Source organism: Callithrix jacchus, chromosome 22, assembly GCF_049354715.1.
Source record: "Callithrix jacchus isolate 240 chromosome 22, calJac240_pri, whole genome shotgun sequence".
Taxonomy (NCBI): domain Eukaryota; kingdom Metazoa; phylum Chordata; class Mammalia; order Primates; family Cebidae; genus Callithrix; species Callithrix jacchus.
In genome coordinates, this window is record NC_133523.1 from 37,718,433 (window position 1) to 37,852,899 (window position 134,467).

The 134,467-nt window shown below is 44.8% G+C and overlaps 2 protein-coding genes across 4 annotated transcripts; one reads left to right on the forward strand and one right to left on the reverse strand.

Annotated features, from left to right (window-relative positions):
* Nucleotides 1-18,536: 18,536 nt before the first annotated feature.
* LOC100390487 (pregnancy-specific beta-1-glycoprotein 7) lies at nucleotides 18,537-63,069 on the reverse strand. Of its 3 annotated transcripts, XM_035283798.3 has the most exons (6): nucleotides 35,271-35,404; nucleotides 34,000-34,359; nucleotides 26,857-27,132; nucleotides 23,883-24,161; nucleotides 23,232-23,486; nucleotides 18,537-18,668 (listed from the first exon to the last, which is right to left on the reverse strand). In XM_035283798.3, the coding sequence occupies exons 1-6, from the start codon at nucleotides 35,332-35,334 to the stop codon at nucleotides 18,664-18,666; spliced, it is 1,239 nt and encodes a 412-aa protein (XP_035139689.1). In that variant the 5' UTR covers nucleotides 35,335-35,404; the 3' UTR covers nucleotides 18,537-18,663. The 3 variants fall into 3 exon arrangements, with proteins under 3 accessions (XP_035139689.1, XP_035139690.1, XP_035139688.1); XM_035283799.3 differs by lacking the exons at nucleotides 18,537-18,668; nucleotides 35,271-35,404 and adding an exon at nucleotides 62,945-63,069 and having other exon boundaries at nucleotides 23,103-23,486; XM_035283797.3 differs by lacking the exon at nucleotides 18,537-18,668 and having other exon boundaries at nucleotides 23,103-23,486.
* Nucleotides 63,070-86,593: 23,524 nt separating this feature from the next.
* Nucleotides 86,594-99,484, forward strand: LOC128930452 (pregnancy-specific beta-1-glycoprotein 5-like). Its single transcript, XM_078359815.1, is given in 6 exon segments — nucleotides 86,594-86,709; nucleotides 87,586-87,949; nucleotides 90,442-90,452; nucleotides 98,175-98,438; nucleotides 98,835-99,152; nucleotides 99,155-99,484. Coding segments are annotated over 6 exon segments (1,341 nt in total). The 5' UTR covers nucleotides 86,594-86,645; the 3' UTR covers nucleotides 99,475-99,484.
* Nucleotides 99,485-134,467: the final 34,983 nt, after the last annotated feature.

Consider the following 134,467-nt stretch of genomic DNA (forward strand, 5'->3'; position numbering starts at 1 on the left):
GTGTAGATGAAAAACACATGACTCAAACTGTGGTGGGGGGGGAGGCGGAGTCAGGAAGGACCTCACCTTGAGGCGGCCCCATGGAACCTCTGCAGGTTCAGCCCGATGGAGCTCTGCTGCAGTTATCTCATGAACGAAGGAGGACAAACGTGGAATTGAAGACAAAGGTTCTTTTGAAAGAAGGGGTCAGGGGGCTCTTTGCTTCTAGTGAACAAAGGCCCTGAGCTTTTACAGCCCTTCATATTTATTTTATATTTTATTTTATTTGTTTTGAGGTAGAGTCTTGCACTGTTGCCCAGGCTGGAGTGTAGTGGCACAATCTCAGCTCACTGCAACCTCCGCCTCCCAGATTCAAGCAATTCTCCTGTCTCAGACTCCGACGCAGCTGAGATTACAGGCACCTGCCACCATGCTCAGCTAATTTTTTTTTTTTTGTATTTTTAATAGAGATGGGGTTTTATTATGTTGGCCAGGCTCATTTCAAACTCTTGACCTCACGATCCACCTGCCTCTGCCTCCCAAAGTGCTGGGATTACAGGCATGAGCCCTCACATTTATTATGTAAAGTGAATAGGGAGGAGGGGGTGATTGTTTCTCAGCTACTTGATTTATCACAGGGACAGCTTTGCTGTTCAGCAGGTCCCAGATGTTCAGGTACATAGTAACCTCCAGGAGCACGGATGACCTCAAGGAGCACGGGACCTGGGACGTGGCTGCCCTCAGCATTCCTTCTGGTGGCAGACGCAGTTTGTCAGTTTCCCGACATCCTGCTTTCGTGAGGATGGTTTGCTGTTTACTCATGTAGCCTCCAGAGGGATATTGAGTTGGTCCCATCCACATTCTTGGGGTCTCCAGCATCTGCCCCTTTCATTCTTTGTATTACTTGAATAAAGGTAATTCCAGGCTGGGCAGCTTTCAGTTACTGGTTGGTGATCCACCTGATCCTGCAGACTACGAACAGAAAACAGAGGCATAATAGCATTAGTCCTATAATGATAAAAGAAGCATTGGGAGTATGTTTAAGAGAAGTCCCAGGGTTAAGGCTCTCCAAGCCCTGCTGGGATTCTGTCCAGGATTCTAAAGGAGGAGTTTGCTTATTCAAGTCGAGGATTTTGTTTTGTCAATCACTGAAATCAAACGTAACTTTGGAGTAAGAGCTCCTTGTTATGAGCCTTTACGAGGTTCCACGGATATTCACCGCTATCGTTTCCAAATTGGTTACACAAATGTGAGTAGGGTTAAAATGACGGCACGATTGCTGCTGCGCCTGCAAACTTTGTCGTCGTTCTCCTGGCCGCAGAACAGTCGTCTTCAGCATTGCTGCTTCTGTTTGTAGTTTGGCATTAATAACTTTTCTGGAGCACCCATGCATGGTCAGCTGTCCATGTCCAATTTTCTACATGTCGGACTGTTTGAATTGAACTTTGTAGTGCTACTGAGGACACTGTGACAGAAGTTATTACTGTGGCCAGGGAGACGATAACAAAAATCATCATGTCTAAGGCTCTAGGAGCACGCTGAGTGAGCTGGGTAGGAAGTTTCACAAAAGGTAAAGCAGCGGTAGCAGCCCATGGCTCAGACAAATTGACAGGAATCCATAATCCGGAATCTGACTTAGAATTATTAGGGGGGATGTGTTGTGTGTTTGTCTAATACTATGATTAAGGCAATGATACAGTTGACAAGAGACAGAAGTCAGTTGGGTGATGATTACCTGGAGTTGACCCTTCTTAGCTGCTAGAAAAACCCAAGGATTGAAAACACTGTAAATGGAGTGGTAATGTTTCTAACAAAAGGTGATATTGAAACTGTGTTAAACAGAATTACTATTATGGGATAGTGTTCCGACCCAAATGCTACCATTCATAAATGGGAGTCCTGCTTTCCAAATCGACTCCTGAATTGGGCCCCTTTACCCTAGATAATGCCACTGAGGTAAGGGTGGGCTAAAGCCGGTGCCATGCGAAGCAAGTTGTGTGGCAGATTGGGATAAGAGGTGCTGAAGGTCCAGTGCCAACAACGTTTATGCCAAGAGGTTTGATTTACATCTTTCCCATCTAAATGTCCACAAGGACCCCAGTCAGTAATGTCTCCTATTAACATGGATTGTTGTCTGGCCAGGGGACCAAGACACTGGGTCCAAGGAGTGGGGTGAGAATTTTCAAAGGGAGTCCATGTCGCATAATCAATACAATTTGGGCGATGGGACTGGGAGCAATTAGTAAACACACCAGTAATATGAATAGAGCTGAGGCCTAGTAGATACAAAGTTTTCCCCTGGTGACTTAACCATGCCTGAGATTGGACTGCACCACAGCTGTGGTTGAGCGACATATCCATGATGATACACAAAGGGAATCCTTCCAAAGGGGCAGTGTAATGATGCTATTGTTCTGGGAGTTTAATTGTCCTGGAGTCCACGTTCCCTGATCATGAGATATTTTAGGAGAAATGTCACTCCAGAATACTGGTCCCTCTCCTGGGGGATTGGGAACGTATGTCAATATATTTTGCCTCCACACAGGGAAAACATACAGCACAGAACACTACAGCCTGCACTGCCAGGAACATGGAGTCAGGGGTTTTTGTTCCAGCAATATCTCAGCTTCCTGTGTGGTTTTCTTGATCTGTCCCCATGTTATGGGTTTGGTTATCATTGTGTCTCTGGTTAGCCCTCGTTCTGTTTTCACATTCAGATCCGTTTGCTCATGGCTCGTGCTGGAGGGACTGCGCCCATGGTTGGCCACCACGATCCCTCCAGTCTCCTGATCCATGGTCACACACACGTGGACGGCACCCACACCATTTGCCCATCTCCTGTAAAAACACAGGCATACCCTCGTCCCCACGTCAGCAAACCCACCGGGCCTTTCCAGCGTCCTTCCTCCGGGGATTTCCATAGCGCTTCTGGGTCAACTTGCCTCTTTCCCTAACACTTGCCAAAGTCCTTCTGCTGGAGTCTTACTACCCACACCAGGAGCCACAGAATTTAACGCCAACAAGGCTAATGTAATTTGTTTGAACTGGTAATTGGTCTCCTGTTCCTCCCTTTTATTTTTTCAGCATTCATTGTAGTGTTTGATGTGCCTGCTCAATAATGCCTTGTTGTTGGGGATCGTATGGAATTCCTGTGTTTTGTTTGATTGCCCACAATTGTAAAAAGTTTTGAAAAGCATGACTGACATAAGCAGGTTCATTGTCAGTTTTGAATTGTTTAGGGACCCCCATGTGGGCAAATGATGACAGACAGTGTCGTTGGACATGGCCAGCTGTCTCTCCTGTTGGACATGTGGCATGGAACACATGAGAGTGGGTATCTGCAGTTGCGTGAACATAGCTGAGCTTGCCGAAGGCTGCTACATGTGCAACATCCGTCTGCCAGATTTCATCCTGAGCTAAGCCTCATGGGTTACATCCTTCCTTGGGTGTAACACCAGGGATATGTTGGCAGGTGGGACAGGCTTGCACAATGCCTCGAGCCTGGTTGCGAGGTAGACGAAACATGCGGGTGAAGGCAGAGGTGTTTTGATGTAGAAATGCATGGGAAGCGTGGCCTGCTGAAATACACAACCATTTAGCTTTTCTGCTTTCTCCTTGTCTAGAGATGAAGGCCCAGGAAGTTGTGTGTGTGATCAGGTATGAGAAACAGGAAAAGGAGCAGCACGAGAACGAATAACTTGTTGAAGTCTTAGGAATAAGTTAAGCAGTCCTGGCTCTCGGGCGCTTTTAATAGTGGCAGTCTCAGTATGACCGGCTGCGGTTACAACATAGGCCAAATCCCAGACAATATTGATAGGGGGTAAAGCTGTGAGCTGCAGAACCTCAGCAACTGCCAGTAATTCTCAACGTTGGGCTGAAACTCCGGGGCTCTTGATCGAGTATGTTTAGGTCCATAAATACCTGCACAGGCTTTAGAAGAGCTGCCAGTAAAATAAGTCTGTCCACCTGGAATAGGCTTGTGATGAGTAATCACAGGGAGGATGAAAGGGTGGACTTTGTAAAATTGCAGAATCTCATCTGATGGATAATAGTTACCTCTGACTCCTACAAAATCCGCAAGAGTGATTTGCCATGCAGTCGACATTTCCCAGGCCACAGCCTGCTGCTGGGAATCCAAGGGAGCAGTAACTGTATCAGGGTCATACCTGTAAGCATTTTTGATGTATGTCTGCCCGTTGTTTTAAGTTGTGTGATTAAAGAAAGATAGGCCAGGCACAGTGGCTCATGCTTATAATCCCAGCACTTTGGGAGGCTGAGGCGGGTAGATCACCTGAGGTCAGGAGTTCATAGCCCAGCCTGTCCAGTAGGGTGAAACCCTGTTTCTACTAAAAAATACAAAAATTAGGTGGGTCTGGTGGTGTGCACCTGTAGTCCCAGCTACTGAGGGACTAAGACAGGAGAAACGCTTGAACCTGGGAGGCGGAGGTTGCGGTGAGCCAAGATTGTGCCACTGCACTCCAGCCTGGGGAACAGAGTGAGACTCCATCTCAAAAAAAAAGATAAACTTGCAAAGATTTTACTGTCTGATTGGACAGACAAAGCCATTCTGTTACCATTATAGTTTCGTCTATGAACTGTCCTAAAAGTCCTGCTGGAGAATGGGGAGTGGGAAGAATGAACCAAAGCAGAGGCTTTTGTGGGTGGAGTCGGGAGACATGTCGTTCCTGAAGCATTTGTTTTAGAAGCTGCAACTCGGCTTCTGCCTCCTCAGTAAGTTGTTGGGCGGAATCTAGAAGAATCTCCTTGGAGTGTTTGATGGAGGTGTTTGAATTTATGAGTAGCAATACCTAGTATCGGTTGCAGCCAATTAATATCCCCCAGTTGTAGGGCACAATGGGAGCCAGATGTAAGGCCGATGGCCCCACAGGGTCGTGGGGCCCTTATTCCTTAATTCCTTATGCTGTGCTGAGGCGCAGGATCCGAGAAATAAAGAGACAGGACACAGAAGTACAAGAAAAACACAGCTGGGCTCGGGGGCCACGCCACCTATAAGCAGAGTCAGGCAAGACCCCGAATGTCCAGAAGCGTATTTATTGTGTATAGGTTAGGGGGCAGGGCAGTGAGTGAAATCATCTTTAAGGGTAGTGATAGGGTCATGAGCAATAAAACATGGGGTCCACCCCCATTAGGTCATCTAGGCCAGGAGGTGGACAGTGCACAGTAAGGGGCCCATTCCCACAAAGGCAAGGGCCGTGTGCAGTAAGGGGTCCACCTCCATTAGGTCACCGAGGCTTGAAGGTGGGCTGTGCTCAGTGTGCAATACTTCTATCTATGGTCAAACTACTTCTAAGAAGATTTATAGGAGGATGCTTTAAGTCACATAGCAGTGACAGAGCTGTCAAGGTTACCGCCACCTTCTGGCAGCTTCCAGTGGGTTCTATGGGAAGATGCTTTTCAAGCAGCACAGCAGCAAGAGCTGATAAAGTTCACAGTGACCAAGGTGGATTGCCGTTCTGAGGGCAGCCTTCCCCAAGAACTGGACAAGGTCCTACAACTCCTTTATCAGGAGGAGTGGCTCTTGCCCCAAGCCTGCCATACAGCGGGTATCTTTACGATACTGAACGCTGCCACCTGGGCCATGTATTCTTGTCCTGGCATAACTGTTTTCCCTTAAATCATGCTCTGCGCGGTGTCTGCTCTAGGCATTCCTCTGATTATAAGCTGCTTATTCCTTAATTCATGCTCTGCACTGTGTCCACTCTAGGCATTCCTCCAATATGAACTAAGATATAATTATAGGTATATATGTAGGGAAATATTCTTTAGGCACTCATACTATTAACTATTATATGATTATATATAGAGGGTTATATAAAGGGATTTGTCAAGCCCTATTTCTATAAACTAATATATGATTATAAAAAGGATTATATAAAAGGAAATAGCTGAGTGGTAACAGTATAAAATGAGATTTTCCTCAAGCCCTAACTGTGCCAGGGTTCTGCTTAGCTCTCATTCCTCAGTGCCTATATGGGGGGTTACCCACACCAATAATTGCTGGATATCATTCAGAGTTTGTAATCTGTCTCTGCGAAGACCTACCTTTTGAGGCCAAACACTTCCTTCTGTTACAATAGTTCCTAAATACTGATATGGGGAGGTTGTTTGCACCTTTTCAGGAGCCATTTTGAGGTTCCATTTTGTCAAGGCTCATTTTATTTCTCTAAATAGCGGATGTAGTACTTGATTTGTAGGAGCGGCCAACAGAATATCATCCCTGTGATGAATGATGTAGCCGGTGGGAAATATGCTCCGAGGCTCCTCCACTGCTTTTCTTACAAAATGCTGGCATAACATAGGACTGTTGAGCATGCCTTGGGGTAAAACTTTCCACTGATAGTGAGAGACAGTGTCTCTTTGATTAATAGGAGACACAGAGAATGCAAATCGAGGCTTGTCCTTCTCATGCGATGGTATAGTAAGACAACAACCTTTGGGATGTATGACCACAGGAGGCCAATCTCTTGGAATGGCTGTTGGGGAAGGTAAACCTTGCTGCAATGCACCCATTGGTTTCTTCTGTGCATCAAGAGGTCTTAAGTCCTGTAGCAGTCGCCATTTTCCTGATTTTTTCAGAATCACAAATACTGGTGAATTCCAAGGGCTAACTGATTCTTCTAGGTGTCATGCATTAAATGGTTCTTTTACTAGCTGATGAAGCTGAGTCAGTTTTTCCTGTGATTGGGGCCATTGATCCACCTATATAGGTTTACCAGTCAGCCACTCTAACTGCAAAGCAGTGGGTGGAGAAGAAGAATCAGTGACCCCCATTAGAAATCCTGAAAGCCCAGCGCTTTGCTATTTGTTTGGCCAGTTATGGATACTGGATCAGGGCTTCCCTGCAGGGACTTTGCTAAGCCTTTTCCACTCTGATATCCCTTTTTCAACATGTTAAGTCCTGGGTTATCAATTTTCTCATTTGTAAGCCTCATATCCCATGCTGTAAGTAAGTCTCAGCCCCATAAATTAACAACTATATTTGCAGCGTAAGTTTGAAAAGCACGTGATTGCCCATCTGGACCGAGGCAGGGTAAAATTTCAGTACTCTGCTGAACGCTTAGAGCCATCCCGATTCCTGTGTCCATAAGCCCATAGAACTTCCTTCCTTTAATTTGCACTACACATTGGGCTGATTAGAAGCTATGGGCTGGGACAGTACACTTCCCGTGTAGTTGTACTCCCAAATCTTTGGTTTTCTTGTCTCTCCTTTCGTGGAGAAGGGTGTGATTTGCAGGGAATAAGCAATAGTGGAGCAATATATTCCCCCGGTTCAAAAACCCAGGATCCTATGACATTGCAGTTATGTGAATTTCCCCTTCATAGTCAGAGTCAACAACCTGGGGGACAACAGTAATGCCTTGTAAGTTAAAACGGCTTTTACCCAAGATTAATCCCATATATCCTGTTGGCAAAGGACCCCAAATGCTGGTGGGAATTTTGGTGGGTTTGTCTCCTCCAGATAACGCAGCTCGTTCTCTAACTGGAAGATTTCATCCTGCACTTCTGGGTGTTCGTGGGGAGAGGGAATCAACATTCCTCTAGGGACCCACCCCTGAAGTGGGGTTGTGGTCTGGATGGGGAGTGCTGTCATTGTTTGAGGGGCCCGGATCCAGGCCCCTGTCTCATTTCCCAACAGGAGAATGCCTTTCTCTGAAATTTTCAGCGGCATTGATTACCCAGTGGTTTCCTTTATTACAGCAAGGGCAAATTCCTGGCGTTTTTTTCAGTTGGGGGGTGAGGGTGTCACATTACAAGATTCCTTTTGACCATTAGTCTAACGACATTCCTTTTTTTTTTTTAATTTTTAAATTTTAGTTTTTAAAATTATACTTTAAGCTCTGGGGTACATGTGCAGAACATGCAGGTTTGTTACACAGGTATACACGTGCCTTGGTGGTTTGCAGGGGGTGGGGAGGAATAGCATTAGGAGAAATACCTAATTTAGATGACGTTTCTTTTTAAAATGCCCAGTTTCTGCACAGTTGTAACATGTTCCCAGTTTAGGGCTTAATCCTTGGCCTCTTTTAGATTCTTTACTACTACACTAGCCATGGCTTGAGCCAACACCATAGAACCATGGGACTCAGTTCCTGCATCCTGGCAGGCTTTGAGAAACTTTGCCAAGTTTGGTGTGCACTTTACCGGTGCCAATGCGCGTTTATAATCTGCATTTGCATTTTCAAAGGCTAAAGACAGTGTAAGCATTTCTACCACAGTGGTATGAGGAATCTGGTGCCCCACTGCCTCCTGTAGTCTTGTGACAACATTGCATAGGGTTCCTGCCATCCTTGTACAACATGTAGGAAAGATTGCACTGAGGCCCCTTCCTCAGGGATGTTGGCCCAGGCACATTTGGCAGCTAAGGCTCACTGATGGTGAGCAGCATCTGGGAGTGCCAACTGCTGCCCCAAATCTGCATAAGGACCACTGCCCAATAGCATATCCTCTGTAATGTTTCCGTGTCCAGCGGCACGATTCTGTCTAGTCTGGTCTGCACACATTTCTTGCCAATTTAGATTCCATATCAAATATGCACTAGCAGACAAGCAAGTACGAGATAAATGCTTTATATCAAAGGGTGGGAGGCACATAGCACAGAATACAGATTCTAGCAATCCTAAAATAAATGGGCTCCGTACTCCATTATTAAGCATGTGAGCTTTAATTCTTCTAATAGCTTAAATTCTACGGGAGTGTGTTCATGAACTAGTTGTTGTGGATTGCTTGGATTGGGCCTTATGGTGGTAGGAAATGCACAGGGTCCTGAGGGCTCCCCAGCTACAGCTGCAGCGCTCAGAACTTTTTGTATTGGAGTCTCTGTTTCTGCTACTAAAGGAAGTGGCACAGACCTGTTCTCCTCCTCTCTCCTGTTTATGACTTTCAATGGACGCTGTTGGTGAGACAGAGGCTCTTTGAATGTTTGAGAGTCAGAGCCTGACTCCTGCTGTCCAACTGCATAAGAAGGAGATAATGGCAGAAGGACAGTGAGGACCAAACTCCAAGCAGAGAAAACAGAGGGATCTACTTTAAGACCTTTTTGATGAGCTCGTTTCAAATCTTCTCCTACCCGGTCCCAATTTTCCACATCGAGGGTGCCTGTTTGCAGAAACCATGGGTCATGTGTGGTGTGGAATGACTTCCTGTAGAAGCTTAGTGTGTAAAAACTGACCTGAGCACCAGATTGTTTAAGTAAAACTTGAAGCAACTGCATATAATGTTGCTCCTTAATAGACAAATTCTGCCCCATGTTACCCTGATTCAGAAACCATTATATCCGCTGAAGGCAATATAAAATTCCCAGGGTTCCTTTTCCATCTGATGAGGTTCACTACCCTCACTACCTCTGCTCCAGCAGACCTTCTTCATTCAGGTCCCTGTTCGGACACCACTTGCTGTAGTTACCTCACGAATGAAGGGGGACAAACGCGGAATTGAAAACGAAGACGAAAGGTTCTGTTTGAAAGAAGGGGTCCGTATGCTCTGCCTCTAGTGAACAAAGGCCCTGAGCTTTTACAGCCCTTCATGTTTATTAAGTCAAGTGAAGAGGGAGGAGGGTGTGATTGTCGTTCAGCTACTTGATTTATCACAGGGACAGCTTTGCTTGTTCAACAGGTCCCAGATGTTCAGGTAGATAATAACCTCAAGGAGCACAGATGACCTCAAGGAGCACGGGACCTGGGATGTGACTGCCCTCAACATTCCTTCTGGTGGCAGACGCAGTTTGTCAGTTTCTCGACATCCTGCTTTTGTGAGGATGGTTTGCTATTAGCTCTTATAGCCTCCAGGGGTATATTGAGTTGGTCACTTCCCACATTCTTGACGTCTCCAGCAGAGCTTTTATCATGGGACCCCTGTTGCTCCTGGGGACAGGAGCTACCAGCTAATTTGATGGAGAAACTGAAGAGTTTCATTTAAAACAGTGGGTCAGATGATGTATTCCTGGGCTTGAGCTGCTGTAGCGAACATTGTAGCCTGAGTGATTTAATAATAGAAATCGATTTCTCAGAGTTCTGAAGGTTGGGAAGTTTAAGGTCAAGGTTCCAGCTGATTCAGTCCCGGTGAGGCCCCCCTTGCAGATGCCTGCTTTCTTGCTGTATCTGCACATGTTGGAATTTGGGAAGGGTTGGAAAGACAGAGGAAGAGAGAAAAAGCATTTTCTTGTGTCTTTCTCTTTTTAGAAGGGCGTGGATTCCATCATGAAACCCACATTTTTAAGACCTAGTCTTACTATACTTACCTCCCAAAGGATCCCCCTTCAAATTTCATCCCATGAAGGATGAAGGTTGCACCAATTTTGGGGAGACTCATTTGGTCCTGAGCAGGGGAGGTGGGAGCTGCTTCCCTTCCGGATCCTGGGGACTGGTCTTTTCTGGTGAGATGGCTTCACACTCACAGTTTTACCCCAGGCTGCAGCCCCACAGAGCCTGTGTCCTTCTCTTCTCTCCTGCCCATTCCTGGGTTTACCTTAATGTGTCACCTTCTTCCTGTGGCCCCACCTCCTCCTGTTCCAGGCAGCTGCCCCTAGGTCATGGCCCCATTCACCATGTCTCCCCTCTCTGGTGTCTGCCATTTCTTCTGAGCCCTGAGCCCTGAGCCCTGGGAGGGAGGAAGAGTGAAGCTGGGATGAGTGCTGTCCAAGGTGCTACTCTCTCCGGACAGCTTGACAGTGAGAAACCTTGATGTGTGACCAAGGAGGCCGCTGTTGGAAAAAGCTGTTTCTCAGGGGTTCCTAAATCACACTGGGGGTGGATGGGGCTGGGCACTTAAGAGTGGGCCGTACCTACTCTGGAACCCTGCTCTGTGTTAGGAACCAACTCCTTCAACTCTGTTTCTGTCTGTAGCTGCTTCTCTGGTGTGATCCCTGAGCTGCTACTAGAGTCCTCCTCACAATGCCTGGTGGTCAGAGCTGTGTGTGGATACCTAATGGGGATTATTCATGTGCTCACACAGAGTATCCAGAGGACAGGCTTCCTGACCTCTCCTTCGTCAACCCCAAAACAAGATCTGGATCGTTGCCTGGGTCCGATAAAGTTAGAATCCATGGGGAGAGTGTGTATCCTGGCAGTGCTGAGGTCTGTGTCCCTGGCTTAACTCTCAGTCCCTTTGTGAATACATTTATATTGTGCATCTGCAGTTGGCTGTGCCGTCTTGTGTTCCTAAATCCTTGAATCTCTCTGTGGATAAGGCCATGAAGAAAGTGCATAAAAGTATAGGAGGGCTATCTGATCACGGCAAGTTTGTTTTACATAGTAGCGTTTTTTCATCAAAGGCTATTCAAAAAATTGTGGGAGAGGATATATATACACACTTAAACATTTATATATGTAAGCTGTAAATTTATATTTATACATTTAATACATGTTTATAAATATATCAATAAATGCCCGCCTATTTTACATAATGCACCATTTTAACCACTTTCGATTGTGCAATCAAATGGAATTAATTACATTCACCATGTTAAATAACCATCACCACTATTTTTTGTAGAAAATTCTCATCACTCCTAGCAGAAATTCTGTATCTTTTAAATAAATGATCCCTGTTCTTTCTACCCTAGACCTTGATGATCTCTAGTCTACTCTCTATCTCTGAATTTGTTTATTCTCAATGTTTCCTATGAATACAATCATACACATCTATGTCACTTTGTTTCTGGCACACTTCAGTGAGCATAATGTTTCTGAAGTTCACGCATGTTCCAGCAGGTGTCAGAGCTTCATTCCTCTTTATGGCTGATTAGCATTCTTTTGTATGTATCACAATGTTTTTGTTTCTATTCATGTGTTGATGGACACTTAAGTTGTTTCCACATTTTATCTATTGTGAATAATGCTGCAATCAGCATCCCCATTTGAGTACCTGTTTGAGTCCCTGGATTCATTTCTCTGTGTATATACCTGGGAATGTATGTTGGTTCCTATGAGAATTCTATGATTAGCTTCTTGAGGACCAGTAAAACTATTTCTCATAGTGGCCATTCCTTTTTATGTTCCCATCAGCGATGCGTGAGCATTTCAAATTCTACATAAGGCTTCCACTTGTTACTTAACATTTTTAAAAAATGACAGCCACAGTGGTGTGATGTGGTATCTCATAGTGGCTCTGACTTTGCATTTCCCTAATAACTAATGAGGTTGAGTGTCTTTTCATGCCCTTATAAACAATTTGTATATCTTCTTTGAAGAAATGTCTATTTGAGTCCTTTGCCCATTTATAATTGGGTGGTTTTTCATTTTTACATTGAGTTATGGCTATTCTTCATCTATTCTGGACATAAAACCCTTACATATGTGATTTGCAAATTATTTCTCCCATTCTGTGTCTGTTCTTTTTCTTGATAATTTGCCTTGATGCACAGAATTCTTACATCTTACAGTGTATCTATTTTTCTTTGCGTCTCATGCTTTTGTGTCATATCTAAGAATCCACTGCACATTTGAGGTCATCAAGATTTACCCGTATGTCTGTTTCTAAGATTTTGATTTTTGGTTGTAGCTCTTATATTTAACTCACGGATCTGGTTTTTGATAATTGCTTGATATGGTGGGAAGTAAAGTTTCCTAAGTTGATTGTTTTTAATGTGTTTATTGAGATTTTTCTGCAGCATTATTTGAAAAGATTATTCTTCATTCACTAAATTATCTTGACACCCTTGTCAAAGAGCAATTGACCATAAGTGTGAGGGTTTATTTCTGGACTTTGAACTTTACCCCACTGATCCCTATGTGTATTCCTACACCAGCAACACACTGTCTTCATAATCGTATTGTTTTAGACAATTTCAAATAAGAATGAAAGTTCTTAAACTTATCCTGGCAAGATTGTTTTGGCTATTCAAAGAGGCTTTTTTGAAAAGCAGTGGTTCACAAGTGGTGAAGCCTTTTCTGTTTCTTCCCAGGGAAGTGGAATTTGGTTGTATAGAGACCTTTTTAGGAACTTAATCTAAATAGATAAATAATCCCCACTTGCTTTGCTGAGGTGCTGTGTTACCGTGTGCATCGCCTCCTGGGAAAGAATTGAGAGACCCTGGAAGCACTTGCCCATGTGGGGAGGGACAGTGAGCTCCATTATGAGGGGCACAGAGGACATTGTTTTGGGACACAATGTTGTTGGGGGAGCCGTATGTATTTCTGCTTCTTTATTTTTTTGCACAGCTCTCATCTCTGTTGGACATAGTAGATATTAAAATCTTTGTTAATCCTCTGAGGTCTGGGTCTTAGCTGACCTGTCAGCTGGAGCCTGAGGAGGTGCCTGGCAGAGCAGTGACCCCCATGGGGAGGAAGATATCTCAGCAGGGTAAAAGCACCTGGGACCCAGAGAAACCAGGAAGGTCTGACCCTTAGAAGCTAGGGTGCAGCATGTGGGTGTCCTCGGAAGCAAATGGACCACTCTGGTACCCATTGCAGTAGATTGGAACAAGATGAGAGGCCTTGGGTATCCCACGTCCTCTCTCAGCTCCCCAGCTAAAGATTTGGGCCCTGGGCTGGTGCTGTTTTATAGCAGGGACAAGGTAGACAAGAATGGCTGCATATCAGCCTGAGTCGGTGTCAACTTTTCAGGCGTTGTCACTGCAGAGGGAGAATTTTGTTCAGAGGCCCAGCCTGGGAACATGGGAGGGACCACCCCATTCTTTTAAAATTATTTTTAGAATAACAGTATCGGTAAATGTCATGCATGTTTTATTCTTCTAGAATCATCACTAATGTCATATTGTACAATGCACTCTTAGGTGAATGGTGAGAAGCATCTACACAGTGTACATTTTCAGGTGACTCTGCTATAACTTCAGCTTTCATATGTTCCTCTAAAAGCCATCTTCTCTCCAAACACACAAGCAATATCTCTGTGTTCATCTCTACCATGTTGAAAGAAAAGCTTTGGCCACATTAAATTTAAAGGAGTTTAATTGAGCAATGAATGACCCACGAATCAGGCAGCCCCCGAATCACAGCAGATTCAGTGACTAGAAGGGCCTCATGGTCAGAACAAATTTATAGACAAAGAAAGTAAAGTGATGTGCAGAAACAGCTGGATTAGTTACAGCTCAGTGTTTGCCTTATCTGAAGACAGTTTGGACAATCAGCAGTGTATAACTGCTTGAAGTATGGCTGCTGAGATTGGCCGGGAGTTAGCCATTGCTACAGGTGCATACACCTAAGTAGGTGTTTAGTCCTGTCTGTCTATTAAATTAGGTTGAGTTCATCTGCAGGAACTCCCATAGAGAAGTACAGAGTCCTTCTCGGGCCATATTTAGTTTGCTTTAACAATTCATCCCATTGGGTCATTTTCTCCATTTTGAGAGATTGACCCCAACTTTAGTCCTTGATATCACTGTCACCATCATAAATGTACTTAATTGGTCTTGAATCCCACTGGGAAAACAGTAGAACAGTGAGTTTTGAAAGGTAGGAAGAAGGGCTAAGTAGAAGGTGCCTCCCTAAGCTGGAACGTTCTGTTTACAGGAGAAAAACCAAAACCTGGTCTGTTCTGGTCTAACATCCATGTGTTTCTTTAAAGGCTAACTTTGATGATGTGGCGTTTAGCGTGAGCAACTCCATCTTGTCAGGTTTGCTCTATCAGGGTTTAGTGCATGAGCTCAGTCCAATACAATGGCCTCCCGTCTTTTTGTTTTTACATGTTCTCCTTTTGGGTCAGGTTCTCACTTAGGCGAGAGTGTGACCTAAACGTACGGTCTGAGGCCCACTCTCAGTTACCATCACTTTGGGTTTCTGGTCTCAACGTATCGTTCGTAGGTTTTGGTGTCCTTGTGATATATAGCTAACTTAAGTTGGAACCTGTATACTGCCATCTTATAAAAGACAAAAATGTTTCCATTCTCCTCAAGGATTGCTAACCTTGGTTTCTGTAAATTGCTAGATCATTTGCAGGATGCAAAGAGAGGTAAAGCTGCATACCTTCTCTTATCTGCCAGAATTGCTGGCCTTTGTTTCCCAGAGTAAGCACCCGCAGATCATTCCATCCTGGCGCCAAGCAACTGAAAATCTATGGATCCCACCCATACCCAGACGATGTGTAAATGAATGCTGATCTTAGCATCTCTGAACCCTTAAATAACAATCAGAATGTCAAATAGTCCCCCGGCCCTCGAAATGTCCGGAACCCCCTCACCCTCCTCTCTGCCCAGAAGGTGATTTGAATCCACTGGCCCTCGGAATTTCTGAAGCCCCTCACCCTCGTCTTAGCCTGGGAGGTGATTGACAGCTTTCATTCCCATCTCCACCCCCACTCCCAAGGTGGTTTTGTGGGTATAAAAAGGTCTTGTCTCTCTTCTTTCAGGGCCACGGGTTGGAGAGACGTGAGTCCTCCGTGGTCGCCGGCAATAAACCCTGTAATTTGGCATTCTTTTGTTCTGGTGTTGACTTTCTGTGCTGAGTGCGATACAACACCCTCATGATTGCACGTTCCTTTCAGCTTGTGTCCTTCTGGTTGAAGAGGAACCATCTGACATTCTAGAGATGACTGCGTGCAAACGCTTAACAGCTTTGAGAATATACAGTGCACCAGGGAGACTATTACTGCCACCGTCAGGAGGATAATACCAAGAGTTTAGAGTCTACTTTTTGTCCAGGGTCCCCATAAACCAAATCACTTAAAATTAAAGACGTCAAAGAACCGGCTAGGTAAAGAGCTTACTCACTTAACTAAGCAACCTTTTTATTAATCTTCTACAACCAAATCTCCGTAATACCTGATGTTTTCTCCAGAGGCCACAAGTGCCAGCAGCTGCACAGATACTTTTCTGTTTATCCAATTCCCTTATTTAGCATAACTTTCACTGAGAATTTAACCTCCTGTGTAACCATAGCCTTTACAGTAGTAGAATCTGCTATAGAGCCTATTATGAAAGACACATTTCTAATCATTGCTTAATTTATTTCAAACCACATAAAAAGGTCATAACAAATAATGCCCTTCCATTATAGAAAAGCGAAGGCCTCCTGGCAATGTTTCAAACTCATAATGTAGGTTAAGAGGAGTGAATTAATGTTCTGAATCTGACTGGGCATGAGGCAATGTACATACCATTAAAGTTTCTCACCTACATTGGGCCTTCATGTTTTACCTATCAAAACATCAGGCTATCTATGTATAAGGCTGGCTGCAAAATCCTTCACAAATAAAGTGTACACCATTAAGTGCACACAACAGATGTGTTTTTCATTTCTGTTGTTCATAGAGGCCCCAAAAAGAAAAAAACATTCAAAGATAACAGTCTCGTGATGGTAGAAGTCTTGATCCATGATCTTGGAAACACTTTTCACATCAAGGATGCCAGCTTCTTCTGGGGAGACTTCCCTGGTTAGATTTACCTTAAGGGTTCCAATGGGTGTGCATTTCCAAGCATGTGGAGGGGCCCTTCACAGTTGTCATGTTATGAACCCAAAGTTCAAGGTTCCAACGTTTTGCTACAATCTGGATGGCAAGGACAGTCTTTCTCTGATGTTCTTAGAAGATCCAATTCTTAGGTTATTTAGTGAACCATAGAAAACTATCTTTACCTGGTGAAAATACAATGTAACGTACTAACTTAGTGTAGAACATCAGCCCCCTTGCGTGGGAGAACTTTTATACAACCAGAGTGAGAAAACATGCATTGAAAATAACAATTGAATGAAATCTCATTTTAAAATGTTTAAATGGAGCACCAGGTGACCAGGAGTATCTGAAGCTTTGATTGTTTTCTCAGAAATATGGGGCCAATCATTGGTTATAAACTCTTTAAGCAATTTATGTCACCACACCAATATAGTCCATTTAATATTTTTCATTTCCATCGTGAGTTATGGAATTCCGAGTTTGTAATGATGAAAGCTTTAAGGACTTAGGAAGGACAAGGTGGCCATCCTGGTTCTCCATGAGTCCATGCCTAGTTCATATTAGACTTATATCCTCTTGAATCCTAGTCTTTCTTCAAATTCTGTGCATAGCACTGATAACTGATGGGTTATCGTAGGTAATTTGACTTAGACCATGGAGTTCATTCAAATTGTATATCTGATTTTAGTATTAGCTGATGTAGCATGAGTGCTGATTGGTAAGGTAGGAGATGAATCATAGGAAGTTGAAGCTGTCCTTTTGTGCTGAGTCGGCTCCTCAGTGAAGGGTCACAAGATCAGATGACCCAGTTTATCAATCTGGGTGGTGCCAGCCGATCCATCAGGTGGCGGATCCACAACATATCTCAAACACTGATGTTACGAGCAGTTTAGGCAGGGTCAGAATCTTGTAGCCTCGAACTGCATGACTCTTAAACCATAATTTCTAATCTTGTGGCTAATTTGTTAGTCCTACAAAGGCAGTCTAGTCCCCAGACAAGAAGGAGGTTTGTTTTGGGAAAGGGCTGTTATCGTCTTTGTCTTAAACTATACAAAACAAATGTGTGTTGTGGGTGAAGTTTTTGAAAGTTACCTGTGTTAGCATGTATGTTTATTGCAGCACTGTTCACAACAGCAAACACTTGAAACCAACCCAAATGGTAGACTGGATAAGGAACAGGTGGCACATATACACCATGGAATACTATGTAGCCATAAAAATGGTTGAGTTCATGTCCTTTGCAGGGACATGGATGAAACTGGAAACCATAATTCTCAACAAACTGACACAAGAACGGAAAATGAAACACCACCTGTTCTTACTCATAAGTGGGTGTTGAAGAATGAGAACACATGGACACAGGGAAGGGAACATCACACACTGGGGCCTGGTGGGTGGGGAGCTAGGGGAGGAATAGCAGGAGGTGGGGGGATGGGGAGGCATAGCATTAGGAGATAATACCTAATGTAGATGACAGGGCAATGGATGCAGCAAACCACCACCATGGCATGTGTATACCTGTGTAACAAACCTGCATGATCTGCACATGTACCCCAGAACTTAAAGTATAATGAATACATTTTAAAAAAGAAGGTTACTTGTGTTAGGCAGAACAATGGCCTCCAAAAAGTGTCCACATTCTAACCCCTGACACATGCATCTACCTTTGTTGGTGAAAAGACTTTGCAGTGGTAATGAAGTTAAGTATCTTGAGGTTATTCTGGATAATCTGGGGTGGCCCAGTGAAATCAGAAGGGTCCTTGTAAGTAAAAGTGAGAGGCAGGAGGGTCAGACTGAGAAACGTGCAGCCTGAGAGATTCCACTGGCCCTCACTGGCTGTGAACATGCATCATAAAACAAAGTTCCAAGTAATTTAATTATACATCGAATTGACTTTTATTTGTGAGGCATTGTTTCAGGCAGCTCCCCCTGGGCAATACAATACCAGGACGGTGGGTGAATTTCTAATGACAGCATTATCCTGCCAAGTGAAGGAGGCATAAGCAAGAACAAATTAAGAGGGGTGAAAGTTTCATCGTGAAGAGGAGTCTTGTTCTGACGTCTTTGAAAAAGCTGTCCACAGTGTGAAGTTGTCAACTCTCGTCCTGGTCTGCAGTGTCAGGGTCTCTCGTCATGGTGCGTCGAACATTTCAGTGAAGTCTCTAAGCGGCTCACACCTCAGGCACGAGGGTTATCTCTTGAAATTTACATTGAGTTGTCCACCTCCAGCTTATAGGGCTTCAGGAACAGAGCAGCTCTTGTTCTTAGTAATTCCATGGGAGAGCACTGGTTTCGAGTAGCTAGAAGAATCCACGGTCCAGTTCAGTCTACAGGTGGATAATAAAAACTGAATGAGCAGAGCTGCAATCTCATCACAGGTGCACTATAGTCTTTCTTTTCAACATATTTTTTTCTCTCTATAGGAGTCTCTGTTTTAACCAAAGATAATTCCCAGTAGGACAAATTTGTTTGGAAAGTAAGTTGAGTCTCATCAAACTTGGCCTGATTCTTCAAATAAGTGCAGCAAGAGTAGCGATGAACCATGGAGGCTCTTTTTAAAGTTTGCTTTGCCAGTAGTTTTTATAAGGAATCTCACATTAAACTTAAAAAAAAACAAAAACCTTTTGAGATGTAAAAGAAAACCAAGGCTGACTTCAGAATTTGCCTGCAGTGCCTGTGGATTCATTCTGTGTATATTCTCCCATATAACATCCCAGCCAAAACCTTGGTAATATAACCAGTTGTTTCAAATGTGTCCTGTTATAGAAAGGGCAGATGCTTACTGAACTTGTGCGAATAACTGTATTACCATAAACGTATAAACACTCATGAATAGTTCCCCATTTCTGGGACAGTCAGGTAAGGAGCAAAAGTAAATATTTCTATTTTTGTTCACAAAAGTGTACTTTACCGAATGGATGTAAGCTATAGATTGCTTAAAAGAGAAAAAAGTCATAAATCTGGAAAACAAAACATTTAAAGAATCAGCAAATTTCCAAATAAAAAATTGTAAAAGTATTATTCTCATTATTATTATTTAGTCCAATGAAATTGATTTTTTTCCTGCTTATTCTTGGTCATCAATTTCATGTAATAATGAGCCTGTTGATGAAAATTCTAAAAGTTCTTAGAATGTCCAGAAGTCTGGTCTTAAACTTATCAGAAACTTATATTCAAGAGTACTTGTCAGAGTTTTTCTTTTTGAAGAAGAAACAACTTTCGACTGTAGCTGATTGCAAATGCTTTGAGAAAAAGTCAAAACAGCTGTCTGTGAATGACCAAAGTTGAAAATGACTATGGTTAGAAACCTGATTAGAGTTCATTATGGTAAAGACATGGCTCGCACAGGAACTTGCGTGGCATATGACATTATGACTGATAATCGATTTCTATGACTCATAATTTTGGAACACTCAGTAACACACCCATAGATATAAACTAGAGACCGTTTAGCATCGCGTACTACTTGTCATTTGACAATGCTTTCCATATAATTTAACATATGGGATGAGGTGGCTTTCCCATTCAGCTTCTGTTTCTCAAAGGCATTACTTAGTTTCTGTGTAGCCCGTTAATGAATAGGGCCAACAAAGTGTAGGTTTATGTATGTTGAAAGTTCCCTAGGTAATTCCAACACTCTTGGCTAAAAATCACTGACTGAGGTCTAAATTCTACCTATTGGAACAGGGGTTCTCTATTCTAGTTACATGTTAGTAGCATCTCAGAAGACAAAAATTCCCAATGCCTGGGTCCCACTCTAAATCCGTTTGATTTAATGGTCATTCAATCACAATTTATGGATGGGGCTAGAGCATCCACTTCTAAAAATGTTTCCCCGTTATTCCCAATGTGTAGCTGTATTTCAGAATTCTTTCTTTCTTTTTTTTTTTGAAACAGAGTCTTGCTTGCTCTGTTGCCCCTGCTGGAGTGCAGTGGCACCATCTCAGTTCACTGCAACCTCTGCCTCCTGGGCTCACACGGTTCTCCTGCCTCAGCCCCTTGAGTAGCTTTGGCACCCAGCACCACACCCAGCTAATTTTTATATTTTTAGTAGAAATGGGGTTTCACCATGTTGCCCAGGCTGGTCTTGAACATCTGACACCAGATGATCTGCCTGCCTCACCCTCCCAAAGTGCTGGGATTTCAGGTGTGAGCCACCACGCCTGGCCTCATTTCTTTGTATTATGGTATTATGATTATTTTCAGGTCTTATCTCCTGTCTTAGGCTTTATGTTTCCTGGGGTAGGGACCTTGCCTTCTTCATTTCTGTATCTTTCATAAACACATGAATTGGTCATCAGGGGAAAATGTCTCCATCACATGTAAGTTGTGTCCTGAATCTCGGGTTCACACATTAATGGTAGAATCTTTGTTCTCCTTGAGGTCAGAGGTTACTTGTGATGAGGGTGTGAGTAAACCTGAAGGGCAGATGGTGGAGCGGGGATCACTCTGATTCTAGGCATAGCACTGAAACTAAGAATTCTATGTATCTGTGGGCTGGAGGGGCAGGGATGTGTAGGAAGACAGTTCTAATTAGGATGGAAAACTTATACTAGGGAATAAAGGTAAAGGAAGTGAGAAGGATTCGTAAAAAGAAGAAAAGTGAACATATCAAATAGGCTAGAGTAGAACCCTGAGGAATCTGGATTAGGTGAATGAACTAGATTTCAGGAAGGTAATGAGGCAATCATATGCAAGGAAGATTTCAAAGACTGGAGACAAGAAGTCCATCAGTACTTCAAGCAACTGTGGAGGTTTATGGAAGGGGAGAGAATGACACAAGCGAGAGATGTTTGAAAAGGACCAAGAGGGTGTTACAAAGTATTGAATCTGGGAAACAAATGAGAAGAGGCCGGGGGTAATTATGTCTAAGAGAAACTGGGGCTACAGAGAGCATGGACACCAAGGAGGAAGAGACCTGCAGGAATTAGTGCTGAGAAACAGGTTAGTGGGAGGAGGAGATCAGTCCCAGATAGAGGCAAAGGAGTTCTTTCCCTCTCCCAAGCATGGCGGTCAGTCCTGTAGGAAACAGGACAAGAGGGAAGGCCATCGGATCTGCCAGTCTTTCTGAAATACAGAAACTAAACCAGGGCTGCTGTATCAGAACTGCCCTGGCCAGCACTCCAATCATAATGCCAACAGTGGCCCAGCTGAGAAGCCAAGAGAACATTCTGAAGCATCTGTCATGGAAAGAAAAGAAGAAGGCTGGACGCAGTGGCTCACACCTGTAATCCCAGAACTTTGAGAGGCCGAGGCAGGTGGATCACGAGGCCAGGAGTTCAAGACCAAGGTCATTGCATTTTTCTACACCATTAGAATATTTCACCTTTTTGTGGTTGCACCTTTTTCTCATGTCTCAGTTATGGCCTGGCCAAGATGGTGAAAGCCCATCTCTACTAAAAATACAAAAATTAGCTGGGCGTGGTGGCACGCACCTGTAGTCCCAGCTACTCAGGAGGCTGAGTCAGGGGAATGGCTTGAACCTGGGAGATGAAAGTTGCAGTGAGCCAAGATCACACCACTGCACTGCAGCCTAGGTGACAGAGCAAGACTCCATCTCAACAACAACAACAACGAAAAAAAGAAAAATATGAAGGTGATGTTATTTTACAGTCGGGTGCCCCAGGAACCAGCATGCAGCATGCAAGAGTCTCTAATTGTTCCTTCAAAGAATACATAATTCTTGTGGAAAGGTTGCTGGGCGACGATTAGCCAACTATATTCCTGCAGTTTCAGTTTTTAAAAATTCCTCTCACCATGTTTCTAGATTGGCAGTGAGTCTCCTGTCAACTCCGTACTGGCCATGCTGTACTCAGATATTTTTGAAGGCTTTGGGACATCAGGAAGAGTAATTGCTTTTTTCTACACCATTAGAATATTTCTCCTTTTTGTGGTTGCATCTTTATGGTACAGTACTTATACTATACGTATACAATATATAGTATACAGTATATATATATATATATATATATATGTACAGAGACATATATATAGGCTTACAGACATATATGTTTATATATATAAATTTATATATACTTATATATATATTATATACTTTATATAGACTATGTATATATAAAGTCTCTCTCTCTCTCTCTCTCTCTCTCTAGAGATGTATCTCTTTCCTGCGACACACAGTCCCCATGGGTGAATCTCCGTATGTCTCCAAGTGTACATCACTCACTGTCCTCTGCTGTGTCCCATGTGCTGTGCCCACAGCCTCATACAGCCACTGACGTCAGAGCCAGGACACAGCTCAGGAGTCTTCCCTGAGGCTTCCTCTCTGCTTATTTCCCTGCAGCCTGACCCAGGGGACACTTGGCTTCAACTGGCAACTCGACTTAGCCACATTCAGAACAGGCCACCAGGGCTCTTTCTCCACACACACTGGTCCCACCCCAGGTGCAGTCAGACAGGGCCAGTCACAGAGGAGCCTGGAGCAGAGCAGGGAGCAGAGTCTGAGCTGCTCCTCCCTCATCTAAGGGGCTTCCTCCTCTCATGTGGGGGAAAAGTATGAGCTTGTTTCAAAGCTTCAGATGTTTCTTTGTAAAAGAAAACAAAGACGTGACAGAAAGGGATGTGTTGGTGACAGCGAGAAGCAACTGATCTCGAGGATGCTCCTTCTTGTCCCTCTGTGAAGCCTCTTCCACCACATAGGGCTCAGGGCTGACAAGCCCCCTCCCTACTTTGCTCAGGCTGGACACAAGGTCGGTCATGAGAAATAAGGAAAACGGTGTCTGTAGAGACAAATTGGGCGGGTTCAGGAGGAGAATTTCAAATTTGCCTGTGCCTACAGGACACAGGCTGGGAATAAACATGTTTTCCTGACTTTCTCTGAAAGCCAGATAGACTCCATCTAAAAACCTATTGCCAATGATGCTGGGACTCACCAACCACTTTGATCTTCTTGAATGCAAAGTGTCTCTTGCCAGTGGCGGAGTTATGAGCAAAACAAACATAGAGCCCACTATTCTTCGTAGTGATATGGGAGACATGGACCTCTTGTCCTGATGGCAGAAATGTCCCATTAACCATCCAAAGATACTGTGCTGGTGGTTTAGAGTCTGCAAAGCAGGAGAGGTGGAGGTTTCCTCCTCGACGGTAAAGGGTATCTGAAGGAGTAATGATGGTGGCGTCTGGACCATCTGGAGCAAAAGAATAAAGCCACAGGTAATGTCCTGCGAGGGAAGGGGATGGTCCTGGCCAGTTAAAGGGATACAGTGTCCCTCTGAGCCAAGACACACCCCGAAGTCCCAGCCAAACCTCCTCTGTGTTCACTGAGCCGAAGCCTGAAGTATTCACCTGTTTGTCCCATCACAAGCTGTGGACCCAAGTCTCCCATGACAAGAGCATCCCTCCCCCTATATTCTTGGTCAAGACTGTGCCCACCCAGGTTTTCACAGGGCAGGAAGTCATGGCCAGCTCGGGTGTCCAGAAGTAAAGGTGTCGTACTTGAACCTGAGAGAAACTGAGAGGCCTGGCCTCTGGATGTTTGGATTTGAGCTGGTGGCCTGGCCCACAGAGGAACAAAAGATACTTACAGAGGACAGTTAGGGTGACTGGGTCACTGTGGATGGGATCCATTGAGGTCCGTACTTCACATTGATAGGATCCTGTGTCATTTCTTGTGACACTGTGTATAGTGAGCGTCCTGTAATCATGAGACAGCTGTATCCTGGGACTGATCTGGAGGCTCTGACCATTTACCAACCAGTGGTAGGTGGAGTTTTCACTTTCAAGTTCACATGTTAAGGTTACATCATCCTCATGTTCCACGGCGGTGAATTTGTTGCCGGCGATGGAGACTTTGGGCAGCTGCGCTGTGGAGATAACAGAGAGAAGATTGCCCTGTCTGGCATCCTTGATTCCTCCACAGGCATCTTTCAATCAGAGTTGCATCTCCCACCTCTCAGCCCACCCAAGTCCTTGAAAGCCAATGGCTGGAATGTGTGTCACAAGACAGATGTACGATGATCCAAGGGCTCCAGGACAGTGAGGCCACCTGCTCTGTCTTAGGGAAGCACAGGCTTTCTCACGTGTGGATTGAGCAGCAGTGTTGGGTCATGAACAGACATGTGAGTGGGAGTCACAGCCCCTGGTACCCCTCCCAGTCCTTCCCTACTCAGCTGACTGGCTGGCCCACCTTGGGTTCCTTACCTGGAATGTGCGACTGCTGGGTCCCTTCCAAATTCCATCCTACTTTGCCCCCTTAGATGTGTTTTCTCTACAGCTTCCCTTTCCAAGTACATTCTAGAGATAAGTAATAATGGGAGTTCCCACTGTTCTGAAACCCTGAAGGACGTCCTAGGACTGGATGTTTCAGCAGAAATAACCCAGGGGAGACCAGAGTCAAGCCTGGAGGTCAGTTCAGCCATCAGACAGTGGAGGCACAAGGGGGGGCAGTTTTCCCGAGATGTTTCATAGTGACTGACTTGAGCCAGTGACCTCTAAAGATAGAGCAGAGTCCAAGGAATGACCTAGAAAGAGTGAAGGGGACAGGCGAGAGCTGGTGACTTCGGAGCAGAACCATGTTTCCTGTCCTGGGTTGCTGAAGTTTCCTCTCCTTCTGCAGAGGGCAGGTGAGGACCATGGAAATCCTTCTAGCAGTACATGTGGACATTTGCAAATGCAGGGCTGACTGGTGGAAATGGGGAGCATGAACTTCTGGAAATCTGGTCCTCACGGACCATGTGTGTTTCATGGATATGAGACAGAAATTTGGGAAGAAGTTTTGCAAATATTTTCTTTCATTGGACATTCTGCTCTCTGATTCTATGGGTTTGACTACTCTAGGGACCTCATGTAAGTGGATTTCAGAGTGAATCAGAGGAGAGACTGCTGGTTGCCAGAAGCTGGTAGTGGGGAGAATAAGGAGTTGTTCATGGGGGTACAGTTTCAGTTATGGGAGATGGGGAGGTTCTAGAGATCTGCTGTACAGCTTGATGCCTATAGTTTACACAGATTGAGTATTTGTTATGCATAAGACTTAGGATACAAGGGGTTTTGTATTTCTGACATTTTTTGATTCTGAAATATTTGCCATACACTTACTGGTTTGCATCCCAAATCTGAAAGATTCAAGATCCACAGTGCTCCAGTGAGCATTTCTTTTCAGCATCAGATTAGTAGGCAAATGTGGGAGGTGATGTGCCAAATATATTCTTGCCTTTTTTTTTTTTCCCTCACCACATTTCCAGCTTGGTGATTAGTGTTTGGTGAATTCCATGCTGACCATGCTGCGCTCGTGTATTTTTGAAAGCTTTGGGATGTGAGAAGGGTGATGGTTATTTTCTGTGTCATCAGAACTTTCCACCTTACCCTGGTTGCTTCTTTCTCTGTGTCTTTGTTGTGGCAGTCATTAGTAAGAGCCTGTCAGGTCAGACTTAGGACAGATTTTTCTAATTCTGCAGAAAATGTTACTGGGATTCTGGTCGAGGGTGGGTTGAGGCTACAGCTCACTGTGGGTAGTACTGTCTTCCTAACAGTATTGAGTCTTCAAGTCCATACAAATGAAATGTCTTTCCATTTATTGATGTCATCTTTCATTTCTTTCAGCAATGTTTTGTAGTTCTCAGAGTAGAATCCTTTGACCTTTCTGGTTAAAGTTATTTCACAATATTTTATTGTTTTTGATGTTAATGTCAATTGAAATTCTTAATTTCCTTTCACATTGTTCATTGTTAGTGTATACTCTAAATACTCATCTAGAAAGAGTGAAGTGGATGGACAAAACTGGTGGCTTTGGAGTAGAAACATTCCCTGTCATGGGTTTTTGATGTCCCCTCTCCCTTTGCAGAGGGCAGGTGGGTCTTTCCTGGTATCCAGATAGACCTCACTGGGAGACACTGCCAGTGCTCTAGGGATCCACTTACCAGGGTCTATGACCCTCTTGATTATGAGATTTGTTCCGCCAGTGTCTGCGTTATGGGTGACACAGTTATAGACCCCTCTGTATGTTTTAGTGATTTTGGGGATAAAGAACACTTGTGCTGATTTCTGGAACTTCCCATCAATCAGCCAAGCATGTTCTTCCAGCGGGTGAGAGTCTGTGAGGCAGGAGACCTCGGGGATTTCCCCTGAATGGTGATAGCTGTATGAAGAAGAAATGGTAGGGGCATCCAGGCCATCTGGAGTTGAGAGAATACAGCCACAGGTGATACTGTCAGGGGGAAGGGGAAGCTCCTGGTCTGTGGAAGGGCCACAGTGACCCTGTGAACCAAACACAACACGGAAGTCCCAGGCAAGCCCCTGCTGTGTTCACTGATCTGGAGCCCGAGACACTCACGTGTTGCTTTCATCACAGGCTGTGGACCTGAGCCTCCCGTGACAGGAGCAGCCCCTTCCTTCCCATTGTTGATTAAGGCCAAGCCTACTCTGGTTTGCCCAGGGCAGAAAATCATGGCCAGCTTCGATGTCCAGGGGTAAAGGTCTCTGTACTTGGAGCTGAGAGGCCTGGCCCCTGCATGTGTATCTGGGATGGAAGCCTGGGCCCACAGAGGAACAGAAGATACTCACGAAGGACTTTCAGGATGACTGGATCACTGCGGCTGGCACTCACTGGGTTCTTCACTTCACATTCATAGTGTCCTGCATCTTTCTCCGTGACACTGAATAGAATGAGGGTTCTGTTGTCATTGGACAGCTGCAGCCTGCTACTGCTTGGGGGGCTCTCACCATTTATCCACCACAGGTAGTTTGCGACCTTAATCTCAGGTTCACAGGTTAAGGTCACAGTGTCAGCCTTCCTGGGTTTTGAGTTGCTGCTGGTGATGGAGGGCTTGGGAGTCTCCACTGTGCAGATAACAGAGAGAAGATTACCCTGTGTGGCACCTTTGATTCCTCCAAAGGCATTTTTCAGTGAGAGTTGGCATCTCCCACCTCTCAGCCTACTGAAGTCCTTAAAAGCCCATGGCAGGTGTATGTGTGTTATAAGACAGATGCATGGCAATCTGAGGGCTCAGAGATAGTGAGGCTGCTGCTTTATGTGGGAGAAGTACAGACTTTCTCAAGTGTGAATGGAGCAGAGTGTTGGGTCATGGAAAGACACAGGACCAAGAGTCACAGCTCCTGGTGCCTCTCTGAGTCCTTCCCTCTCCAGCTGCCTGCCTGGCCCACCTTGTGGTCCTCACCTGGAACATGTAGCTGCTGGAATCTTTTCAGTTTCAGTTTTACTTTCCCCCCCGGTATGTTTTCTCTGCAGCTTCCCTTTCCAAGGACATCCTAGAGATGGGTGATGATGGAACTTACCACTGTCCTTTGGATGCCCTTTGGGTACTGGGCAGCCTGGCCTGGGACTGGGTACTTCAGCAGAAGTAACACAGGGGAGGCCAGGGGCAAGCCTGGAGGTCAGTTCAGCCATCAGGCAGTGGAGGCACAAGGTGGGGCAGTTTCCCCAGGTGTTTGGTAGTGACTGACTTGAGCCAGTGACTCTAAAGATAGAGCAGAGTCCAAGGAATGATCTAGAAAGAGTGAAGGGGACAGGCAAGAGCTGGTAGATTTGGAGCAAGACTATGTACCCTGTTCTGGGTCCATGATGTTCTCTTTCCCCCTGTAGAGGGAAGGTGAGGACCCTGTGGATCTTTCTAGAAATACATGTGGATGTTTGCAAATGCAGAACTGACTGGTGAAAGGGGGAGCGTGTAGTGCCGGAAAGCTGGACTTCATGGATCATATGTGTTTGACGGACATGAGACCAAAATTTGGGAAGAAGTCTTGCAGATACTTTGTCTCATTAGACATTCTACTCTGTGATTCCATGATTTTGACTACTCTATGGACCTCATGTCAGTGGATTTCAGAGTGAGGCAGAGAAGAGAATGGTAGTTGCCAGGAGCTGGGGTCAGGGGAATAGGGCATGTTCCATGGGTGTGCAGTTTCAGTTATGCAGGATGAGGAGGTTTTAGAGATCTGCTGTACAGCTTCATGCCTATAGTTTATACGAATAAAACATTCCTTATGCAGAAAGCCTAAAACCAGAAGTGTTTTGGATTTCTAACTTGGTTTGATTTTGTAATGTCTGCAGTGTACTTAATGGTTTAGCATCCAAAATCTGAAAACGGTTAAATCCAAAATGCTCTGGTGAGCACTTCTTTTTCGCATCACAGAAGTGGTCGGAAGTGTTGGATTTGGGGGCATTTCAGATTTTGGATGCTCAATTTGTAGTACTGTAAAAAGTTGTCATGAGTTCAGACCTCATGTTATGTTCTGACTCTAGTAACAAAAAATATTTGGTGGCAACATGAAAATGTTTTCATCAGTGGGAATTTTTACTGATGGTCCAAACATCTAAGATCAATTGCTGGCAGTGGTATTTCTCTTGATACCAAAATAAGGTTTAGGAGTGTTGTAAATTCCAGCAGGATCACACTATGCTCAATGGAAGAAGCTGAAGGTGATTTGAAATGAGCCACTCCCTAAGTAGAGAGTCCCAGTGAAAGGACAGAACTGGTGAGAGAGAGAGTCTTAGGTGTGTCAGTTACATAAAGGGAGGAATGATGCCAAATTAAGAGAAGTGATGTGTGTTATGTTAGTAAATACAGAAAGAGCTCCCTCTTCTAATTTCTGTGCAGAGTCAGAGAAAACGGGGAGGAGCTCAAAACAGGTATGTGAAATGCTTTCTTCATTTACTCTTAACCTCAGGAAACACAACTAGAGTTTAAGTTCATGTTAATTAGGAAGAGTCTAAGTGAGATGCCAGTGGCTCGTGTGTCTCTCCACATGAAGAACCCCAACTTCTGAAAATGGCATCCTCATGAGGAAACAGGTGTATGTGGAACAGACAGTAAAACCATCAGATAGCACCCACCTGGCCACCTCCAACTGGTCCCCCAAACCACCAGTACTCCCATTACATGTATGTTACACACTTTGTGGTGGACCACAGCTATAAACTTTAAAAATTGCTATTTTCAGTACAAAATATTAATCATGTAGTTGAATATGTTGTTCTGCTTTTTCCCCCACCCTTTTTGAACTTTCCTGTTTCAGTTTTGGACGTTCCTGTTGACACGTCCTCCAGCTAGGGATTCTTTCCTCAGCTGTGTCCAGTCTATCAGTAAGCCCATCAAAGGCATTCTTCATTTTTGTAACAGTATTTTTTATCTTTAGCATTTCTGTTGATTCTTTCTTAGAATATTCATCTATCTGCTTACATCATTCATCTGTTCCTGCATGGTGTCTACTTTTTTAATTATGACCCTTAATCACATTTCTTTTAAATTCGCAATGTGGGCTGGGTGCGGTGGCTCACACCTGTAATCCCAGCACTTTGGGAGGCCGAGGCAGGCAGATCACCTGAGGTTGGGATTTTGAGACCAACTTGACCAACATGGAAAAATGCATCTCTACTAAAAATACAAAATTAGCCAGGCAGGGTGGCAGGAGCCTGTAATCCCAGCTACTCAGGGGGCTGAGGCAGGAGAATCGCTTGAACCTGGGAGGGAGAGGTTGTAGTGAGTGAGATCTTGCCACTGCACTCCAGCCTGGGCAACAAGAGCAAGAACTCCATCTCAAAAAAAAGAAAATTCCCAGTCTGATAATTTCAACACATCGATATCTATGTTTTGTACTGATCCTTGCTCTGTCTTAATATATATATGAAGTTTTTTTTTTTTTTTGGTCATAGTCTGTCTTGTATGATTTGTTGAAGTCAGACATGATGTACTGGGTAAAGGGACTTGAGGGAGCAGGCGTTCAGTGATGTGGTGGTGAGTGTGGAGAGGGAAGGGTTCTGTGGTCCTGGATGAGGTCTGTGCCCTGGGCTGTGAACGTCACGAGTGCCCCTGGGCTGTGAACATCACAAGTGCCCCTTGTGACATTCACAGCCCAGGACACAACAACCTGAAGGCTCTCAGTTTTTCCTCATTTTAGGTGAGACATAATGGCTAGAAGAATTTGCAGTTGGATATTTTCTCTCCTACAGGCCATTTAGGCTCTGACAAGACCCTGGCTGATTAGGCTGTGGTAAAATAGTTTACCTTAAAGACAGGTCTTATTAAGAAGAATAGAATTCACTGGCATATCTTCAAGTTGTTCCTTTACCCTCCCCCCACAGAAAGGATGAGGAGATTTCTACTGAATATTCACTGCAAAAACCTGGTAGAGCCCCAGAAGCTAAGAGTCACAAAAAGTGCCTGTGTTGTCAAGCGTGGTCCATCCCCTCGAGTGTTTCCCTCTGGGTCTTGTCTGCACTGATTCTTTGGCAACTCACCAGTTACAGTTCAGGTTCTCTGTCCCCAGCACTGGTTCCCACGGGGGTTTCTGTGCCTGGGTTTCTGCTCAGATGAGGTTGCTGATCTGTCTTTGCCTGTCACTCTCTCCAATATGTGGGTCAGTTGGCACTGAGACCTCACATCTCTGAGGGATTTTGAAGAGTTGTTGATTTTTGAGTTTGTTCAGCTTTTTACTTGCTGTTAGATCTGAATGACAAATCTCCAGCTTGTTATATGCCTGACAGGAAACCAGAAGCCTCTAGGAAGTGACTGGAGGATGTGAGTTCCACAGCAGGTTGAGGACGGAATCACAAGTGACGTGGGTGAAATAAGCCCATGGGGTTTGGGGACTGCAGGCTTGTCCAGCCTGTGACACCCTGGTGAGTCAGTGCAAAGATTACAACAGTGAGAGCAAACTCGATGGCCGACTCCATCTGGTGTCTAGCCTCAGGCTGGCTGTCCTCACTCATTCCTGGGCATAGGCCAGGCTAACCATGGGCGGAATTTAGTTTATGGTTTAACTTTGAAGCAAGAGTGATAATAGTTCCTCCGTGAAACTAATTCCCTTATTGCCCAGGGACTGCCTTTGTAAAACTAATGAAAGAGCATGAGATTAAGATTATAGGAACAGCCTGAATTCTGCTAAAATGTAGGCACAGTCTATAATCCCTTACTGTTCCAATGTCATTAGGCCGGAGTTCACAAAATGTGTGACGAATTGCTCCTGTAGATAACATCACTATTGTAGAACCTGAGATTGGTCTTTGGAGGTTTTTCTCAGATTTTGCATTCTGGCAACCAGCTGACATCATCCATACCCATGACTAATGGCTCATCCATTCATGTGGTACCCACCTAGAGGCGAATTCCACAAAGACAGATCATTTCCCCCCACCAGCATGATTCCATTCTCAATCAATTAGCAGTACTTATTTTTTAGTCCTGTGTCCCTGAAACTCCTTGAAAATCTTTCTTTTTTTTTTTTTGAGACAGAGTCTTGCTCTGTCACCCAGGCTGGAGTGCAGTGGCGCAATCTAGGCTCACTTCAACCTCTGCCTCCTGGATTCAGGTGATCCTCCTGCCTCATCCTCCTGAGTATCTGGGACTAAAGGCATGTTCCACCATGCCTGGCTAATTTTTTTGTAGAGACAGGGTTTCACCGAGTTAGCCAGGATGGTCTCGATCTCCTGACCTTGTGATTCACCCGCCTCAGCCTCCCAAAGTGCTGGAATTACAGGCATGAGCCATTGCGCCCAACCAACTCCTTGAAACTCTAACTCTTGATCCCCTGGGGAGGCTGACTTGAGAAGTAATAAACCTCTGTCCTCCTGTTCGGCAGATTTGGAGTCATTAAAATCTTCCTTTATGCAAATCACTATCTCTATAAATTGGTATTGTTTGTGCAGGAGGCCAGAAGAACTTGTCTGGCAGTTACAGGAGTGGATGGAGGTACTGCCCATCCCTGTCCCATGGTCTTTGCCACAGGTCGGCCTCACACAGGGAAAGAGCCCTGGATGGGGACACAGTGAAAGCTCATTCTCTTAGTGACCTGGGGACATTGGCTTGAGATATCCTGGCAGGAGCGGCAACTCCAGCTGATTTCTGTGCTTTTCCTAATTCCTGGGAAGTGGGCCAGGGTACACCGGGTGGGAAGGGAACAGAATCGTCAGCCTAGTTAGAGGGAAAGTCTGGAGAAGTCCTAAGGTGGAGGAAACTGTGCAGGACACGCCTTGCCAGTTAGAATGAAGCAGGGGTAAGATGAGGGACACGGAGGAGCAGAGAGAGCCAGAGACACCCACGGCAGTGAGCAGAGGGGGCTACAGTGACCTCAGAGACCTGAGGGACCAGGTACCCCCAGTGCCCCAGGACCAGAGAGCCCTGAAAACCTTCCAGTAGCCAAAGAGCTTCAAAGTCACATGAGGTGGGGTAGCTTTAGGGGCAAGAGGTAGAGGGGGGATGAAACATGGGCATCAGCCTCTGAAGGACAAGGGACAGGTGTGGCTAGAACGTCTTAGGATTTTGCATCCAGGATCCAGTCTCTAAACGGGTTACGGATCATTCATTCCTTCATTCAATTCCTTCATTTTTGATGTGATAACTCCTGAGTATGTGTCTCTCGCTGGGCCTGTGCTGGTGCAGGGTGCGAGTGGGGAAAGAAAATAAAGGCCTCTCCTGTATCCTCTCACGAGAGTGACGTCACTGCTTTGGAAAACACAGGATTTTAGATTCAGTGATGGAGGTTAAGATCTAAGGGGGAGGCCTGGACCGTTTTTGCCCTGACTCTGACAGTTGAGGCAAGCGATTTAGTTCTCGAGTACAAACTAAGCAGCTGTCCATTTGCTCTCACTTCTCTGAGGATTGGATGCCTACGAAGAAGGGATTTGAGCCAGTAAATGACTGTGGGGTCCTGAGACCCCAGTAAGCCCTCACTTCCGGTGGAGAGGATGGGCCTGTGGCTGCAGACAGATGTCACGGGACTCTGACCTGCCCTTGGTGTTTGTGTGACTCTGGTTCCGTGGCTGTGCCTTCCTGAGCCTCAGTTTTGTCTCCATCAAAGCCTGTGGCTTTTCATGCTCTGTAAATCCACTTTAAATTACTCACCTGACCTAACGCTTGGCACAGCATTTATAAATAATATTCAATTTATAAATAAATAATAAACAGCGTTTATTATGACTTGCCTCCATGAGAGAGTACCTTTAGGTCAGATCCCTGGGACAAGCTGCTGCCAGTATCTCTTCTGTCTTCTGTTTCTGCTTCTGGGGACACTGGACTTTCTATGGAGCGTCCCAAACCTCCCAAGGTAGTTGGCCGATGGCCCACAAAGCTTGTCTTTCTGTCCTCACTACTCTGAGTATCAGGTGAAGAAGGTTCTGTCCTTGCCCAGATGAGGCTCTGAGGGCTGAGCCCTGGCTGGTGAGCAGCTCCAGGAGCCACCATCCTCAGACAGCTGGTAAATCCTTGCTCGCAGTAAGCCCTGCCCAGGAAGCCATGACCCAGCCCTCACACAGGCTTCTCAGCTTTATCTGGAGTAAGGCTTTTGAGATAGGGGCCTGGGGTTGGGGCTTCTAGGGCTGAGCTTCTCTGAGAGTATCCCAGGGGACCCCTCAGGCCAAGCCCTACTCCATTCTCCAGGGTCTTCCTCAGGGTCAGGTTTATGGAGAGGGCATGGGGTGCTTGGCTGAGACTGATCTCCCGCTGAGTCCCCGCTGTCAGACTGTCCTTCCTCTGCAGTGAATGTCTGCAGGATCTGGATGCGGGAAAGGAATTCTGATCTGTCGAAGTTTGTCTCCCCTGTGTGTGTCCTGTGCTAAATGCCCAAACCCCAAATTGGGACATAATGCAGAGAGGGACACAGACAGTCCAGGTCTGACAATTCTATGTGTGCAAAGTAGAAGTGACTACCCCGCAACCCGACACCACCCAGGGATTCTGTGGAATCACTCACGGTGTAAGGTGAAATGTCCAGTTTCTCCATTATTCCTATCACCTTGTGTGATGACTTGTAGGGTGTAGGGTCCTGCGTCATTCTGGGTGACCTTCTCGATCAGCAGGGATGCATTGGGATATATTGTTTCTCGTCCAGTGTGTGCAGGCCCAAATATAGTTATGTGACGGTCTATTAAAAATGCTGTCATGTAGTGGTTGATGTCCATGATTTTCCCTCTGTACCAGCTGTAGCCAATAAGATTCTGGGGCAAATTGTGGACAAGCAGAAGAACATCCTTCCCCTCTGAAACAACGTGTGGCTGGGCTTCAATCATGACTTGGGCAGTGGTGGGTGGGTTCCAGAAGTTTAAAAGTGATGCTAGGAGGTAGAGAGAGCATCTGTCAATATGGAGACTTATATATTGGGGTGAAAAGATGGGGCTCTGGGTCCTGAGAAGGTCTCTTTAATCCTCAGCCTTGAAGAGACACACAACTATACCTTTTGTGTGTGCGTGCGCGTGTGTGTGTGTGTGTCCTGCTGTCCTACTGGGTCAAGGTCAGCAACATGACCCCCATTCCTTCAACACTTCTGACCTTGGCCTTTTTGCTGTTCGGAATCCTCTTCCCTAACGGCTGCCTGGCTCCCTCCCCACCGCCCTCAGATCGTGCTCACATCAGGGCACCCTTAGAAGCCTTCTTTCTGACACCTCCTCCCGAGACCCTGGGTCTTCCCTTTCTGACCTTTCCCTGCTCTGTTCCCTCCAGGGCTCTTGTCAACACCTGACCTCACACTCTAGATCTCTTTGCGTGTTTGTCTTCCTCCCCATGAGCGTGAGCTCCATGAGGACAGACGCTTGTGGTCTTGGCTGCACGCTAACACCCGGGAAAGACTGCAGACAACTGTGGATGTGAGAATTCCCAGAGCCCTCCACATCCTGGTGGTGTTTTTTTCCTTTTCCAACTATGGAGGTTTTTGGCTGAGGACACTGTTTCATGCCCTGCTTATGTTTTTATTTTAAATGTCATCTGATATAGTTCTTATTTTATGAAATGTAGTGGCCAGTGATAATTAACCAGGAAAAGAGAACACTTGAGATTTTCCTGCCTCTTCCCAATTCCATTTCACTGAGATTTTCCTGTTTTAACCTCTGTCCCTTTCTGGTGTATTTTCCCCCTATCTAGACTCCAACAGAGCCTTCTTTCTTTTGTAGAGCCCCGTCCTCCCCAGGAGACCCCAGCCAGTAACTGCACTTCCTCCTCCTGTCCTCTCCCAGGAAGTTCTCTCCTCACCTGTGAGCAGGAACCCCTGCCAGGTGATGGGCTGTGTGCAGGGAGGTGCTGAAGGGAACACCATGGTCTCTGCTGCCTGCGTGTCCTCCTCAGATCACGGCTGCCAGCTCTGCTCTCCTTCCTCCTTCTGCACTGAGCCTCTTCCCAGGGCAGGAGCACTTCTTAGTCTCATGGGCGGGGTCTGTACCCAGGACACCTCTCATCCCCTCCCCTCGGTCCTGCCTCTGTTTTCCCTCCTTCTCTTTTTCCTTTTCTCTGTGTTTCCGGCCCCTGGGAACTGCTCTGCCTCCTTCAGCAGTGATTCTCTCACCCACCTCTACACACACTATGTGCAGAAACACACACACACACACACACAGACACACACACACACACACACACAGACACACACAGTCACACACATACCCTAAAAGTTGGGCAAGCACAGTCCTGAGCCTCAGCCTCCTGCTGTCCCCATGGCTCAAGGTTGGGATGCACATTCACACCCTTTGCCCTCTCTCATCCCCACCTGGGTCTTCCCTTCAGTGCAGGGGCCTGGGGCTGCACCAGGTCCCTGTCACAGCGACACCCGACTGTGCTGTGGGTCAGCTGAGTGTTGGCTGGTGAGAGGGACCCTTCCTTTCTCTGATTGCATCTAACTTGGCTGCAGCCTCCAAGGATGGACATTGAGGACCTGGGTGTCCCAGAGGAAACTGTCCTTCCTGGAGGTGCGCAGGGTAAATCTCTCATGCCCCTTGGGAGGAGAGGCCTGTGCTGGTTGCTCATAGTCCCATGGTCACAGGGACAGTTCTCAGTCATTCTCTTGCCCCCTGGGGTCTGGCAGCTGAGCTGGGGCTCAGGGTTTTTCGTGTTTTTCCTGACCATCTTGGGTGTCCTCTCTTCTCTGCCCGGCTGATTGTGCTGTGGTCCCCGCACCTTTCCCGTGGTGGTGCAGCAGGATGTTGGGGTTGACTCAGGGTGGCTGGCAAAATATTAGGGAAATATTAGGGAAAGTTAGAAGGATAGAGTCTCAAACCTTTTGGAGGGCCTAAAGGTTTCGATGGAACAGCCTGAAGGCAGCCAGTTCATGACGTTGGAATTTTATCATGGGGTAAAAGATAGAGCAATCAAATTTCCCCAGCTGTCTGTTTACCCCACATCCCTTTGTCTCTACTCTGATTTGTTTGATCATGTAACCTGTCTGCAGGATGAGCCTCTCAGGGGAGGTCAAAGGGGAATTACCCATTAATAGTGTTTACTCTGAGCCCAGAACCTAAAGGTTTTATCATTTGTAAAACCACTCTTTTAACCATGTTAATTATCCACAAGCATGTTGACTTAGAACCTCTGTTCTAAAATGTATCCTGAATACATTTTACATGTGAGGATGGAGAGGGAGTCTTGGTCAGTTGGCTGCAGCTGCCGTCTGAAAGCAGCCTATGACCAGCCCTAGCCCACTGGAATCACTGTAATGGGTGTGAGAGTGCATTTATTCATCCGTTGCTGAGTCAAGGTCTGCAGGACAGACCTCTGCAGGTGGTGGTGACCCTGACATGATCGAGGTCTCAGCAGGAAGCGGGGAGTTACCCAGGAATCCCGTAGGACATGGATCGTTAACACTCAGGAGGGGAAGCCTGGGACAGAGCAGGGGCTCAGAACTGGAGAGATTCATCCCGACTTACTGCGTGGCCATGATGGGCTCAGCCCTCCATGTGCTGACATACTCAGGGGTCTGTTCTGAGGGTTATGACCTGGCCAAGCTGCTCTCTCTAGGGGAAGAAAAGGCAGTGGCCAGAAGGTCTGTCTGGAGGGACGTTGCTCACACCTGAGAGGGTGAGTGGGGATGGGTTGTTTCTAGGAGCAAAGAGAACTAATACCCTTTGTTTTCCCCCTATGAACACAGGAGAGGTCGGTTTTCCCTCCTGACTTCACGAGGGACAGCCGGGGGTAGGCGGCCACATCCCAGATGGTGCCTGTGCGTGATCATCACACGCACTCTGTGCCTCCTGGGGTGCAGCAGGCAGGTCACAGGGTGTCTGACTGATTTCCAGGGACTCTGTGGGACCCCAGGCAGCCACTGTTCTGTGTCAGTTCTAGGCTTGGCTTGGGATGCCCCAGAGAACAGGACAGATGGAGTGTGGGTGGGCACTTAGAGAGCAGTGACAGAAAGTGTTGATGAGGATGGAAGGAGTTCATGAAGGGAAAGTGCCCAGTGTGGCTTCATGTGCACAAGCACGGCCCTGGGAGATGTCCTATTGGCTCAGATCCAAGGAAGGAAAGAATATGGGGGAAGGAACTGTTTGTAGAGGGAGTGGCCATCAGTAGGGAGGAGCTGACAGAGTCCCTGTGGGGATCTCAGAGAGCGAAGAGGATGTGGGAGGATGTGAGCCAAGGTGACCCTGGGGGACCATGCGGGTGGACCATGCTGGGCTCTGGGCCCTGAGAGGTCAGCAACCCCCAGGGAGGCTCCAGGCCAGGAGGGACTCTTCTGCCCTCTGGTGGACAGGGAGGGAAGTGTGGACAGCAGCATTCCCAGGCCAGCCTGTGTGTTTTATTCCACGTGGATCTGCACGTTCCACATGAGGTCACACATATGTCATGTGACAGCTCCATCACCTTCCAGCCCCGTGAGTCTCAGTCTCCGTAGCTGTAAGTTTACTGTTCTTCCTCTTTCACAATCAACCAAGTGTCCCAAACGCAGATTTTTGTCACCTCCTGTGAGTTTGTGTTTATGTGCAGTAGGCAGCACTGTGGATACCCTGGGGGCAGTGACATCTGGGTCTGGGACTGCACATGGGTTTAGGAGCAGAAGAGGGAGCATCAGGGCAGGAAGATCAATGTCAGGGGAGCAGGGACAAGTCATTTTCATTTCTCATTCCCAGAGGCCAGAACCCAGGATCCTACTCCAGGGCACAGCACCGCACCCTGCTGGTGTCCGTGGGTATCTTGAGTGCTCATAATGTTGTATTGCCTTAGCATTTAGTTTTTAAGGTGTAGTTTTACTTGCCTCACATCAGAGGCAGGGCTTGGTCACCATGGCTGTTTCTAATACTGTACCTGGGTCAAGTGGCTCCAGTTGGTGGCCAGAGAGAAAATCTTAGAGGCATCTCTCATGCTTGCTTTGCTGGGCTCCCCTCTCTCCAGCTGCTTTCTTTACACTGACAGTTCTGACATTTGCCCTCAAATTTAAAGTGACCACCTCAGTGCACACATGTAATCCCAGCTACCCTGGGCGCTGAGGCAGGAGAATTGCTTGAACCTGGGAAGTGGAAGTTGTGGTGAGTTGGAGATTGTGCCATTGCACTCCAGCCTGGGCAACAAGAGCAAAACTCCATCTCAAAAAATCATAATAGCAAGAATTAAAAAATAAATAAATGAAGTGAGCACTTCTCAGTCACAGTGTGATCTCCTGGTCCTAGTGTTTACACATCCATTAATGCTCCCTGCTGGAAACCTGTCAGATAACACCCTGGACTTAATAAAGCCATTGGCTACAGGTCCCTTCTCTCCTCCCTGCCTGGGCTCACTGACCTCTGTGTCTGTGGTCTCCAGGTGTGCTGAGTGCTCCCCAGTGTCTGTAAGTAGTAAAAACACTTAGACTTTCACATTGTGGTTGTATCACCATGTTGGGGATTCAGTCAGGGTAGTGGCAAAATATTCAGGGAGATATATTAGGGAAAATCACAGAATAGTCTCAAACCCTTTTGAAAGGCCAAAGGGTTTTTTTTCTGTAGTTCTTGGCTAAATGTAGCCTTCTCCCCTTACATAAATTAGAGTAGAAAAAGAGGAATGTGAGGAGTTTACCTGACTAGCTTGTTTACTCATGTGGTCCTACACAGTTAACCTTTGATCATTCCAGATGGCCCTCTCGGTGGGGGAGGTCAATCATGGATATTACCCACTAATGGTGTTTGCTTTGGGTATTGGAACTTATCTTTAATCTTTAACCTCTAGTGGTGTTGACTCAGTTTTTGTCATTTAATATGTGCTCAATGAAGACTGGTGAGGCCAGTGTGTCAGCGCCGCTATCTCTTTATAGCACTCTCCTCTGTGTGGCCACGGACACTCAGTCAAACTGGCAAAGCATAATATCTGTGTGTCAGTGTACTTTACTCACCTATCATTGTGTCAGGGTCTGCAGGACAGACCCCTGCAGGTGGTGACCCCAACAGTGGTACCCATGTCACCGTCGCTGCAAAGATAGCATGCTGGAACCCATGAAATGAAGATTAAGAGGACTGCACCGTCAAGTCAGTAAACAGTGAGTAAGTCATTGGTACCTGCTGGGGATTACCAAGATCAGGGGTGGGGGATTGTTCAGGCTGAGGTTTCATCATGGGACAACACTTACCAGCTCAACAGAAACAGTATATAGAAGTATTGAAACAACTGCTCAAGGCTAGGGGAACCTCGGTTTCGCAGGCTCAATTAAGGGGCCTAACGCAAGCTGTTGTTCCCACAGCCCATGGTTCCTGGCAGAAAATATGCTAGACGTAAAGCTCTGGGAACAGGTGGGGAGAAATCTTAGCATCATGCACAGGGTGAACGGTCCCAGTAACATTATCACTGGGCCAAAATAACAAAGAGGAAATGGGGGTTCTGTCTGAGACCCCTACTCCAATAGATAAGCAAGCAGCATTAGAAAGGGCACAGTGGCTCATGCCTGTAATCCCAGCACTTTGGGAGGCTAAGGTGGGCAGATCACCACAGGTCGGGAGTTTGAGACCAGCCTGACCAACATGCAGAAACCCCATCTCTACTAAAAATACAAATAGCCGGGCGTGGTGGCACATGCTTGTAATCCCAGCTACTCAGGAGGCTGAGTCAGTAGAATTGGTTGAATCCGGGAGGTGGAGGTTGCATTGAGCCAAAATCATGCCGTTGCACTCTGGCCTGGGCAACAAGAGTGAAACGCAAACATGAAACAAAACAAAACAAAAAAAGGGAGTTCTTAGCCTGCCCCTTAATACAGGATTGACAAATCGATCAGGTACCTAAAAGGATATGCAAAAGTATTAAAGAGATAACAGAGAGAAGATTGCCCTGTCTGGCATCTTTGATTCCTCCACAGGCATCTTTCAGAGTTGCATCTCCCACCTCTCAGCCCACCCAAGTCCTTGAAAGCCAATGGCTGGAATGTGTGTCACAAGACAGATGTACGATGATCCAAGGGCTCCAGGACAGTGAGGCCACCTGCTCTGTCTTAGGGAAGCACAGGCTTTCTCACGTGTGGATTGAGCAGCAGTGTTGGGTCATGAACAGACATGTGAGTGGGAGTCACAGCCCCTGGTACCCCTCCCAGTCCTTCCCTACTCAGCTGACTGGCTGGCCCACCTTGGGTTCCTTACCTGGAATGTGCGACTGCTGGGTCCCTTCCAAATTCCATCCTACTTTGCCCCCTTAGATGTGTTTTCTCTACAGCTTCCCTTTCCAAGTACATTCTAGAGATAATAATGGGAGTTCCCACTGTTCTGAAACCCTGAAGGATGTCCTAGGACTGGATGTTTGAGCAGAAATAACCCAGTGGAGACCAGAGTCAAGCTTGGAGGTCAGTTCAGCCATCAGGCAGTGGAGGCACAAGGGGGGGCAGTTTTCCCCAGATGTTTCATAGTGACTGACTTGAGCCAGTGACCTCTAAAGATAGAGCAGAGTCCAAGGAATGACCTAGAAAGAGTGAAGGGGACAGGTGAGAGCTGGTGGCTTCGGAGCAGAACCATGTTTCCTGTCCTGGGTTGTTGAAGTTTCCTCTCCTTCTACAGAGGGCAGGTGAGGACCATGGAAATCCTTCTAGCAGTACACGTGGACATTTGCAAATGCAGGGTTGACTGGTGGAAATGGGGAGCATGACCTGCTGGAAATCTGGTCCTCATGGACCATGTGTGTTTCATGGATATGAGACAGAAATTTGGGAAGAAGTTTTGCAAATATTTTCTTCCACTGGACATTCTACTCGGATTCCATGGGTTTGACTACTCTGGGGACCTCATGTAAGTGGATTTCAGAGTGAATCAGAGGAGAGACTGCTGGTTGCCAGAAGCTGGTAGTGGGGAGAATAAGGAGTTGTTCATGGGGGTACAGTTTCAGTTATGGGAGATGGGGAGGTTCTAGAGATCTTCTGTACAGCTTGATGCCTATAGTTCACACAGATTGAGTATTTGTTATGCATAAGACTTAGGATAAAAGGGGTTTTGTATTTCTGACATTTTTTGATTCTGAAATATTTGCCATACACTTACTGGTTTAGCATCCCATATCTGAAAGATTCAAGATCCAAAGTGCCCCAGTGAGCATTTCTTTTTAGCATCAGATTAGTAAGCAAAAGTGGAAGGTGATGCGCCAAATATATACTTCCCCCTCCCCCACCCCCGCTTTTTTTCCACCATGATAAGGTGGAAAGTTCTGATGACACTTACAAGTTTTATTCTTGTATATCTGTTTTAGTTCTTTATAGTCTTTGGTGAATTCCATGCTGGCCATGCTGCACCCGTATATTTTTTAATGCTTTGAGATGTGAGAAGGGTGATGGTTATTTTCTATGTCATCAGAACTTTCCACCTTATCATGGTTGCTTCTTTTTCTCAGTGTCTTTGTTGTGGCAGTCATTAATAAGAGCCTAATTCTGCAGAAAATGTTACTGGGATTCTGGTAGGGGTTGGGTTGAAGCTGCAGCTCACTTTCGGTAGTACTGTCTTCCTAACAGTATTGAGTCCAAGCTGGGCATGGTGGTGCATGCCTATAGTCCCAGCTACTCGGGAGGCTGAGGCAGGAGAATTGCCTGAACCCAGGAGGCGGAGGTTGCAGTGAGCCGAGATCGCGCCATTGCACTCCAGCCTGGGTAACAAGAGTGAAACTTCGTCTCAAAAAAAAAAAACAAAAAAACAGTATTGAGTCTTTCAGTCAATAAATGTCTTTCCATTTATTGATGTCATCTTTCTTTCAGCAATATTTTGTAGGTTTCAGGGTAGAATCCTTTGATCTTTTTTGATTAAAGTTATTTCAAAATATTTTATTCTTTTTGATGTTAATATGAATTGAAATTCTTAATTTCCTTTCAGATTGTTCATTGTTCGTGCATAGAAATGCAACTGATGTTTGCATGTTGATTTTGTATCTTGCAACCTTACTGAATTTATTATTGCCAACTTTTTAATTGTACTTTAGGTTCTGGGGTACATGTGCAGATCATGCAGGATTGTTGCATAGGTACATATATGGCAAGGTGGTTTGCTGCCTTCATCCCTCGATCACATGTATCTGGTATTTCTCCCCTCATTATCCCTCCTCTAGCTCCCCACTGCTACCGCAGTGTGTAATGCTCCCCTCCCTGTGTCCATGTGTTCTAATTGTTCAACATCCACCTATGAGTGATAACATGCAGTGTTTGGTTTTCTGTTCTTGTGTCAGTTTTCTGACAATGATGGTTTTCAGATTCATCCTTGTCCCTATGAGGGACACGAACTCATTTTTTATGGCTGCATAGTATTCCATGGTATACATGTACCACATTTTCTTTATCCAATCTATTGATGATGGACATTTGGGTTAGTTTCTCAAGTCTTTGCTATTGTAAACAGTGTCACAATGAACATACATGTGTCTTTATAATAGAACAATTTATAATCCTTTGGGTATATACCCAGTAATGGCATTGCTGGGTCAAATGATATTTCTACTTCTAGATTCTTGAGGAATCACCACTCTGTCTTACACAATGGTTGAACTAATTTATACTCCCACCAATATAAAAGTGTTCCTATTTCTCCACATCTTCTCCAGCATCTGTTGTCTCAAGATTTTTTAATGATTCCCATTCTAACTGGTGTGAGATGGTATCTCAATGTGGTTTTGATTTGCATTTCTCTGATAACCACTGATGATGAGCATTTTTTCATAAGTTTGTTGGCCTCATTTATGTCATCTTTTGAAAAGTGTCTTTTTTGAATGGGTTTGTTTTATTCTTGTAAATGAGTTTTAGTTCTTTGTAGATTCTGGATGTTAGTCCTTTGTCAGATGGGTAGACTGCAAAAATTTTTTCCCATTCTATTGGTTACCAGTTCACTCTAATGACTGCTTCCTTTGCTGTACAGAAGCTCTGGAGTTTAATTACATCCCATTTGTCTATTTTGGCTTTTGTTGCCATTGCTTTTGGTGTTTTAGCCATGAAATCCTTGCCTATGTCTATATCCTGAATGGTTTTGCCTAGGTTTTCTTCTAGGGTTTTTATGGTGCTAGGTATTATGTTTAAGTCTTTAATCCATCAGGTGTTAATTTTAGTGTAACGTGTCAGGAAGGGGTCCAGTTTCTGCTTTCTGCACATGGGTAGCCAGTTTTCCAAACACCATTTATTAAACAGGGAATCCTTTCCCCATTGCTTGTTTTTGTCAGGTGTGTCAAAGATCAGATGGTTGTAGATGTGTGGCATTGCCTCCGAGGCCTCTGTTCTGTTCCATTGGTCTATCTCTCTGTTTTGGTACCAGTACCATGCTGTTTTGATTACTGTAGACTTGTAGTATAGTTTGAAGTCAGGTAGTGTGATGCCTCCAGCTTTGTTCTTTTTGCTTAGAATTGACTTGGCTATGCGGGCTCTCTTTTGGTTCCATAGGTAGTTTAAGGTGGTATTTTCCAATTCTGTGAAGAAGGTCATTGGTAGCTTGATGGGGATAGCATTGAATCTATAAATTACTTTGGGCAGTATGCCCATTTTCACGAATTGATTCTTCCTAACCATAAACATGGAATGTTTCTCCAACTGTTTGTGTCCTCTCTTATTTCGTCAAGCAGTGGTTTGTAGTTGTCCTTGAAGAGGTCCTTTACGTTCTTTGTTTGTTGTATTCCTAGGTATTTTATTCTCTTTGTAGCAATTGTGAATGGCAGTTCATTCTTGATTTGGCTCTCTTTAAGTCTGTTATTGGTGTATAGGAATGCTTGTGATTTTTGGTACATTAATTTTGTATCCTGAGACTGCTGAAGTTGCTTATCAATTTGAGGAGATGATGGGGTCTTCTAAATATACAATCATGTCATCTGCAAATAGACACAGTTTGACTTCCTCCTTTACTAATTTTGAATACCCTTTATTTCTTTTTCTTGCCTGATTGCTCTGGCTAGAACTTCCAATACTATATTCAATAGGAGTGGTAAGAGAGGGCATCCTTGTCTAGCGCCAGATTTCAAAGGGAATGCTTCCAGTTTTTGCCCATTCATATGATATTGGCTGTGGGTTTGTTGTAAATAGCTTTTATTATTTTGAGATACATTCCATCAATACCTAGTTTATTGAGAGTTTTTAGCATAAAGGGCTTCTCTGCATCTATTGAGATAATCATGTGGTTTTTGTCCTTGGTTCTGTTTATGTGGTGAATTATATTTATAGACTTGCATATGTTGAACCAGCCTTGCATCCCCGGGATGAAGCCTACTTGATCATTTTGGATAAGCTTTTTGATGTGCTGTTGCAGTCTGTTTGCCAGTATCTTATTGAAGATTTTTGCATCTATGTTCATCGTGGATATTGGCCTGAATTTTTCTTTTCTTGCTGAGTCTCTGCTGGGTTTTGGTATCAGGATGATGTTGGTTTCACAAAATGATTTGGGGAGGATTCCCTCTTTTTGGATTGTTTGGAATAGTTTCAGAAGGAACAGTACCAGCTCCTCTTTGTATGTCTGGTAGAATTCAGCTGTGAACCAATCTGGACCTGTGCTTGTTTTGGTTGGGATGCGATTAATTGCTGCCTCAACTTCAGCCTTTATTATATTTCTCCTGGCTTCTCTTAAGCTTGGATAAATTCCTAGATGCTTACACCCTCCCAAGCCTAACAAGCCTAAACCAGGAAGAAGTTGAAACCTTGAACAGACCAATAACAAGGGCTGAAGTTGAAGCAGGAATTAAGAGCCTACCACCCAAAAAAAGTCCAGGTCCAGATGGGTACCCAGCCGAATTCTACCAGACATACAAAGGGGAGCTGGTACCATTCCTTCTGAAACTATTCCAAACAATCCATAAAGAGGGAATCCTTCCCAAATCATTTTATGAGACCTACATCATCCTGATACGAAAACCCAGCAGAGACTCAGCAAGAAAAGAAAAATTCAGGCCAATATCCATGATGAACATAGGTGCAAAATCTTCAATAAGATACTGGCAAACAGATTGCAACAGCACATCAAAAATCTTATCCACATGATCAAGTAGACTTCATCCTGGGGATGCAAGGTTGGTTTAACATACGCAAGTCTATAAAGGTAATTCACCACATGATTATCTCAATAGATAAATTTTGTCAAAGGCCTTCTCTGCAATAGCCCTTTATGCTAAAAACTTTCAATAAACTAGGTATTGATGGAACGTATCTCAAAATAATAAAAGCTATTTACAACAAACCCACAGCCAATATCATACTGAACGGGCAAAAACTGGAAGCATTCCCTTTGAAATCTGGTGCTAGACAAGGATGCCCTCTCTCACTACTTCTATTGAATATAGTATTGGAAGTTCTAGCCAGAGCAATCAGGCAAGAAAAAGAAATAAAGGGTATTCAAAATTAGTAAAGGAGGAAGTCAAACTGTTTCTATTTGCAGATGACATGATCGTATATTTAGAAGACCTCATCCTCTCTGCCCCAAAATCCCCTGAAACTGATAAGCAACTTCAGCAAAGTCTCGTGATACGAAATTAATGTGCAAAAATTACAAGCTTTCCTATATACCAATAACAGACTTAAAGAGAGCCAAATCAAGAACGAACTGCCATTCACAATTGCTACCAAGAGAATAAACTACCTAGGAATACAACTAACAAAGAATGTAATGGACCTCTTCAAGGAGAACTACTGCTCAATGAAATAAGAGGACACAAACAGATGGAGAAACATTCCATGTTCATGGTTAGGAAGAATCAATATCATGAAAATGGGCATACTGCCCAAAGTAATTTACAGATTCAACGCTGTCCCCATCAAGCTACCAATGACCTTCTTCACAGAACTGGAAAAAAACACCTTAAACTACCTATGGAACCAAAAGAGAGCCCACATAGCCAAGTCAATTCTAAGCAAAAAGAACAAAGCTGGAGGCATCACACTACCTGACTTCAAACTATACTACAAGGCTACAGTAATCAAAACAGCATGGTACTGGTACCAAAACAGAGAGATAGACCAATGGAACAAAACAGAGGCCTCGGAGGCAATGCCACACATCTACAACCATCTGATCTTTAACAAACCTGACAAAAACAAGCAATGGGGAAAGGATTCCCTGTTTAATAAATGGTGTTGGGAAAACTGGCTAGCCATGTGCAGAAAGCAGAAACTGGACCCCTTCCTGACACCTTACACTAAAATTAACTCCAGATGGATTAAAGACTTAAACATAAGACCTAACACCATAAAAACCCTAGGCAAAACCATTCAGGATATAAACATAGGCAAGGATTTCATGACTAAAACACTAAAAGCAATGGCAACAAAAGCCAAAATAGACAAATGGGACCTAATCAAACTCCACAGCTTCTGCACAGCAAAAGAAACAGTCATTAGAGTGAATCGGCAACCAACAGAATGGGAAAAATTTTTTGCAATCTACCCATCTGACAAAGGGCTAATATCCAGAATCTACAAAGAATTAAAACAGATTTACAAGAAAAAAATCAAGCCCATTCAAAAGTGGGCGAAGGATATGAAGAGACACTTTACAAAACACATATATGAGGCCAACAAACATGAAAAAATGCTCATCACTGGTCATTAGAGAAATGCAAATCAAAACTACATTGAGATACCATGTCATGCCAGTTAGAATGAAGATTATTAAAAAAAATCTGGAGACAACAGATGCTGGAGAGGATGTGGAGAAATAGGAACACTTTTACAGTGTTAGTGGGAGTGTATTAGTTCAACCATTGTGGAAGACAGTGTGGTGATTCCTCAAGGACCTGGAAATAGAAATTCCATTTGACCCAACAATCCCATTACTGGGTATATATTCAAATTATAAATCGTTCTACTATAAGGACACATGCACACGAATGTTCACTGTGGCACTGTTTACAATAGCAAAGACTTGGAACCAACCCAAATGCCCATCAATGATAGACTGGACAGGGAAAATGTGGCATATATATACCATGGAATACTATAAATCCATAAAAAAAGATGCGTTCGTGTCCTTTGTAGGGACGTGGATGCACCTGAAAACCATCATTCTTAGACAAAAGAACAGGAAATCAAACACCACATATTCTCACTCATAGGTGGCTGTTAAACAATGAGAACACATGGACACAGGGAGGGGAGCATCACACACTGGGGTCTGTGGCAGGAGTTGGGGAGGGATAACATAGGGATAAATGCCAAATATAGGTGATGGGGGGAAGGCAGCAAACCACACTGCCATATGTGTACCTATGCAACAGTCCTACATGTAACCCCAAACATAAAATGCAATTAAAAAAAATTGCAATTGAAAAAAATTGCAATTGCTGCAGCAATTGCAATTGCAATTGAAAAAAATTGCAATTGCTGCAGCAATCGTGCCGTCATTTTAACCCTACTCACATTTGTGTAACCAATTTGGAAACGATAGCGGTGAATATCCGTGGAACCTCGTAAAGGCTCATAACAAGGAGCTCTTGCTCCAAAGTTATGTTTGATTTCAGTGATTGACAAAACAAAATCCTCGACTTGAATAAGCAAACTCCTCCTTTAGAATCCTGGACAGAATCCCAACAGGGCTTGGAGAGCCTTAACCCTGGGACTTCTCTTAAACATACTCCCAATGCTTCTTTTATCATTATAGGACTAATGCTATTATGCCTCTGTTTTCTGTTTGTAGTCTGCAGGATCAGGTGGATCACCAACCAGTAACTGAAAGCTGCCCAGCCTGGAATTACCTTTATTCAATTAATACAAAGAATGAAAGGGGCAGATGCTGGAGACCCCAAGAATGTGGGAAGTTACAAACTCAATATACCCCTGGAGGCTATATGAGCTAATAGCAAACTGTCCTCACGAAAGCAGGATGTCGGGAAACTGACAAACTGCGTCTGCCACCAGAAGGAATGCTGAGGGCAGTCACGTCCCAGGTCCCGTGCTCCTTGAGGTCATCCGTGCTCCTTGAGGTTATTATCTACCTGAACATCTGGGACCTGTTGAACAGCAAAGCTGTCCCTGTGATAAATCAAGTAGCTGAACGACAATCACCCCCTCCTCCCTCTTCACTTTACATAAATATGAAGGCTCATGCCATTTATCATGAGATTACTCTGTGACTGAGAGGTGGTCACTTTAAATTTGAGGGCAATGCCAGCACTTTGGGAGGCAGAGGCGGGTAGATCATGAGATCAAGAGTTTGAAACAAGCCTGCCCAACATAATAAAACCCCATCTCTATTAAAAATACAAAAAAAAAAATTGGCTGAGCATGGTGGCAGGTGCCTGTAATCCAGCTGCTTGGGAGTCTGAGACAGGAGAATTGCTTGAATCCAGGAGGCGAAGGTTGCAGTGAGCTGGGATCGTGCCACTACACTCCAGCCTGGGCAACAGTGCAAGACTCTGTCTCAAAATAAATAAAATAAATATGAAGGGCTGTAAAAGCTCAGGGCCTTTGTTCACTAGAAGCAAAGAGCCCCCGACCCCTTCTTTCAAACAGAAACTTAGTCTTTGTTTTCAATTCCACGTTTGTCCTCCTTCGTTCCTGAGATAACTGCAGCAGAGCTCCATCGGGCTGAACCTGCGGAGTTCCCATGGGGCCGCCTCAATGTCAGGTCCCAGAGGGCAGGCAAAGGGTCAGTGATACAAACACAATGTGAAGGGGAAAGTTATCACTACTGACCTAGCAGGCACTGAAGAGCACACGGTACCTCTGGACATGACAGACACAGAGGTCAGAAAGCCAAGGCAGGGAAGAGAGAAGAGACCTGTAGACCAATGGCTTTAGTGGGTCCAGGGTGTGATCTGACAGATTTCCAGCAGGGGGCTTTGATGGGTGGGATTAAGGCAGTTAAACACTGGGGCCGGGAGATCACGCTGTGACTGAGAGGGGGTCACTTTAAATTTGAGGGCAAATGTCAGAACTGTCAGTTCAAAGGAAACAGCTGGAGAGAGGGGAGCTGAGCACACCAAACAGGAGAGATACCGCTAAGATTTTCTCTCTGGCCACCAACTGCAGCCATTTGGACTGGGTATGTTATTGGAAACTGTCATTGTGACTAAGCCCTGCCTCTGATATGAGGCAGCTAAACTTACACTTTAATAAGTGGATGCAGAGGCAACATGAAATGATGGGCACTCATGATACTCAGGGACGTCAGAAGGATGTGGTGCTCCACCCTAAACTCAGGATTCTGGGCTCTGGTCTCCTGGAAGGGAGAAATGAAGATAACTTGTCCCTACTCCCCCTGTCACTCCCTGACACTGATCTTCCCACCCTCCACCTCAAAAAAAAATTCTTGATTAGGAAGACATTATAACCTATGAATAATGGAAGCCCAAAACAGTGGCTACTGAGATTAACGCTAATGCTTTTTCTCTCATACTCACCTGACATCCAGGTGATATTTGTCACATAAGCCACACCGACTCTGTGTATTCCAGCTGTTAAGTGAAGGTATTTTCACAGAATGTTGTTCCTGGTTACTCCTCCACAATCATTTCACTCCTGGAAATTAACCTTCCCCTTTCACCATCTTTCTCTCCAGCAGGCCTGCCAGGACTCTGGCTGAAAAAATATCTCCCCACCCAGGATGCTCAGGGTGACACCTTTGTCTATTCCCATAATTATAATCTCACATGGATGCAGCACTCACTTTTCACCATGCACTACCCCTAAGACCTTTCCATCTAGCTACAGTCCTCACAAAAACATCTGACTGTCACTGTCACCATTTTTACAGAGTAAAAAAAAAGAAAAATGGGGAGATGATCCAAGATGGCCAATCGATAACAGCTCGGGATTGCAGCTCTCAGTCAAAGTGCAGAGAACTAGAGGACGCCACACTTTCAGACAAATTCTGGTCGCTCACGGAGCAGAAGATCCCCAGTGAAGGAACCACAAGGGTCGCCAGCGCAACTCTTGTGACCGGCACAGTGGTTTCGCCAGCACCTCGGCGCGGCAGCTCTCGGAGCAGGGTAAACAGGGCCGGCTCCCCTTCTGATGGAGGCTTGGAGGACCCACACGGGTCCCCAGCACGACTCCTGAGGGTGTGATGGCACCTCAGCGTGGCAGCTCTCGGCGCAGAGTAAATGAGACTGGTTCCCCTTCTGACCGAGGTTTGGAGCCCAGGGAAGGCAGAGTTGCCCATTATGGACACAAGAAGGAAGCCAGACAGGAGAATCCTGGGCAGAAAAGCACCATCAGTCTTAACGCTGCCGTTCTGGCCCTGGGAACTAACAACTTGGACGTCCAATCAAGAGACCTAATCTGAAAGTTGGTAATTTCAAAGACGACAGGAGGATAAATTTACAATGATGGAAAGAAACCAGCATAAAAAGGCTGAGAATACTCAAAATCAGAACGCCTCTCCCTCTAAAGATGATCACAGTTCCACATCAACAATGGAACAAGGCTTGATGGAGAACGAGCGCATCCCAATAACAGAATCACGCTTCAGGCAATGGATAAGAAACTTCTGCGAGTTAAAAGAACATGTTGTAGCCCAACGTAAAGAAACTAAGAACTTTGAAAAAAGGTTTGACGAAATCCTATTGAGAGTAGACAACTTAGGAATATAAGTGAATTAATGGAACTGAAGAATACAATACAGGAACTCCGAGAAGTATGCACAGGTTTAAACACTCGAATTGTTCAAGCAGAAGAAGGGATATCAGAGGTCAAAATCCAACTTAATGAAAGAAAACAAGAAGATAAGATTAGAGATAAAAAGATAAAAAGGAATGAGCAAAGTCTCCAAGAAATGTGGGACTATGTGAAAAGACCAAATTTACGTTCGATAGGTGTACCTGAATGCGACGGAGAGAATGAATCCAAGCTGGAAAATACCCTTCAGGATATTATTCAGGAAAATTTTCCTGAACTAGCAAAGCAGGTCAATATTCAACCCCAGGTAATACAGAGAACACCACAAAGATATTCCTCAAGAAGAGCAACCCCAAGGCACATAATCGTTAGATTCACCAGGGTTGAAACGAAGGAGAGGATACTAAGGGCAGCCAGAGAGAAAGGTCAGATTACCCACAAAGGCAAGCCTATCAGACTTACAGCAGATCTCTCGGCAGAAACTCTACAAGCCAGAAGAGAGTGGGGGCCAATATTCAACATCCTTAAAGAACAGAACTTTCAGCCCAGAATTTCATATCCAGCCAAACTAAGCTTCACAACTGAAGGAAAAATAAAATCTTTTATGAACAAGCAAGAACTCAGAGATTTTATTACCACCAGGCCTGCTTTACAAGAGCTTCTGAAAGAGGCATTACACACAGAAAGAAACAACCAACCTTACTAAAAGTAAAGAGCACCAACATAAAGAAGAATTTACACCAACGAATGGATAAAACAGCCAGTTAACATCAAATGGCAGTAACCCTAAATTTAAATCGACTAAATCCCCCAATCAAAAGACACAGCCAAAACCCAATGGCATGTTACATCCAGACCTGTTTCACATGCAAGGATACACAAAGACTCAAAACAAAGGGATGGAGAAAGACTTACCAACCAAATGAAGAGCAAAAATAAATAAATAAATAAATAAATAGATAGCAGGAGTTGCAATTCTTGTAGCGGATAAGATAGATTTTAAAGCAACAAAGATATAGTGGTAAAAGGATCAATGCAACAACAAGAGCTAACTATCCTAACACCCAGATACATAGAGACTTAGATTCAGTGAGACAGAAAATTAATAAGGATATCAAGGACTTGAACTCAGATCCGGAACAAGTAAACTTAATAAATATTTATAGAGCTCTCCACTTCAAATACACAAAATATACATTCTTGTCAATACCACATCACACCTACTCATAGGTTTAAATGAAACATTGGCCATTATTAATACCCATTTTTTTTTTTCAGAATAAAGCAATATTTCCATTCACCTTCCCTCTCTCTCTTCCTCTTTCTCTCCTTTACTCATTTTTTTTTCTTTCCTTCTCTCAAAAAAAGAAATCAACTTGTAAACCTCTAGATCCAGGTCGGCAATGTCTCTCTCATTGCTTGAATTCTTTCCTTCCCTTCCCTTCCCTCCCTCCCTCCCCTTCTCCCTCCCTTCCTCCTTCCCTCCCTAAAAAAAAAAAATGGAGGCAGACAGGTGATGTACCCAGTGTAACTCAACTCCATAATTTCGCCTCATCCAACACTTCATCTGAAAAAACGGACATCCTAAAATATAAGATCTCCCAAATGACATCCAGCTTCCAGATGATTTTGCCTCCTCTACTTTCACAATTTGGCAAACAGCCAGCATTTTGTTTTCTGTCTCACCCTTCACTTAGTCCCTGCTCCTGAACACCACACTCACAACTGCACAGGTTGGCATAAAAGCTGGCTTTTGTAAACCTGTCTCTTTTGGGATAAAGCAGGGCAGGGTTAAGAGTCTCAGAAAAATTCATTTTCACTCAATCATCAACTATTTGGATGGCCATTCTTTGGCCATAAAGGGGTGCACTAGGAACAGAAATTGTCATGAGAAGGAAGTAGGAGGGTGAGTTTCTTTTATTATTATTATTATTTTTGAGACGGAGTTTCACTCTTGTTACCCAGGCTGGAGTGCAATGGTGCGATCTCGGCCCACCGCAACCTCCACTTCCTGGGTTCAGGCAATTCTCCTGCCTCAGACTCCTGAGTAGCTGGGATTACAGGCATGCACCACCATACCCAGCTGATTTTTTTGTATTTTTAGTGGAGACGAGGTTTCACCATGTTGACCAGGATGGTCTCGATCTCTTGACCTCGTGATCCATCCGCCTCGGCCTCCCAAAGTGCTGGGATTACAGGCGTGAGCCACCGCGCCTGGCCCGAGTTTTTTTTATTATTATACTTTAGGTTCTGGGGTACATCTGCAGATCATGCAGGATTGTTGCATAGGTACATACATGGCAAGGTGATTTGCTGCCTCTGTGCCCCCATCACCTATATCTGGCATTTCTCCCTGTGTTATCCCTCCTCCACCTCCCCATACCCCACTGTCTCTCCCCTAGCGCTCCCCCAAAACAGACCCCAGTGTGTGATGCTCCCCTCCCCGTGTCCATGTGTTCTCATTGTTCAACATAGGAGGGTGAATTTCTAGATGGTCACACGGTGGAGGAGATTTCAAATCCACAAAAAGTCATAAAATGCACTCGGAGCGGATGGCTTTGAGCAATGACAGCCCCATCTGCCTCTATCAATGACTGTTGGTCTCTGCCTTTCTCAGCCTGCTCCTCCTGTTCCTCTTTCTTACACCAAAACTAACAACTTGGTCAGACCAGAGCACACAGCACTGAGCGGTGGGGGTGAAAAAGGGAAAAAAAGGAAAACATCTGTCGAATCATGAAGCGAGTGACTCACCAAGGTACACATTTCCTTGGCAAAACAAAAAATCTAAGAATACTTTTAAGAGTCTATTCTAACAAATTGCCTTAAAGCAGATACCGATTTTACACGGCACTTAAACAGTTTCATGAGAAGAATCAAAATGAAACAATAACGGTCAGTAGACAAAAAACAAAAAGTCTAAGAATCCCCATTATGCTTAAGGTTCAATTGCAAAGGAAATGAGATTATTTCCGTGGCACAGACATTTGACAGCACAATTATTACTAATAACACATACTAAGACGTCAGAATTTTAGAAATGTTGTAAAATTTTAAACACATGCTAATAACATATTTATACAAATATAAACCAAAGAAAGGTAAACACTATTTTGCATTTGACTATGCTTAACATACCAAATGAGTATAATGTGTCTTTCTTGAACTTCCAGGGACCCTAATATTCAAAAAGTTAGTGTGAGATCAAAAAGACCGATTTCAAAATTTGAAATCTTGACATTAGAAATTTTGTCAAATATCAAAAGTTTATGACACTTGTTCAGAATAGGGTCCGAGGTCACCGCAAAATAACAGTCATTCACTTAGCCAAAATAATCATTTCAAAATTTTAAGAAAAAAAAGTTTACTCTTTGAAAAAATTTTTTTAGGAAGAGAGTCAGTTTTCTGATAAGACCTAATAAAAAAACCATGAGGGGTACTGAACCTTTCTCTTTCTATTTTTTTCTCAAAATATAAACAAAAATTTTTACTATTTTCTAGTAATACTACATACAAATCTTGTCCAAAAAATTTTACTTTTGCTTTGTGTATTATTAATGCTAAAGCTAATTTTAAAAAAAACCTTATAAACAAATCCATGTAATCTTAGTTTTAATCACAAGGTCAAATTTTCATGAGATTTTATTTAAGCTTTTAAGAGTTTTTTTCCATTCTCTTTCACCAACTTTCTATATTCATTCAGTTTTAGCCATTATTCTTTTAGTAACTTCCATTTTTGAGACAGGGTCTCACTCTGACACCTAGAATGGAGTGCAGTGGCACAATCACAGCTCACTGCAGCCTCAACCACTCAGGCTCAAGTGATCCCCCTCCCTCAGCCTCCTGTGCAGCTGGGACTACAGGTGGGCCACCACTCCTAGCTTTTAAAATTTTTTTTATATAAACGTATTCTGTGTTTCCCAGGCTGGTCTCAAACCCCTAGGCTCAAGTGGGATCTGGGATGTCACCTGGAATGACTCAGAATCCTACATACTACAAGTCATCGAGCTGTATCTTCTGAGTGAAGTAATTGGACAATTTTGTGTGTACGACGAGTTATTCCTCATAACCTCTTGGTGTCAGGGGTCAGTTCTACTTCACACACAGGATTGTGAGGCCTGGACTGTGCCTGTGTCCCCCTCTACATTATATCTTATTATGGGATGGGCATTTAGCACAGGACACACACAGGGGAGGCAAACATCAAAAGATCAGAATGACCTTCCTATTTCCAGACCCTGCAGACACTCAAGAGAAAAGACAGTCTAATGAGGGAGAATCAGCAGGAGAAGATCAGTGTCAGCCAAGTACCTCGTGCCCTCCCCATGGACATGACTCTGAAAAAGACCCGGGAGGACTTAGTCAGGGCCTGGCCTGAGAGCCCCCTGGAATCCTCACGAAGAAGCTCACTCCTGGAAGCCTCAATCCCAGGACCCTGTCCCCAGGATCCTGACTCCAAGTGACTCTGGAAACCCTGTGTCAGGGATGGATTGGGCCTCCTAGGCAGCGTTGACTAAGAGCAAGTATTTACCAGCTGTCCTAGAGCTGCGGTTCCTGGAGCTTCAGGCAAGGAAAGAAACTTGAGAATCAGAGTGGACAGGACAGGTGGGCAAGTTTCCTGAGCCACCAGCCAACTGCCCTTGAAAGTTTAGGAGACTCCATAAAAGTTTCAGTGTTCCCAGGGGCAGAAACCAAAGAGATGTTTCTGGCAGCAACTTGACCATCAGGGATCGGGCCCACAGGTGCCCTCTCATGGAGGCAAATAATAAATAAATGCTGTTTTTGGGAACACCTTCTGTGTGCCAAGCATTAGATCACGTGACAGGAAATAATTTAAATTACATTCAGACACAAATGAAAAGCTACAGAACATTTGCCATTTAGCTTATTTTATGGAGAGGGAACTGAGACACGGGAAGACACAGTCACCAAACCAGGGTCATGCAAACACAAGGGGCAAATCAGAGTCACATGAGGACTGTCTGCAGCCACAGCCCACCCTCTCCTACATGAGAACTGTGTTCTTACTGGGTTCTAATAAGAACCCAATAAGGACAGTACCTCTATGAGGTGAATTAATTTTCTCCTGCTAGCAGGTATGCTGTGGTGACAGCATGCCACATGTCAGACTTCCCTGTCTGTCCTTTATTTAGAGAGCATAAGAAGGAAAAGCTACTGCCTGGTATTTCAAGGTTTACAGTGCCACCTAGTGAAATGGTAATCCTCTTAGTGGGAACCTAGTCTGTCCTTTGCCAAAAGCCTCTGGCTTTCCACTTCTTCTCCCTTTTACAACCCTCTGCTAGAGACCAAACCTTATGCCCACTCTGTGATGGGGAGAACTCTACTTTCAACAGAAAAGAAAAAAAAATGAACTCCAAAACCAATTTTTAAATTCAATACAGGAAAACCACCATTTAACACACATCTTTTGAGACACCTATTGTGCCTACAACTAGAATGGCCTCTAAAGAGAAAGGGGATTTTATGCTTGGCAGTTAACCAGAACCACCACCTAAGAATAAATTCTCTAGTCTGGTCCATAATAGCAAAGTATGTAGCTCAGCCCAGTACACTCCCTCCATTAAGGCACCTTGCTCAAATGTAACTGTTACATAATCTTTCCTGAGACACATCCATCAAGGATTCATGCAGGTCACACAGGTCTAGGAGGTCAAAGGGCAATCACCAGACAGAGGACTAAGGTCATAGGGGTAAGCATGACTATCCCCACTGATTGGGTCCTCTGGTACCATGTTTGAGGGTCATGCCTGCAACCATGGAGTGGCACACACTGTGCCAGGACCCAGGGAACAAGGAGGGAGAACAGCTAGGGGAACGCCCCACTGTTTTCCCCTCCACCCTTGGTCAAACCAAAAAGAACAAGGACACAGGAACACCTCTTGTCTCTTTTCTAGGATGGGTAACAAGCCACCTTCAGCCTGTACTCCTCTGGATTGCATTTTGTACTCCTTTGACCCGAAATTTTTAAAAATGACTGACTTATTATCGTTTGCACAAGGGCATGACCTTCTTACCATCTTGAGAATGAACAGACCTGCCCAGCTCAAGGAAGCCTTGACTTTAATCTTAACTGACAATTAGATCTTTTCTGCAGACAGGAGGTCAAATGGTCTGAGATCCTCTATGTACAGGCTTTCTTTGCCCTGTGAGACAACCCAGACCTTTGCAAGCATTGCACAATTGACTCAGCCCTCTTTTTTTTTTGAAATGGAGTCTTGCTCTGTCACCAGGTTAGAGTGCAGTGGTGCTATCTTGGCTCACTGCAACCTCCACCACTCAGGTTCAAGAGATTCTCCTGCGTTAGCCTCCCAAGTAGCTGGGACTACAGGTGCACACAACCACATCCAGATAATTTTTGTATTTTTAGTAGAGATGGAGTTTCACCATATTGGCCAGGCTGGTCTCAAACTCCTGACCTAAGGTGATCTGCCCACCTCAGCCTCCCAAAGTGCTGGGATTACAGGCGTGAGCCAATGTGCCTGGCCTGACTCAGCCCTCTTAACAATCATATCAGGCTGGTCTTTGAAGAGCAGTTCCCCTAGGTCAGAAGACCAAGTTTTTGAGAAGCTGTTGGAAGTGGAATCTATGTGCCCCATTCCTTCTAGTTTTTTCCTTTATTCAGGGCCCCCTCTGTGGGTAACCCCCCATATAGGCACCATGGAATGAGAGCTAAGCAGAACCCTGGCACAGTTAGGGTTTAAAGAATATCTCACTTTATAGTGTTACTACTCAGCTATTTACTTTCATATAATCCTTTATATAATCATATAATAGTTTATAGAAATAGGGCTTGACGAATCCCTTTATATAATCCTCAATGTATAATCATATAATAGTTGATAGTATGAGTGCCTAAAGAATATTTCCCTACATATATACCTATAATTATATCTTAGTTCATATTGGAGGAATGCCTGGAGTGGACACAGTGCAGAGCATGAATTAAGGAATAAGCAGCTTACAATCAGAGGAATGCCTAGAGCAGACACAGTGCAGAGCATGATTTAAGGGAAAAACAGTTATACCAGGACAAGAATCCATGGCCCAGGTGGCAGCGTTCAGTATCATAAAGATACCCACTGTATGGCAGGCTTGGGGCGAGAGCCACTCCTCCTGATAAAGGAGTTGTAGGACCTTGCTCCAGTTCTTGTGGAAGGCTGCCCTCAGAACGGCAGTCCACCTTGGTCACTGTGAACTTTATCAGCTCTTGCTACTGTGCTGCTTGAAAAGCATCTTCCCATAGAACCCATTGGAAGCTGCCAGAAGGTGGCAGTAACCCTGACAGCTCTGTCACTGCTATGTGACTTAAAGCATCCTCCTATAAATCTTCTTAGAAGTAGTTTGACCATAGATAGAAGTATTACACACTGAGCACGGCCCACTTTCAAACCTCAGTGACCTAATGGGGGTGGACCCCTTACTGCACATGGCCCTTGCCTTCGTGGAAACGGGCCCCTTGCTGCACACTGTCCACCTCCTGGCCTAGGTGACCTAATGGGGGTGGAGTCCATGTTTTACTGCTCACAACCCTATCACTAACCTTAAAGATGATTTCACTCACTGCCCTGCCCCCTAACCTATACACAATAAATGCTCATGCTTCTGGACATTCGGGGCCTCACCTGACTCCACTCATAGGTGATGTGCCCCCACCCCCCCCCCGAGCCAGCTGCATTTTCTTTGTACTTCTGTGTCCTGTCTCTTTATTTCTCGGATCCTGCGCCTCAGCACAGCATACGGCTCACCCCACGACCCTGTGGGGCACTCAGCCTTACATGTGGCTCCCAACGTGCCCTACATTCTTCCAACTCTGCCATCAGTTTCACCATCTCCAAAACTCCTGACTGTCTCAACTTCACCTTTACCCCTACAAGAAATGCCAAATGGAAGGGGCAACACTAGGGTACATAGTCCCATCTCACTATAGGACCTTACGCAAATAAAGGGAAACTCGGGCTGATTTTTTGACGATGCTGATAGGTATATAGATGCCTTCCGAAATTTAACACAAGTGTTTGAGCTCACATGAAGGGCAGTTATGCTGCTTCTGAGCCAAACCCTCATTGTAGCTGAAAAGCAGGCAGCTTCACAAGCAGCAGAATAGTTTGGAGATGAACTGTCTCCTATAGTAGACCAGAGTAAAAGGGAGATAGGGAAGGTGAGGAAATAAGAGGACAACTCTTCTCAATATGGAGAGAGGCTGTACCTCCTAATAATTCTGAGTGGAACCCCTGTGACCCATAGATAAACAGAAAACGCTTTACATGTGCATTTTAAAGGCTTGCAAAGAACCAGAACCAAACCTCTTAATTACCCTAAATTCCTTGTTAAACCAGAAACTCAATGAAAATCTCCCTGCCTTTTTGGAAAGGCCAAGAGAAGCTTTAATAAAACACACCTCCTTGTCCCCTGATTCAGCTGATTGACAGCTCATCCTGAAGTACAAGTTTATTATACAGGCATCTCTTGATATTAGAAGGAAGATACAGAAACAGGCTATAGGACCAGACAGCACCTTGGAAAACCTCCTGAAGGTGGCCACCATGGTCTTTCACAAGAGAGAATGAGGGGGACCCAGGAGAAAGAGAGAAAGCACAAAAGTGACTGAGGTTCTAGTGGTGGTTTTGCAAGCCTTCAGAGTCCAGGGTCCCTGAGGAGCATACACTAGTTGTTACCGGTGTGGCAAGCCAGGGCACTTTAAGAAGAATTGCCCAGGCAACAAGAAAAAGCCACCTGCACCCTGTCCAGCCTGAGGTGGAGACCACTGGAGACTGAACTGCCCCTGGAGACAAAAGTCACTGGGTCCAGAACTGGTCTCACAGATGATCCGGCAGGACTGATGGGTCCCAGGGCTCAAACCCCCAGGTCCAGTGGCTCAGGCTGCCACTACTGCTCAGGAGCCTCGGGTGATTTTGAGAACTGGAGGGAGGATGGTGGACATCCTCCTGGATACTGAAGCCAGTCTGTTCTCTTCTCCAATCCAGCCCTCATTCTTCCATAGAACAACTGTGGTGTGTGTCTCAGGAAAGACTCTAACCTGATTAAGGAGACTTATTATTTACACATGACTTTTACAATCATGCCTGAAATTCTCACTTTTTTATTGGGTAGAGTCTTTTGTTTTTTTTTTTGAGCCAGAGTCTCGCTCTATCACCCAGACTAAGTATAATGGAGCCATCTCAGCTCACTGTGACCTCTGCCTCCCAGGTTCAAGCAATTTTCTGCCTAAGTGGGATTACAGGCACCTACCACTGCACCCAGCTACTTTGTGTATTTTTAGTAGAGACAGGGTTTCACCATTCGGGCCAGGCTGGTCTTGAACTCCTGACCTCGTGATCCACCTGTCCCGGCATCCCAAAGTGCTAGGATTACAGGCGTGAGCAACCACACCAGGAAGGTAGAGACATTTTAGCCCACATGGAGACCAGCATCCTCATGGCCCCAGGAAAAACTCTTTGTCTTCCCTTAATAGAAGCAAATATTAATCCATAAGCGTGGACAACTCAAAGAAGAACAGGTCAAGCTAAGGCTACTAGGCCGCTTCAGATCCACCTTAAAAATCCCAGTTTTTTAGCCATTATTCTGCCTAAAACAGGTAACTGTAATAAATGTCACGCAAATCAAAAACTTGCTTTGCCTTTCTTCTGAGTCTCACTTTTTTGTCTGCGAACAAACTTGGATGTGAAACGCACCAGCTGTACCATGAAGTGGCTCGATAACCCTGAACCACTCATTTGACCTCCCTCAGCCTCTTTTCTTATCTACAGCATGAAAGTAACTCTTACTGCCTCAGAAAATGACAGTGAATGAGTAAATGTAAATGTTTAAGGTATTAGTCACAGAACCTGGTACCTAATGAGCCCTTGGTAAACATTCCTTTCAGTTCTTTCTTTTCACCTTTCCATTTCTCTCATCCTCACCTGTCTTCTTCTTTGACTCATTTCTCTTCAGTATTTTACTCAGTCTAGCCTGAAATTCAGTAAAGAAGCCACAGTACTCAGTCTCTCATGACTCTGCGGGAATGTTCTTCCAGCACTGGTATCGTCTGCTATGCACTCAAGGCAGTGGATATTATTTATATGAAGAGGTCTATTTAAAACTAGAAGTTCCTTATATATTCACACAAGATTTATACATGCTTCCTCTTATTTACACACACCAGTCCCAGTTCTTCCCTGTTAATTCAGACAAGTTCTTCCTTATTTCACAATTCTTTAGTCTTTATCTTAACACCTTACAAATTAGAACAATACAGAGACATGAATAATGGCCTGGACCACAAGAGTGGATTTCTCTACAAAGATGAACTCTTCTCCTTGGTGAGATGAACAGTATGTGCAAAGCAGAGCTGAAGTGCATCTCTAGGCATGGCTCACATTACAGTGATCTGACTCTAGGACACATTCTTGGGCTCTCAGGAGACAATAATTGTGACAGAAGCCACACCCACTCTGGATAGTCCAGCTGTTGGGTGAACGTATTTTCACAGAATGTTGTGCATGAGTTACTTCTCCCCAGTCCTTTTACTTCTAGAAGCTAAGATTCCCCCTTAACCATCTTCATCTGCAGCTGGCCTTCCAGGACTCCGGCTAGAAAATCCCTCCCATTTTGGATGCCCAGTGTGGCACCTTTGTCTATTCCCATAATTATAATAGCTCACGCTGAGTCATCACTCACTATGCACCAGACGCTATATTAATAGTTACAGTTCTCAGTAAAATTCCTGAGTGTCAGCATCCTTATTTTCACAAATTAAAAAAAACTGAGGCAGATGAGTTATGTGCCCAGTATAACCCAACTCCATAATTAAACCTCATTCACCTCTTCATCTGGGAACAGGACACCCTGAGATTTCTGAGGTCTCTTGAATAACATCTGCCTTCCAGATTTTTGCCTCCTCTACTATTAACATTTCACAAATTGTACTTTCCACGAATTTCTACTTTTAGAATTCTTTAAATCATGTCTTTCTTGTCTAAATACGCAAAGAAATAAATGGCCTTAAAGTAATAATCACTTATTGTAACTACTGTTAGTCACCTCCAAAACCAGAGCTCATGCCACTGACCCAGGAGCCAACACAGACACAAGATCAAGTATTTTTACAGTAGAAAGTAATGTCTGATGCCCCCAAAAGCCAAACAGGTCAGGTAACACCAGAGCAAAGAGAGCTGAGTTTTACCCCGAGGGGAATTTATTCACTTACCACTCTCTGGGGTTTAAAAACAAAAACTGGTTCCTCCCACATGGCGGCACCTGTGTTATCATTTCTGCTTTCTTAAAGGGGACCTAGGCTGTTAGAAAGATTTTAGGTCCCTTCACGGGGCATCAACAGTAGCAAAAGAAAAAAGGGGCAAAGAAATAAACAGAAAAAGAATTCTTAAGAAAGAAAAATAAGTGACACTAAGCACATGATTTTCAAAGATTTCAGTCAACTGAAAAGAAAATCTTTTAAAGATATGAAAGAAAAGCAGAAAGGCCTTGAACATTTATATTCAGATTTTCTGAATTCATATATAATAGGAATATATATTCTGCATATATATTTAATATTAATATGGATTCTACCTGAATATATATATATTTTACATAACATAAATACATGGCTTGCATATCAATTTTTCATTAAGCTGACTTTTCATCATAGAGCTCTTTTACAAAACGTTTCTCTTGGCCACCATACAAATCTGGAAACAGCACCAAAGTGTTAGCAGCAGCAGATTTGGACAAATCTGCAGCAACCTCAATTCTTGCCTCTTCAGAAGAAAGAATTTCACTAAGAGACATGACGCAGAAAAGACTGAGGCAAGTTTTAGAGCACAAGTGAAGGTTCATTAAAAAGCTTTAGAGCAAGAGTTAAAGAGTACACTTAAAAGAGGACCGAGCAGGTGACAATAGATCAAGTGCGTGGTTTGACTTTACTTACGCTATTGTAGGCTGGCATAATCCTGGGGTCTGCATCTCTTCTCCCCCGATTTTTCCCTTGGAGTGGGCTGTCGGCACACACAGTGGCCCGCCAGCCCTCGGGAGGGGAACAGGTGCCCTGTGTTTACCGGAATTGTGCGCATGCGCACTTGAGGTTTCCTGCCCTCACCTTCTAACCTCTTAATTTACGTGCCTGAGCCCATGCTCCCAGCTTCTGTGAACGTATCGGCAAACTGCTAATTACCTGTTTCAGGTGTTTTCTATCTATTGAAAGACTGCCTTTATCTGGCACTGCTGTGACCAATTATTACTGTTGAGAGGCAGTTACCAACCACCTCACATCACTTGATAGTCAGCTGACATTCCTAGTGTATGGGGTGGGAAGCTGTTTTCTGCCCTGCTCATGTCGGACGAGCTGCCTACTGTAACACTCTCAGACGTCTTATGGTCAGATTTTAGCTAGGACAGACTGCCGACATTACGGGATTTTGATTTTTTTTTTTAACCAGCAATATCCTACCAACTGAAACTAATAAACCTTAACCTAGATTATGACTCAGCCAAGAATGTATGAGGCATCTTCAAAAGGTGAAAGAGTACCTCAACAACTCAAAACCACACAAATACCAAAACCAAAGATTCAGTTAAATTTTCCCAGATTCAGATAAGGGAAGGCCTTCCTGCATTAATAGTCTCTATGATATAAATTTCCCCACAAAAGGCAGCTTTGCAGGTTCACTCTTGTTTGCTGACCCTCTGGCAGCCATTTAAACATTTTTCAAAGAAATATGATTTGAGTTAAAATATTTTTATTTTCTTCAACTGGCAGGTGTTTCTAGAGGTGGAATTTGACGTTCAGCAGTTGCAGGTGTTTTAGCCACTGTAGAGGCCTGATCCACCATCATTTAGAGCTCCTGTTGGATGTGACCAAGTTGGAAGGTGTTTGGGGCACTAGACATGCCAAACAGTTGGTCAAATCCAGAGGAACAGTGATGAAAACCAAAAACACAAACAGCCATTGCACGATTTACATCCTTTTGGGCACTCGAAGCATAAGGAGAGGTCAGAGGCAAGAAACAATAAACCTTCACCTGTAACTACCTAGTTCTAAAACAAAACCCCAAACCAGCTCGTTACCTGAGAGGGGACCAAGATGAAGTCTGCTCTCCACTGTCACAGAAGCAGAAACTCTCCTTTCTTGTAGGAAGTGAGGAAAACTCCGTAAGTAGAGGAGTTCTGTGGGAAAACAAAACTCAGATCTCAAACAAGCAAGTGGGGAGAGCAGCGACCTTGAGAGTTAGTAGAACCCAATCGTCAGAAAGGCACACAGTCGGTCAGAGCTAAAGCTCTATTGTTGGCACTGAGCATGACAGGAGAATCGCCGCACGTCAAAGGGGCTGAGCTCCATTCAGAGGATCCCTTCGTGGCTGCCATATTGTCAACCAAAGTGAGTGACTGAGGCAATTGTCTGCATCCGTTGAGGTTTTATTGAACCAGAGCTTTGATACAAGAAGTAGAAAAAAATCTATTTAGGCAGATAGTGAGGGCAACAGGGTCTTTGGCAGAGCTTCCCTTCTAACAAAAAGCAGCCTCAGAAATTTTTTTTTTCTCTAACAAAGAGCAGCCTGAAAAATCAAGCTTTAAACATAAATAAGGAAGCTAGAAGCTTGCACAGGGGAATGGCAGCAGCTGTGCCAATAGAAAAGGGCTCCCTGGGGGCCAGGCGTGTCCAACATGAAGGCTTTATTTTTCATATTTTGTTACCATGTGTACCGTGCCAGAGAAATGGGCAATATGGCCCAGCTCAGGTAGGGAAGCCACCTGCATAATACAGGATCAGAATGGTTGCTACCAGAAATTGCTGCCCTATGCAAATGACACAACTTGTCTACCCAGTCTTTGATGCCCTTTGCAAATCAGACACCACCCTCAGCAGCTCATCTATAAAATGATGCACCTTCTCCATCCACCATATTAGCATCCCGTAATGTCAGTACCTATGATTACTGGGAATGTTGACTTTGAGCACTGGGCTCATAAAATGACCATGTTCCTTGGAAGCATTCTTAAACAACCAGTGCCTGGGCCACACCGTGCACCAATCAGATCAGACACTCTTGGGGAAGGCACAGGCATTCAGAGGTTATACGCCCTGCAGATGACTCTAACCAGTATCCAGGGTTGGAAACACCCAGCTTAGACAGTGAAGACTAGAATCCTGGAAAATCAGCTAGGACTCCTTAGCCTTCACTTTTTAAATGAACATCCAGTTCTAAACACAAATATATACATCTGGACATTGGCATGGACACATGGTAGGGAAATGGAAAGGTTTAAAATCTGCTGATTGGGAAAGTGATGAGTGTTTTTACTGGACTGCCGTCCAATAAAAACAGAGTTCAAGGCCAGATGCAGTCCTCAAGCCTATAATCCAAGCATTTTGGGGTACTAAAGCTGGTGGATCACTTGAGCCCAGGAGTTCAAGGCCAGCCTGGGCAATGTAGTGAAACATCAGCTCTACACACACACACACACACACACACATACACACACACACAAAATTAGCTGGGCATGGTGGCACATACTGTGGTCCAAGCTACTGAGGGGGCTGACATAGGAGAGTCACTTAAGCCTGGAACGTCAAGGCCACAGTGAGTTCTAATCACACCACCACACCTCAGCCTGGGTAGGAAAGCAAGACCCTGTCTCTGAAATTAAAAATAAATAAAGATAACATTTTAAAGGTAAAATTTAGTTTGAAAAATGCATCTTGTTGTATGTTGTTTACATGCTGCAATTGGAACAGAACATGGAGGTATTTCCATCGGAATACCCGAAAGATGCTCTACTTTTTATACAGCTGCATTATATTCCACTGTGCAGATATAAGTTCACCTGTTTAATTGGCATTATGCTGGTGAAAGTCTAGGTTTTTCTGTCTTTTGCTCTTAAATGATCACTATCATGAATAACTATGATTGGGTGTCATTTTTATGACTGTAACTGTGATAAATTCTTTTCATTGAATTTTGGAGGTCACAGAGAGATATATTTTATATTTTGGCATGCATTTAGAAAGTTTGCTCCACATTGTTTGTACAAATTTTTATGTTTCCCAGAAAAGTAGGGGAGGGTACTATCATCTCAGTTGCTTCCACACATTGTGTGATCAAACATGTGAATTTGGGAACATTTGAGGCTACAGGACTGTATTTTAATATTTGGTGTCCTACAATGTCAACTTTCATTTCTACTATGTATAAGAAGATGAGTTTTGTTCATATGTCTCAGAGCCATTAAACCAACCTAGGTGTCCATCAACACTGGATTAGATGACAGAATCCATACCAGTACACCATGGAATACTAGACAGTCAGTCATATTGAAAGAAAACATCATGTTATTTGCAGCAATAGGGATGCAGCTAGAGGCCATTATCCTAAGCACACTAACACAGGAAGAGAAAACCATAAGCCCTAACTTTAAAAATGGGAGCTAAACACTGCATATTCAGGGTCACAGAAATGACAATAGGAGAAGCCAGGAGCTACTGGGGAAGGGAAGAAAGAAAGGGAGAATAAATGAAAGACTAATTCATCAGTACTATACACAATGCCTGGGTGAGAAGATTATTCATACTCCAAACCTCAGCCTCACACAATATGCCCATAAAACACACGTGCACATGTACCCTCTGTACCTAAAATAAAAATTGAGAAAAAAAAAGAAAAGTTTTCTAAGTTTACAGTCTTAGACATTTGTGATCATTGCGATGAAACTACTTCTATTTAATCAATATATCAACTTGGACAGAATCCACATATTTAGAATATTTATTTTTTCTGATCCATGAATATGGTATAGCTCTTCATTTATTTAGAACTTCTTTAATGTCTCTTGATTGTTACAATTTTGTCTGAAAAGATCGTGTGCATTTTGGTCTTTGGTTGGATTGGCTCCTAAATATTTCATATTCTTTCACACTATTATATTCCTTTTTAATTACACAATCTAGTTGTTGTTGCTGTTGATTAATTTATTTTAGTGTACCATTCAACTACCTAATCTCTCTTATTTTTAATTTTTTTCCATAAGACTCTTTTGGATTCTTCTATATAAACAATGTTATCCTCTGAAAATAATAACAGTTTTTTTCTACTTTTTCAATCATTTTACCTGTGATTTATCTTGCATTTCCTATTTCGTTCAGCTAGAAACTCCAATATCAGGTTAAATAAAAGTCACGATCATTAAAAAAAATAAGCATTAGATATTTTTCTGAAGTCCTTTCATATATTTACCCTCTTTTCTGCTACACTTTGGTATTATTAATTTTATGTATTCTTTATACACATAATCTGTTTATTATATATTCAGATATTATTTGCTTTTCTTGCACAGAATTTTTTGACCCAAAGACGTTTTTTCAAAGGTTCAGGTATTTAACTCTTTCTTTCTTGACTACACAATAAAAAAGTCCTTCCCACCTAAAGGAGCTTTAGTGGCTTCAAATTGATATTTAATTTTCATTCATTTGTACCATGTCTGGAAATATTTCTTTCTGTTTAAGATGCTTACCAGTTATCCACCTAACACTCTGAATGTCCATGTTGTCCACAATAAATCATTTTAAAGACTTCATCCGTACTCTAGCAAACACGCCTCATCCCTGCAAAAATATGCATTTGAACCGCACATTCAAAAGGCAATAGCAATGGCACAGGATAGGCAAACACCCTGCCCCACAGGTGTTCTCTTCAGATTCACGTGGAACATTTGTGAAGACTGAGCTCAGTCATATATTAGCAAACACTGTTGAATAATCACATACTGTGAGGCCACATTGATACAATCACAGTGAGAAAGTATAAGTGGTTTTTTTTTTTTTTTTTTTTTGAGACAGAGTTTCACTCTTGTTGCCCAGGCTGGAGTGCAATGGCGCGATCTTGGCTCACCGCAACCTCCGCCTCCTGGGTTCAGGCAATTCTCCTGCCTCAGCCTCCTGAGTAGCTGGGATTACAGGCACGTGCCACCATGCCCAGCTAATTCTTTGTATTTTTAGTAGAGACGGGGTTTCACCTTATTGACCAGGATGGTCTCGATCTCTTGACCTCATGATCCACCCGCTTCGGCCTCCCAAAGTGCTGGGATTACAGGCGTGAGCCACCGTGCCCGGCCAAGTATAAGTGTTTTTACTACTCACAGGCACTGGGGAGCACACGGAACACCTGGAGACTACAGACACAGAGGTCAGGGAGCCCAAGCAGGGAGGAGAGAAGGGAATAGCAGGCCAATGGCATTACTGGGTTCAGGGTGTTCTCTGATAGGTTTCCAGCAGGAAGCTTCAATGGGTTTGTTAAAAGCAAGGAAACACAGAAGTCAGATCACGCTGTGACTCAGAGGTGATCACTTTAATTGAGGGGAAATGACAAAACTCTCAGTTTAAAGGAAGCAGCCGGAGAGGAGAGCCCAGCACGCTGCACAGGAGAGATGCTTCTAAGATTATATCTCTGGCCACCAACCAGAGCCATTTTGACTGGGTGCAGTATTGGAAATTGTCAAAGTGACCAAGACCTGCCTCTGATATGAGGCATGAAACTTACACTTGAAAATACAGATGCTAAGGCAAGATAAAATTAGGAGCACCCATGACATCCAGGGACACTAACAGGGTGTAGTGCTGTGCCCCATAGTCAGTCTTGGGTTCTGGTCCCCTGGGAGTCAGAAATAAAGATGATTTGCTCCTGCTTCGCTTGTGCTCCCCCGACATTGATCTTCCCTCTCTGCACTTCCCTCTTCTGCTTGCGAACCCTGCCCTGTTCTCAGCCCCAGACATCACTGGCCCCGGTGAATACACAGTGCAGCCAAGCACATAAACACAAACTCACAGAAGGTGACAAAAATCTGTGCTTGAGATATCTGATTGTGAACGAGGGAGGACAGTGAACTTGCAGCCACAGAGATGGACTCACAGGACTGAAACATGATGGAGATGTGACATGTGCATAACTTGTTGTGAAATGTGCAGATCCAGGTGGAATAAAACTCACAGCCTAGGCTGGGTGTGGTGGCTCACACCTATAATCCCAGCACTTTGGGAGGCCGAGGTGGGTGCATCACCTGAGGTCAGGAGTTTGAGACCAGCCTGATCAACATGGAGAAACCCCGACTCTACTAAAAATACAAAATTAGCAGGGTGTGGTGGTGTGTGCCTGTAATCCCAGCTACTCAGGAGGCTGAGGCAGGAGAATCGCTAGAACCCGGGAGGTGGAGGTTGCAGTGAGCAGAGATCGCGCCATTGCACTCCAGCCTGGGCAACAAGAGCGAAACCCCAACTCAAACAAACAAACAAACAAAAAACCCCTCACAGCCTAGCCTGGGGCCACTGCCGTGGAAACTTCCCTCCATCACCACTAGATGGTGGCAGAGTGTCTCTAAGCCCGCAGCCTCCCCCAGCAGCTGCTGACCTCTCTCAGCAGGGCCCACATCCCAGCAGGGTCCACCCTTACCAGGGTCACCACGGCCCACATCCTCCTGTACTCCAAGCTCACCACACGGACTCTGCCAGCTCCTTCCTGCAGCCCTGCGGCCGCCCACCAGAGGCTGTTCCCTCAGAAGGCAGGTCCTGCCCCCAAAATGCCGTTTCCTGGGCCTCAACCAAAAGGGCATCATGTTCCAGGACAGCGCTGGTGCGCTCGGGCCACACTGGGCACTGACCCTCGTGACCTCCTTCCATCCTCACCACCTCTTTCTGCGACTGCTCCCTAAATGCCGCCACTGCTCCATCTGTCCCGCTCTCTGGAGCATCCCAGGCCCAGCCCAGTGCTATACAGCAGCACTGCCTGAGTGCCATATGCCCCCAGCAATCAGCCAGGTACCCTCTGACCCGCACTTTGGACCCCAGAAGGCTCAGAGCATGTGTAAAGATCACCCACAGGCATCATTTGGGATGTGGCCACCTGCGTTTTGCTGTCCCTTGTCAAGTCAGAAGGAAAGACACAGCTGTCCTCTGTGCACAAGGGGAGGTGGGATGAGGGGTATGAGCTCCCTTTGCTCCCAGAACATAGCCCACCTTCATCTGCTCTCTCAGGGGTGACCACAATGCCTCCAGACAGGCTCTCCAGCCACTGACTGCTTCTCCTCTAGACAGAGAGGCCTGGCCACATTCAAATTCTCAGTAGGACCCAGGGGAAGCCAGCACAGGGAAGACCGAGCCCATCCTGGCTGCAGAGTAAGTGGGGTGAATCTGCAACTCACCCTCTGCTCTGTCCCAGGCTCCCGCTTTGGGGTTTCAAAGAGCTGCATCCCGTGGGGATTATGGGCAGCTCCCCGCTACCTGTTCCACCAGCCATAAATAAAAGGGGTGACCCCAGGACAGTCAGCGGGGCAGAGGACAGAGGACTCCCAAGATGGTCATGGAGCAAAAGGACAGGCCTCAGCCCAAGCTCAGCCAGCAGAACCCAGGGAGCAAAATAATGGCTGAGATCTGTCCCTGGTGACCACGGGGCCCACAGCCTCCACTGACCAACCAGCACAGGCCTCTACCCCCAGAGGCAAGAGAAATTCACTCTGCACACCTCCAGAGGCAAGAGAAACTCACCCTTCACATCTCCAGAAAGGAAAATACCCTTTTGGACTACTGGGTCATGGAATATCCATCCTTCGAAGCTGTAGCCAAGATTGACACAATGAGATACAGAGAGGGTCCCTCTCACCAGCCATAACTCAACTCACCCAAAGCATGGTGGGGATGCATCCCTGTGACAGAGTCCTGGGGCAGCCCAGCCTCCCGCTGTGAAGGGCAGGGTCAGATGAAGCTGGGAGAGGACAGGGGGACCAACTGTGCACCCGAACCTACAGCCATGGGCATGACAGGACGGAGGCCCCAGAGTCATGCTTGCCCAACCTACAGTGTATGTTTGATTGTGTCTGTGTTTCTTTGTGTGTGTGTGTATGTGTGTGTGCACGCGCACTTGTCTGTGCATCGTATGTGTAGAGGTTGAGTGTGAGAATCACTGCTAAAGAGGCAAAGGTCTCAGCAATTCCCAGGACCCCTTCGTGTTACCTTACACTAAAATTAACTCCAGATGGGTTAGAGATTTAAACATAAAACCTAACGTCATAAAAACAGTAGAAGGAAATGTAGGCAAAACCACCCAGGACACAGGCACAGGCAAGGCCTTCATGACTAAAACACCGAAAGCAATGGCAACAAAAGCCAAAATAGACAAATGGGATCTAATTAAAATTCAGAGCTTCCGTACAGCAAAAGAAACTATCACTAAAGTGAACCAGCAACCAACAGAATGGGAAAAAATGTTTGCAATCTACCCATCTGACAAAGGGCTCATATCCAGAATCTGCAAAGAACTAAAACGGATTTACAAGAAAAAAGCAACCCACTGAAAAGTGGGTGAAGCTTAACAGTGTCAGATATGGCATGTCAACCTGAAGGTTTTTTGTTTGTTTGTTTGTTTTTTTGAGATGGAGTCTCACCAATGTCACCTAGGCTGGAGTGCAGTGGCACGATCTCAGCTCACTGCAACCTCCACCTCCCAGGTTCAACCTCCTGCCTCCACCTCCTGAGTAGCTGGGATTACAGGCACCCGCCACCAGTAATCTCAGCTGGCCAATTTTGGTATTTTTAATAGAGACGGGGGTTTCACTATGTGAAAGTTTCACTATGTGAGTTTGAGGCCAGGCTGGTCTCAAACTCCTGACCTTGTGATCTGCCCACCTCGGCCTCCCAAAGTGCTGGGATTACAGGCATGAGCCACCACTTCCTGCCTCAACCTAAAATGTTTACATAAGAGATCGGTTAGTCCGCCCAGTGGCTGACATGAGCAGCATCTTTAACACGACTGTTTGTGCCAATGCACTGTTGTTCCTTTTAGAGTTCCCCTTCCAGACTCCCCTGCGGTCAGTCCTCGTTTTAATTTAACCCAGCCATCCAATGCTCCTTAATGAAGTTACTCCTTACTACCCAAACAGAAAGGAGCCTGCGCAGTTTCCGGCACCGAGTGTTGCCTGTAAATAAATACATCGAGTATTATAAAGACTCAGTTGCAAATTTAACAAACATGCTACTTGGTTAAGACGGATGGACTCTCCTGGCTCTTTCTTTGATCTCTTCTACTTTTGTCCGTTTGTATCTCGACTAAGGTGCATACTCCAACCTTTTGGTATTTTTCTTCTGATGGTCATACTAGTAGCCTCCCCGGTGTGACACATTTTACAAAAATTTTCAAATGTTCATGTGCAGCCATCATAAACCACCAAAGGGTCTCTCTTTGGCTGAAATTACAAAATCTCAGAGAAATGTGTGATCAGAAAGACATCATAACCTATGAATAATGGAAGCCTGAAATGGTGGTTAATGAGAGTAATGCTAACACTTTAAGTTTCTCTCACACCCTGAGAGCAGCATAGCGACTCCAAAATAGTTCCACTCATGCTAAATGTGACACACTCCAACTGAAATTATTATTATTTTTTTTTGAGATGGAGTCTCACTGTCACCAGGCTGGAGTGCAGTGGTGTGATCTTGGCTCACTGCAACCTCCGCCTCCCGGGTTCAAGCGATTCTGCTGCCTCAGCCTCCCAAGTAGCAGCTGGGGCAACAGGCTACATGGTGTGCCACCACGCCCAGCTAACTTTTTTTCCCTGAAAAAAAAAAAAAAAAAAAACCAGGATATATTCGTCTTACCTGAGGCAGCATAATTTAAAAAAGTAACCTCTGCTTTAACTTTTACAGAAAAGGGACCAGAAGTCCCCTAAAGTTAACAAATCAATTTATTTCTAAGGCTTCGTTAACTGGTTCTTACTTGACAAAGCCCATTGTTCTGCTATTGCACTGCCCAGGGGAGTAGAGGGAAAGCGGTCTCAAACCGTGAACTACAAATAAAATATTTAACTGCATTAGTTGTAATTTTGTCTTTTGATGCAGGTTCACAGCAAGCAATGGCCAGTGGAGTCTATCGGGCTGCATCAGTCTCATTCTGACCCCCCTTCCTTCCTTTTCCACTTACAAGTACCTTATGATTCACTGTCCCCACCCGGGTAACGCAGAATAACCTCCCATCTCAAGATCCTTACCTTTATCACCTCTGCACAGGGATTTTTCAGAAAACAATGCACGAGTTCCAGGAGTTAGGATTTAGATATTTTAGGAGGCCATTATTCTGCCGTACACAGGTAACGTTCCTAAGTGTCACCCACGACAAAACCTTGCTTCCCTTTCTTCTGTGTCTCCCCTTCCTGTGTGCAAACATCAAGGTGAAACACGCTAGGTCTACTCCGAAGTGGCTGGATGACCCGGGACCACTGATTTGACCTCCCTCAGCCTCTTTTCTCATCTGCAGCACAAGGGTGACTCTTACCGCATCAGAAAATGACAGCGGACGATTAAGTTAAAATGTGTGAGACCTTAGTCACCGAGCCTGGTACCTGATGAGCCCTGGTAAACATTCCTTTCACCATCCCACGTCTCTGGCCGTCACCATCTTCTCCTTTGGCTCCTTTATCTTCAGAACCTTACTCAGTCTTACCTGCCATTTAGCCAAAAAGTCACCCTCCCCATTCTCTCATGACTCTGCTGGAATGTTCTTGCGATGGAGTCTAGCTATCCACCCAAGGCAGCGGATATTATTTATAGGAAGAGGTCTGTTTTAAAAAAGTCCTTTTGATGTTCACATAAAATTTACACATGCTTCCTCTTTTTTTTTTTTTTTAGACAGAGTTTCGCTCGTTACCCCGGCTGGAGTGCAATGGCGCAATCTTGGCTCACGGCAACCTCCACCTCCTGGGTCCAGGCAATTGTCCTGCCTCAGCCTCCTGAGTAGCTGCGATTACAGGCACGCGCCACCAGGCCCAGCTAATTTTTTGTATTTTTAGTAGAGACGGTGTTTCACCATGTTGACCAGGATGGTCTCGGTCTCTTGACCTCGTGATCCATCCGCCTCGGCCTCCCAAAGTGCTGGGATTACAGGCGTGAGCCACCGCGCTCGGCCTTCACATGCTTCCTCTTAATTTACACACACCAATCCCAATTCTGCCCTGTTAATTCAGACACACACTTTCTTATTTCACACTTCGTCATTCTTTCTGTTAACACCTTACAAATTAGGATAGTACACGGACGAAAATAATGGCCTGAGCCACAAGAGGGGATTCCATTAGCAAAATGAATGCTTTCCTTTAAGAAGAAGATGGATGCTTCAGTTTGGTGGGATGAATGCTGTGTGCAAGGCAGCTCTAAAGCCCATTTCTAGGCTTGGCTTACATCAAAGCCATCGGACTCTAGGACACACTGTTAGATACCCAGGAGACTAGTTGTCACAGAAGCCACACCTACTCTGTGCATTCTAGCTGTGAAGTAAAGGTATTGTCACAGAATATTATGCATCCCAATCATTTCACTCCTGGGAATTAAGCTTCCCCCAACCAGCTTCATCTCCAGTAGACCTACCAGGGCCCTTGCTGAAAAATACCTTCCTACCCAGGGGAGCAAATACACTGGGGTCTGTTATGGGGGGCCAAGGGAGGGACATCACGGGGATGGGGAGTTCGGGGAGGGATAACATGGGGAGAAATGCCAGATGTGGGTGACGGGGGGATGGAGGCAGCAAACCACATTGCCATGTGTGTACCTATGCAACAATCCTGCATGATCTGCACATGTACCCCAGAACCTAAAGTACAATTAAAAAAAAAAAAAAAGGAAAGAAAAGTACCTCCCTACCCAGGATGCCCAGGGTGGCACTTTTGCCTATTCCCATAATTATAATATCTCACACTGATGCAGCACTCACTATGCACCAGGCACAATCCCTAAGAGCTTTCCAGCTAGCTACAGTCCCCACAAAAAGTCTTGAGTGTCACCATTCTCATATTTACAGATTAAAAAAAAAAATGAGGCAGACAAGTGAAGTACCTAGTACAATCCAACTCCATAATTCAACCTCACCCATCACTCCGTTTGAAAAGAGGACACCTAAAAATTTCTGAGGCCTCCTAATGGACACCTGCTTCCAGATGATTTTTTGCCCTATGTTCGCAATTTGACAAATGGCCAGCATTTTGTTTTCTGTCTTACCCTTTACTTATATATCTGCTCCTTAATCCCACACTCATAACTGCACAGGCAGGCATAAAAGCTGGCTTTTTTTTTTGAGATGGAGTCTTGCTTTGTCTCCAGGCTGGAGTGCAGTGGCACAATCTTGGCTCACTGTAACCTCTGACTCCCTGGTTCAAACAATTCTCCTGCCTCAGCCTCCTGAGTAGCCACCATGCCCAGCTAATCTTTGTATTTTGAGTACAGATGAGGTTTCACCATGTTGGCCAGGATGGTCTCGATCTCCTGACTTTGTGATCCGCCTGCCACTGGAATTACAGGTGTGAGCCACTGCGCCCAGCCAAAAGCTGGCTTTTATAAACCTCTTTTGGGATAAAGCAGCCAGATCAAGAGTCTCACAAAAAAGTCATTTTCACTCAATTGTCAACTATGTGTATGGCCATTATTTGGCCATAAATGGGTGCACTAGGGACAAAAGTTGTCATGAGAAGAAGGTAGGAGGAGGGTTACTTCCTAGATGGTCACAAAGAGAAGGAGATTCCAAATCCAGAAAAAGTCATAAAATGCAGAGTGGATGGGCTTTGAGCGATGACAGCCCCATCTGCCTCTTTCCATGACTGTTGACCTCTGACTTTCTTTTCAACCTGACCCTCCTGGTCTGGCTTTCTTAGACCAATGCTAACAACCTGGGAGCTAGGGTCAGACCGGAGCACACAGCACTGAGTGGTGGGGGTGGAAAAGGAAGGAAAAAGAGAACAGTGGTTGGCTCATCAAGTGAGTGACTCACCAAGGTACACATCTCCTTGGCAAAAAAAAGAGGATGGTTATGCAGGATCTGTGGTGGTTATCCAAAATGAGTGGCTCAGGCAAGGATCTTGACCAACTGACATTTATTGAGCCAGAGCTCAAGGTTGCACTCTGGGAAAACGTAAGTCACAGAAAACCTCTGTGGCTCGTGTTCTCTCTGAAGAGGATTCAGGGGCTCAGTATTCATATATTTCCTTACAAGGGAAAAGGCAGGTCAGAAATATAGGGTCTTTGTTCTATACTTCAGAAGACAAATATCTGAATGAAACTTAAAAGGTTTTAGTTTTAGAAGCTAAATTTTGATTGGATACCTGCATTTACAATTGGCATGTCCTTCTTTTATGGAACGATACACATCTTGAAAGGTTTTGAGGCCAGCGAAGGAAAATTTGTTTGGGCAGTTTTCTAAAGATGCCTGAGACCTTTTGCTGCTTACCCCTGTTCTCTTTCTCTCTTTCTGTCTTTCTCTCTCTTTCTCTTTCTTTCTGACACAGTTTTCTTGTTCTGTCACCCAGGCTGAGTATAATAGCATGATCACAGCTAACTTCAGCCTTGAACTTTTGGACTGAAGCAGTCCTCCCACCTCAACCTCCCACATACCTGAGACTACAGGCATGCCACACTGCACTTGGATCATTTATTTTATTTTTTGTAGAGATGTGGTCTCCATTGTTGGTCAGGCTGGTCTTGCAATTCTGGATTCAAGCAATCCTTCTGCCTTGGCCTCTCAAAGTGCTGGAATTCTACAGAAGACTTCAGAGAAAGTACTGTAGAAGACATGACTTTGTGGCTGTATGTTTCACCTGATCCTCTGTCACTAGGGAGGCTCATTTCTAGGAAGTCATATCCCAGGGGAAAAGGGGTGAAGTCACATCAGATAAAACCAAGCCAGATTGAAGCAACAAAAGGAGAGTACACTGATGCAACATAATTATATGTTCCACGAAGCATGCTGACTCACCTTTAATGTCTGGAGAGGTCTGCAGATTCATCTTTCGAGAGTCTCTGAAGCATCTTCCAATTGCAGTGGCAATCTGACAGGTTTCTCTAAGTTATACTCTGAATCCAGTGTTCATAAAGCAGTGTTCGTAAACACCTGTTATGTAGTCCATACATCAGCAGGCACAGAGGTTGTTATATATAAGTTGCTATGATTTCTCCAAAAGTTTATGTAAGTTGTCTAGTTTCAGTTTGCAGGGGCTTTAAGAGAAGCACAATTTGAATACTCCAAAATAAAAAAGAATTCTGAAACCATTAGTTTTGATGCTTGTAGCCAGAAAAGAATTTAGAATTATGTCCAAACTGTAGGCAAATAATGAAACTCATAAACAATGAACAAGCCTAGAATATAATAACTGTCGTACAGTGGTTTTTTCTGTGACACAATTTTCTCTCTCTCTTGTCTCCCATTCTTACAAAAGACAAGTAGAATCAGGCCCACTGTGTTGGCAAAATACGTTTTATATTATACTTGGCCTAATGATTTGCATAAACTGCAGCAAGAAAAGTGGTTGATATAGAGAATCTTTTAAAATTGGCTTTGCTGGAAGTTTGTTCATAAGAAATCTTAGATTAGATCTGCAAAAGCCTCTCAGGGCTATGAAAGCCAAGGATTTATCAGTGCCTGTGGACACCTGTATAAAGAGGGTGAATTCCTCTTTTCATGAGGTCTCAAGATAACATTGGGTTTCTGGGCCTATCAGCAAGTCACATTCTTTACTTACCACAGATCATGAACTTTTAAATAAAATGCATGGACATTTCTGAGCAGTCTTTCCAAGGGACTTTTTATCAGCTCTATTAAGCCAGTATCAACCCTCAAATCATTCTGGGCCTATCTGAAAATATACCATTCCAGTCAAAGCCCTGGCAAAATAAGCAGTATCTCCAATTGTGTCCTGTTATAAAAGAAAATAGATCCTTATGAAAGTGATGAAAATAACTATAGTGACGTAAATTAAGAATACCCACTAATGGTTTCTTATTTTTAGAGAAATTGGGGATAGAGAAAGACAAATCTTTCCAATTTTGCTCACAAAATTACCCAATATGTTGTAAGCTAAGAGGTTTCCAAAAATAAGCTGTTTTGACTCTGAAGAATGAAACATAAAAAGTCAAACATCTTTTTAAATATCATGAAAAATTATTTTAGTCCTTTAACAGTTTAGCTCCATGTAAGTAACTCTTGTTGCGCTTGATGTTGGGTAGCAATCCTCATGAATACATTTGTTTTTAGCTAGAGTCCTGGTTTTGTTGTTGTTGTTGTTGTTTGGTTTAGTGGTGGTGGTGGTTGTTTGTTCCAATAGTGTGATATCCAAAGTTATTTAAAACCATTTTTATATATTTATTTATTTTATTTTATGTATTTATTTGAGACAGTCTCCTCTGTCACCTAGGCTGGAGTGCAGTGGCACAGTCTTGGCTCACTGCAACCTCCAATTCCTGGGTTCAAGCAATTCTCCTGTCTCAGCCTCCTGAGTAGCTGGGACAACAGGCATGTGCCACTGCTCTTGGTGACTTTTTTGTATTTTTAGTAGAGATGAGGTTTCACCGTGTTGAGCAGGCTGGTTTTGACCTTCTGATCTTAAGTGATCCACCCATGTTGGCCTCCCAAAGTGCTGGGATTACAAGTATAAGCCACTGAACCTGCCCAAAATCCAATATTAAGAATTACTTGAGAGTCTTTTAAGAGTCTACTCCACAAATTTCCTTAAAGCAGAAACTAATTTTTCACTGTACTTAAACTGTTTTGTGAGAATCAAAATGAAACAATAGTTGTCTGTAGATTAAAACAATAACTCTAAGAAGACCCACGGTTAAAGATTCAATTGCAATTGAAATTAGATTTATGTGACATACAAGATTTTCACCAATCAATTATTATTAATAACATATAATAAGACATATCAGAATTTTGGAAATTTTATAAAATTTTGGACACATGTTAGCAACATTTTATATTTACACAAATATAATCCAAAGAAACGTAAAAACAATTTTATATTATACTATGCTTAACCTACCAAAAGAGTGTAATGTGTCTTTTTGGGCCATTCAAAGGCCCTAATATTCCAATAATTAGGGTAAAATCAAAAATACTGATTTCAAAATTTGAAATTTTGACTTTAGAAATACCATATATCAAAGGTTTAAGACACTTGATTAAAATAGTATCCTAGGTAACTGTAAAATAATAGTCATTCACTTAGCCAAAATGATCATTCCATAATTTTAAAAAGTAAAAACTTAATTTTTTTGAAAAAACTTTTGAGACTCAGTTTCCCAATCATAACACCTAATAAAGAAACCATGAGCCACCTGAACCTCTCTTTCCTATTTTTTCTCAAAAAATAAACAAAAATACTTTATTATTTTCTACTAATACTATATACCACTCTTGTTAAAAAAAAAAAGTTACCTTTGCTTTAGTGTATTATTAATGCTAAAGTTAATTTTAATAAAACCTTTTAAGCAAATCCATTTAATCTTAATCAGTTTGAACCACAAGGTCAAATTTTTGTGATATTTTATTTAAGCTTTTAGAATTTATTTTTCTTTTCTTTTGGCAACTTTCTATATTCATTCAGTTTTAGCCATTATTATTTTAGTAACTTTCATTTTTGAGACAGGGTCTCACTCTGTCACCCAAGATGGAGTGCAGTGGCACAATCACAGCTCACTGCAGCCTCAACCACTCAGGCTCATATGATTCTCCTACCTCAGCCTCCTGTGTAGCTGGGACTACAGGTGGGCTACCACTCCTAGCTTTTAAAATTTTTTGTAGAAATGTGGTCTGTGTTTCTCAGCCTGGTCTCAAACCCCTAGGCTCAAGTGGTCCTCTCATTTTGGCTCTTCAAAGTGTGAAATGACAGGTGTGAATCACTTGCCTGGCCTCATCATTTCTTTATTCTTTCGATTCAGAAACAATCATATGAAGCCTCTAATTTTGAAAAAGTTACTTTCCCTTTAACAAATACATTTCCATGCCTCCTGGTACCTTTTTTTTTTTTGAGACAGAGTTTCGCTCTTGTTACCCAGGCTGGAGTGCAATGGCACGATCTTGGCTCACCACAACCTCCGCCTCCTGGGTTCAGGCAATTCTCCTGCCTCAGCTTCCTGAGTAGCTGGGATTAGAGGCACACACCACCATGCCCAGCTCATTTTTTTGTATTTTTAGTGGAGACGGGGTTTCACCATGTTGACCAGGATGGTCTCGATCTCTTGACCTTGTGATCCACCCGCCTCGGCTTCCCAAAGTGCTGGGATTACAGGCATGAGCCACCGCGCCCGGCCTCTTTTTTTTTTTTTTTTTTTTTTTTTAACCAAAAACACATTCTAATTTTCTTACATACTTTGCATGTAAAGTTGTTTCTCTGATACCTAGGAGTTTTAATCACATACATTAATTACATTGTTAACTCTTAGTAACCTGTTGATATGGTTTGAATCTCTTCCACCCAAATTTCATGTCCATTTGTAATCTCCATTGTTAGAGGTAGAGCCGGGTCTATTATAAGGACACATGCACACAAATGTTCATTGAAGCACTGTTTACAATAGCAAAGACTTGGAACCAACCCAAATGCCCATCGATGATAGACTGGGCAGGGAAAATGTGGCACATATACACCATGGAATACTATGCAGCCATAAAAAAACGAGTTTCTGTCCTTTGTAGGGACACAGATAAACCTGGAAACCATCATTCTCAGCAAACTGACACAAGAACAGAAAATCAAACACTGCATGTTCTCACTCACAGGCGGGTGTTCAACAATGAGAACACATGGACACAGGGAGGGGAGCACCACACACTGGGGTCTGTGGGGGCATACTAGGGGAGGGACCGAAGGGAGTGGGGAGTTGGGGAGGGATAACATGGGGAGAAATGCCAGATATAGGTGATGGGGAGGAAGGCAATAAACCACACTGCCGTATGTGTACCTATGCAACAATCTTGTGTGTTCTTCACATGTACCCCAAAACCTAAAATGCAATAAAATATATATATATTTTTAAAAGTCATGAAAGCTGAAATTATAGTAGAGTCCATTTTAAATGCTTATTGTGTGGATGGCTCTCACCATTTCCTAAAAGATACATTGTAAAACGTGACAGTAATAGCGGTTCTAGCAGAATAAAACATGTACCACATTTGCTAATACTGTTTTCTTAAAATAATTTTATAGGAATGGGGTGGGTGCCCTCCCACGTGTCCAGGCCATATCTCTGAACAGAATCCTCCATCTGCAGTAAGATCCTCCATCTTAATGCCTAAGAAGATGACACGGACTTGGCCCTGATATGCAGCCATCCCTGTATAAATTTCCGCTGTGGGCCACCTGCGGACCCAGAGAGCAGCTGCGCGGTCCTCGGGGGCTGCACTGCGCTTGCCACTTTTTGTCTGCGCCATTTTTCGCTTTTCGTTTCTGCCGCTCACTTCCCCCGCTACCAGGGGGCTGCTGCCTGCTGGGCAAACTTTTTTGTGTGCCCCTCCCCAGCAGGTTAACTGCTGCACCTTGAGCCTAGCTGTCTGTCACCATCGCTCCCTGCAGGCTGAGTTTCCGGGAGCATTTGCCAGCTCTGGGTTTGTGAGCTTCCTTGCTGCCAAGGCTTTCCTTCTGCCTACCTCTGGCTTGGCTGGCTTTGGTCTTTAATACTTTTTCTTACCCTTTTATGCACCTGATTGCCTTATCAATCATGTATTACTGGGCAGGCTAAGAACTCCCTTCCTTTCTTCCTTTCTTCCTTTCTTTCTTTCTTTCCTTTCTTTTTCTTTCTTTCTCTCTCTCTCTCTCTTTCTTTCTTTCTTTTCTTCCTCCTTTCCTTTCCTTCTTCCTTCCTTCTTTCTTTCTTTCTTTCTTCTTTCTTTCTTTCCTCTCACTTTCTTTCTTTTCTTCCTCCTTTCCTTTCCTTCTTCCTTCCTCCTTTCCTTTCCTTCTTCCTTCCTTCTTTTCTTTCTCTCTCTTTCTTTCTTTTCTTTTCTTTCATTTTTGAGACAAAGTTTCGCTCTTGTTGTCCAGGCTGAAGTGCCAAGGCATGATTTTGGCTCACTGCAACTTACACCTCCTGGGTTCAACCAATTCTACTAACTCAGCCTCCCAAGTAGCTGGGATTACACGCATGTGCCACCACGCCCAGCTATTTGTATTTTTAGTAGAGACAGGGTTTCTGCATGTTGGTCAGGCTGGTCTCAAACTCCCGACCTCAGGTGATCCGCCCACCTTAGGCTCCCAAAGTGCTGGGATTACAGGCATGAGCCACTGTGCCCTTTCTAATACTGTTGCCTATCTATTGGAGTAGGGGTCTCAAGCAGAACCCCTGTTTCCTCTTTGTTATTTTGACCCAGTGATAATGTTACTGGGACCGTTCGCCCTGTGCATGATGCTAAGATTTCTCCCCACCTGTTCCCAGAGCTTTACATCTAGCATATTTTCTGCCAGGAACCATGGGCTGTGGGAAACAACAGTTTGCGTTAGGCCCCTTAATTGAGCCTGCGAAACCGAGGTTCCCCTAGCCTTGAGCAGTTGGTTGTTTCAATACTTCTATATACTGTTTCTGTTGAGCTGGTAAGTGTTGTCCCATGATGAAACCTCAGCCTGAACAATCCCCCACCCCTGATCTTGGTAATCCCCAGCAGGTACCAATGACTTACTAACTCACTGATTTACTGACTTGACCGTGCAGTCCTCTTAATCTTCATTTCGCGGGGTCCGGCATGCTATCTTTGCAGCGACGGTGACATGGGTACCACTGTTGGGGTCACCACCTGCAGGGGTCTGTCCTGCAGACACTGACAAAATGATGGGTGAGTAAAGTACACTGACACACAGATATTATGCTTTGCCAGTTTGACTGAGTGTCCGTGGCCACACAGAGGAGAGTGCTGTAAAGAGATAGCAGCGCTGACACACTGGCCATGCCAGTCTTTATTGAGCACATATTAAATGACAAAAACTGAGTCAACACCACGAGAGGTTAAAGATTAAAGATAAGTTCCAATGCCCAAAGCAAACACCATTAGTGGGTAATATCCATGATCGACCTCCCCCACCGAGAGGGCCATCTGGAATGATCAAAGGTTAACTGTGTAGGACCACATGAGTAAACAAGCTAGTCAGGTAAACTCCTCACATTCCTCTTTTTCTACTCTAATTTATGTAAGGGGAGAAGGCTGCATTCAGCCAAGAACTACAGAAAAAAACCCTTTGGCCTTTCAAAAGGGTTCAAGACTATTCTGTGATTTTCCCTAATATATCTCCCTTAATATTTTGCCACTACCCTGACTGAATCCCCAACATGGTGATACAACCACAATGTGAAAGTCTAAGTGTTTTTACTACTTACAGACACTGGGGAGCACTCAGCACACCTGGAGACCACAGACACAGAGGTCAGTGAGCCCAGTCAGGGAGGAGAGAAGGGACCTGTAGCCAACGGCTTTATTAAGTCCAGGGTGTTATCTGACAGGTTTCCAGCAGGGAGCATTAATGGATGTGTTTAAAGCAAGCAACACTAGGACCAGGAGATCACACTGTGACTGAGAGGTGCTCACTTCATTTATTTATTTTATTATTCTTGCTATTATGATTTTTTGAGACGGAGTTTTGCTCTTGTTGCCCAGGCTGGAATGCAATGGCACAATCTCAACTCACCACAACTTCCACCTCCCGGGTTCAAGCAATTCTCCTACCTCAGCCCCCAGGGTAGCTGGGATTACACGTGTGCACTGAGGTGGTCACTTTAAATTTGAGGGCAAATGTCAGAACTGTCAGTGTAAAGAAAGCAGCTGGAGAGAGAGGAGCCCAGCATACCAAGCATGAGAGATGCCTCTAAGATTTTCTCTCTGGCCACCAACTGGAGCCACTTGACCCAGGTACAGTATTAGAAACAGCCATGGTGACCAAGCCCTGCCTCTGATGTGAGGCACGTAAACCTACACCCTAAAAAATAAATGCTAAGGCAATACAACATTATGAGCACTCAAGATACCCACGGACACCAGCAGGGTGCAGTGCTGTGCCCTGGAGTAGGATCCTGGGTTCTGGCCTCTGGGAATGAGAAATGAAAATGACTTGTCCCTGCTCCCCTGACATTGATCTTCCTGCCCTGATGCTCCCTCTTCTGCTCCTAAACCCATGTGCAGTCTCAGCCCCAGATGTCACTGCCCCCAGGGTATCCACAGTGCTGCCTACTGCACACAAACACAAACTCACAGGAGGTGACAAAAATCTGCGTTTGGGACACTTGGTTGATTGTGAAAGAGGAAGAACAGTAAACTTACAGCTACGGAGACTGAGACTCACGGGACTGGAAGGTGATGGAGCTGTCACATGACATATGTGTGACCTCATGTGGAACGTGCAGATCCACGTGGAATAAAACACACAGGCTGGCCTGGGAATGCTGCTGTCCACACTTCCCTTCCTGTCCACCAGAAGGCAGAAGAGTCCCTCCTGGCTTGGAACCTCCCTGGGGGTTGCTGACCTCTCAGGGCCCAGAGCCCAGCATGGTCCACCCGCATGGTCCCCCAGGGTCACCTTGGCTCACATCCTCCCACATTCTCTTCGCTCTCTGAGATCCCCACAGGGACTCTGTCAGCTCCTCCCTACTGATGGCCGCTCCCTCTACAAACAGTTCCTTCCCCCATATTCTTTCCTTCCTTGGATCTGAGCCAATAGGACATCTCCCAGGGCCGTGCTTGTGCACATGAAGCCACACTGGGCACTTTCCCTTCATGAACTCCTTCCATCCTCATCAACTCTTTCTGTCACTGCTCTCTAAGTGCCCACCCACACTCCATCTGTCCCATTCTCTGGGGCATCCCAGGCCAAGCCTAGCACGGACACAGAACACTGGCTGCCTGGGGTCCCACAGAGTCCCTGGGAATCAGCCAGACACCCTGTGACCTGCCCGCTGCACCCCAGGAGGCACAGAGTGCATGTGACGATCACGCACGGGCACCATCTGGGATGTGGCCGCCTACCCCTGGCTGTCCCTCGTGAAGTCAGGAGGGAAAACCGACCTCTCCTGTGTGCATAGCGGGGAAACAGAGGGTATTAGTTCTCTTTGCTCCTAGAAACAACCCATCCCCACTCACCCTCTCAGGTGTGAGCAACGTCCCTCCAGACAGACCTTCTGGCCACTGCCTTTTCTTCCCCTAGAGAGAGCAGCTTGGCCAGGTCATAACCCTCAGAACAGACCCCTGAGTATGTCAGCACATGGAGGGCTGAGCCCATCATGGCCACGCAGTAAGTCGGGATGAATCTCTCCAGTTCTGAGCCCCTGCTCTGTCCCAGGCTTCCCCTCTTGAGTGTTAACGAGCCATGTCCTACAGGATTCCTGGGTAACTCCCCGCTTCCTGCTGAGACCTCGATCATGTCGGGGTCACCACCACCTGCAGAGGTCTGTCCTGCAGACCTTGACTCAGCAACGGATGAATAAATGCACTCTCACACCCATTACAGTGATTCCAGTGGGCTAGGGCTGGTCATCGGCTGCTTTCAGACGGCAGCTGCAGCCAACTGACCAAGACTCCCTCTCCATCCTCACATGTAAAATGTATTCAGGATACATTTTAGAACAGAGGTTCTAAGTCAACATGCTTGTGGATAATTAACATGGTTAAAAGAGTGGTTTTACAAATGATAAAACCTTTAGGTTCTGGGCTCAGAGTAAACACTATTAATGGGTAATTCCCCTTTGACCTCCCCTGAGAGGCTCATCCTGCAGACAGGTTACATGATCAAACAAATCAGAGTAGAGACAAAGGGATGTGGGGTAAACAGACAGCTGGGGAAATTTATTGCTCTATCTTTTACCCCATGATAAAATTCCAACGTCATGAACTGGCTGCCTTCAGGCTGTTCCATCGAAACCTTTAGGCCTTCCAGAAGGTTTGAGACTCTATTCTAACTTTCCCTTATATTTCCCTAATATTTTGCCAGCCACCCTGAGTCAACCCCAACATCCTGCTGCACCACCACGGGAAAGGTGCGGGGACCACAGCACAATCAGCCGGGCAGAGAAGAGAGGACACCCAAGATGGTCAGGAAAAACATGAAAAACCCTGAGCCCCAGCTCAGCTGCCAGACCCCAGGGGGCAAGAGAATGACTGAGAACTGTCCCTGTGACCATGGGACCATGAGCAACCAGCACAGGCCTCTTCTCCCAAGGGGCATGAGAGATTTACCCTGCGCACCTCCAGGAAGGACAGTTTCCTCTGGGACACCCAGGTCCTCAATGTCCATCCTTGGAGGCTGCAGCCAAGTTAGACGCAATCAGAGAAAGGAAGGGTCCCTCTCACCAGCCAACACTCAGCTGACCCACAGCACAGTCGGGCGTCCCTGTGACAGGGACCTGGTGCAGCCCCAGGCCCCTGCACTGAAGGGAAGACCCAGGTAGGGATGAGAGAGGGCAAAGGGTGTGAATGTGCATCCCGACCCTGAGCCATGGGGACAGCAGGAGGCTGAGGCTCAGGACTGTGCTTGCCCAACTTTTAGGGTATGTGTGTGACTGTGTGTGTGTGTGTGTGTGTGTGTGTGTGTGTTTCTGCACATGGTGTGTGTAGAGGTGGGTGAGAGAATCACTGCTGAAGGAGGCAGAGCAGTTCCCAGGGGCCGGAAACACAGAGAAAAGGAAAAAGAGAAGGAGGGAAAACGGAGGCAGGACCGAGGGGAGGGGACGAGAGGTGTCCTGGGTACAGACCCCGCCCATGAGACTAAGAAGTGCTCCTGCCCTGGGAAGAGGCTCAGTGCAGAAGGAGGAAGGAGAGCAGAACTGGCAGCCGTGATCTGAGGAGGACACGCAGGCAGCAGAGACCATGGTGTTCCCCTCAGCACCTCCCTGCACACAGCCCATCACCTGGCAGGGGTTCCTGCTCACAGGTGAGGAGAGAACTTCCTGGGAGAGGACAGGAGGAGGAAGTGCAGTTACTGGCTGGGGTCTCCTGGGGAGGACGGGGCTCTACAAAAGAAAGAAGGCTCTGTTGGAGTCTAGATAGGGGGAAAATACACCAGAAAGGGACAGAGGTCAAAACAGGAAAATCTCAGTGAACTGGAATTGGGAAGAGGCAGGAAAATCTCAAGTGTTCTCTTTTCCTGGTTAATTATCACTGGCCACTACATTTTGTAAAATAAGAACTATATCAGATGACACTTAAAATAAAAACATAAGCAGGGCATGAAACAGTGTCCTCAGCCAAAAACCTCCACAGTTGGAAAAGAAAAAAAAACACCACCAGGATGTGGAGGGCTCTGGGAATTCTCACATCCACAGGAGTCTGCAGTCTTTCCCAGGTATTAGCGTGCAGCCAAGACCACAAGCGTCTGTCCTCATGGAGCTCACGCTCATGGGGAGGAAGACAAACACGCAAAGAGATCTAGAGTGTGAGGTCAGGTGTTGACAAGAGCCCTGGAGGGAGCAGAGCAGGGAAAGGTCAGAAAGGGAAGACCCAGGGTCTCGGGAGGAGGTGTCAAGAAAGAAGGCTTCTAAGGGTGCCCTGATGTGAGCATGATCTGAGGGCGGTGGGGAGGGAGCCAGGCAGCCGTGAGGGAAGAGGATTCCAAACAGCAAAAAGGCCAAGGTCAGAAGTGTTGAAGGAATGGGGGTCATGTTGCTGACCTTGACCCAGTAAACAAAAGGTGTATGTGTGTGTCTCTTCAATGCTGAGGATTAAAGAGACCCTCTCAGGACCCAGAGCCCCATCTTTTCACCCCAATATATAGGTCTCCATATTGACAGATGCTCTCTCTACCTCCTAGCATCACTTTTAAACTTCTGGAGCCCACCCACCACTGCCCAAGTCATGATTGAAGCCCAGCCACACGTTGTTTCAGAGGGGAAGGATGTTCTTCTGCTTGTCCACAATTTGCCCCAGAATTCTATTGGCTACAGCTGGTTCAGAGGGAAAATTAAGGACATCAACTATTACATTACAGCTTATTTAATAGAAACTGACATAACTATATTTGGGCCTGCATACACTGGACGAGAAACGATATATCCCAATGCATCCCTGCTGATCGAGACGGTCACCCAAAATGACGCAGGACCCTACACCCTGCAAGTCATCACGCAAGGTGATAGGAATAATGGAGAAACTGAACATTTCACCTTACACCGTAAGTGATTCCACAGGATCCCTGGGTGGTGTCGAGTTGCGGGGTAGTCACTTCTACTTTGCACACATAGGATTGTCAGACCTGGACTGTCTGTGTCCCTCTCTGCATTATGTCCCAATTTGGGGTTTGGGCATTTAGCACAGGACACACACAGGGGAGACAAACTTCGACAGATCAGAAGTCCTTTACCGCATCCAGACCCTGCAGACATTCACTGCAGAGGAAGGACAGTCTGACAGCGGGGTCTCAGCGAGAGATCACTCTCAGCCAAGCACCCCATGCCCTCTCCATAAACCTGACCCTGAGGAAGACCCTGGAGAATGGAGTAGGGCTTGGCCTGAGGGGTCCCCTGGGATACTCTCAGAGAAGCTCAGCCCTAGAAGCCCCAACCCCAGACCCCTATCTCAAAAGCCTTACTCCAGATAAAGCTGAGGAGCCTGTGTGAGGGCTGGGTCATGGCTTCCTGGGCAGGGCTTACTGCGAGCAAGGATTTACCAGCTGTCTGAGGACGGTGGCTCCTGGAGCTGCTCACCAGCCAGGGCTCAGCCCTCAGAGCCTCATCTGGGCAAGGACAGAACCTTCTTCACCTGATACTCAGAGTAGAGAGGACAGAAAGACAAGCTTTGTGGGCCATCGGCCAACTACCTTGGGAGGTTTGGGACGCTCCATAGAAAGTCCAGTGTCCCCAGAAGCAGAAACAGAAGACAGAAGAGGTACCTGGCAGCAGCTTGTCCACAGGGATCTAACCTAAAGGTACTCTCTCATGGAGGCAAGTCATAATAAATGCTGTTTATTATTTATTTATAAATTTAATATTATTTATAAATGCTGTGCCAAGCGTTAGGTCAGGTGAGTAATTTAAAGTGGATTTACAGAGAGCATGAAAAGCCACACACTTTGATGGAGACAAAACTGAGGCACAGGAAGGCACAGCCACGGAACCAGAGTCACACAAACACCAAGGGCAGGTCAGAGTCCCGTGACGTCTGTCTGCAGCCACAGGCCCATCCTCTCCACCGGAAGTGAGGGCTTACTGGGGTCTCAGGACCCCACAGTCATTTACTGGCTCAAATCCCTTCTTAGGCATCCAAACCTCAGAGAAGTGAGAGCAAATGGACAGCTGCTTAGTTTGTACTCGAGAACTAAATCGCCTGCCTCAACTGTCAGAGTCAGGGCAAAAACGGTCCAGGCCTCCCCCTTAGATCTTAACCTCCATCACTGAATCTAAAATCCTGTGTTTTCCAAAGTGGTGACGTCACTCTCGTGAGAGGACACAGGAGAGGCCTTTATTTTCTTTCCCCACTCACACCCTGCACCAGCACAGGCCCAGCGAGAGACACATACTCAGGAGTTCTCACATCAAAAATGAAGGAATTGGCTGGCACGGTGGCTCACGCCTGTAATCCCAGGGAGATTTGGGAGGCTGACGCGGGCAGATCATGAGGTCAAAAGATCAAGATCATCCTGGCCAACATGATGAAACCCAGTCTCTACTAAAAATACAAAAATTAGCTGGGCGTGATGGCACGCGCCTGTAGTCCCAGGTACTCGGGAGGCTGTGGCAGGAGAATTCCTTGAACCCAGGAGGCAGAGGTTTCAGTGAGCTGAAATCGAGCCACTGCACTCCAGCCTGGAGCCTGGTGACAGAGCAAGACTCTGTCTCAAAGAAAAAAAAGAAAGAAAGAAGGAATTGAATGAAGGAATGAATGATCTGTAACATCTTTAGAGACTGGATCCTGGATTCAGAATCCTAAGATGTTCTAGCCACACCTGTTCCTTGTGCTTCAGAGGCTGATGCCCATGTTTCATCCCCCCTCTACCTCTTGCCCCTAAAGCTACCCCACCTCATGTGACTTTGAAGCTCCTTGGCCACTGGAAGGTTTTCAGGGCTCCCTGGTCCTGGACTGTGGCACTGGGGGCACCTGGTCCCTTGGGTCTCTGAGGTCACCATAGCCCCCTCTGCTCACTGCCATGGTGTCTCTGGCTCTCTCTGCTCCTCCGTGTCCCTCATCTTCCCCCCACTTCATTATAACTGGCAAGGTGTGTCCTGCACAGTTTCCTCCACCTTAGGACTTCTCCAGACTTTCCCTCTAACTAGGCTGACGATTCTGTTCCCTTCCCCCTCAGTGTGCCCTGGCCCACCTCCCAGGAATTAGGAAAAGCACAGAAATCAGCTGGAGTTGCCGCTCCTGCCAGGATATCTCGAGCCCATGTCCCCAGGTCACTAAGAGAATGAGCTTTCACTGTGTCCCCATCCAGGGCTCTTTCCCTGTGTGAGGCCGACCTGTGGCAAAGACCATGGGACAGGGATGGGCAGTACCTCCATCCACTCCTGTAACTGCCAGACAAGTTCTTCTGGCCTCCTGCACAAACAATACCAATTTATAGAGATAGTGATTTGCATAAAGGAAGATTTTAATGACTACAAATCTGCCGAACAGGAGGACAGAGGTTTATTACTTCTCAAGTCAGCCTCCCCAGGGGATCAAGAGTTAGAGTTTCAAGGAGTTGGTTGGGCGCAATGGCTCATGCCTGTAATTCCAGCACTTTGGGAGGCCGAGGCAGGCAGATCACGAGGTCAGGAGATCGAGACCAGCCTGGCTAAAACGGTGAAACCCTGTCTCTACAAAAAATACAAAAAAATTAGCAGGGCATAGTGGCACATGCCTGTAGTCCCAGATATTCAGGAGGCTGAGGCAGGAGAATCACTTGAATCCAGGAGGCGGAGGCTGCAGTGAGCTGAGATTGCGCCACTGCACTGCAGCCTGGGTGACAGAGCAAGACTCTGTCTCAAAAAAAAAAAAAAATGATTTTCAAGGAGTTTCAGGGACACAGAACTAAAAAATAAGTACTGCTAATTGATTGAGAATGGAATCATGCTGGTGGGGAGAAATGATCTGTCTTTGTGGAATTCGCCTCTAGGTGGGTACCACATGAATGGATGAGCCATTAGTCATGGGTACGGATGATGTCAGCTGGTTGCCAGAATGCAAAATCTCAGGAAAACCTCCAAAGACCAATCTCAGGTTCTACAATAGTGATGTTATCTACAGGAGCAATTCGTCACACATTTTGTAAACTCCGGCCTAATGACATTGGAACAGTAAGGGATTATAGACTGTGCCTACATTTTAGCAGAATTCAGGCTGTTCCTATAATCTTAATCTCATGCTCTTTCATTAGTTTTACAAAGGCAGTCCCTGGGCAATAAGGGAATTAGTTTCACGAAGGAACTATTATCACTCTTACTTCAAAGTTAAACCATAAACTAAATTCCGCCCATGGTTAGCCTGGCCTATGCCCAGGAATGAGTGAGGACAGCCAGCCTGAGGCTAGACACCGGATGGAGTCGGCCATCGAGTTTGCTCTCACTGTTGTAATCTTTGCACTGACTCACCAGGGTGTCACAGGCTGGACAAGCCTGCAGTCCCCAAACCCCATGGGCTTATTTCACCCACGTCACTTGTGATTCCGTCCTCAACCTGCTGTGGAACTCACATCCTCCAGTCACTTCCTAGAGGCTTCTGGTTTCCTGTCAGGCATATAACAAGCTGGAGATTTGTCATTCAGATCTAACAGCAAGTAAAAAGCTGAACAAACTCAAAAATCAACAACTCTTCAAAATCCCTCAGAGATGTGAGGTCTCAGTGCCAACTGACCCACATATTGGAGAGAGTGACAGGCAAAGACAGATCAGCAACCTCATCTGAGCAGAAACCCAGGCACAGAAACCCCCGTGGGAACCAGTGCTGGGGACAGAGAACCTGAACTGCAACTGGTGAGTTGCCAAAGAATCAGTGCAGACAAGACCCAGAGGGAAACACTCGAGGGGATGGACCACGCTTGACAACACAGGCACTTTTTGTGACTCTTAGCTTCTGGGGCTCTACCAGGTTTTTGCAGTGAATATTCAGTAGAAATCTCCTCATCCTTTCTGTGGGGGGAGGGTAAAGGAACAACTTGAAGATATGCCAGAGAATTCTATTCTTCTTAATAAGACCTGTCTTTAAGGGAAACTATTTTACCACAGCCTAATCAGCCAGGGTCTTGTCAGAGCCTAAATGGCCTGTAGGAGAGAAAATATCCAACTGCAAATTCTTCTAGCCATTATGTCTCACCTAAAATGAGGAAAAACTGAGAGCCTTCGGGTTTTTGTGTCCTGGGCTGTGAACATCACAAGTGCCCCTTGTGACGTTCACAGCCCAGGGGCACTCGTGACGTTCACAGCCCAGGACACAGACCTCATCCAGGACCACAGAACCCTTCCCTCTCCACACTCACCACCACATCACTGAACGCCTGCTCCCTCAAGTCCCTTTACCCAGTATATCATGTCTGACTTTCAACAAATCATACAAGACAGACTATGGCCAAATATATATATATGCAATTTGAAAGAGCAAGGATCAGAACAAAACACAGATGTGACAGATGTGTTGAAATTATCAGACTGGGAACCTTTTTTTTTTTCTGAGATGGAGTTCTTGCTCTTGTTGCCCAGGCTGGAGTGCAGTGGTACGATCTCAGCTCACTGCAACCTCTGCCTCCCGGGTTCAAGCAATTCTCATGCCTCAGCCTCCCGAGTAACTGAGATTGCAGGCTCCCACAACCATGCCTGGCTAATTTTGTATTTTTAGTAGAGATGGGGTTTCTCCATGTTGGTCAAGTTGGTCTCAAACTCCCAACCTCAGGTGATCTGCCTGCCTCGGCCTCCCAAAGTGCTGGGATTACAGGTGTGAGCCACCGCACCCAGCCCACATTGCGAATTTAAAAGAAATGTGATTAAGGGTCATAATTTAAAAAGTAGATACCATGCAGGAACAGATAAATAATGTAAGCAGATAGATGAATATTCTAAGAAAGAATCAACAGAAATGCTAGAGATAAAAAATACTGTTACAAAAATGAAGAATGCCTTTCTTACTGATAGACTGGACACAGCTGAGGAAAGAATCCCTAGCTGGAGGACGTGTCAACAGGAACGTCCAAAACTGAAACAGGAAAGTTCAAAAAGGGTGGGGAAAAAAGCAGAACAACATATTCAACTACATGATTAATATTTTGTACTGAAAATAGCAATTTTTAAAGTTTATAGCTGTGGTCCACCACAAAGTGTGTAACATACATGTAATGGGAGTACTGGTGGTTTGGGGGACCAGTTGGAGGTGGCCAGGTGGGTGCTATCTGATGGTTTTACTGTCTGTTCCACATACACCTGTTCCCTCATGAGGATGCCATTTTCAGAAGTTGGGGTTCTTCATGTGGAGAGACACACGAGCCACTGGCATCTCACTTAGACTCTTCCTAATTAACATGAACTTAAACTCTAGTTGTGTTTCCTGAGGTTAAGAGAAAATGAAGAAAGCATTTCACATACCTGTTTTGAGCTCCTCCCTGTTTTCCCTGACTCTGCACAGAAATTAGAAGAGAGAGCTCTTTCTGTATTTACTAACATAACACACATCACTTCTCTTAATTTGGCATCATTCCTCCCTTTATGTAACTGACACACCTAAGACTCTCTCTCTCACCAGTTCTGTCCTTTCACTGGGACTCTCTACTTAGTGAGTGGCTCATTTCAAATCACCTTCAGCTTCTTCCATTGAGCATAGTGTGATCCTGCTGGAATTCACAACACTCCTAAACCTTATTTTGGTATCAAGAGAAATACCACTGCCAGCAATTGATCTTAGATGTTTGGACCATCAGTAAAAATTCCCACTGACGAAAACATTTTCATGTTGCCACCAAATATTTTTTGTTACTAGAGTCAGAACATAACATGAGGTCTGAACTCGTGACAACTTTTTACAGTATTACAAATTGAGCATCCAAAATCTGAAATGCCCCCAAATCCAACACTTCCGACCACTTCCGTGATGCAAAAAAGAAGTGCTCACCGGAGCATTTTGGATTTAACCCTTTTCAGATTTTGGAGGCTAAACCATTAAGTACACTGCAGACATTACAAAATCAAACCAAGTTAGAAATCCAAAACACTTCTGGTTTTAGGCTTTCTGCATAAGGAATGCTTTATTCGTATAAACTATAGGCATGAAGCTGTACAGCAGATCTCTAAAACCTCCTCATCCTGCATAACTGAAACTGCACACCCATGGAACATGCCCTATTCCCCTGACCCCAGCTCCTGGCAACTACCATTCTCTTCTCTGCCTCACTCTGAAATCCACTGACATGAGGTCCATAGAGTAGTCAAAATCATGGAATCACAGAGTAGAATGTCTAATGAGACAAAGTATCTGCAAGACTTCTTCCCAAATTTTGGTCTCATGTCCGTCAAACACATATGATCCATGAAGTCCAGCTTTCCGGCACTTCACGCTCCCCCTTTCCACCAGTCAGTTCTGCATTTGCAAACATCCACATGTATTTCTAGAAAGATCCACAGGGTCCTCACCTTCCCTCTACAGGGGGAAAGAGAACATCCTGGACCCAGAACAGGGTACATAGTCTTGCTCCAAAGCTACCAGCTCTTGCCTGTCCCCTTCACTCTTTCTAGATCATTCCTTGGACTCTGCTCTATCTTTAGAGTCACTGGCTCAAGTCAGTCACTACCAAACTCCTGGGGAAACTGCCCCACCTTGTGCCTCCACTGCCTGATGGCTGAACTGACCTCCAGGCTTGCCCCTGGCCTCCCCTGTGTTACTTCTGCTGAAGTACCCAGTCCCAGGCCATGCTGCCCAGTACCCAAAGGGTATCCAAAGGACAATGGTAAGTTCCATCATCATCCATCTCTAGGATGTCCTTGGAAAGGGAAGCTGTAGAGAAAACATACCGGGGAGAAAAGTAAAACTGAAACTGAAAAGATTTCAGCAGCTGCATGTTCCAGGTGAGGACCACAAGGTGGGCCAGGCAGGCAGCTGGAGAGGGAAGGACTCAGAGAGGCACCAGGAGCTATGACTCTTGGTCCTGTGTCTTTCCATGACCCAACACTCTGCTCCATTCACACTTGAGAAGGTCTGTACTTCTCCCACATAAAGCAGCAGCCTCACTATCTCTGAGCCCTCAGATTGCCATGCATCTGTCTTATAACACACATACACCTGCCATGGGCTTTTAAGGACTTCAGTAGGCTGAGAGGTGGGAGATGCCAACTGTCACTGAAAAATGCCTTTGGAGGAATCAAAGGTGCCACACAGGGTAATCTTCTCTCTGTTATCTGCACAGTGGAGACTCCCAAGCCCTCCATCACCAGCAGCAAGTCAAAATCCAGGAAGGCTAACGCTGTGACCTTAACCTGTGAACCTGAGATTAAGGACGCAAACTACCTGTGGTGGATAAATGGTGAGAGCCCCCCAAGCAGTAGCAGGCTGCAGCTGTCCAATGACAACAGAACCCTCATTCTATTCAGTGTCACGGAGAAGGATGCGGGAGTCTATGAATGTGAAGTGAAGAACCCAGTGAGTGCCAGCCGCAGTGATCCAGTCATCCTGAAAATCCTTCGTGAGTATCTTCTGTTCCTCTGTGGGCCCAGGCTTCCATCCCAGATACACATGCAGGGGCCAGGCCTCTCAGCTCCAAGTACAGAGACCTTTACCCCTGGACATCGAAGCTGGCCATGATTTTCTGCACTGGGCAAACCAGAGTAGGCTTGGCCTTAATCAACAATGGGAAGGAAGGGGCTGCTCCTGTCACGGGAGGCTCAGGGTCCACAGCTTGTGATGATAGCAACAGTGAGTGTCTCGGGCTCCAGATCAGTGAACACAGCAGGGGCTTGCCTGGGACTTCCGTGTTGTGATTGGTTCACAGGGTCACTGTGGCCCTTCCACAGACCAGGAGCTTCCCCTTCCCCCTGACAGTATCACCTGTGGCTGTATTCTCTCTGCTCCAGATGGCCTGGATGCCCCTACCATTTCTTCTTCATACAGCTATCACCATTCAGGGGAAATCCCCGAGGTCTCCTGCCTCACAGACTCTCATCCGCTGGAAAAACATTCTTGGCTGATTGATGGGAAGTTCCAGCAATCAGCACAAGTGTTCTTTATCCCCAAAATCACTAAAACATACAGAGGGGTCTATAACTGTGTCACCCATAACGCAGACACTGGCGGAACAAATCTCATAATCAAGAGGGTCATAGACCCTGGTAAGTGGATACCTAGAGCACTGGCAGTGTCTCCCAGTGAGGTCTATCTGGATATCAGGAAAGAGCCACCTGCCCTCTGCAAAGGGAGAGGGGACATCAAAAACCCATGACAGGGAATGTTTCTACTCCAAAGCCACCAGTTTTGTCCGTCCACTTCACTCTTTCTAGATGAGTATTTAGAGTATACACTAACAATGAACAATGTGAAAGGAAATTAAGAATTTCAATTGACATTAACATCAAAAACAATAAAATATTGTGAAATAACTTTAACCAGAAAGGTCAAAGGATTCTACTCTGAGAACTACAAAACATTGCTGAAAGAAATGAAAGATGACATCAATAAATGGAAAGACATTTCATTTGTATAGACTTGAAGACTCAATACTGTTAGGAAGACAGTACTACCCACAGTGAGCTGCAGCCTCAACCCAACCCCGACCAGAATCCCAGTAACATTTTCTGCAGAATTAGAAAAATCTGTCTTAAGTCTGACCTGACAGGCTCTTACTAATGACTGCCACAACGAAGACACAGAGAAAGAAGCAACCAGGGTAAGGTGGAAAGTTCTGATGACACAGAAAATAACCATCACCCTTCTCACATCCCAAAGCTTTCAAAAATACACGAGCGCAGCATGGCCAGCAAGGAATTCACCAAAGACTAATCACCAGGCTAGAAACATGGTGAGGGGAAAAAAGGGGGGGTGGGGGAGGAGGAAGAATATATTTGGCAAATCACCTCTCACTTTTTCCTACTAATCTGATGCTGAAAAGAAATGCTCACTGGAGCACTGTGGATCTTGAATCTTTCAGATTTGGGATGCTAAACCAGTAAGTGTATGGCAAATATTTCAGAATCAAAAAAATGTCAGAAATACAAAACCCCTTGTATCCTAAGTCTTATGCATAAGAAATACTCAATCTGTGTGAACTATAGGCATCAAGCTGTACAGCAGATCTCTAGAACCTCCCCATCTCCCATAACTGAAACTGTACCCCCATGAACAACTCCTTATTCTCCCCACTACCAGCTTCTGGCAACCAGCAGTCTCTCCTCTGATTCACTCTGAAATCCACTTACGTGAGGTCCCCAGAGTAGTCAAACCCATGGAATCAGAGAGTAGAATGTCCAATGAAAGAATATATTTGCAAAACTTCTTCCCAAATTTCTGTCTCATATCCATCGAACACACATGGTCCGTGAGGACCAGATTTCCAGCAGTTCATGCTCCCCATTTCCACCAGTCAGCCCTGCATTTGCAAATGTCCACGTGTACTGCTAGAAGGATTTCCATGGTCCTCACTTGCCCTCTGCAGAAGGAGAGGAAACTTCAACAATCCAGGACAGGGAACATGGTTCTGCTCCGAAGTCACCAGCTCTCGCCTGTCCCCTTCACTCTTTCTAGGTCATTCCTTGGACTCTGCTCTATCTTTAGAGGTCACTGGCTCAAGTCAGTCACTATGAAACATCTGGGGAAAACTGCCCCCCCTTGTGCCTCTACTGTCTGATGGCTGAACTGACCTCCAGGCTTGACTCTGGTCTCCACTGGGTTATTTCTGCTGAAACATCCAGTCCTAGGACGTCCTTCAGGGTTTCAGAACAGTGGGAACTCCCATTATTACTTATCTCTAGAATGTACTTGGAAAGGGAAGCTGTAGAGAAAACACATCTAAGGGGGCAAAGTAGGATGGAATTTGGAAGGGACCCAGCAGTCGCACATTCCAGGTAAGGAACCCAAGGTGGGCCAGCCAGTCAGCTGAGTAGGGAAGGACTGGGAGGGGTGCCAGGGGCTGTGACTCCCACTCACATGTCTGTTCATGACCCAACACTGCTGCTCAATCCACACGTGAGAAAGCCTGTGCTTCCCTAAGACAGAGCAGGTGGCCTCACTGTCCTGGAGCCCTTGGATCATCGTACATCTGTCTTGTGACACACATTCCAGCCATTGGCTTTCAAGGACTTGGGTGGGCTGAGAGGTGGGAGATGCAACTCTTATTGAAAGATGCCTGTGGAGGAATCAAAGATGCCACACAGGGCAATCTTCTCTCTGTTATCTCCACGGCAGAGCTGCCCCAAGTCTACATCACCAGCGACAAATTCAATGGTGTGGTGCCCCAAGCCTACATCATCAGTGACAAATTCAATGCTGTGGAACATGTCGATGAGGTAACCTTAACCTGTGTACCTGAAATTGGAAATGCCATCTACCTGTGGTGGGTAAATGGTCAGAGCCTCCCGTTCAGTCCCAGGATGCAATGGTCTGATGACAACAGAATCCTCAATCTAAACAAAGTCACGAGAAATGACACAGGATCCTATGAGTGTGGAATACAGACCTCAGCGGGTCCCATCCGCAGTGACCCAGTCACCCTAAATGTCCTCTGTGAGTATCTTTTGTTCCTCTGTGGGGCGGGCCACCAGCTCAAATCCAAATGGCCAGAGGCCAGGACTCTCAGTCTCTCTCAGGTTCAAGTACAACACCTTTACTTCTGGACACCCGAGCTGGCCATGACTTCCTGCCCTGTGAAAACCTGGGTGGGCACAGTCTTGACCAAGAATATAGGGGGAGGGATGCTCTTGTCATGGGAGACTTGGGTTCACAGCTTGTGATGGGACAAACAGGTGAATACTTCAGGCTTCGGCTCAGTGAACAGAGAGGAGGTTTGGCTGGGACTTCGGGGTGTGTCTTGGCTCAGAGGGACACTGTATCCCTTTAACTGGCCAGGACCATCCCCTTCCCTCGCAGGACATTACCTGTGGCTTTATTCTTTTGCTCCAGATGGCCCAGACTTCCCCAGAATTTCTCCTTCAAAAACCATTTACCGTCAAGGAAGAAACCTCCACCTCTCCTGCTTCGCAGACTCTAACCCGCCGGCAGAGTATCGTTGGATGGTTAACGGGATGCTTCGGCCGAAAGGACAAGAGATCCATGTCCCACAAATCACTACAAGGAACAGAGGGCTCTATGGTTGTTTGGTTCATAACTCAGCCACTGGCAAGAGAAACTTGGTATTCAAGGAAATCAAAGTGGTTGGTAAGTGAGTCCCAGCATCATTGGCAATAGGTTTTTAGATGGAGTCTATCTGGCTTTCAGAGAAAGTCAGGAAAACATGTTTATTCCCAGCCTGTGTCCCGTAGGCACAGGCAAATTTGAAATTCTCCTCCTGAACCCACCCAATTTGTCTCTACAGACACCGTTTTCCTTATTTCTCATGACCGACCTTGTGTCCAGCCTGAGCAAAGTAGGGAGGGGGCTTGTCAGCCCTGAGCCCTATGTGGTGGAAGAGGCTTCACAGAGGGACAAGAAGGAGCATCCTCGAGATCAGTTGCTTCTCGCTGTCACCAACACATCCCTTTCTGTCACGTCTTTGTTTTCTTTTACCTACTTCATGAGCTTCAAGAAACATCTGAGGCTTTGAAACAAGCTCATACTTTTCCCCCACATGAGAGGAGGAAGCCCCTTGGATGAGGGAGGAGCAGCTCAGACTCTGCTCCCTGCTCTGCTCCAGGCTCCTCTGTGACTGGCCCTGCCTGACTGCACCTGGGGTGGGACCAGTGTGTGTGGAGAAAGAGCCCCGGTGGCCTGTTCTGAATGTGGCTAAGTCGAGTTGCCAGTTGAAGCCAAGTGTCCCCTGGGTCAGGCTGCAGGGAAATAAGCAGAGAGGAAGCCTCAGGGAAGACTCCTGAGCTGTGTCCTGGCTCTGACGTCAGTGGCTGTATGAGGCTGTGGGCACAGCACATGGGACACAGCAGAGGACAGTGAGTGATGTACACTCGGAGACATACAGAGATTCACCCATGGGGACTGTGTGTGGCAGGAAAGAGATACATACATATATATACACACACACACACACACACACACACACACACACACACATATACTTTATATATAGTCTATATAAACTATATAGTCTATATATAAGTATATATAAAGTCTATATATGTCTACATGTATGTCTATATAGACACATATATACTATATACCCTATATTACATATATATGTAATATATATATACAATATTCTCTAATATATGCTAAATATATACTATAATCTATATACATTATATAGACTATATACATTATATATTTAATGTATATATTATATAGACTATATATACCATATGCTATATATACACACAGAGGGTTCATCCGCTTTGCACCATGTATCAGAATTGTATTGCTTGTTAAGACTGAGTAACATTCCATTGCATGGATGTACCTCATTTTCCTGTTCACTTGTTTCAATGGACTTTTCCGTTCTTTCCACCTGTTGACTATTGTGAGATGCTGCTGTGAATATCAGTGTACAAATATCCGTTCACATTTATTTTAACTTTTAGAGTGTTTGTCCAGAGTGGAATTGCTGGATCAAATGGCAATTCTTTGTTTTGGGAAACAGCCATACCATTTTCCACAGAGGTTACAACACGTCACATTCTCAACAGCAATGCACCAGAGTTCCAATTTTTCCACTTACTTGAAAATACTTGTTGCTTGATATTCTTGCATGCTTTTTTTGAATCAAAGCCATCCTAATGTGTGTGGCATGTGGTTTAGATTGTGGTTTAGATTCACATATCTCTAAGTATTAGTGATGCTGAGCATCTATGCGTGTGCTTGTCGGCCATTTGCATATCCTCCCTGGAGAAATCTCTATTTTAGTCTTTTGTTCATATTTCATTGGGTTTTGGGATTTTTTGCTGTTGATATGTATTTCTTTCTATAGTCTGGAAATTAATCCCTTATCAGATACATAATTTGCAAATCATTTTTCCCATTTAATTGGTTGCCTTTTCACTTTCTCAATAATTTTTTATATATAAAAGTTTTTAATTTTCATGAAGTCCAACTTGCCTACTTTATTGCCTCTGTTTTTGCTGTTATAACCAAGAAATCACTGTGAAATCTAATGTCATGAAGCTTTTTCCCTATATTTTATTCCAGCAGTTTTATAGTTTTTGCTCTTCCCTTTCATTCTTTGATCCACTGTGGGATAATTTTTATATATGGTGCTAGGTAAAGGTTCAGCTCATTTCCATCCATGGATATCCAGCTCTCCCAATATCTTTTGTTAACAAGACTATCCTTTCCCCATGCAATGGCCTTGGAATCTTGTCAAAATCACTCGGCTATATAAGCAGGCATTTCTTTGTGGGCTCTCTATTCTATTCTGTTAATTTCTATGTCCTACTTCATGCCAGTCCCACACTGTAGTCACTATTGTGGCTTTGTAGTAAGTGTTGAAATCAGGAAGTGTGAGTACTCTAGCTTTTCTTTTTTTTTTTTTTTTTTTTTTTTCAAGATTGTTTGTCTATTTATACTCTTGAGAGTCAATATGAATCTTAGGACAGATTTTTCTATTTCTGCAAAACACGTCACTGGGATTCTGACAGGAATTGCGTTGAACCTGCAGCTCGCTTGGGTAGTGTTGTCCTCCTAGCAATATCGAGTCTTCCCATCCATGAAAATGAAACGTCTTTCCACTTACTGACGTCATCTGTGATTTCTTTCAGCACTGCTTTGTAGACTTTGGGGTACAATTCTTTCAACTTCTCGGTTAAACTTATTCTAAAATATTTATTCTTTTTGATGTTAACGTGAATGGAAAACTTTTCTTACTTTCCCTTCAGATTGTTAATTCTTGGTGTATAGAAACACAACTGATGTTTGCCCGCTGATTCTGTATGCTGCAACTTTACTGAATTTATCCTCACAGTTTTTTCATCTTTAGCATTTTTTACATGTAAGTTCATGTTACCTGTGAACAGAGATTATTTTACTTTTTCTTTCAAATGTATCCTTTTTTTCCTTGACTAATTTCTCTGGCCAGGAACTTCCAATACCACGTTGAATAGAAGTGATGAAAGCATTTCATGCACGTGTGTCTTGTTCCTGATCACATGGGAAACTGCCTGTCCTTCTCCCCTGACTGCGTCAGCACTGGCCTTTTCACACATTGCCTTCATTATGTCGAGGTGGTTTCCTTCCATTCATAGTCAGAATGTTTTTATTATAACTCAATATTGAATTTTGTCAAATGGTTTTATTGGTTCAATTTTATTACTAATTACAGGTCTGTTCAGATTTTCTTTTCTTCTTTTCTTTTCGAGACGGAGTTTTGCTCTTGTTACCCAGGCTGGAGTGCAATGGCACGATCTCGGCTCACCACAACCTCCGCCTCCTGGGTTCAAGCAATTCTCTTGCCTCAGCCTCCTGAGTAGCTGGGATTACAGGTACGCACCACCGTGCCCAGCTAATTTTTTGTATTTTTAGTAGAGACGGGGTTTCATCATGTTGACCAGGATGGTCTCGATCTCTTGACCTCGTGATCCACCCGCCTCGGCCTCCCAAAGTGCTAGGATTACAGGCATGAGCCACCGCGCCTGGCCTGGTCTGTTCAGATTTTCACGTGTTTCTAGAAATTGATCCATTTTACCTAGGTTATCCAATTTATTGACACCGAATTATGCATAGTACTTTTGCAATTTTATTGCTTTTGAATTGCTAATGTCTCTATTTTCTTTTCTCTTTTTTTTTTTTTTTAAGAGAAAGAGACAAGGTCACGGTCTCACTGTGTAGTCCAGCCCAGGCTGGAGTGCAGTGGCATAATCATGTCTTACTGCAATCTCAACCTTCTGAGCTCAAGAAATACTCCTCCTCCAGCCTCCCGAGTACCTAGTGTATGCCATCGTGCCTGGCTAACTTTTTATAGAAATGTTTTGTAGGGACAGGGTCTTCTTATGCTGTCTAGGCTGGTTTCAAACTCCTGGCCCCAACCCATCTTTTTGCTTTCGCATCTCAAACTGCTGGGATTAAAACATGAGCCCAGGCTCCACTTTCATTTCTGATTCTATTAATTTCATGTTTCTTCCTTTTCTTCTTAGTCAGTCGAGTTAATGGTTGTCAATTTTGTTGATCTCATTGTGAAGAACCGACTTTTGGTTTCATTGATTTTCTCCACTGTTTTTCTATTCTTTATTTTATTTATATCCACTGTAATACTTATTATTTCCTTCATTCACTGTGTTGGGTTTAGGTTCTTCTATATCCTGAGGTTGTAAATTAGGTTGTTGATTTGAGATCCTTTTTATTTCTTAATGTAAGAGTTTACTGTTATAAATTTCTTGCACAAGATTCTTAACCTCTGAGCCTCTGATTCCTCAACTGAAAATTGCAATAAGAGTGCTTGCCTTATACTATTATTATTATTTTTTTGTTTGTTTGTTTTTTGAGATGGAGTTTCGCTCTTGTTACCCAGGCTGGAGTGCAATGGCGTGATCTCGGCTCACCGCAACCTCCGCCTCCTGGGTTCAGGCAATTCTCCTGCCTCAGCCTCCTGAGTAGCTGGGATTACAGGCACACGCCACCACCATGCCCAGCTAATTTTTTGTATTTTTAGTAGAGACGGGGTTTCACCATGTTGACGTGGATGGTCTCAATCTCGACCTCGTGATCCACCCGCCTCGGCCTCCCAAAGTGCTGGGATTACAGGCTTGAGCCACCGTGCCTGGCCATACTATTGTTTTAAAGGTTTAATGTAATTATCAATAAAACCTTCAGCAAAATGGCACGCACAGGAAATGTTTCATACATGTCAGCTGCTGTATTACTATCATTATCATGAGCCTTGAAGTCAGGTGGTCCTAGAATCAAATCTCAGATCCACCTCTCATTAGCCTTGTGACATCAGGAAAGCTTTTTCCTAAGCCTCCATCTTTTTATCTGTAAAATGAAAATAATGTCTACCCAACAGAATTATTGTATGAATCAAATAAGAGACAGGTAAAGAATGTAGTACAGGGCCCGGCACATAGGAGGGGGCCCTCAACACTCGCTAACATAACATTAATCATCAGCCTGAGTTGACTGCTGAGGTCTAAAAGTAAATGGTTGCAACAGAAATAAAGAAACAGACGCGAAAGGTATTGTATGTGTCTGCGTGCATGTGTATCTGTGTACGTGTGTGTGTGTATGGAAATGGTATTTTATGTAAATGCACACACATGAACACAAACACACACAGACATATATATAAAGAGGGAACACTGAAAACACTAGGACATGGTCACTGACTACATGTGGAAGAGAGAAAAAACCGAAGTGTAAAGGATCAAACCTGGTCTGTTAGCTTATAGCCACTGAGATGCATCCAAGATTGGATTAGATATCCAAGACAATTCATTAGGGAAGACACATGTGAGGGAAAGTGGGGCAGGCATGAAAGTAGCCTGACAGAGCCCTCAGACCACGATGCAGAGCTGATTTCTGTGAAGGAGAAAGAGAAAAGTTGCAGGTACCAAGGCAGTTGTAAGAGAGTTACTGCAAGACTGATGGGGAGTCCCCCCAACCAGTCACCCATGAGAGTAAAATGGAGTCTCAGAGAACTAGTCTTGCTTTCGTGCTTCTGCTGGGAGCCTATGGGAGGCAAAGTATCTGTACAAACAAAGTGGTTCATTTGAAATGCACTGATCTGGGCCTTCTGTCAATCAAGTGATATGATTGACAGGGTCTTATACATGGCTGCCATAACAGAGACATGAGTAAAAGATGCAACCACAAAAAGTGAAATGTTCTAATGGTGTAGAAAAAAGCAATTACTCTTCCTGATGTCCCAAAGCCTTCAAAAATATCTGAGTACAGCATGGCCAGTACGGAGTTGACAGGAGACTCACTGCCAATCTAGAAACATGGTGAGAGGAATTTTTAAAAACTGAAACTGCAGGAATATAGTTGGCTAATCGTCGCCCAGCAACCTTTCCACAAGAATTATGTATTCCTTGAAGGAACAATTAGAGACTCTTGCATGCTGCATGCTGGTTCCTGGGGCACCCGACTGTAAAATAACATCACCTTCATATTTTTCTTTTTTTCATTCTTGTTGTTGTTGAGATGGAGTCTTGCTCTGTCACCTAGGCTGCAGTGCAGTGGTGTGATCTTGGCTCACTGCAACTTTCATCTCCCAGGTTCAAGCTATTCCCGTGACTCAGCCTCCTGAGTAGCTGGGACTACAGGTGCGTGCCACCACGCCCAGCTAATTTTTGTATTTTTAGTAGAGATGGGCTTTCACCATCTTGGCCAGGCCATAACTGAGACATGAGAAAAAGGTGCAACCACAAAAAGGTGAAATATTCTAATGGTGTAGAAAAATGCAATGACCTTGGTCTTGAACTCCTGGCCTCGTGATCCACCTGCCTCGGCCTCTCAAAGTTCTGGGATTACAGGCGTGAGCCACTGCGCCCAGCCTTCTTCTTTTCTTTCCATGACAGATGCTTCAGAATGTTCTCTTGGCTTCTCAGCTGGGCCACTGTTGGCATTATGATTGGAGTGCTGGCCAGGGTAGTTCTGATACAGCAGCCCTGGTTTAGTTTCTGTATTTCAGAAAGACTGGCAGATCCGATGGCCTTCCCTCTTGTCCTGTTTCCTACAGGACTGACCGCCATGCTTGGGAGAGGGAAAGAACTCCTTTGCCTCTATCTGGGACTGGATCTCCTCCTCCCACTAACCTGTTTCTCAGCACTAATTCCTGCAGGTCTCTTCCTCCTTGGTGTCCATGCTCTCTGTAGCCCCAGTTTCTCTTAGACATAATTACCCCCGGCCTCTTCTCATTTGTTTCCCAGATTCAATACTTTGTAAAACCCTCTTGGTCCTTTTCAAACATCTCTCGCTTGTGTCATTCTCTCCCCTTCCATAAACCTCCACAGTTGCTTGAAGTACTGATGGACTTCTGGTCTCCAGTCTTTGAAATCTTCCTTGCATATGATTGCCTCATTACCTTCCTGAAATCTAGTTCATTCACCTAATCCAGATTCCTCACGGTTCTACTCTAGCCTATTTGATATGTTCACATTTCTTCTTTTTATGAATCCTTCTCACTTCCTTTACCTTTATTCCCTAGTATAAGTTTTCCATCCTAATTAGAACTGTCTTCCTACACATCCCTGCCCCTCCAGCCCACAGATACATAGAATTCTTAGTTTCAGTGCTATGCCTAGAATCAGAGTGATCCCCGCTCCACCATCTGCCCTTCAGGTTTACTCACACCCTCATCACAAGTAACCTCTGACCTCATGGAGAACAAAGACTCTACCATTAATGTGTGAACCCGAGATTCAGGACACAACCTACATGTGATGGAGACTTTTTCCCTGATGACCAATTCAAGTGTTTATGAAAGATACAGAAATGAAGAAGGCAAGGTCCCTACCCCAGGAAACATAAAGCCTAAGACAGGAGATAAGACCTGAAAATAATCATAATACCATAACACAAAGAAATGAGGCCAGGCGTGGTGGCTCACGCCTGGAATCCCAGCACTTTGGGAGGCTGAGGCCCCGCAGATTATCTGGTGTCAGATGTTCAAGACCAGCCTGGGCAACATGGTGAAACCCCATTTCTACTAAAAATATAAAAATTAGCTGAGTGTGGTGCTGGGTGCCTATAATCCCAGCTACTCAGGGGGCTGAGGCAGGAGAATCACGTGAGCCCGGGAGGCAGAGGCTGCAGTGAACTGAGATGGTGCCACTGCACTCCAGCATGGGCAACAGAGCAAGCAAGACCCTGTTTCAAAAAAAAAAAAAGGAAAGAAAGAAAGAGAGAATTCTGAAATACAGCTACACATTGGGAATCACAGGGAAACATTTTTAGAAGTGGATGCTCTAGCCCCATCCATAAATTGTGACTGAATGACCATTAAATCAAACGGATTTAGAGTGGGACCCAGGCATTGGGAATTTTTGTCTTCTGAGATGCTACTAACATGTAACTAGAATAGAGAACCCCTGTTCCAATAGGTAGAATTTAGACCTCAGTCAGTGATTTTTAGCCAAGAGTGTTGGAATTACCTAGGGAACTTTCAACATACATAAACCTACACTTTGTTGGCCCTATTCATTAATGGGCTACACAGAAACTAAATAATGCCTTTGAGAAACAGAAGCTAAGTGGGAAAGCCACCTCATTCCATATGTTAAATTATATGAAAAGCATTGTCAAATGACAAGTAGTACGCGATGCTAAACGATCTCTAATTTATATCTGTGGGTGTGTTACTGAGTGTTCCAAAATTATGAGTCATAGAAATCGATTATCAGTCATAATGTCATATGCCACAGTAGTGACTAAGTTCCTGTGCGAGCCATGTCTTTACCATAATGAACTCTAATCAGGTTTCTAACCATAGTCATTTTCAACCTTGGTCATTCACAGACAGCTGTTTTGACTTTTTCTCAAAGCATTTGCAATCAGCTACAGTCGAAAGTTGTTTCTTCTTCAAAAAGAAAGACTCTGACAAGTACTCTTGAATATAAGTTTCTGATAAGTTTAAGATCAGCCCTCTGGACATTCTAAGAACTTTTAGAATTTTCATCAACAGGCTGATACTTTCAAGAAATTGCCAACCAAGAATAAGCAGGAAAAAAATCAATTTCATTGGACTAAATAATAATAATGAGAATAATAATTTTACAATTTTTTTATTTGGAAATTTGCTGATTCTTTAAATGTTTTGTTTTCCAGATTTATGACTTTTTTCTCTTTTAAGCAATCTATAGCTTACATCCATTCGGTAAAGTACACTTTTGTGAACAAAAATAGAAATATTTACTTTTGCTCCTTACCTGACTGCCCCAGAAATGGGGAACTATTCATGAGTGTTTATACGTTTATGGTAATACAGTTATTCGCACAAGTTCAGTAAGCATCTGCCCTTTCTATAACAGGACACACTTGAAACAACTGGTTATATTACCAAGGTTTTGGCTGGGATGTTATATGGGAGAATATACACAGAATGAATCCACAGGCACTGCAGGCAAATTCTGAAGTCAGCCTTGGTTTTCTTTTACATCTCAAAAGGGTTTTTTTTTTTTTTAAGTTTAATGTGAGATTCCTTATAAAAACTACTAGCAAAGCAAACTTTAAAAAGAGCCTCCATGGTTCATCGCTACTCTTGCTGCACTTATTTGAAGAATCAGGCCAAGTTTGAGGAGACTCAACTTAATCTGCCAACAAATTTGTCCTACTGGGAATTATCTTTGGTTAAAACAGAGACTCCTATAGAGAGAAAAAAAATATGTTGAAAAGAAAGACTATAGTGCACCTGTGATGAGATTGCAGCTCTGCTCATTCAGTTTTTATTATCCACCTGTAGACTGAACTGGACCGTGGATTCTTCTAGCTACTCGAATCCAATGCTCTCCCATGGAATTACTAAGAACAAGAGCTGCTCTGTTCCTGAAGCCCTATAAGCTGGAGGTGGACAACTCAATGTAAATTTCAAGAGATAACCCTCGTGCCTGAGGTGTGAGCCGCTTAGAGACTTCACTGAAATGTTCGACGCACCATGACGAGAGCCCCTGACACTGCAGACCAGGACGAGAGTTGACAACTTCACACTGTGGACAGCTTTTTCAAAGACGTCAGAACAAGACTCCTCTTCACGATGAAACTTTCACCCCTCTTAATTTGTTCTTGCTTATGCCTCCTTCACTTGGCAGGATAATGCTGTCATTAGAAATTCACCCACCGTTCTGGTATTGTATTGCCCAGGGGGAGCTGCCTGAAACAATGCCTCACAAATAAAAGTCAATTCGATGTATAATTAAATTACTTGGAACTTTGTTTTATGATGCATGTTCACAGCCAGTGAGGGCCAGTGGAGTCTCTCAGGCTGCACGTTTCTCAGTCTGACCCTCCTGCCTCTCACTTTTACTTACAAGGACCCTTCTGATTTCACTGGGCCACCCCAGATTATCCAGAATAACCTCAAGATACTTAACTTCATTACCACTGCAAAGTCTTTTCATCAACAAAGGTAGATACATGTGTCGGGGGTTAGAATGTGGACACTTTTTGGAGGCCATTGTTCTGCCTAACACAAGTAACCTTCTTTTTTAAAATTTATTTATTATACTTTAAGTTCTGGGGTACATGTGCAGATCATGCAGGTTTGTTACACAGGTATACACATGCCATGGTGGTGGTTTGCTGCATCCATTGCCCTGTCATCTACATTAGGTATTATCTCCTAATGCTATGCCTCCCCATCCCCCCACCTCCTGCTATTCCTTCCCTAGCTCCCTACCCACCAGGCCCCAGTGTGTGATGTTCCCCTCCCTGTGTCCATGTGTTCTCATTCTTCAGCACCCACTTATGAGTAAGAACAGGTGGTGTTTGATTTTCTGTTCTTGTCAGTTTGTTGAGAATTATGGTTTCCAGTTTCATCCATGTCCCTGCAAAGAACATGAACTTAACCATTTTTATGGCTGCATAGTATTCCATGGTGTATATGTGCCACCTGTTCCTTATCCAGTCTGTCATTGATGGGCATTTGGGTTGGTTCCAAGTGTTTGCTGTTGTGAACAGTGCTGCAATAAACATACATGCTAACACAGGTAACTTTCATAAACTTCACCCACAACACACATTTGTTTTGTATAGTTTATGACAAAGACGATAACAGCCCTTTCCCAAAACCAACCTCCTTCTTGTCTGGGGACTAGACTGCCTTTGTAGGACTAACAAATTAGCCACAAGATTAGAAATTATGGTTTAAGAGTCATGCAGTTCGAGGCTACAAGATTCTGACCCTGCCTAAACTGCTCGTAACATCAGTGTTTGAGATACGTTGTGGATCCGCCACCTGATGGATCGGCTGGCACCACCCAGATTGATAAACTGGGTCATCTGATCTTGTGACCCTTCACTGAGGAGCTGACTCAGCACAAAAGGACAGCTTCAACTTCCTGTGATTCATCTCCTACCTTACCAATCGGCACTCATGCTACATCAGCTAATACTAAAATCAGATACACAATTTGAATGAACTCCATGGCCTAAGTCAAATTACCTACGATAACCCATCAGTTATCAGTGCCATGCACAGAATTTGAAGAAAGACTAGGATTCAAGAGGATATAAGTCTAATATGAACTAGGCATGGACTCATGGAGAACCAGGATGGCCACCTTGTCCTTCCTAAGTCCTTAAAGCTTTCATCATTACAAACTCGGAATTCCATAACTCACGATGGAAATGAAAAATATTAAATGGACTATATTGGTGTGTTGACATAAATTGCTTAAAGAGTTTATAACCAATGATTGGCCCCATATTTCTGAGAAAACAATCAAAGCTTCAGATACTCCTGGTCACCTGGTGCTCCATTTAAACATTTTAAAATGAGATTTCATTCAATTGTTATTTTCAATGCATGTTTTCTCACTCTGGTTGTATAAAAGTTCTCCCACGCAAGGGGGCTGATGTTCTACACTAAGTTAGTATGTTACAGTGTATTTTCACCAGGTAAAGAAAGTTTTCTATGGTTCACTAAATATAATCAACTGTTGCACAATCTAGAACCTAAGGATTGGATCTTCTAAGAACATCAGAGAAAGACTGTCCTTGCCATCCGGATTGTAGCAAGACGTTGGAACCTTGAACTTTGGGTTCATAACATGACAACTGTGAAGGGTCCCTCCACATGCTTGGAAATGCACACCCATTGGAACCCTTACGGTAAAGCTAACCAGGGAAGTCTCCCCAGAAGAAGCTGGCATCCTTGATATGAAAAGTTTTTCCAAGATCATGGATCAAGACTTCTACCATCACGAGACTGTTATCTTTGATATCTTTGAATGTTTTTTTTCTTTTTGGGGCCTCTATGAACAACAGAAATGAAAAACACATCTGTTGTGTGCACTTAATGGGGTACACTTTATTTGTGAAGGATTTTGCAGCCAGCCTTATACATAGATAGCCTGATGTTTTGATAGGTAAAACATGAAGGCCCAATGTAGGTGAGAAACTTTAATGGTATGTACGTTGCCTCATGCCCAGTCAGATTCAGAACATTAATTCACTCCTCTTAACCTACATTATGAGTTTGAAACATTGCCAGGAGGCCTTCACTTTTCTATAATGGAAGGGCATTATTTGTTATGACCTTTTTATGTGGTTTGAAATAAATTAAGCAATGATTAGAAATGTGTCTTTCATAATAGGCTCTATAGCAGATTCTACTACTGTAAAGGCTATGGTTACACAGGAGGTTAAATTCTCAGTGAAAGTTATGCTAAATAAGGGAATTGAATAAATAGAAAAGTATCTGTGCAGCTGCTGGCACTTGTGGCCTCTGGAGAAAACATCAGGTATTACGGAGATTTGGTTGTAGAAGATTAATAAAAAGGTTGCTTAGTTAAGTGAGTAAGCTCTTTACCTAGCCGGTTCTTTGACGTCTTTAATTTTAAGTGATTTGGTTTATGGGGACCCTGGACAAAAAGCAGACTCTAAACTCGGTATTATCCTCCTGACGGTGGCAGTAATAGTCTCCCTGGTGCACTGTATATTCTCAAAGCTGTTAAGCGTTTGCACGCAGTCATCTCTAGAATGTCAGATGGTTCCTCTTCAACCAGAAGGACACAAGCTGAAAGGAACGTGCAATCATGAGGGTGTTGTATCGCACTCAGCACAGAAAGTCAACACCAGAACAAAAGAATGCCAAATTACAGGGTTTATTGCCGGCGACCATGGAGGACTCACGTCTCTCCAACCCGTGGCCCCGAAAGAAGAGAGACAAGACCTTTTTATACCCGCAAAACCACCTTGGGAGTGGGGGTGGAGATGGGAATGAAAGCTGTCAATCACCTCCCAGGCAGAGATACTGCTTGTGTGTTTGGAGAGAAGATGGCTTTTAGAGGAACATATGAAAGCTGAAATTATAGGAGTCACCTGAAAATGTACATTGTGTAGATGGTTCTCACCATTCACCTAAGAGATGCATTGTAAAATATGACACTAGTGATGATTCTAGAAGAATAAAACATGCATGACATTTACCGATACTGTTATTCTAAAAATAATTTTAAAAGAATGGGGTGGTCCCTCCCATGTTCCCAGGCTGGGCCTCTGAACAAAATTCTCCCTCTGCAGTGACAACGCCTGAGAAATTGACACCGACTCAGGCTGATATGCAGCCATTCTTGTCTACCTTGCCCCTGCTGTAAAACAGCACCAGCCCAGGGCCCAAATCTTTAGCTGGGGAGCTGAGAGAGGATGTGGGATACCCAAGGCCTCTCATCTTGTTCCAGTCTACCGCAATGGGTACCAGAGTGGTCCATTTGCTTCTGAGGACACCCACATGCTGCACCCTAGCTTCTAAGGGTCAGACCTTCCTGGTTTCTCTGGGTCCCAGGTGCTTTTACCCAGCTGAGATATGCTCCTCCCCATGGGGGTCACTGCTCTGCCAGGCACCTCCTCAGGCTCCAGCTGACAGGTCAGCTAAGACCCAGACCTCAGAGGATTAACAAAGATTTTAACATCTACTATGTCCAACAGAGATGAGAGCTGTGCAAAAAAATAAAGAAGCAGAAATACATACGGCTCCCCCAACAATACTGTGTCCCAAAACAATGTCCTCTGTGCCCCTCATTATGGAGCTCACTGTCCCTCCCCACATGGGCAAGTGCTTCCAGGGTCTCTCAATTCTTTCCCAGGAGGCGATGCACACGGTAACACAGCCCCTCAGCAAAGCAAGTGGGGATTATTTGTCTATTTAGATTAAGTTCCTAAAAAGGTCTCTATACAACCAAATTCCACTTCCCTGGGAAGAAACAGAAAAGGCTTCACCACTTGTGAACCACTGCTTTTCAAAAAAGCCTCTTTGAATAGCCAAAACGATCTTGCCAGGATAAGTTTAAGAACCTTCATGCTTATTTGAAATCGTCTAAAACAATATGATTATGAAAACAGTGTGTTGCTGGTGTAGGAATACACATAGGGATCAGTGGGGTAAAGTTCAAAGTCCAGAAATAAACCCTCACACTTATGGTCAATTGCTCTTTGACAAGGGTGTCAAGATAATTTAGTGAATGAAGAATAATCTTTTCAAATAATGCTGCAGAAAAATCTCAATAAACACATTAAAAACAATCAACTTAGGAAACTTTACTTCCCACCATATCAAGCAATTATCAAAAACCAGATCCCTGAGTTAAATATAAGAGCTACAACCAAAAATCAATATCTTAGAAACAGACATAGGGGTAAATCTTGATGACCTCAAATGTGCAGTGGATTCTTAGATATGACACAAAAGCATGAGACGCAAAGAAAAATAGATACACTGGGCTTTGTCGAGATGTAAGAATTCTGTGCATCAAGGCAAATTATCAAGAAAAAGAACAGACACAGAATGGGAGAAATAATTTGCAAATCACATATGTAAGGGTTTTATGTCCAGAATATATGAAGAATAGCCATAACTCAATGTAAAAATGAAAAACCACCCAATTATAAATGGGCAAAGGACTCAAATAGACATTTCTTCAAAGAAGATATACAAATTGTTTATAAGGGCATGAAAAGACACTCAACCTCATTAGTTATTAGGGAAATGCAAAGTCAGAGCCACTATGAGATACCACATCACACCACTGTGGCTGTCATTTTTTAAAAATGTTAAGTAACAAGTGGAAGCCTTATGTAGAATTTGAAATGCTCACGCATCGCTGATGGGAACATAAAAAGGAATGGCCACTATGAGAAATAGTTTTACTGGTCCTCAAGAAGCTAATCATAGAATTCTCATAGGAACCAACATACATTCCCAGGTATATACACAGAGAAATGAATCCAGGGACTCAAACAGGTACTCAAATGGGGATGCTGATTGCAGCATTATTCACAATAGATAAAATGTGGAAACAACTTAAGTGTCCATCAACACATGAATAGAAACAAAAACATTGTGATACATACAAAAGAATGCTAATCAGCCATAAAGAGGAATGAAGCTCTGACACCTGCTGGAACATGCGTGAACTTCAGAAACATTATGCTCAGTGAAGTATGCCAGAAACAAAGTGACATAGATGTGTATGATTGTATTCATAGGAAACATTGAGAATAAACAAATTCAGAGATAGAGAGTAGACTAGAGATCATCAAGGTCTAGGGTAGAAAGAACAGGGATCATTTATTTAAAAGATACAGAATTTCTGCTAGGAGTGATGAGAATTTTCTACAAAAAATAGTGGTGATGGTTTTTAACATGGTGAATGTAATTAATTCCATTTGATTGCACAATCGAAAGTGGTTAAAATGGTGCATTATGTAAAATATGCGGGCATTCATTGATATATTTATAAATATGTATTAAATGTATAAAAGTATATTTACAGCTTACACATATAAATGTGTAAGTGTGTATATATACCCTCTCCCACAATTTTTTGAATAGCCTTTGATGAAAAAACGCTACTATGTAAAACAAACTCGCCGTGATCAGATAGCCCTCCTATACTTATATGCACTTTCTTCACGGCCTTATACACAGAGAGATTCAAGGATTTAGGAACACAAGACGGCACAGCCAACTGCAGATGCACAATATAAATGTATTCACAAAGGGACTGAGAGTTAAGCCAGGGACACAGACCTCAGCACTGCCAGGATACACACTCTCCCCATGGATTCTAACTTTATCGGACCCAGGCAACGATCCAGATCTTGTTTTGGGGTTGACGAAGGAGAGGTCAGGAAGCCTGTCCTCTGGATACTCTGTGTGAGCACATGAATAATCCCCATTAGGTATCCATACACAGCTCTGACCACCAGGCATTGTGAGGAGGACTCTAGTAGCAGCTCAGGGATCACACCAGAGAAGCAGCTACAGACAGAAACAGAGTTGAAGGAGTTGGTTCCTAACACAGAGCAGGGTTCCAGAGTAGGTACGGCCCACTCTTAAGTGCCCAGCCCCATCCACCCCCAGTGTGATTTAGGAACCCCTGAGAAACAGCTTTTTCCAACAGCGGCCTCCTTGGTCACACATCAAGGTTTCTCACTGTCAAGCTGTCCGGAGAGAGTAGCACCTTGGACAGCACTCATCCCAGCTTCACTCTTCCTCCCTCCCAGGGCTCAGGGCTCAAGGCTCAGAAGAAATGGCAGACACCAGAGAGGGGAGACATGGTGAATGGGGCCATGACCTAGGGGCAGCTGCCTGGAACAGGAGGAGGTGGGGCCACAGGAAGAAGGTGACACATTAAGGTAAACCCAGGAATGGGCAGGAGAGAAGAGAAGGACACAGGCTCTGTGGGGCTGCAGCCTGGGGTAAAACTGTGAGTGTGAAGCCATCTCACCAGAAAAGACCAGTCCCCAGGATCCGGAAGGGAAGCAGCTCCCACCTCCCCTGCTCAGGACCAAATGTGTCTCCCCAAAATTGGTGCAACCTTCATCCTTCATGGGATGAAATTTGAAGGGGGATCCTTTGGGAGGTAAGTATAGTAAGACTAGGTCTTAAAAATGTGGGTTTCATGATGGAATCCACGCCCTTCTAAAAAGAGAAAGACACAAGAAAATGCTTTTTCTCTCTTCCTCTGTCTTTCCAACCCTTCCCAAATTCCAACATGTGCAGATACAGCAAGAAAGCAGGCATCTGCAAGGGGGGCCTCACCGGGACTGAATCAGCTGGAACCTTGACCTTAAACTTCCCAACCTTCAGAACTCTGAGAAATCGATTTCTATTATTAAATCACTCAGGCTACAATGTTCGCTACAGCAGCTCAAGCCCAGGAATACATCATCTGACCCACTGTTTTAAATGAAACTCTTCAGTTTCTCCATCAAATTAGCTGGTAGCTCCTGTCCCCAGGAGCAACAGGGGTCCCATGATAAAAGCTCTGCTGGAGACGTCAAGAATGTGGGAAGTGACCAACTCAATATATGCCTGGAGGCTATATGAGCTAATAGCAAACCATCCTCACAAAAGCAGGATGTCGAGAAACTGACAAACTGCGTCTGCCACCAGAAGGAATGTTGAGGGCAGTCACGTCCCAGGTCCCGTGCTCCTTGAGGTCATCTGTGCTCCTTGAGGTTATTATCTACCTGAACATCTGGGACCTGTTGAACAAGCAAAGCTGTCCCTGTGATAAATCAAGTAGCTGAACGACAATCACCCCCTCCTCCCTCTTCACTTGACTTAATAAACATGAAGGGCTGTAAAAGCTCAGGGCCTTTGTTCACTAGAGGCAGAGCATACGGACCCCTTCTTTCAAACAGAACCTTTCGTCTTTGTTTTCAATTCCGCGTTTGTCCCCCTTCATTCGTGAGGTAACTACAGCAAGTGGTGTCTGAACAGGGACCTGAATGAAGAAGGTCTGCTGGAGCAGAGGTAGTGAGGGTAGTGAACCTCATCAGATGGAAAAGGAACCCTGGGAATTTTATATTGCCTTCAGCAGATATAATGGTTTCTGAATCAGGGTAACATGGGGCAGAATTTGTCTATTGAGGAGCAACATTATATGCAGTTGCTTCAAGTTTTACTTAAACAATCTGGTGCTCAGGTCAGTTTTCACACACTAAGCTCCTACAGGAAGTCATTCCACACTACACATGACCCATGGTTTCTGCAAACAGGCACCCTCGATGTGGAAAATTGGGACCGGGTAGGAGAAGATTTGAAACGAGCTCATCAAAAAGGTCTTAAAGTAGATCCCTCTGTTTTCTCTGCTTGGAGTTTGGTCCTCACTGTCCTTCTGCCATTATTTCCTTCTTATGCAGTTGGACAGCAGGAGTCAGGCTCTGACTCTCAAACATTCAAAGAGCCTCTGTCTCACCAACAGCGTCCATTGAAAGTCATAAACAGGAGAGAGGAGAACAGGTCTGTGCCACTTCCTTTAGTAGCAGAAACAGAGACTCCAATACAAAAAGTTCTGGGCGCTGCAGCTGTAGCTGGGGAGCCCTCAGGACCCTGTGCATTTCCTACCACCATAAGGCCCAATCCAAGCAATCCACAACAACTAGTTCATGAACACACTCCCGTAGAATTTAAGCTATTAGAAGAATTAAAGCTCACGTGGTTAATAATGGAGTACGGAGCCCATTTATTTTAGGATTGCTAGAATCTGTATTCTGTGCTATGTGCCTCCCACCCTTTGATATAAAGCATTTATCTCGTACTTGCTTGTCTGCTAGTGCATATTTGACATGGAATCTAAATTGGCAAGAAATGTGTGCAGACCAGACTAGACAGAATCGTGCCGCTGGACACGGAAACATTACAGAGGATATGCTATTGGGCAGTGGTCCTTATGCAGATTTGGGGCAGCAGTTGGCACTCCCAGATGCTGCTCACCATCAGTGAGCCTTAGCTGCCAAATGTGCCTGGGCCAACATCCCTGAGGAAGGGGCCTCAGTGCAATCTTTCCTACATGTTGTACAAGGATGGCAGGAACCCTATGCAATGTTGTCACATGACTACAGGAGGCAGTGGGGCACCAGATTCCTCATACCACTGTGGTAGAAATGCTTACACTTTAGCCTTTGAGAATGCAAATGCAGATTATAAACGCGCATTGGCACCGGTAAAGTGCACACAAAACTTGGCAAAGTTTCTCAAAGCCTGCCAGGATGCAGGAACTGAGTCCCATGGTTCTATGGTGTTGGCTCAAGCCATGGCTAGTGTAGTAGTAAAGAATCTAAAAGAGGCCAAGGATTAAGCCCTAAACTGGGAACATGTTACAACTGTGCAGAAACTGGGCATTTTAAAAAGAAACGTCATCTAAATTAGGTATTTCTCCTAATGCTATTCCTCCCCACCCCCTGCAAACCACCAAGGCATGTGTATACCTGTGTAACAAACCTGCATGTTCTGCACATGTACCCCAGAACTTAAAGTATAATTTAAAAAAATAAAATTTAAAAACTAAAAAAAAAAGGAATGTCGTTAGACTAATGGGCAAAAGGAATCTTGTAATGTGACACCCTCACCCCCCAACTGAAAAAAACGCCAGGAATTTGCCCTTGCTGTAATAAAGGAAACCACTGGGTAATCAATGTCGCTGAAAATTTCAGAGAAAGGCATTCTTCTGTTGGGAAATGAGACAGGGGCCTGGATCCGGGCCCCTGAAACAATGACAGCACTCCCCATCCAGACCACAACCCCACTTCAGAGCTGGGTCCCTAGAGGAACATTGATTCCCTCTCCCCACGAACACCCAGAAGTGCAGGATGAGATCTCCCAGTTAGAGAATGAGCTACGTTAGCTGGAGGAGACAAACCCACCAAAATTCCCACCAGCATTTGGGGTCCTTTGCCAACAGGATATATGGGATTAATCTTGGGTAAAATCCGTTTTAACTTACAAGGCATTACTGTTGTCCCCCACGTTGTTGACTCTGACTATGAAGGGGAAATTCACATAACTGCAATGTCACAGGATCCTGGGTTTTTGAACCGGGGGAATATATTGCTCCACTATTGCTTATTCCCTGCAAGTCACACCCTTCTCCACGAAAGGAGAGACAAGAAAACCAAAGATTTGGGAGTACAACTACACGGGAAGTGTACTGTCCCAACCCATAGCTTCTAATCAGCCCAATGTGTAGTGCAAATTAAAGGAAGGAAGTTCTATGGGCTTATGGACACAGGAATCGGGATGGCTCTAAGCGTTCAGCAGAGTACTGAAATTTTACCCTGCCTCGGTCCAGATGGGCAATCACGTGCTTTTCAAACTTACGCTGCAAATATAGTTGTTAATTTATGGGGCTGAGACTTACTTACAGCATGGGATATGAGGCTTACAAGTGAGAAAATTGATAACCCAGGACTTAAAATGTTGAAAAAGGAATATCAGAGTGGAAAAGGCTTAGCAAAGTCCCTGCAGGGAAGCCCTGATCCAGTATCTATAACTGGCCAAATAAATAGCAAAGCGCTGGGCTTTCAGGATTTCTAAGGGGGGTTATTGATTCTTCTTCTCCACCCACTGCTTTGCAGTTAGAGTGGCTGACTGATAAACCTATGTAGGTGGATCAATGGCCCCAATCACAGGAAAAACTGACTCAGCTTCATCAGCTAGTAAAAGAACCATTTAATGCAGGATACCTAGAAGAGTCACTTAGCCCTTGGAATTCACCAGTATTTGTGACTCTGAAAAAATCAGGAAAATGGCGACTGCTACAGGACTTAAGGCCTCTTGATGCACAGAAGAAACCAATGGGTGCATTGCAGCAAGGTTTACCTTCCCCAACAGCCATTCCAAGAGATTGGCCTCCCGTGGTCATACATCCCAAAGGTTGTTGTCTTACTATACCACCGCATGAGAAGGACAAGCCTCGATTTGCATTCTCTGTCTCCTATTAATCAAAGAGACACTGTCTCTCACTATCAGTGGAAAGTTTTACCCCAAGGTATGCTCAACAGTCCAGCATTTTGTAAGAAAAGCACTGGAGGAGCCTCGGAGCATATTTCCCACTGGCTACATCATTCATCACAGGGATGATATTCTTTTGGCCGCTCCTACAAATCAAATACTACACCAGCTATTTAGAGAAATAAAATGAGCCTTGACAAAATGGAACCTCAAAATGGCTCCTGAAAAGGTGCAAACAACCTCCCCACATCAGTACTTAGCAACTACTGTTACTGAAAGAAGTATTTGACCTCAAAAGATAGGTCTTCGCAGAGACAGATTACAAACTCTGAATGATATCCAGCAATTACTGGGGGATATTAATTGGCTGCAACCGATACTAGGTATTGCTACTCATAAATTCAAACACCTCCATCAAACACTCCAAGGAGATTCTTCTAGATTCCACCCAACAACTTACTGAGGAGGCAGAAGCTGAGTTGCAGCTTCTAAAACAAATGCTTCAGGAACGACATGTCTCCCGACTCCACCCACAAAAGCCTGCGCTTTGGTTTATTCTTCCCACTCCCCATTCTCCAGCAGGACTTTTAGGACAGTTCATAGACAAAACTATAATGGTAACAGAATGGCTTTGTCTGTCCAATCAGACAGTAAAATCTTTGCAAGTTTATCTTTTTTTTTTTTGAGACGGAGTCTCACTCTGTTCCCCAGGCTGGAGTGCAGTGGCACAACCTTGGCTCACCGCAACCTCCGCCTCCCAGGTTCAAGCGTCACTCCTATCTTAGTCCCTCAGTAGCTGGGACTACAGGTGCACACCACCACACCCACCAAATTTTTGTATTTTTTAGTAGAAACAGGGTTTCACCCTACTGGACAGGCTGGGCTATGAACTCCTGACCTCAGGTGATCTACCCGCCTCAGCCTCCCAAAGTGCTGGGATTATAAGCATGAGCCACTGTGCCTGGCCTATCTTTCTTTAATCACACAACTTAAAACAATGGGCACACATACATCAAAAATGCTTACAGGTATGACCCTGATACAGTTACTGCTCCCTTGGATTCCCAGCAGCAGGCTGTGGCCTGGGAAATGTCGACTGCATGGCAAATCACCCTTGCGGATTTTGTAGGAGTCAGAGGTAACCATTATCCATCAGATGAGATTCTGCAATTTTACAAAGTCCACCCTTTCATCCTCCCTGTGATTACTCATCACAAGCCTATTCCAGGTAGACAGACTTATTTTACTGGCAGCTCTTCTAAAGCCTGTGCAGGTATTCCTGGACCTAAACATACTCGATCAAGAGCCCCGGAGTTTCAGCCCAACGTTGAGAATTACTGGCAGTTGCTGAGGTTCTGCAGCTCACAGCTTTACCCCCTATCAATATTGTCTGGGATTTGGCCTATGCTGTAACCGCAGCCGGTCATACTGAGACTGCCACTATTAAAAGCGCCCTAGAGCCAGGACTGCTTAACTTATTCCTAAGACTTCAACAAGTTATTCGTTCTCGTGCTGCTCCTTTTCCTATTTCTCATATCTGATCACACACACAACTTCCTGGGCCTTCATCTCTAGACAAGGAGAAAGCAGAAAAGCTAAATGGTTGTGTATTTCAGCAGGCCACGCTTCCCATGCATTTCTACATCAAAACACCTCTGCCTTCACCCACATGTTTCATCTACCTCGCAACCAGGCTCGAGGCATTGTGCAAGCCTGTCCCACCTGCCAACATATCCCTGGTGTTACACCCAAGGAAGGATGTAACCCATGAGGCTTAGCTCAGGATGAAATCTGGCAGACGGATGTTGCACATGTAGCAGCCTTCGGCAAGCTCAGCTATGTTCATGCAACTTCAGATACCCACTCTCATATGTTCCATGCCACATGTCCAACAGGAGAGACAGCTGGCCATGTCCAACGACACTGTCTGTCATCATTTGCCCACATGGGGGTCCCTAAACAATTCAAAACTGACAATGAACCTGCTTACGTCAGTCATGCTTTTCAAAACGTTTTACAATTGTGGGCAATCAAACAAAACACGGGAATTCCACACAATCCCCAACAACAAGGCATTATTGAGCAGGCACATCAAACACTACAATGAATGCTGAAAAAATAAAAGGGAGGAACAGGAGACCAATGACCAGTTCAAACAAATTACATTAGCCTTGTTCGCGTTAAATTCTGTGGCTCCTGGTGTGGGTAGTAAGACTCCAGCAGAAGGACATTGGCAAGTGTTAGGGAAAGAGGCAAGTTGATCCAGAAGCGCTATGGAAATCCCCGGAGGAAGGACGCTGGAAAGGCCCGGTGGGTTTGCTGACGTGGGGACGAGGGTATGCCTGTGTTTTTACAGGAGATGGGCAAATGGTGTGGGTGCCGTCCACGTGTGTGTGACCATGGATCAGGAGACTGGAGGGATCGTGGTGCCCAACCATGGGCGCAGTCCCTCCAGCACGAGCCATGAGCAAACGGATCTGAATGTGAAAACAGAACGAGGGCCAACCAGAGCCACAATGATAACCAAACCCATAACATGGGGACAGATCAATAAAACTACGAAGAAAACTGACAAACTGCTGGAACAAAAACCCCTGACTCCATGTTCCTGGCAGTGCAGGCTGTAGTGTTCTGTGCTGTATGTTTTCCCTGTGTGGAGGCAAAACATATTGACATACGTTCCCAATCCCCCAGGAGAGGGACCAGTATTCTGGAGTGACATTTCTCCTAAAATATCTCATGATCAGGGAGCGTGGACTCCAGGACAATTAAAGTCCCAGAACAATAGCATCATTACACTGCCCCTTTGGAAGGATTCCCTTTGTGTATCACCATGGATACGTCGCTCAACCATAGCTGTGGTGCAGTCCAATCTCAGGCATGGTTAAGTCACCAGGGGAAAACTTTGTATCTACTAGGCCTCAGCTCTATTCATATTACTGGTGTGTTTACTAATTGCTCCCGGTCCAATCGCCCAAATTGTATTGATTATGCGACATGGACTCCCTTTGAAAATTCTCACCCCACTCCTTGGACCCAGTGTCTTGGTCCCCTGGCCAGACAACAATCCATGTTAATAGGAGACATTACTGACTGGGGTCCTTGTGGCCATTTAGATGGGAAAGATGTAAATCAAACCTCTTGGCATAAACGTTGTTGGCACTGGACCTTCAGCACCTCTTATCCCAATCTGCCACACAACTTGCTTCGCATGACACCGGCTTTAGCCCACCCTTACCTCAGTGGCATTATCTAGGGAAGAGGGGCCCAATTCAGGAGTCGATTTGGAAAGCAGGACTCCCATTTATGAATGGTAGCATTTGGGTCGGAACACTATCCCATAATAGTAATTCTGTTTAACACAGTTTCAATATCACCTTTTGTTAGAAACATTACCACTCCATTTACAGTGTTTTCAATCCTTGGGTTTTTCTAGCAGCTAAGAAGGGTCAACTCCAGGTAATCATCACCCAACTGACTTCTGTCTCTTGTCAACTGTATCATTGCCTTAATCATAGTATTAGACAAACACACAACATATCCCCCCTAATAATTCTAAGTCGTATTCCGGATTATGGATTCCTGTCAATTTGTCTGAGCCATGGGCTGCTACCCCTGCTTTACCTTTTGTGAAACTTCCTACCCAGCTCACTCAGCGTGCTCCTAGAGCCTTAGACATGATGATTTTTGTTATCGTCTCCCTGGCCACAGTAATAACTTCTGTCACAGTGTCCTCAGTAGCACTACAAAGTTCAATTCAAACAGTCCGACATGTAGAAAATTGGACATGGACAGCCGACCATGCATGGGTGCTCCCGAAAAGTTATTAATGCCAAACTACAAACAGAAGCAGCAATGCTGAAGACGACTGTTCTGCGGACAGGAGAACGACGACAAAGTTTGCAGGCGCAGCAGCAATCGTGCCGTCATTTCAACCCTATTCACATTTGTGTAACCAATTTGGAAACGATAGCGGTGAATATCCGTGGAACCTCGTAAAGGCTCATAACAAGGAGCTCTTACTCCAAAGTTACATTTGATTTCAGTGATTGACAAAACAAAATCCTCGACTTGAATAAGCAAACTCCTCCTTTAGAATCCTGGACAGAATCCCAGCAGGGCTTGGAGAGCCTTAACCCTGGGACTTCTCTTAAACATACTCCCAATGCTTCTTTTATCATTATAGGACTAATGCTATTATGCCTCTGTTTTCTGTTCGTAGTCTGCAGGATCAGGTGGATCACCAACCAGTAACTGAAAGCTGCCCAGCCTGGAATTACCTTTATTCAATTAATACAAAGAATGAAAGGGGCAGATGCTGGAGACCCCAAGAATGTGGATGGGACCAACTCAATATACCTCTGGAGGCTACGTGAGTAAACAGCAAACCATCCTCACGAAAGCAGGATGTCGGGAAACTGACAAACTGCGTCTGCCACCAGAAGGAATGCTGAGGGCAGTCACGTCCCAGGTCCCGTGCTCCTTGAGGTCATCCGTGCTCCTGGAGGTTACTATGTACCTGAACATCTGGGACCTGCTGAACAGCAAAGCTGTCCCTGTGATAAATCAAGTAGCTGAGCAACAATCACCCCCTCCTCCCTATTCACTTTACATAATAAATGTGAGGGCTCATGCCTGTAATCCCAGCACTTTGGGAGGCAGAGGCAGGTGGATCGTGAGGTCAAGAGTTTGAAATGGGCCTGGCTAACATAATAAAACCCCATCTCTATTAAAAATACACACAAAAAAATTAGCTGAACATAGTGGCAGGTGCCTGTAATCTCAGATGCTTCGGAGTCTGAGACAGGAGAATTGCTTAAATCTGGGAGGCGGAGGTTGCAGTGAGCTGAGATCGTGCCACTACACTCCAGCCTGGGCAACAGTACAAGACTCTATCTCAAAACAAATAAAATAAAATATAAAGCAAACTGACACAAGAACAGAAAATGAAACATCGCATATCCTCACTCATAGGCGGGTGATGAAAAATGAGAACGCATGGACACAGGGAGGGGAGTACTAAACACTGGGGTCTATTGGGGGGAAAAGGGGAGGGCCAGTGGGAGGGGGAGGTGGGGAGGGATAGCCTGGGGAGAAATGCCAAATGTGGGTGAAGGGGAGAAAGGAAGCAAAACACACTGCCATGTGTGTACCTATGCAACTGTCTTGCATGTTCTGCTCATGTACCCCAAAACCTAAAATGCAATAAAAAATTTAAAAAATAAATAAAATTAAAAAAATAAAATAAAATAAATATGAAGGGCTGTAAAAGTTCAGGGCCTTTGTTCACTAGAAGCAAAGAGCCCCCGACCCCTTCTTTCAAAAGAACCTTTGTCTTCAATTCCACGTTTGTCCTCCTTCGTTCATGAGATAACTGCAGCAGAGCTCCATCGGGCTGAACCTGCAGAGGTTCCATGGGGCCGCCTCAAGGTGAGGTCCTTCCTGACTCCGCCTCCCCCCCCACCACAGTTTGAGTCATGTGTTTTTCATCTACACGTTCAAAGAAATAAGTAGCCCTCTGAAATAATCATTTATTGTAACCACTGTTAGTGTCCTCCAAAGCCATAGCTCTTACGACTGACCCAGCAGCCATCACACATACACGGCCAAGTATTTTCATAGTACAAACTACTCTCTGATGTCCCCCAAAAGCCGAAGAAGTCACAATAAAAAAGAGAGAAGAGTTTTAGATCTGACAGGAATCCATTCACTTAAAATTCTTGGGGTTCCATGATTAAAAACTGGTTCCTCCAAAATAGGGGTGTCTGTGGTATCTTTCTGTTTAAAGTCCCGGGCTTTTAGAGATTCTTTATGTCCCCTCATGTGTCACCAAGGGTAGCAAGAGGAAGGAGGAACAGAGAGAAATAAAAAGAGATTTCTAAAAAACAAGAGAGAGACTAAGCATGTAATTCTGAAAGATTTCAGTCTTCTGGAAAAAACCTTCTAAAGATACAAAAGAGAAAAGCGGAAACTTTTTGAATGTATGTTCAAGGGCTTTCTGAATAATATAGAATATAAATATATAAGAACATAAATACATGTCATATATTTATAGAATATAAATATATAGAACATAAATACATATGTCATATATATTTAAAACGAATATATTCTACATTAATATATATTTACATTTAATATATATTTATGTTTAATATATAATAAAGATATGACTTGAATGTAAGTTCTTAATTAAGCTGACTTTTCATCAGAGACCTCTTTTTAAACTTTTTTTTTTTTTTGAGATGGAGTTTCACTGTTGTTACCTAGGCTGGAGTGCAATGGCACAATCTCAGCTCACCGCAACCTCCATCTTCTGGGTTCAGGCAATTCTCCTGCCTCAGCCTCCCGAGTAGCTGGGACTACAGGCACGCGCCACCATGCCCAGCTAATTTTTGTATTTTTAGTAGAGACAGGGTTTCACCTTGTTGACCAGGATGGTCTCGATCTCTTGACCTCGTGATCCACCCGCCTCGGCCTCCCAAAGTGCTGGGATTATAGGCGTGAGCCACCGCGCCTGGCCTATACTTTTTTTTTTTTTGAGACAGAGTTTCACTCTTGTTACTCAGGTTGGAGTGCAATGGCGCCATCTCGGCTCACCGCAACCTCCGCCTCCTGGGTTCAGGCAATTCTCCTGCCTCAGCCTCCTGAGTAGCTGGGATTACAGGCACGTGCCACCATGCCCAGCTAACTTTTTGTATTTTTAGTAGAGACGGGGTTTCACCTTGTTGACCAGGATGGTCTCGATCTCTTGACCTCGTGATCCACCCACCCCGGCCTCCCGGAGTGCTGGGATTACAGGCATGAGCCACCCGCCCCGGCCTCCCGAAGTGCTGGGATTACAGAAACATTTTTCTTTTAGCAACCAAACATATCTGACACACGGCACCAAAGTACGTGAGCAGCAAATCTGTACAGGTCTGCAGCAACCTCAATTCTCGCCACTTCGAAAGAAAGAATTTGACTAAGAGACATTAGGCAGAAGAAGAGATTGAGGCAAGTTTTAGAGCAGGAGTGAAAGTTTATTAAAAAGCTCCAGAGAAAGAATTAAAGTACACTTAAAAGGGGGCCCAGCAGGTGACAAGAGATCAAGTGTATGATTCCATCTCTGACTCAGGATTTTGTAAGTTGCACAATTCTGGGGTGTGAATCTCTTGTCCCCCTCTTCCTCCCTTGGAGTGGGCTGTTGGCATGCACGGTGGCCTGCGGACACTTGCGGGTGGGGAGCAGGAGCAGTGTGTTCACCAGAGTCACACACACGTTCACTTGATGCCTTTTTCCCTTACAAGTCAAATGCTCCTGAAAGGTCATATACCAGTAAAACTACCGTCTTGTCTCTTAATGCACATGCTTAGCTCAGTCACAACTTCTGAGAATTTGTCAGGAAGCTGCTTATCACCTATTTCTGGTGTCTCTTATCTGCTGGGAGACTGCCTTTCTCTGGCACTGGCTGTGACCAATTATTATTTTAGAGAGACAAATCACCACCACCTGACCGTCACCTGATGTTCACTTGACATTCCTGGTGTATGGGATGGGAAGCTCTCTCCTGCCCTGCTTAAGTCTCATGAGCTACCTACTGCAACACGTTCAGACTTCTTCTCATCAGAGTTTAGCTAGGACAAACAGCTGATATTTATGGATTTTAAATTTTTTTCTTTATCAGAATTATCCTCCAAACTTCATAAACCTTAACTAAGATTATGGCTTATCCAAAGATGTATGAGACATCTCGGAAGAGGTGCATGAGTGCCACAAAAACTCAAAAATCAAACAAATATTAGAACAAAAGGGCTGTTTCCCTGACCCAAAAATGAAAATCAGGCCGCAACAGTGAAAGCAGAGCATGGAATTTTAACTATTCAACCATAATGTAAGAGCGGCTTTCACTCGCATGCCCTCAGGGAATCTAAAGCAAGAAATTTGAGCTTACAAAGAAAGTTAACTTTGTTTTAGGTCAGATTTTGACTCTGTAATTTAGTCAAGAAATTTATTTATTTATTTATTTTGAGACAGAGTTTCGCTCTTGTTACCCAGACTGGAGTGCAATGGCGTGATCTCGGCTCACCGCAACCTCCGCCTCCTGGGTTCAGGCAATTCTCCTGCCTCAGCCTCCTGAGTGTCTGGGACTACAGGCACACGCCACCGTGCCCAGCTAATTTTTTGTATTTTTAGTAGAGACGGGGTTTCACCATGTTGACCAGGATGGTCTCGATCTCTTGACCTCGTGATCCACCCGCCTCGGCCTCCCAAAGTGCTGGGATTACAGGCGTGAGCCAGCTAGCTCTGCCACTATAATGTGTCTTTCTTTGAAATTTGATCCTCCCATCAATGTTTGAAATAACAGATCTCTAAAATATATATATATATTTTAACTTAGAAGTCCAATTTAATGGGTCTGACTCCTGGCCATGGACAATTAGAATTTCCAGTGGTGTATTGATTCTAAGTGACTCAGTTCAACAGCCTCTTCAGTGGAGATGCAGTCCCAAACATCCTCTCCTCCCCGGCCCCAGTGAAATAAAATATTGCCTCCCAGGAATAGGCTAGGAAAGCAGAAGACTCTTGTTGCCACAGTCCTATCCAGGCAACAGTTGGGCTGACCAAAGCCCCTCATGGATGGAACTTAGTATGACAAAACCTCCTGGGAGCTCGAGACATTTGGAAACAAAACAAAACATCTTGAGTTCCCAGCTACTTGAAGGCTGGTCATTTTACGTGACTCAGACAAACAAACTCCACCGTATGATGCAGACAAAAAGGGAGCGCTCTCACTTTGTCACTAATCAAGTCTTCAAAGATATAAAATGAGAGGAAAATTTATCCAGTACGCTCCTTTGTTAACAACATAGGAGGAAAAAAATAAAGGGAAAAAATATTTCTGGAAGTGAAAAATTAAATATGAACATTCATATCCCCAAATTACTAAAAATACACCAGGGTCACTAACCCGAGGCTACTCAAGCACGAATATTCTTCTCCCGTTAGTCAAAATTTTGCGGAGTAAACTGATTTTTTACCATTCAATTGAAAAGACTGCACAGAGAGAAGCCAGGAGTCTTGAATGTAATACATTCTTACCCTTTTGCTGGCTGATTATTTTCCAGCATGCCAGCTTGCCCACAGACCGGTTATGGTGGCACATCAGGTTTTAGTGGCAAGACAGGTTACCGGAGAGAGAACGGAAGTTTCACTAGCCAAGCGGGTCTCGTATAGTTAAAACCTGGCATGTAGAAGCCCACAGAGAAAATCAGATGCAGATAAAGTATCAGATTCAGATAACTGTTTCCAGTTGATTCTGCCCTCATCAGATCCAGATTAGGGAAGACCTGCCTGCATAAATAGTCTCTATGATGTAATTTTTTTCCACAAAAGGCTTTCTGACAGCTGTCTCAAAATTTGTCAAACAAGTATATTTTGTGTTAAAATATTTTTGTTTCCTTCAACTTGCAGGTGTTTCTAGGGAGGGAATTTGATGTTCTGCCGTTGCAGGGGTTTCAGCCATTTCGAGTCCTGATTGACTATACTCTAGAGCTCCGGTTGGATTGGACCAAGTTGAAAGGTGTCAGGACACCAAAGGAAGAACGTTGAAAACCGAAAACACACACAGCCATTATACTCATTACACACTGCTGAGCACTCAGCCCAATGAGAGGTTAGAGCCAGTAAGGTAAACCTTAACCTGCAGCTACCAAATTCTGAAACAAAACCCCACACCAGCTCCTTACCTGAGACCAAGCTGAAGGCTGCTCTTGATTGTCACAGGAACAGAAATCTCACTTTCTTATGAAAGAGAGCAAAGCCCCTTCAGTAAAGGAGTCCCATGGCAAAACAAAACTCAGGTCTCAAAGTGGGGAGAGCAGGGACCTCGAGAAAGGCACGCCATCAGTTAAAGCTCTGGAGTTGGTACTGAGCACCAACAGGAGAATGGCTGCAGGTCAGAAGGCTCAGCCCCACTCAGAGGGCCCCTATTTTGTTCCCCAACATGTAAAACAACACGAGTGACTGAGGTAAGTGTCTGAGTCCATTGAGTTTTATGGAGCTTGAACGTGCATTCTGGCAAAACTTGTGTCATCAAGTATCTCCATGACTTGTCTTTGAAGAGGTTTTCAGGAGGCCTGATATGTAAACATCCTCTTATAGAAAGAGACGAGTAGGAGAAAAAGTGATTCGTCTCATCCGTCTTTCTTTTGTACTTGATAAAGCATTATCCCTGTGAGACCTAACGGGATTTAGCGTTAGGAGCTAGACCTGGATTGTACCCCGAAGGTTACAATTGACGTGACCTTGTTTTATGGGAGGAAGTACATCTTGAAGAGCTTTGTGTTCAGCAAAAAGCATTTTGCGAGGGCAGTCATCCAGAGATGGCTGACGCTGTTTTGCCTTTCTGTGGGGTTCTGACAAATGTACAATGCATCCACACGAGGTCGCAAGGTAACAGTTGTTCATCTGGGGAGAGGAGGTGGCCTTGCATGAGTCTACAGGCTGGACTACCTCTTTAGTGTAAAGAGTTCGACAATCCTGAGATTTTTATGTTCTTTTACATAATTATAAGCATTGTACTTCCTTGGAGCTGTCTGAGATAAATGTGTGAAAGACATCGCAGCTGTCTACACGTCACAATTTCATTGTCCTTCCTTTCCTCCTCTGTTGGGTTACGCTCCTCTGTTTATAAATCACTTACTCAGTTGCCTTCCCAGAAAAACAAATCACACCTGAATTCCTTAAAGCCCTCAGTTTAGTTCCAGGTCATTTTAGTGATTAGCAGGTACAAATACTTAATGAAGTCTCATAGAAAATTTTGATAAGAGTCTTCACACCACCCACACCACCTTTCAGAACGACTCATCTATAAAAGTGAAGAGGAAAGACCCTGCTACATGCTGGGGAAGTTTATGTTTGCAGCTCTGCCAATGAGAGAGCCCCTGCCCTCTCCCAGGCTCCCAGGCTCCCTTTCCTGGGTCTTTAGCAGCCAGAGGACACCCAAAGTGGTCAGATGGAACACACACGGGCCTAAGCCCCAGCTCAGCTGTCAGGCCCCAGAGAATAAGATGGTGGCTGAGAGGGTCCCTTGAAGCTTAGGACCCACAGCCCCCACTGACCAATCAGCACAGGCCTCCCTTTCCAGAAGACATGGGAGATTTGCCCTGCACACCTCAAGGAAAAGCCATTTTATCTAAAATACCCAGGTAACTGAATGTCCATCCTTGGAAGCTGTAGCCAAGCTTGACACAACGAGAGAGAGAGAGAGAGAGAGAGAGAGAGAGAGAGAGAGAGAGAGAGAGAGAGAGAGAGGATCCTTCTCACCAGCCAGCACTCAGCAGGGTCGAAGCATGTCAGCATGTATCCCTGTGACAGGGTCTCGGTGCAGCCCAGACTGCTCTGAAGTGGGGAGCCAGATGGGGACAGGAGAGGGAAGGGTGTTCGATTTTACTCTTTGAGTTGGAGCCATGAAGATGGCAGGACTCTGAGGGCCCAGGGCTGTGCTGTCCCAACCTACAGAGAATGCATTTGTGTGTTTCTTTTGTGTGTGTGTGTGTGTGTGTGTGTGTGTGTCTGTGCATAGTGTGTGCAGAGGTTGAGTGAATCACTGCTGAAGGAGACCAAGGCCTCAGCCATTCCCAGGGGCCTGAAATAGACAGAAGGCAGAGGGAAAAGGAGGGACAAGGAAGCGAGACTGAGAGAAGGGACAGAGAGGTGTCCTTGGCACAGAGCCTATCCATTAGCCTGAGAAGTGCTCCTGCCCTGGGAGGAGGCTCACTGCAGAAGAATGACAGCAGAGCTGACAGCTGACTCAGAAAGTTTCTGGATCCCAGGCCACTCTCCGCAAAGAGGAACAAGCAGGCAGCAGAGACCACGGAGCCCCCATCTCTGTGACAATGGCCCATCCCCTTGCAGGGGCTCCTGCTCCCAGGTGAGGAGAGAACTTCCTGGGAGAGAACACGAACAGGAAGCACAGTGACTAGCTGGGGTGTCCTGGGGGGATGAGACTCTGAAAGGTAAAAGAGCTACTGTCACAGTCTGCATAGGGGAAAGGACACCAGAGGTGGACAGCAGTCAAAACAAAAAAATCATATTGAACTGGAATTGGTGAAGAGGTAGGAAAATCTCAATTGCTCTCTTTTCCTGGTTATTCATCACTGGCTACTACATTTTGAAAAATGATAACTATATCAGATAATGCTTCTAATGAAACAATAACCAGGGCATGAAGCATTGTCCTCAGCCACCAATCTCAGAAATTGGAAAATAAACCCCAGGATTTAGAGAACCGCAAGAGCTCTCGTGAATTCATTCACAAGAATCTGCAGCCTATCCTAGGACCTTGAGTGCAACCAAGAATACACAAGTCCCTGCTTCCACAGAGCTCAGGCTCTCGCGGGGAGACAGACACCCGAGAGATCTGAAATGTGAGGTTAGGTGTTGACAAGAGCCCTGTATGAAGCAGAGCAAAGAAAAATGAAAAAGAAAGACCCGGCTGGGCACAGTGGCTCAAGCCTGTAATCCCAGCACTTTGGGAGCCCGAGGCGGGTGGAACACAAGGTCAAGAGATCGAGACCATCCTGGTCAACATGGTGAAACCCCGTCTCTACTAAAAATATAAAAAAAAATAGCTGGGCATGGTGGCGTGTGCCTGTAATCCCAGCTACTCGGGAGGCTGAGGCAGGAGAATTGCCTGAACCCAGGAGGCGAAGGTTGTAGTGAGCCGAGATCGCGCCATTGCACTCCAGCCTGGGTAATAAAAGCAAAACTCTGTCTCAAAAAAAAAAAAAGGAAGACCCAAGGTCCCTAGAGGAGGTGTCAGAAAAGGGGCCTCCCAAGGACACCCTGATGTGAGCAGGTTCTGAGGGCAGTGAGGAGGGAGCCATGCAGACCCCTTTGGAAGAGGATTCCACACAGGGAAATGCCTGGGTCAGAGGTGTTGGAGGAATGGGGGTCATGGTGCTTGACCCAGTAGGACACACACACACACATTTCAAGGTTGAGGGGTGAAGAGACCTTCTCGGGACACAGGGCCCAATATTCCCACCCCAATACATAGGTCCCCATATTGACTGATGCTCTCTCCTTGTTCTAGCCTCACTTTTAAACTTCTGGAACCTGCGCACCACTACCCAAGTCACTGTTGATGCCGTGCTGTCCAGTGCTGCAGAGGGGACGGAGGTTCTACTCGCCCAAAATCTGCCCCAGCATCTTGTTGGCCACAACTGGTACAAAGGGGAAAGGATGGGCCAAAATCATCAAATTATTAAACATGTAATATACACTCAAAAATTATCCTGGAGCCTGCATACCGTGGTCAAGAGACAGTATGCTCCAATGCGTGCCTGTAGATCTGGGATGTCACCCGGACCGACTCAAGACCCTACTCACTACAAGTCATCGAGCTGTATCTTCCAAGTGAAGAAGTAACTGGACAATTCTGTGTACACCGATATCCAGGGTGACACAGGATTCTACACCCTGCAGGCCATAAAGCTAGATCTTAGGACCGAAGAAGCAACTGGGCATATTAGTGTATACTGTGAGTGATTCCCCATAACCTCTGGGTGTCGGGGTCAGTTCTACCTCACATACACAGGATTGTTAGGCCTGGACTGTGCCTGTGTCCCCCTCTACATTAGGTCTCATTGGGGATGGGTATTTGGTGCAGGACACACACAGGGAAAGCAAAGATCAAATGATCAGAATTTCTCTCCTGCATCCAGACTCTGCTGATACTCACTGATGAGAAAGGACAGTCTGATGGAGGTGAAAGCATGCCACATGTCAGAAGATCAGTCTCAGTCAAGCACCCCGTGCCCTCCCCATGGACCTGACTCTGAAAAAGACCCAGGAGGACTGAGTCGGGGCCTGGCCTGAGGGGCCCCTGGGATCCTCACAAAGAGGCTCACTCCTGAAAGCTTCAACCTCAGGACCCTGTCCTGGGTCCTGACTCCAATCGACCCTGGAAAACCTGTGCCTGGGCAGGGTTGACTAAGAGCAAGTATTTACCAGCTGTCCTAGAGCTGTGGCTCCTGAAGCTGCTCACCGGCTGAGGCTCAGCCCCCAGACCCTCCTGTAGGCAACAACAGAGACTTGTCCTTCACCTGAGAATCAGAGTGGACAGAACAGGTGGGCAAGTTTCCTGGGCCACCAGCCAACTGCCCATGGAAGTTTAGGAGACTCCATAAAATGTTCAGCGTCACCAGGGACAGAAACCGAAGAGAGAAGATGTTTCTGGCATCAACCTGACCAACAGGAATCGGGCCCAGGGGTGCCCTCTCATGGAGGCAAATAATAAATAAATACTGTTTTTGGGAACACCTTCTCTGTGCCAAGCATTAGATCAGGTGACAGTACATAATTTAGAGTTCATTTGGAGACAAAATGAAAAGCTACAAAGCATTTGCCATTTAGCTTATTTTTGGAGAGGGGACTTAGGCACAGGGAGACATAGTCACTGAACCAGGGTCCCGCAATCAGGAGGGGCAGATCAGAGTCACATGAGGTCTGTCTGCAGCCACAGCCCATCCTCTCCTCCATGAGAACTGTGTTCTTATTGGAACCCAATAAGACAGTCCCTCTATGAGGTGAATTAACTTTCTCCTGCTAGCAGGTATGCTGTGGTGACAGCATGCCACATGCCAGACTTCCCTGTCTGTCCTTTATTTAGAGAGCATAAGAAGGAAAAGCTACTGCCTGGTATTTCAAGGCTTACAGTGCCACCTAGTGAAATGGTAATCCTCTTAGTGGGAACCTAGTCTGTCCTTTGCCAAAAGCCTCTGGCTTTCCACTTCTTCTCCCTTTTACAACCCTCTGCTAGAGACCAAACCTTATGCCCACTCTGTGATGGGGAGAACTCTATTTTCAACAGAAAAGAAAAAAATGAACTCCAAAACCAATTTTTAAATTCAATACAGTATCCATTAGCAGGAAAGCCACCATTCAACACTTATATTCTTTTGAGGCATCTATTCTGCCTACAACTAGAATGGCATCTAAATAGAAAGGGGATTTTATGTTTGGCAGTTAACCAGAACCACCACCTAAGAATAAATTCTCTAGTCTGGTCCATAATAGCAAAGTATGTAGCTCAACCCAGTACACTCCCTCCATTAAGGCACCTCGCTCAAATGTAACTGTTACATAATCTTTCCTGAGACACATCCATCAAGGATCCATGCAGGTCACACAGGTCTAGGAGGTCAAAGGGCAATCACTGGGCAGAGGACTAAGGTCACAGGGGTAAGCATGACTATCCCCACTGATTAGGTCCTCTGGT

Excerpts from the sequence above, each read along its gene's own strand:
- LOC100390487 (XM_035283797.3), bottom strand. The coding sequence starts at position 35,334 with ATGGTGTTCCCTTCAGCACCTCCCTGCACACAGCCCATCACCTGGCAG. Across the intron at positions 24,162-26,856 it reads AGTCATCCTGAAAGTCCTTC|CGCAGCTGCCCAAAGTCTCC; the intron begins GTGAGTATCTTC and ends TTATCTCCACAG. Across the intron at positions 23,487-23,882 it reads AGTCACCCTAACTGTCCTCT|ATGGTCCAGACGCCACCATC; the intron begins GTAAGTATCTTT and ends CTTTTGCTCCAG.